Source organism: Sinohyriopsis cumingii, chromosome 13 (assembly GCF_028554795.1).
Source record: "Sinohyriopsis cumingii isolate HCF-2022 chromosome 13, ASM2855479v2, whole genome shotgun sequence".
NCBI lineage: Eukaryota > Metazoa > Mollusca > Bivalvia > Unionida > Unionidae > Sinohyriopsis > Sinohyriopsis cumingii.
In genome coordinates this window covers 49,261,905-49,406,083 of record NC_142973.1, presented here as the reverse complement: position 1 = coordinate 49,406,083, position 144,179 = coordinate 49,261,905, and the positions used below count along the sequence as shown (strand labels likewise).

At 36.9% G+C, this 144,179-nt stretch overlaps 1 protein-coding gene across 1 annotated transcript; it reads right to left on the bottom strand.

Annotated features, from left to right (window-relative positions):
* Window positions 1–69,804: 69,804 nt before the first annotated feature.
* LOC149785518 (uncharacterized) lies at window positions 69,805–143,050 on the bottom strand. The gene is made up of 18 exons (XM_089979321.1): window positions 143,006–143,050; window positions 141,946–142,849; window positions 140,604–140,732; window positions 139,097–139,165; window positions 134,331–134,360; window positions 130,422–130,607; window positions 126,846–126,941; window positions 123,897–124,017; window positions 120,903–121,011; window positions 116,248–116,341; window positions 111,095–111,199; window positions 109,127–109,241; window positions 107,690–107,814; window positions 100,450–100,537; window positions 95,524–95,593; window positions 94,787–94,854; window positions 86,215–86,384; window positions 69,805–81,514 (listed from the first exon to the last, which is right to left on the bottom strand). The coding sequence occupies exons 2-18, from the start codon at window positions 142,165–142,167 to the stop codon at window positions 81,479–81,481; spliced, it is 1,833 nt and encodes a 610-aa protein (XP_089835447.1). The 5' UTR covers window positions 142,168–142,849; window positions 143,006–143,050; the 3' UTR covers window positions 69,805–81,478.
* Between the last annotated feature and the right edge of the window lie 1,129 nt (window positions 143,051–144,179).

Here is a 144,179-nt window from a genome sequence, read left to right as displayed (position 1 = left end):
ACCAGACTTCAAGCTAGAAAGGCCAAGAAAAGAAGAACCGTTCGAGACTTAGACGTTTTCGATTATTGAGAAAAGAGACAAAAAAATGATGCACCGAGAGTCTTGCGCTTGTTCCAAGACGGAACTGGATCTGTTTGCCATGCCCCCCACCATGATGACGATGCAAGAATCCCAATGGGTGGAATTTCACCCCGTCTCCTCATTGACAGCCTCAGCTCCCATCGAGTTTGAAATCAAAGGACAGCCCGAAGATTACATCGATCTGAATAGCAGTTACTTGTACTTGAAAGTCAAAGTTGTCGATGAGGACAATTCAACCCTAGATGGCGATGAGGTAATAGCTCCCGTCAACAATTTCATGCATTCCTTGTTTAGCGGAGTGGACTTGTACTTGAACAACAAACTGGTCAGCAGCAGCATGGATACTTACCCTTATCGAGCGTACCTGGAAAATCTCTTGACGTACGGAATAGACGCCAAGAACACTCATCTCAATGCCTGTTTGGTATGGGAAGCTGACGAAGCAGGCCAGTTTGAAACATTCGAAACTGATGCAACCAAAACACCAAACAATGACGGATTTGTAGAACGAAGAGACAAAATCAAAAACGGACAAAGTTTAGAACTAATGGATCGTTTACATTTGGACATGTGGTTGCAAGAGAAATATTTGCTGAACGGGGTGAATGTCCGCCTGAGACTGAATCGTAGCAGTGCCGCTTTCCATTTGATAGGTAATACTGCTTGCAAAACTGTCATCGAGGAAGCCAGGCTCTACGTACGACGCGTAGAAGTGTTACCTAAAGTGGGTAACGACATCAGTCAGACGTTGAGCAGAACGACCGCCAAGTATCCGATCCGACGCGTGGAAGTGAAAACCTTCACCATTCCCAAGGGACAGCGATCCATGATCGAAGATCATCTGTTCCAAGGACAGCTACCCAAACGTTTGATCGTTGGTATCGTCGAAAATGAAGCCTTCAACGGAGCTTTGGCTAAAAATCCTTTCTACTTTCAACACTTTGGCGTGTCCAAAATCGAAGTCAGTCGCGATGGCAAGACCTTGTGTACCCGACCCTTTGAGCCTGACTTTCAGAAGAAGAATTACTTGAGATCGTACTTGTCCCTGTACGAAGCCACCGGCCAGTTAGGAACCAACACCAGTCACGGTATTACGTACGACGATTATGTAGGAGGCTACGCTTTGTGGGCTTTCGATTTCACTCCTGACCAAGGCAGCGACGAGGGACATTTCCACCCTATAAAATCAGGCCAGATTCGTGTGGAAATTCAGTTCGCAAACCGAGACCCTGATGTAACGGTGAACGTCATCCTGTATGCAGAATTCGATAATGCCATAGAAATCAACAGTTTGAGAGAAGTCATTCTAGATTATTAGAAACCATGGAAGACTGTTCTCCCTCTTTACCTAGTGGAGAAACTTTAAAGATGGAATGTGTGGAAAAAGAAGAAGTGATCATGATGAAGTCGAGATGGCCAGAACAAGAAGCCCATTTAGTCTCCTGTTTTGCCAAACACTTGGTCGACAAAATGACGGAATTGATCAAGAAAAATTGTTATGGATGTCAAAACGATCATCCCAGTCAAATTCAACACGATAAATGCCTGATGTTGAGTCAAGAAGAAAAATTGGACGAGTATCTGGACGAAGCTTGGAGTCTCATCTCGAACAAAGACGTGTTGCACCAGTGGTATAAAGACTTGCGTGAACATTATTGTCCACCATTAACCACTCAAGAGATCCATCGTATCGAAGCTCTCCTAAATCAGAGTGAGGAAACAGAACGAATAACCGTTTATTCGTCAGACATTTTCAAGCAAAAAGTCAGGATCGAATTGACGACTTATTATTACCTGTGAAGAAGAAAACAACACAAATGGATACCTGGGAACTTTATTACCTTTTGAACCACAGTTCGTATACGGCTTCTTGGAATCCTGTCGTCTGTGCTAAAGATGAACTCCCTCATCGCAAACCTCAAGACCATCAAGCTTACGTGATCAACACGGACGACAGTCATCTCCCAGGAACCCACTGGGTAGCCGTCTACTTTCCTCAAGAAGGATGTGTGGAATATTTCGATTCGTACGGATTGCCCCCTTTGGAAGACGATATCATTGACTTTATGAGAAGAAATGCTCAAACCACCCGATTCAATAATGTGAAATTACAAGGCACAGATTCCTTGGTGTGTGGACAATATTGTGTGTATTTTCTGCATCATCGCAGCCTAGGCTATTCCTTAGAACATTTAGTGACTCATTTCGATCTTCGTTCTTCTGCTAGAAATGATGTGAAAGTAGATCGATGGTTTTGTGACCATTATGCTTATCTTTTGTCTCAAGCTAGGAAACGTAGTGTCCATCAATGGCCTAATGATTTCCAACAGTGGAAATCACAATTTCATTCACAACGTTGTCAGCCCTGTTTAAAGTAGATTGTCCATTGAGAAAAAATGTTTGTGATTTGAAAAAAATTGTTTGATGTTATAGTGTTGGATTATTGTTAAAAATGTTGTTGTTTAGTGTTAAGTGATTTTTGAATAAAAAATGTTGTGTTTAGAAAAAAATGCCTTTGTCTTTTGTTTAGCTATAAGAATGTTGGATTGATGCTCTTTCATTTCTTACTATCCCTCTCATGAACGTTGCGGCTCGAAAACCGTGTGGGGGATGTTTTCCTTCACGTCCGCGCTTTAACTTTAAGAACCGGGTTGTTCCCAGTCTAGCCATCCATTGTCGACTCATCCTCCTAAGAAGATGTGCTCCAAACTAGCTAAGCTCAACGAAGCCTACGTGAATCTGCATAGGGTCAGACACAGTCTGATACCGAAACCAGAAGAAATAGAGAACGTGAGAATGTTAAAAATCACTGAAGACCTGATAGAAGAGCTCTTCAGAGAAGAAATGAACAGGGAGAAAGAAGAATGGACAGAGAAGTACAGACTTCAGAGACAGCAGCAACAGCAGCAACAACAGCAGCAGCAGCAACCTGAAGCTGACAGAGGCTTTGTCGATTGTCGTATCGACACCAAAGAATTCTTCTTCTCTTTCCGAAGAAGCAGACCTATCGCCAGAAAGTCTATCCTCAGAGGACATCGCATTCTTAGAAACTAAAAAAAGAATGCCATAGCAAAACAAAAAAAACAGCCCTTTTCAGGGCTACCCAATACTCTAGAAAAGAAATAACGATCGATTTGCCAATGTGTGTAGGTAGAGTAGTGTGAAAATAAACACTAACTCTTTCTTAAAAAAATGTGAGGGTATGTGTTTGTGTGTTTGTGTGATTGTGTTTGTAAGTGATAAAGTAGGTTGGTGTGGATAGTAGATTAAAATGATGCTTGTTTTTTTTGGGCTGTTTGAGGTGTATATTTTGGGTTAGATTGGATTGCTTTGCGTATGTGGATAGTCTATTGAAGTGATGGGTAGCATAAAAAAGTGAGCGAGTGTTTCTTTTAGGTCCGCGCGTTGTTCTGGGTCATGATCTAGGTAAGATGAATTTTATGTTTTTAGGGGGATGTTTTCCTTCACGTCCGCGCTTTCAGTATAAATTGAAACTCGTTCGGCAGTCCAGCTACCCTTGTTGATTGATCAACACCAAAAAATGAACACGAGACTGGAGAAACTGTTGGAACTTCATGTGCATCTGGAATATGCCAGGCGCATATTAAATGAACTGGCCGCTGAAGCCATTGTCGAGGAGGGAAGGATAAGAGAGGAGGAAAAAAGAAAAAAAGAAGAGGAGGAGAGAAGATATAAAGAAGAGGAGGAGGAAAAGGAGAGAAGAAAAAATTTCAGAATCCCAGAGAGTGAAAATTGGGATTCTGAAGCGACATATCCTGCCTCTGCTCTCTCCCCCCAAAAGGTAAAAAGTAACTGGGGGATAAGATGTGTATGTGGCGCCAGGCCTGGAAGGTGCCACCATTAACCAGGTGTCCATGAAGTTCCAAACAAAACAGCCCTTTTCAGGGCTACCCAATACTCTAGAAAAGAAATAACGATCGATTAGCCAATGTGTGTAGGTAGAGTAGTGTGAATATAAACACTAACTCTTTATTAATAGTGGAAGTGTATGTGATTGTGTGTTTGTGTTTGTGTTAGTAAATGTTGAAGTAAGTTTGTGTTTGTAAATGGTGAAGTAAGTTTGTGTGAATAGTAGATTATGGGTTTATTTATTGATTCTTAGCGTATGTAGAGAGTATAGTTGTGGTTATATGAAATGAGAAAGTAGGGGGATGTTTTCCTTCACGTACGCGCGATGTTAGGTCATGATCTAGGTAAGATCAATTTTATGTTATTAGGGGGATGTTTTCCTTCACGTCCGCGCTTTCACTATAAGAACCCACAGTGTTCGTTGTTCAAACCATTCTGCAAAGAATAAAAAGAAGATGGCGTCAAACCAAATGGACAAAATACAAACCTTGCAAGACGTTTTAGACAACTTAGGAATAATGGAACAGATGCTAATAAGACTCGTTGAAGACCATTATTCCTATAGTCCCCATCGTGTAAAGATGGAAATTAATAACTTAAGGAAAGCAAAGGACAAGATTAGTGGTGTCATGAAAGAGATCAAGGAGGAGAAGGAGGATGAAGAGGAAAGAATAAGAATACGCAATTGGAACGAAAAAATTGAAAAAGAAGAAGAAAATGAAAAGAAGAAGAAAGAAGAGGAGGAAGAGAAGAAGAAAGAAGAGGAGGAGAAGAAAAAAAAGAAAGAGAAGAAGAGTGTAGGAGATAAAATAAGAACTTGGTGGAGGAAAAGAAGAAATTAGAAGAAGAAGAAAACCCAAAGGCCCTTTTCAGGGCCAGCCATATTTCTCGAAAAGAGATAGCCTTTCCATTGCCTACCCCTTTTTTAAAAAATTTTTTTTTAAATTTAAAAAAAAATCCCATGTTAAATTCCCCTTGTACGTAGAGTGACCCACGATTTATTCCCATGTTAAATTCCACTTGTACGTAGATTGACCCACGATTTTTCGCCATGTTAAATTTCCATTGTACGTAGATTGACCCAGGGGTCCCTGTAATGCTAATTCCCATTGTACGTAGGGTGCCCCTATTCACTACTCATGGCTTTATATATTTTAAGTTTTAAATTGATTGTTACCAATAGTGTCTCCTTGGGAGACCCGGCCTGATGGTTTTGGGTTTTAGCCACTTTATATTTACGAGTTTTATACACCAGGAGTATTTGGGTTGTGCCAATATTGCCATATATAAGTATTTTATTTTCTATGATATTTTAGTCCCCATTGTGCAGTAGGTCTGATGGTTTGGGATAGTAACCACTTTATATTTCGTTAATTTACCTTATTATTCCTATCTATTTTACTCGTTTTATTTTAGTACGCCAGTGGGCCTGATGGTTTGGGATATTAGCCACCTTATATTTAATACATTTGGGACCATATCTTTATTATTAATACTTATTGTTTATGCAGCACCTCTAATTATTATTAAATTATATATATATATATATATATATATATATATATATATATATATATATATATATATATATATATATATATATATATATATATATATATATATATATATATATATAATGATGCTACTCAACCCACCAACGGTCCACAAATCTCTTGTATTTTGTGAGTTTTCATTTATTTAAGAAATTATTTAAAAAAATAAAAAATCATAATTAGAATACATGTATTGTTCCCTGTCAGTTTATATTTATATCTTCACCATGACACTATCTCTGTTACTTATCGCATTGCTTCTTAGGTGGAAACCCATGCAACCGATAGGCGTAGGAGAGGCAGTTGTTCTTTAGCGATCGATGTTGGGTCTGAGTCTGCGCACAGGCAGAACCGAGTCATATGCAGCCCGATGTCTCGCGTCCTTCATCGACAGCTTGACACCCCCTGTCCCACTGTCAAGGCCCCGGATTGCACAGTGTTCCTCCTATGTTCTGATTTAGGATTAGGAATCAGATGTTGGGTTTAAGTGAATTCCAGGTTATAGTATCCAGTTTTCCTTTATATAATCCTCTATTATTGCATTGCCATCGTAACCTTAATTTCGTTTAAGTATTGAAAGGTAATCGAAAGTATTTCAAGGCTGTGGTTAACTATTAGGTGGCTGGGTCAATAATTATATTTTACCCGTTTTTCCTTTATCTGAGAGGTAATTGATACTATTTTGGTAATTTGAGCTTTCGTTAATGACATTATTCATTAAAAAAAAATCCGGATATGTACCTTGAGAACCAATTTTTTTCTTTGCTTTTCTGGAATATCCATCTCTGTTTTGCATAATGAGTGCATACACTGCAGACATGATGTAAGCCTTCTGCATGGTGGCAGTGGGGGCAACAATTTTCCCTTAAGTTATTGATTGGTAAGTATTTACCAAAGCTTCCTGCTAGGAGGGTTTTACCTGTCTTGATGCTATTATCTTCAGGTCTTTCATGTTTTTTAATTTTGGGATGTAGATGTTTCTACATGTTGTTATTTGAATGTGGTATAGAGTTCTTCCTTTTGTGGTTTTGTTCCACGTGGTTTGCCATTTTTCGTCAATTTTCCTCCTTATTTGGCTGTATATTTTCTGGATGCGATAGCTGATTTCTGTGATTTCTTGTTCTTGTAATTTTAATGTTGCTTCTTTGTCAATTCTTTCGTTTCCTGGTATGTCTATGTGGAATGGGATCCACATGAATTCCGCTACTTGTTGACTTTGATTTAGTTTTTTTAAGTAGTAGATTGGTTTCGTTTAGGACGTTTGATCTACTTTGGGATTTACCTGACTCTAATGTTCTTAACACGCTTAAAGAGTTACTCAGTATGACTGCTTTTAGAGTCAGTTTTCATTTTAGGGCGTCAATAATTGCCAAAAATTCTGCAGTGTATATTGAACAGGGATTTGGTAATCTGTTTCCTACTACTATGTTTGTTCCTTGTATATATCCTACTCTTGCTGTTCTGTTTATTTCAATGGATTTGGACTCATCTGTAAAGATTTTAGTGTGATCTTTATATTTGCTCTCTACTGTATTGAGTATTTCCGATTTCATTTTCAAATCTTCGAGAGCTTTGTTTCCAAAGGTTAAAGCCTCAGGATTGATTGTTGGAACCTTACATACACATGCATGGGGTTGGGTCAATGTACTTAATTTCTTCTGCTTGGAGTTTGGGTAGTTCCAGTTCCTTTGTTAACTCGTGTATTTTCTTCCCTCCTGGGTGTAGTGGTGCATGGCGCCGACTGAATGGTACATTGAATTTCTCTATAATTTTCAATGTTGGATGTGAGTTTCCTTGGGTAGAGATTCTCGTTCGGCATCTTAATATAGTTTTGGCTTCCTCTCTTCGTAATTATAGTGGAAGCTCTCCTTTGTATTTCTTCTAGTGAGGTATTATTAAGAGCTCCAGTTCACAGTTTTAGTGCTTTATATTGCAAGTTTTCAAGTTTCTTTATTAGGCTTGGGCTTGCTGAAGCATACACCTGACATCCGTAATCTAACTTCGATCTAAGTAAAAATCGGTAAAGTGTCAGTAATGTTTCTTGGTCTGCTCCCCATCTTGTTCCTGTTATATTTTTGAGGAGAGTCATGTCACGACTGTATCTTTTGATGAGGTCCTCAGTATGTTGCTTCCATGTAAGGTTTTCATCAAAGTACATACCCAAGAATTTAGCCACTCGCTCAAAACGAATTTGAATCTTGTTAAGGTATAAAACGGGTAGGGTCCTTTTCTCTCTTGACTTTGAGGAGAAGACTACTTCAGTTGTTTTATATGGTGATATTTTGAAACCCATTTATCAACATAATTTCCAATTTTATTCAAATTATTTTGTAGTTCGCTAAAAACGGTGTTTCTGAATGGATTGCCCGCCTTCCAGACACCACTATCATCGGCAAACTGGAATAATTCTATTTTATTTTGATCGATTGATTGATCAAGGTCTTTAATCATTATATTAAATAATGTTTGGCTAATTACACTACCTTGTGAGATTCCATATTTCTAATTGTAATAAATCAGAGTGTTCATTTCCTATTTTTACTTGTATTTTATGACCAGTGAAAGAGTTGGTTATCCATTGATGCATTCGGCCTGATATTCTGTAATGATTCAGTTTTGCATGTATGCTTTTTCCAAATCCAAAAATATAGCTATTAAGTGTCTATCGCACTTGCGTTTCTTGTATTAAGGTCCATTTTAATAAGTGATTCCAGTCTTATTAGTTGGTCTGTTGTGAATATTTTGTTACGGAATCCATTTTGAGTTTGGGATATTTATTTATTGCTTTCCAGGTGGTATTTAAGTCTGTTGTTAATCATAAATTCCATGATTTTACAGAAGTTGTTTGTTAATGATATTGGTCTATAGGAATTGATGTTTGTTGGGTCTTTGCTGGGCTTAGGCATTGGTATTAGTATTGCCTGTTGCTAGTTATTTGGTATTTGACCTGTTTTCCATATTGCATTGATCAATTTTAATATCACCAGTTCCATATTTGGAGGGAGTTTTTGGTGTATCTCATATCCTAGAGTGTCTTCTCCTGGGGAAGGGAATATTTTGGAGTTTATTGCCATGCACCATTCGTATACGCTAAATTCTATATTAAGTTGATTTGTATTCCGTCCTTGGTCGATAGCAAGGTTCGGATAATTTGCCTCAATATAAGTTCTATGTTTTTGAAATTTATCTAAGTGGTTTTTGTTGCTACTCATTCCTGGAAAATGCATTGCCAGTTGGTTAGCTTTAACTTTATTGGTAGCTGCTCCTATTATTTTGGGAATACTAGTAGTGGGTTTTCCTCTGAATGTCTTAATTTTGTCCCATACCTGTTTTTCAGTGCTTTTGTTATTAATGGGCGAGCAAAATTCGTACCATGATTTCTTTTTAGCGTTTAGTATGGTAGATTCTGTTATTTGTTCCTTTTCTTTGTACATTCTAAAATCCGAAGCAAGCTTTGTATGTCTAAATTTATTGAGGGCTTTTTTATTATCCTTAACGGCTTGCTTACATTCCTCATTCCACCAAAGTATTGGTTGTTTAGTATTCTTACCTCCAGTTTTAGGGATGTTTAAGGTTGTTATTCCAATCAGAGTGTCAGTGATTGTTTGGCTAAATATTTCAATGTTCTCATTAATAACATCGTTTTCTTTCAGGGTTTCACAAATTCAACGGAAAGTGGTCCAATCTGCTTTATCAAATCTCTGTTTTAGTACATAATTATTATTATTATTATTATTATTATTATTATTTGGGTTTGATTTATTGATAGTAATTATAACAGGGAAAAGGTTGCTTCCATTGGTACTGATTTGATGTACTTTCCATTCAGTTAATTCTGCTATTTTAGGTGCACAAAATGTTAAATTAATGGCGGATAGTGTTCTATTTTCCGGATTAAGTCTTGGTTATTCCCCCATTTTCTAGTATGATTACATTATTTAAGGTGGCCCATTTCTCAAATTATTTTTCCTCTTTTGTCTCTGACAACTGCTCCCCATAAGTCATTTTGAGCATTCATATATCCACATATAAACATGTTTGCATTTTGTTCATTTATCATGGAGTTGTAAGTTGTTATATTTGTTTGACTAGTACCCCCTCCCTTTTTATCATTATTACGGTATTTGACAAAGGATGTAGACGATCAGGAGATTTTGGGGATGAACTTCATATCAGCGGTGATATGGGTTTCTTGTAAATATATGATATCAGGCACACCTCTTCCTGATCGAGTTAAATTATTAATTCAGGGGCATTTTTAATTAGTCTCCTGCAGTTCCACTGCCATATAATAAAGTTTCCGCGTGTGTCCATAACTGTTCTTGATTCGTTTATCTATTATAGATAACCAAGAGTTTGTTATGATTGGTAGGCAGCTACAATATACCTATCCAGCAGATGACTTAAAAGTTGACATGTCTGCTGAATCGGTATGCTTTCTTCTTTGCCTATTACAATTATTCCATCCAATAGATCTCTGGTGTATCTAATGAAATGTATAACTGACAAATAGGATTCTGGATAGACCTAGTCACTTATGGGGTTCTGAGCGTCATTTTCTTGTTTCCTTTTCCCTTTGTGTTCCTGATCTTTGTTGGTACTTGACCCCATCTTAGCTATATTTCTGTTCCTGTCACTATTAGGTTTGGAGTTCTCCTTCCTTTATTCTTTACCTTTTGCATTGCTTCACTATTGCTCTTGCTATTTAAGTTTTGGTTATTATCGGAAAGCTCGGTCTTGTGTTTGGTAGGTTCCTTGTTACTGCTTATATTATTGCTATTGTTTGATATCGGAATTGCATTCTGGCTATTTCTGCGATTATCTTAGAGTCGCTTCCCTTTTTAGAAATGGTTGGCTTCGGCTGTTTAGTGTGTTCTCATTAACTTGTTTCTTTCCTTGCGCTGCTTCCTGGGCTGTTTTCCAAGTCTTCTGTGCTTCGGGATAGGATAAGTATTTTGTCGTCTTGATTTCTGTTATATCCCATTGGATGGTGTGGGCCTATACAGTTAGCGCATTTTTGCCCATTGTAATTGCATCTTCCTTAGTGCTTTCCTCCGCATGTTCCGCACCTAGGTCTAAAACTGAACTTCTTGGCGTAATGTCCCCATCTTTTGCAATTACCACAGAAACGTGGTTTATTCCTATATTCTTCTAATGGAAAGGAGTAACCATAAGGCCCTAATCGTGTCAATAGGGGTGGAGTTGATTCAAATTCCAGTATTGCTACATTGGGATTTGATCAATTTTTGGTTTATAACCTATAAGCTTTGGATACCTTTGCTCCGTAGTACCTTAGCTCTTCAAGGAGCTGTCGGTTATCCAATTTTTGGGATCGTCCCTTTAATTTTAGTACCTTTTTTGAAGGACATTTGTGGTTTGGTTTGTTCTCTATACTTTGGTGGTTTGGCCTTATTTTGTAAATTGTACTTTGCCAGCTATGGTTAGACTGGCTGACTGATTAGTTAGATTATAGATGTTTTAAATATTAGTGCATGTACGTTTGTTTAAAGCCTGCACTGCAGGCTATTTAATTAATCCTGGGGGAAGGAATTGGTGCCACATTCCCCAGGCATTTATGTGCTCACAGAGCACTAATTAATTTAGCCATCAGGTCGTGGGACTAATTAAGGTCCCTATCGACGTGAATGAAGGGCTTTCATGAGTGAGAATGGACCAAACATACACTCATGGTAAATATTCATTTCAGTCTGCCATCAGCTGAGCCAGGTGTCTACCGAAGCGGAATGTGACGCCTGTAGTGATTGGTCGCCACTATGACGTCACATCGGGACACCTGGGTTTAGACTGGTGGACATGGTTCCATATCTCCGTCATGGTACAGGAGGTCCGGGAGAGGCAAGGGAGGAGAGGTACCAGGCTGCAGGCGCAAATGCACAGAGCCCTGAAACGGAAGCCCGTACTTAACAAATTCAGTCCAGTTATTTTAATGGACAATAAAAGTACCAATAGTATGTAATCCACCTGTGCAATTAATCAAATCAACTGAGTCAAAAAAATTCTACAATGATTCATTAATAAAGTTAGGATTTAGTGTACAAAGTGTACATCCAATAAACTAATTAAAAACCAACCAGTAACGTCAAAATAAAAATTGGAGAATAATAATTTTGATGGTGGTATCGAAATGATCAAATTAGATTCCAGTAAAAAAGATTCTCTCAAAAGCAGTTTCCAGCCAAATGGAAACTGCATGATTGACTACGATAATGTTGGTAGGTTACTCGACCTTTTTAATATCGAGTATGCCCGAGGTCTTCAGAAATGTGGCAACACTCGGTTCACGGTGTGCTTTCGTCCAGTCCCACATTCGTCGGCTGGTTCCACTCTTGAATGGCTTCTCCTGAGGGTCCAAATCGACAACCGGTCTGCTGATTCTCAGCTGGCAAGTATTTACTTGAGTACTGCAGAGTAAGGTTCCTTTTATTAACAGCAGTATAATCCACTATTATTCAATGGTGGAGACCCGTTGCCATGTAGGTATTTGCAGACAACTGTATTTGTTCCTTCCACAATTCTGCGGGTCCCCGTGTCTGCTCATGCAGCATGTTTTTCTTGCTCCCGTCATGCAACATTGTGTCAGAAAGTACCAGCTGGGGCTCTGAAATAACCCCTCAATCGCGCCGTAGTAAATCACTGTTCTTCTTTCCCCAAAGGCGGCTTTCCAGTGAAGTAATTCTGCGGGGTCCTTGCTATATACTGCGTACAAATAATCCCTGTAGTGCTGGTGCTATTCTCTCCAGTTCCATGGTAAGGCGCTGGCCGCACGTGGTAGCTCGTCTCCGATCTTCGATGTTCACCGGTCGACGTCCTTTTGATGAATGACTGATGACGATGATGATAACAAAATTTAGGTCGCCTATGCAGCTGGTGTTTTCGCAACCGGTTAAGTCCTGAAGGTCAGGATTCTTAATTAGTCGGAGCTGTGGGTATGGTGCCACCACAGCTCCGTTTTTATGTGTAAATGTCGCACTCCTTAATTTTGGAATTTTTAATCTGTCTAGGCGACGCAAAGACGAAAGGCACCCCGGTGACGCAGTAAGTCATTGGATGTCGGTACGCCCTGGAACGCTGAAGCTCGTATGATCAAATTTTAGTCCAGTTTTGCTAGTGGACAATTATTTTCCCAATAGTATGTAAGCCACATGTGCAATTTTTCAGTTTCATTGAGTTGTATAATTTCCTTTATTATTTTAACGATAGATTGAACTTTTGTATGCGTAGTGTACCTTTACATTTATAAATGGTGTCAATCGGTGTTACGTTTTTATTTTCTTATTTTGTTATATTTTGTCGTATTTGTTAATTTGCGTAAGGTACCGTATTATACTTTTGTATGTAGTGTCGATGTTTTTGTTATATGCTTTTTTTAACATTTTTGGGTATGTTGTAGGGGATCCGAGTTTCTACTGTTGTTGATTTTTTGGAAGTTAGTTCGTTGCTTATGATATTTGGGGCAAGTGTTGAATACATGGTCCAATGTTTCCATTGTTGGACAATGGGAACAGTTCGTGTTTTGGTTTGTTTCTTTGTTGAGATGTTTTACAAAACTGCTTTTTAGTAGTTTTTCCTGTTTTTATCCTATTAATAACGCGGAGGTCAGTGGTTTTTATGCCTTTAGTTGTTGTCATTGTTCTGTTGACCTCTTTTTATAGCTGGAGTAAAAGTCTGCCCTTGTTGGTATTTTCCCAGAGTTGTTGCCGTTTCTTGTTTATTTTAATTTTTATTTGACTATATACCTCTTGTACACTGTAATCAAGATGTGTTAGTGAGTTGTTCATGAGGTTTAGTTTTTTTTGTTGGTCAGCTTCGTAGTTTCGTGTTAGAATAATATGCGAGGACACCCATAGGAATTCAACACTTTGTTTTCTCCTTCAATCTCTCTGATGGATATCCTTGTTTCTTCTAGCATGTTACCTCTGCCTTTTGTTGTGCCAGTCTCTAAGGATTTGAGTACACTTAGAGAGTCTGTTATAATAACGTACTGGTTGTATGTTTGGGTATTTATCCATTTAAGTGCCTCATTTATTGCCCAGAATTCTGCTGTATAGATGGAGCAATCATCCTGGAGTCTGTCTCCGAGTGTAATCCGGTGTTCGGGTATTATTATTGCGGCTGCTGTTCTTTTTAGTTCTTGGGATTTGGATCCATCTGTATAGATTTTAAGATGTTTAGAGTATGTTTCCTCAATGGTCTTGTGTACTTCTGTTAGTGTTCCTACGTGATTTTATAGTTTGGATCCGAATGTTTGGGCAATAAGGTTGATTTTAGGAGTGTTATTTTTCCATGGTGTGGGATCGCATATTTTGTGATGTTCTGCTTAAATGCATTGGAGTTCCATTCCTTTGCAGAGGGTAAGTACTTTTTGGCCTGCAGGTGGGCGTGGAATTAGTTTTTGGCTGAATGGGGTGTTACATCTTTTGATCGTAAGTTTAGTTGGATTGGAACTTTTATGAATCGAGTTTCTGGTGGAGTATCTTAATATTTGTTCCTCTCGTCTCAGATATAATGGTAAATTCCCTGTTAATATTTGGAGTTCCCCGATTGAGGTATTGGGTAAAGCTCCAGTACAGAGTCTAAGCGCTTTGTATTGTTTGTTGTTTAATTTTTGGAGCAGGGTGTTGTTGGCTGATGCATACACTTGGCAGCCATTATCAAGTTTGGCCCTAATTAATGATTTATCGAGCATGAGCACTGTTGTTTGGTCTGCGCCCCATTTTGTCCCCTTAATATTATTAGGAGGTTGCGGTCCTGTGGGGACCTTTTGGTTAGTGCTGTTATGTGTTTTCCCAGCTGAGGGTCTCATCAATTAACATTCCCAAGAAATAGGTTTCTTTGATAAAATGTATTGGTGTATTTTGTAGATGGAGTTTGGGATATGTTGTACGTTTAGTTTTTGTAGGTGAGAAAAGCATTCGAACAGTTTTGGTATTTGATATTTTAAATCCCCAGTTGTCAGCCCATTTACCGATTTCATCTAAGCTCTGTTGTATTTGGTTGATGTTGGCTTGGGTGTTTGGGCTGCCTGTCTTCCAGATTCCACTGGCATCAGCAAATTGTGATAGTTCGATTAGTTGGTTGGTGATATTGTCTTGGAGATTGTTGACCATTAGGTTAAAGAGCGTGGGGCTTATTACACTTCCTTGGGGAATACCGTTGTCCAGAGTGTATGTGTCAGAAAGAGCATCACCTACTCTGGTTTTGATTTGTCTCCCTGTAAGGAATTTTGCGATCCATTGGTGCATTCGCCCCATTATGCCATATTGGTTTAGTTTGGAGATGAGGCCTTTGGTCCAGACCAGATCGAATGCATTTTCTATGTCTTGGAATATTGCAATTAAATGCCTATCTCTTTTCCGTTTGGCATTGAAAGCAATTTTGATGTTTGCTTCTAATCTAATTAGTTAGTCAATGGTGGAACGTCTGATTCTAAATCTACTTTGATTTTCTGTTAGCAGATGGTTTCTTTCCAGGTGGTGTTTTAGACAATTATTAAGTATTGTCTCCATGATTTTATTGATGGTGTTTGTCAAGGAGATGGGTCTATATGATATTGGGACTTTGGGGTCTTTGCCTGGTTTCGATATGGCTATGACTATTGCTTGTTTCCACAATGTGGGTATATTTCCTGTTTGCCAGATTAGGTTGATCAAATATAGTGTAATGATTTGCATATTTATTGGTAGGTGCTTATAAATGCCATAGCCGAATTTGTCTTCTCCTGGGGATGTTGTCTTTTTATTAGCTAATGCTTTGTTCCATTCTTCAATATTGAAAATGTCGTTGAGTGGTGATTCTTTGTTGTTTTGATCCGTAAATACGTGTGGAAATTCTTTTTTCCAATGTTAGTCTTTGTGTCATAACTTTTTGGGTGTTATTTTTATTACTGCTAGAGCTGGCAAAATGTTGTGCGAGTAGTTCCGCTTTTGCTTAGTTAGTGTCAGCTCCTGCTAGTTTTGGTGTTGCTTTTGATGAATAAATGGATACCGCACTGATTTATATGGGTCAAGAGCGGAACCGATAGAAAACATTCCTACTGTGTTTGAGTAGGTACGCTATAGCTCATCTCATGGTTAAGGATATCGAGAAGTCAAAGAGCATGTATAGTAATAAAAAAAATTTTTTAAACAAACCACCAACACTTTTTTTCAAAAGATACCATTTTTCTTCAACCAACAATTAACCAACAAATAATATAACAATTCATACAACATCAATTAAATTTTTTTCAAGGTTGACAACGTTGTGAAGTCAGGTTAGACTTCCACTGATGCAAGTCATTTGGCAATTGATGTACACAACGTTTCCTAACTAAAAACTAGAGATATCCATAACGGTCACAAAACCATCGATCTAATTTATCGTCGTTTCTAGAAGAGTCACGATCAAAATAAGCCACTAAATGTTCTAAGGGATATGGAAGACTGCGTTGATGAAGAAAATACGCACAATATTGTCCACACACCATAGAATCTGTGCCTTGTAATTTCACATTATTGAATAGTGTCATCTGGGCATTTCTTCTCATCAAGTCGATGATGTCTTCCTAAGGCGGCAATCCATACTAATCAAAATACTCCACATAACCATCTTTGGAAAAGTAGACGGCTACCCAGTGGGTTCCTCGGAGATCACTGTCGTTCGTGTTGAAGACATAAGCTTGATGGTCTTTGGGTTTGCGATGAGGCAGTTCATCTTTAGCACACACGACAGGATTCCAAGAAGCGGAGTACGAAATATTTTTCAAAAGGTAACAAAATTCCGAGGTATCCATTTTTGTTTTGATTTTTTATAGGTAATGATAAGTAATCAATTCAATTCTTATTTTTTGTTTGAAAATCTGTCAAGTAATCATCTCTTTGCTTCGTCTCCGTACTCTGGGCCAAGAGATCTTCGATGTGATGGATCTCTAGAAAAATCAATGGAGGGGAGGAATGATCACGCAAGTCTTCATACCACTGATGCAACATTGCTTCCTCCTAAATGAGACCCCAAGCGTCACCCAGATATTCATCCATTTTTTGTTCTTGACTTATCATTAGACATTTATCGTGTCGAATTTGACTGGGATGATCGTTTTGACATCCATAGCAATCCTTCTTAGTCATCCCTGTAATTGTTTCTGCCCGATGTTTGACAAAGCAGGACATTCAATGTTGTTCTTGTTCTGGCTTCGTACAGGGACAAGTATGATCGCAAGTAATTTTTCTGGGCAAAGATAGGTTCGAAGGTTTTGGACACAAGGTCTTGCCATCGTGACTGATTTCGATCTTTACTCTGTAGTACTTACACTCGAAAGGATTGGCATTGCCGGCTCTTTTGAGGGCTTCGTTGCTGACGATACCAACGATTAAACGTTTGGGTAACTGTCCTTGGAACAGATGATCTTTGATCTTGGTTCGGAGTTCAGCGACAATGATGAAGGTTTTCACTTCCACGCGTCGGATCGGATTCTTGGCGGTCGTTCTGCTCAAGGTGTGTCTGATGTCGTTTTCGACTTTAGGTAACACTTTCAAGCGTCGCATGTTGTGTCTGGCTTCATGGATGATGGTTTTGTACTCGTTGATATGGGTCATCAAATGGAAAATGATGCTGATACTATTCAGCACATACCTTTCTGGCAACCAAATGCAAATGATCCATCGGTTCTAAACTACTTCTTTGCAGGATTTTATTTCAACGGTCATTACAGCTCACATTGTGAGGATCGTCAGCTGCTACTGGGACTATGTCGTTAAACCTTTCCTCGCCTGCTGTGTCAGGTTTCCATGCGACGCAAGCGTCCAGATGAGTGTTATTGGGATCTTTTCCGTATGTCAAGAGATTTTCCAGGTATGCTCGGTAAAGATAAGTCTCCATGCTGCTGATGGCTATTTTGTTATTCAAGTACAAATCTACTTCGCTGAACAAGGAATGCATGAACTTGTTGACGGTAGCTACTCTAGCACCGGCTCTCGGAGTGGTGTCGTCCGTTTTGATCACTTTCACTTTCAGGTACAAGTAACTGCTATTCAGATTGATGTAATCTTCGGGCTATCTTTTGATTTCAAATTCGATAGGGCTGAGGTCGTCAAAGAGGAGATGGGATGAAATTCTGCTCATTGAGATTCTTGCATCGTCATCACACTAGGTGGCATGGTAAACAGATCCAGTTCCGTGTTGAAACTTTCGCCAGACTCTCGGTGCATCATTTTTCTCTCTGCTTTTTAATAATCCAAAACGTCTAATTCTCGGACGGTTCTTCTTTTCTAGGACTTTTTACCTCTGTGTGTGTGAAGTCCTCTCCATGGGTGTCGTCGTCGTCTCTTTCTGTCTTGTCCTTGATGTGTTGTCAGGGAAACAGGAATACCTGCCTAGGCAGCGTCCAGGGCATTTATGCGAGTTTCTCATCGGTTCAGAATGTATTTGCCAGTTTCAAGCAAGCCATTTTTGCCTGTTCTCAAGAAGTCTTCTTTGGGATTTATTTTGTCGATGGTGACAGTTTGAATAACTTCTTTGCCTTACGTCAAAGCGGCATCTTTAAAGGCGTGCAATCCTCGTATCACCATCGGTTTCAAAACGCGAGACACCGAACGAAACGCCGATTTAAGCATATCTCCTAAAACATGTCTTCTCTGTCGAGCAACTCCTTGGTACACCGGATACATGGTTTACTAATCGTTAGAGAATCATTTTCAAAAATGGAGTTTCGCCGTAACTTTCTCTTTGAAAAAATGAATATTTTGTCTCAGATCTCCTTTTATGCCAGTGTTTCCATTATCGAAATACGACTTACTGACGGGCAAATAGTGAGGATATACAAAATCGCGATGAACGTGATAGGTGTTTCTACTTTCCTCGTCATTGGTCGTGGCAGAATTCACTTTGAAAGAATGAATCGCAGTAACGATGCGGTTGTGTGTCCCACCTCTTTGTACTCCACCACATCAGAATGCACAAAGTTCAAATTTAATCCTTGGCTCATTTCTACAGGGTAACGAAAAAAAATTGCAAAACTCAAGTTGTTGGTAATGGGTGGTATGAGTGAACCCTTGATCATCTTGAGGTCTCCACCCAAAATGTCAAACAATACAGGACAACATGTAATGGACAACGTTGTGGCATCCGAAAATTTCATCAGTAGGCGACGAGTCACTTTATGGTAATCGATGGTGACACTTAGTTTGGTTTTGTCATAGGCTTTGCCAAACAGCGCATTGAATTCGGAAGAAATCGTGTCCACCAGATATTGACCCCTAAAGTAATAGCCTTCCGGAATTTTCAACATACCGTGGAGTATCGGGGGACACTGGTCGTTTCATAGAGGCATGTATAGTTTCGTTTTTATTCAAGTATTGTTGCACTTGGTCGTTCAGAACTTCGACCTCAAAAGTGATTTGATTTTCAGTGATGTTTTTGATTTGTGTAGGGTGAATCATTTCGACCAAAGCCTCTTCCCAATGGGCTTCGCGATCCAGCTGGCTGGCCTGAGGTAATTTCGCCGTGAAACAGCATAAAGTATTGTGGAGAAACACATCCATGGAACTGTCAATGGATAAACTTAAGTAAAATTGGTTATTCATAATTCCAGAATTCTGCTGTCCGAGTGGTCACTGGAGGTTAGAGGAGTGTCCAAAATAGAGTAATTGTTGTGTTGGTTGTGACTGTTGACAGGGTGACTGACGTTGTGGGCAAGACTCCCGTTGTTACTGTTAGAGTATTTCAAGGAAGGATTGTGGAGAAGGTTACCGATACAGCTGCCCAGTAAAATGGTCAACAATTGTTTGTCTGTTTGTTGCAAACTCAAATTGGCAAAGGCAGCTACGATGGCACAATACACCACAAAGATTTGGCAGGAAAAGACAATTTGCATTTTAGGCACACGTTCTCCACTACACCCACAAGGATTGCTCTTGTAGATTCTGCAGAGAAGATCTCCGAGAAGGTGAGGTCACTGTGGTGGTTGAGGCTGTGTTGAAGGGCATGATGGTCACTTCTTTATATAGTTGATGACTTGCGAAGCGTCAATCCAAGAGTCAAAACTCGGCGGGTATCCTTTCCAATGTACTTTGCCATTTTTCACACAATGCTTTCACACTTCACAGGTTGCTCGATCGAGAATGCTTTCGATGTCGTACACTTCGTCTTCTTTTTTTGGTCACTCGTAACTCGGGCAAGTAAAAATTTCCTTTTAACACTTCCCCGTTCATCTCTTCCAATTTATAGACAGTAGGATGACGACCACGCACTCGTCCTGTGACACGAAACAGTTCGGTGGTCCAGTTGGGTAAGTAACCTTTGTCGAAAGTGTGCTTGGTTTTGCCAATGCGCACCCAATCTCCCATCGTCAACACTCCACCATTTTTGGGGACAGCCACAGTCGGGGATGTACCAAACAGGTGCTCAAAGACGGACACTTCGTTGTCGCGAGTCACTTCGATGTGTGTGTGTGTGTGGGGGGGGCACATCCGATGCTCATATAGTAAGATTGTTTGTATGCTTGGACCAGGTGAGGTAAGACGTCGTTGTACTTGAGAATGTGTTGATGTGTAGAATATATCCACATGCGTTCTTTCAAGGTGCGTTGAAGAGGTTCCAAGATGTTGACTTTGGTTTCGGATTCTCGGTGGTGAAAAATGAATGTCTCTTTTTTCAGTTTTTCTGGAAAGCTTTGTTTCAACACTGGTTTTAGGGCGCGCACTAACTTAGTGCTTGATTTGGAAGTCAGTGGCACGACCAAGCAAATTTGGAAAAGCTGTCGATGACACAAAATAAATATTTGTAGCCACGATTGTAGGTGGCCCAATGAGAGACATCGGCTAAATCGGCTTGCTATTCATGATTGATGCCCTCCACTCGGGTACGATTTCTGGAAAAAGATTGTCGAATGGATTTGTAGCAAAGGTAATGAATATAGTGAGTAATTTCTGACCACTGCCATTCGGGGTAACGGTCAAGAATGTCAGTAAAATATTCTGATGTAAACGGTCTAAACCAGAATACTAGGATGAACGCGCACTTGATCCAGAGAAATCGGACATGTTTGTTTTCCTTTTTTCACTTTCCTCTTGTGAATTTCTCGACACAAAAGTTCTACAGTCACCAATTGAGATTTTGCTCTGGCAAGTCCCTGCCAAACTTCCTTGTAGATCTTCTCTTGCAGTTCGTTTGGTAATGATTGAATATTGTTTTTAAATGGAGTTTAAATACTGGTATCGGTGGTGTCCAACGTTTGACTCATAGCCAATCTGGTTTCTTAAAAGACATGGTATGTCACTTCAATAACTCTGTCACACTAAAGGTAGGTAGTGACAATTCGGAGACCATCGAGCATGTTCCAGGTATGCTGAATCTTGTTGTTCCCACGGGCGTCGTGACACACCACAACTGAAGCACTTGACTTTATCCCCTTCACCCAAGTAGAAAAATCCGGCTCTGGCTAATTCTTCGTAGGTAGGTCCTCCCAGATATTTAGGCCATTTTCCTTGGAAGGTTTGAAGACGATTTTCAAAGTCACAGTATTCAGGCAAACTCACAGGGAACGAAAATTCATCTTTCACAGGTACGTTTCGATGAGGGGAGGGTGACATCCACAGGAGTTTTCTCAGTTTAGGATGCCATCCATAGGGTGGTAGACGCATGGTCACACGTGAAGGTTAACATTGACGATGAAAACCAGTAAAGAGTCCACGATAACGAGTGCCATCACTTTTGCATCCGTCAGGTTTGACACGCACAGCATCACTTTCTTTGGTAGGTGTATTGGTAGTAGTAGTAGCAGTAGTTATAACAAAGGTCCCATGATGCTTTGCTGCATCGCTCTCATCACAAGGCACAGCATCGCACTCCACTTGAGAAGCACCGAACTTGAAAGGTGCCTGTTTAAAAGGATTCATCTTTCTCTGGTCTTGGTAGTTACAATAAACTATCGATCTTGGACGTTGTCCCTTTTATATGCTGACCAATATTGACGTGACCGTACGGTAAAGTGAAGTGATTGGGAAGCCGCACTCGCTCCTGGTACACGATTTGATACAGCTTTTACAAGGGTCGACTAACGATTTGGTGAGTGGGTAAACGTACAGCTTTTGTGGTTCGTTGGTGGTCACCTTAAAGTTTCCATCCTCTCCAGACTGCAAGGCTTTCTTTAATACGCCAAAGTTCACCACTTGACTGGTGCAATAACTGAGAGTCAATCCTTTCATTTACACTTGGTGTGCACTTCTTCTTGTTTGTCCCGTTATTCGTGGCCGTAATTTTTAGGACCGCCACGAGCAAACCTTAAAATCTTCTCGTCAGGGTGTTCGTCTGTCCAGGCTCGTAAACGATCTCCTTCGATGTTAGGGTGACCTTAACCCGGACGACCGATGTAGATGCAACTGTCTGTGTCAAAGTACAGGATGTGATCACCTAACAGTTCTAAAGCTTTGTACAATTTTAAGCGAGCATGGGCTGTCACGTAAATCATGACATTTCCAAATTCTTCGGCTTGTACATTGACTATGATGAAATCCTCACGAACAACGTCCACGTGTTTCATGTATTTGGTTTTTGTCGTGAATTAACTGGAAGTACCGGGAAAATTCTGTCAGATACTCCGTTTTAGGTAAACACGGGCGTTGTGCCATTTTGCCCCACAAGCAATTTAACATCACTTTGGTAAACGATCGCCTTCCTTCATTTTTCTCGATGTGGTCTTAAGTGATAACTTCCTGCTCCCAGTATTTCTCTTTGAATTTCTTTTGATCTTAGGGAGTGTGGCACCAGAAAAGATAGCCGCTGGCTTCTTGTTTCAGTTTCGAAAAGGCATCCACGTAGTGTGCGAAAATGCCTTTCTGAGTCTCGTCTCCCCTGTGGTACCGCTCTGTCTTGGGAAAGTTGTAAATTTCGTACACTTCCAATAGTTGGTATCCCGTGTCCAGAGCTTTGAACAAATCTACGTTGACCCATGTTCACATCGAGGCGCGTTATTCCTGGGTGTGTTCACAAGGTCGGCCTTGACTGCACGCTTCGGCACAAGTACGGCACAAGGAAAACATCAGTTTTCCTTGACAATGGTGAGCTAACACGGGATGGTACAATTCTATGGGAGGCAAAACTTTGCACTTGATCAAGCCTTCGTATTGTCGAATGTTATCCAGGTCAGTGTGTTCCGTCCGTAATTGCGGGTGCCCTGCAGGAAAGCGACAATATTTGCACACGTAAGGATACAGTGAACACACGTCCAAGTATTTGATTTCTTCTTCTTTCTCACTGACAGCGTGGTACAACAAACAGGTGGCATTCGTCAGTCCTCCGTACAAACAAATTGTCTCTCGGGTTCAGTGGGTCCATGTGCTTGTAACTTTCCACGAGGCATTTAAACTCGGGATTGGTTTTCAAGCCGTGGTCGTACTCGTGATCCCACAATTCTACCACTTGGTATCCTTGCTGTTCTAACTTCAGATGTCGCTGACAAGTGGCCTGGTACAAGTCTTCCATGGTCCGTTGTAAAAAGTGAGATTTAGTGCCATGTTCAGGGTAGCAGACGGGACACCCGTGAAATAATCAACCGTTAAACTCGTACACAATCTTGGGGTTTTCTAAGTCTCAGCCATGCACTGAATACGTTCCTATGGTCTTTTCGCCTCCTCCATTGCGGGCGTGCTGAATCCATTTGTCTTCCTTGTCTCACAAGTAATGTTGCCAGCGTAGGGCTTTGACCGAGTATTGACGTTTGAAAAAGTTGGCCGTTTGAGGGCTATTGACAGTCAGTGTGTTTTCGAGCATGAATCGTTGGCGGTACACTAAGGAACACGCTTTGGCCATGGTGCATGCTTCTTTCAAAGGATCGACCCCTCCGTGTTCCATGAACAGTTCTCAAAATATTCCACAGCAGCGCCGTAAAATGTCCACGTCGGAACGACAATACTTTAACATTTCTTCCTGAAAGTCGAAAGGTTCTGAGGCGTGAGCCTGGTACCAAGCGTAAAAAGCTTCTCGTTCTTCGGTCGTGAGCCTCAGGCAAATGGTGTAGAACGACGTCTTGATTTGCTTGGGTATAGAAGAAGAGGGAAAATAACCTTTGGCCATTTCTGTCATTTTAGGCATTCGAAGGCATAGCCAAGTAACTCATCGAATCTTTAAACTGTACTTGTCCACTTGCATGGAAATGATTATGGCTCCGTTCAAAGTCGCTTTCGGACGTTCGGTGCCTTGTTCCGTATAGTATCTCAAAAGAAACTGTCCATCGTATCCGGAGAAATTGTGAGCCATCACCGTGGCATGGCGATGACTATCTCCGTAACGTTCGATGTCCTCTTGGCTCCACGTCTCGTCGATGGGGTCTAAGATCCATGAGGCAAAATCGGCTAGCGTGTTCGGTCCCCGAAATATTTTCTCACGTTCTCCAGGAATCTTACTGCAGTGAGTGCAGTGAGTAAAGATAGGCTCTTGAAAGCACTTCTCACACGCTCGATGTTAATATTCGAAATCCAAAAAGATGAAATTCCCTTTCTTCTGGCCATCGCCTTCCTCTTGATGTTTGGAATGGTATTTTTGAATGTAACATTGGTGTTCCATGTCCACGATTTGGTGACAAATCTGACAGCGTTTCTTTCCTGAACATACGTGTGCCTTGACATTATTCGTACGTATGCCTTGTCCGCAAGTAGGGCACACTCTCAGGAGTTGACAAGCACTTTTCTGCTGTGAAGCTTGCGTCTTCAGATGTTGTTGATAGCAGGTAGGGGCTGACAAAAGTACGCTGACAAGCAGGGCAATGCACTCGTGGTTTTCCTTCGTCTAGACAGGGTTGAGAGGCCAAACATTCTGAGCATTTCGATCCATAGTGCTTGTGTTGCTCTCGATTGTTATTGCCATAATCACATTTCTCACGGTAATATCTGTATCCCAGGAATCCAATGATACTGGTAATGGCATCGAAATGTTCATTGTGATGATAGACGTGAATGTATGTTTCGTCTTTGAAGTCTTTTCCTCGAAACAATAGAGGTCTGCGCACTTCTTGAGGGTGTACTTTCAAGATGTAACGTGGTGACAAGACATCTTCTAATTTTTGCATTTCAGGAATGCCACAGGGTGTGTCTTTGGATAGCCCTGCTTGCTTAACAGGAGTTCTGCTTCACTTCGTTGTTTGGCACGGTTTGATTTTTAAATGTTCTCCCAGGCTCTTTTCCATTCTACATTGTCGTTCCTGTCGGCATACGTTCGTCCCACCATGATAGCCCTGGCTAAACAAATGTGGTCTTGAGGGTTGTTAATTTGGACGAGACTTGTTTTGGTGTTACGAAGGTCGTCGATCAATAACACTTTTTTTTCGTCCGGTCCCTTGGGGAAGAGACACATGGGTCATGAACAGTGTCGCTTTACCATCGGTAATGTGAAACTTGTCGTTGGATTGTTGCACGTGTTGAATCTTGTCGATGACTTTGGAAGGTGACAGTTCTGCTGGGCTGCTAAACTCGATCCAAACAGGGGACTTCAAACCGTCATGATGAATGGAAAGTCTCAAGCGATCGTCTTCTTTGGCTTGGCATTGTTGTTTCAGTGTGGTTAACAAAGAATTCCACATTTCAGTAATGAAACCCTCTGCTTTCTCTAACGGTACTTCGGACTTGAAATCTTTAAACTTCACCGTGTACGTGTAAGCTGTGGTTCTAAATTTTCTAGAGGAGCACTTTTCTGTCTCTCGAATGTGGTAGTAATTTTCAAGGTTTACTAATGGTGGTGAATTTTGTTTGTGTGTAGAATCTCTGGGTCTGGATTCTGGTTCATTCATGTCATCTTCAAAATCACTGGCATGAATTTGTGCCAAGACTTTCTTCTCCTTTCTCCGCGAATTTATGCGATCGTTTCATCTTGACTGCATAAAGTCAAATGACTACAGAAGAGACAAAAGTCAAGATACCTGTTATCATTGTCAAGAGGAAGAACATTGGTCTTCAGAATGCCCTAAAAACAACAGGAGAAAGAAGAGAGGGGCTCAGACCAGGAAGAAGAAGCGGTACCCTCCCCAAAGGAAGAACCCAGACACTTGCAGAAAGAGAAAAAAGAGAAAAAAAGAAGATGAGGAGAAAGTGAGAAGGAAGCGGGAAAAAGTGTGAAAGTGAAGAAATTCTAAAAAGATAGACAGTGAACAAAGACAAAGAAGAAGTGTATGAACTTTTTAAAGTCTTGTATTGTGAATTGGATTGTAAACTTTTTACCAGAACAGACCAGGCAGAAAACGTAAGCGTCTCTTAGTTTTGATTTTTTTAAGTAAGGACCTACACTCACGCACTCACTCACTCACATACGTACATCATGGGTAAAATAGGTCTTTTGAGTTTTAATGATTTTGGCAATTGAAATAGTATATCTTTTCGAGAGAAGTTGGTGGCCCTGAAGAAAAGGACAGTTAGGTGCTTGTTTGTTTTTTAAAAAACCTCAGGAACGGGACGTAATCATCTTTGACTGCCTTAAGCCTTTGCCATGGCCAAGGCCTACTTCTGGACTGGCTCCTGTCGATGATAATTTAGTAGAAATCACTATGGGTGGAATGGCAGGCGTAACAACAGAGCTGGGTTGTTTGGCTCGAAAAGGTCTTTTTTCTCTTGGGTCGTAATAAAGAAGTCTGATACATTTGTTTCAGACTCCTTAACTCTGCAAAGATGTGAAAGAGTACCGTTACCGTTTGACTTTCACTGTCTTCCTTCTCTCTTAGACCTTGTTTCTTCTCTGCTGCTTCTTTCTGTCGCTTCCTTATTTCCTCTTCTTCTTCTCGCTGTTGCTGTTGAAGGAGAAAAGCTTGTTCTGCTTCCTTCTGCAGCTGTAAAAATTTCTCCAATTCTTCTTTCTGTCTCTGTTTAAAACCGTCGCTGTGTGGTAAAGAAGGAGAAGGTGGCAAAGGTACTGGTAATGGAACAAATTCTTGCGAAGAAAGAAAATCGATTAAATTCCAATTAAAATTGACCTCTTCTGGAAGTAGAGCTGTGTTAACTTTGGTAGCTACTACTGTCCCATCACTTCTCGTCTCCATGGCCGGTGCACCCCAATTCATTGTCTTCTTAGTTTCCGTCATGTTGGAAAACTGTGTCGCATGGATTGACTGCGCACAGACGATAGCGCATCTATATAGACAATATGACGTCACAGACTGCTCTCTTCGGGTTGGAAGACTGACTCCGTGTTGTAAGTGAATTTTGTAACGCATGTTTTGATTGGTGAATAAACTCAATCCATTTCGATCCGCCCTTCCGCTATAAATAACCGCAGTTCACTGCACTCCCTTCACCTATTCTCGTCACAAGATGTGGACAAACGTAGAATCGTCTACTCTTGTATCGTCAATGTTGTTCCATACGGACTTACCGATGTATGTCAGATGATCATGGACAATTATCAGTTTCACGGATACGAGCGTTTGGAAAATAAGAATTTATGTGGAGAGACAAGGCTGTTTGAAGAGGGTCCTTATCTACGGACCAGAAGTCAGAAGAAGTTTGAGGAAGAGAAGAAAAAAAACATATGCGTTGCCTTCTGTGTTAACGGAATGATGTTAATAAAATAGCAAAGGCCCTTTTCAGGGCCACTCATATGCCTCGAAAAGAGTTGCTTTCTTCCCTGCAATGTTTTTAGTAAGCTGTATAAATGTTTGTGACTGTATGTTGTATGTGTTATACAAATCTAAGTCCCACTCTTAATTCCCGATTGAGGTCAGCCCGGTGCACACCTGCACACCCGCTCTTTGCTCCCTATTAACGTCACCTAACATTGTTACCAATCTTCAGTACGGTGACGTCACCTCACCTGTTCCTACATTGTTGCAACATTGTTACCAATCTCCCATACCGTGACGTCAGACGCTATACGGACCCAACTTTCCCTTGTCCGTAAACTGACCCAACATACATATATATATATATATATATATATATATATATATATATATATATATATATATATATATATATATATATATATATATATATATATATATATATTCCATGTTAAATTCCCTTTGTCCCTAGACTTGCCCAGGGGGTTCTGTAATGCATTTTCCCATTATCCCCCAAGTGCCGGTCCTGTATTTCCCTTGTTCAATTTCCCATGTTAAATTCCCCTTGTCCCCAGACATGCCCAGGGAATGTTCTGTAATGCATTTTTCCATTGTCCCCCAAGTGTCGGTCTTGTATTTCCCATGTTAAATTCCCATTGACCCCAGAGTGGATATACCGTTTTTTAACATTAAAGTCCCATTGTACCTAGGGTGGCCCCCTTGACTACTTCCATTCTTCCACTATAAAGAACTGCAGTTAACCTCATTTCATTCACCTGTTCTCGTCACAAGATGCGAACTAACGTTGAAACGTCTACCCTCCTATCGTCGATGCTGTTCAACCCGGACTATCCTATGTATGTCAGATCATTATGAGCAATTACCCAGATTACAGAGACAGCCCTTTGGAAACGATGGACCTATGTGGAGAGACAAGGCTGTCTGAGGAGAGTCTTAATCCACGGTCCAGAGGTTAGACGAAGTTTGGGGAAGAGAAGAAGATCAGTGCGATGCCCTCTGTGTTAACTGAATAGTGTTATAAAAAAAAAAAAACTAAAGGCCCTTTTCATGGCTACTCCCTTGCCTCGAAAAGATATCTATTCTCTCATGCCTAAAAAACAAAATTGTCGATTTTTCGTGTTATAGATTTATGTCCATATATATATATATGTTTGTGTAATATGTCTGTGTATGTCTATGTTTCTAACCACGTCTCTGTCTCTGTCTCTATTTGTCCTTAGACTAGCGCGTATTCAGGTCAGCCCCTTGCCACGGTTTCGCCCGATTGAGGTCAGCCACTTGCAACATTGTTGCCAATTTTCCGTACCGTGACGTTACCCATCTCCAATTCCAATTCCCATGTTAAAATCCCATAGACCCTGTAGTGCCGGAACCCTATTTTAACATAGAAGTCCATAGACCCTAAAATGCCCCTCCCCCCCCCCTTCACTACTTATGAACTTGGGTAGGCTCGTACTCCCTTTAAGGCATGTTAGCCTGTTGGGCGGGTTTCCTTTCCTTTCCCTTGGAATCATTTGTGATTTCTGCCCCCATTGTCTAGTGGTTTTTTTATGCATTTGTTGTCTGTATTTAAAATATGTGTTGTTATCAGGGGAGAAGCATATTGAGATAAATTCGTTTGTGTTTTTCCTATATATTTCCTATCAAAAAGTAAAATGGAAATAAAAGAAATATGATATAATAGGAAAGAATAAGATGCCTCAATGTTTTTATATTTTAAATGTGATCTTATATGACTAAATCTCTCTCTCTCTCTCTCTCTGTATATTTTTGAGTATGCCCAGGGCCGTAGAGCATGATCACGGGCCCTGGGGTAAGAAACACCCGGGTATGTCCTAATTCTTGTTCAAACAAACTTTCACAATTTTTCTTGTATAAAATTAAATAGTGCCCCCCCCCCCCTTGTCGGCCCTGATTATGCCAGAGGGATTGCACTTTGCTGTATTATGAAATTATAGTTGTGACCGAAGGTAAGATTGAAGCACAATTTCGGGCGGACGTGATGGAAAATATGCTAGTTTTAAAAGACATTTTTATTGGAGCAATTTATTTTAGTGTTGCTTTTCATTGGGCGCTATAGTATTATCACTGCATTGAGTCGCCTTGGCGATTTTCCTGACCTTTCAAATCAGAATGCCGCATTTGTTGTACGTTTCGGGATAATTTTTACTATAGGTTGAGATTGCATAGATCGGAGTTCTATACCAGATGCTGTTTATTTTCAAAATTGGGGAGAACGACATAGGATTGAGCAGTCTAGATACCAATGTATCATATAATTGGGGTGGGGAGTTTTGTAGGGTGTATTGAGATGTTTTGTCTCTCGGTGTTACTGTTAATTGCGTTAATAACATACCGCCTCGTGGCTGTCCTTTCAGTATTTTCATCTGCCTTCGAAAATAAACTGTTTGCTGTCTCTTATGTCTTCACGAGATTCTTTGTGTTGTGAATTGTCCATTTTTCAGCTTCCGTGCTGTCTGCTGGAGCCCAAACGGTGTACACCTATCTTCTATAGGTTATCGGTAGATTTACACGCGCATTTGGTCTTTTGTGGAGTTGCGAGTATTGTAACTTTGTGTGGTCTGTACATATAGGGGAGAAGAATAAAAAAGTATCGAAAAGAAATCTTTAAGTTGCCAAGTTCTGGATCTGAGTATATATTTTGAAAAGAGATTGCGTGTCATTTTAGCACGGGCGTGATTAAACATATGTTTTCTTTATAGCTTTTAATTTATATAACAGAGCCTCTAATTCTAAAAAGGATTGAAAAATATTTTCGCGGTCGTAATTGAAAACATGTTTTAGCTAATACGTATGTTTTGCTTGAGCTTTATCTTTTAAATAGGATGCGGACGTGATTGAAAACATGCTTATCTTATTTTACTGGTCTTGAGTGGTAAAGAGGATTGGAATTCATTTTCGCGCGGCCTTGATTAAATCTATGCTTTGATTATGTTTTTTAAATTTGTTCCTTGTTTCAAGCTTTGAGTGAGATTACTGAGTTTCTAGAGTATGAGAAGGGATTTTTTGTTATTGTTATTTTATATTTAATAGTAAATTTATTTATCTAAGTTAGAAAGTGAAAATTTAAGAGGAACTTATGGAATTGTGAATTAATTCACAAATAATCCTAAACGTTCTATCCCAAGTCAAAAAGTAGATGTTCCAATAAATTCCAATAGTGAATGTGTTGATGTATCAATAGTTTTAAATAGCTTGATGTACCCACAGTCTTGATGTATCACATTGATATAATCCAGAATGTATTTGAGTGAATTCTGAATAATCACACAATAGTCATTTATTCCCAAAAACGTCATCGACTACTTTGTAATCCCAATTAATAATTTTTAAATAAATGATTCCTTTCAAATGATATCTGAACACAGCTGAAGATGATTCCAGATACTGATTTACCACAATCTGGTATGAAAACTTAGACAATAAAAATTACTAGGATTTAGGTTACAAGTTCTCTTCCCGAGCATTCACATTTTTAAATATAAGACTAGACCTTGAACTCAAATATCACTTGACATAAAGCATGAGACTAGTCAGGTTAATCAAAGCTATACACCCAGTTACGGACAAAGGTCAAGCACACAATATAAATTAAATATACATAATATATAATAGCCATGTCTTAATTAGGTAGAATTAGATAATTTTGTAATAGTATATTATATTCCTTTGTAATCGCAATAAAGTCACTCAGTTTAGTTAATTAGACAATCTTGAGCCAGAATCCAGTTTGTTTTGTTTTCCACTTGGGCAATTATGCTACCTTGTTCCAAGTATAGGTAAAAAAAAACAATAAGCAACTTTCCAATTGGTCAGTGTAAACAATTGTTATATATTTTTCCATGCAAACTTCACTTCGGGATAAACATCAGAGCCAGTCTAAAAGATTCCTTTCTAAAGTGTTCTGGTTATATGATTTTATTATATTTTGATGTATGGATTGCATTGAGAGTAGAACTTTTATTTCCTGCATTTCTTATTCTGTCAATGCTGGCGTATTTTTCGTACTGTGTACATTTTCTTCATTTTAGATCATTATTTTAGATCTAGATATAAGCTGTTACGGACGAAATGTACGATTACTTTGAATTGCTACTCGTGATATTTTTGTGATAATGCTCACCGCGCAGGATTAGTAACTTGTCAAGAAGTTTACTTAAGGAATAACAATGCAAATAAATATATTTTAAATTTTTATTAAATGGATTTGTTATCTTAAAATCTATATTATATATTTGCGCAGTACACGAGTGGTAGCTGGAAAATGCCCTTATTTTCTCCTATAGTTGAACACCCTTTCACTATGAATGACATCAAGTTGCAAGTTTACTTGTAAATCAAATGTATTTAGATGAATGGTAATACTTAGTTTTAATTTCTTTCCATTCCCGTATGAGAGTTAGAAGATGCTATGTGAAATGTGACATTTACCCCATATGATAAGGAACCTATGATTATATTATACATGTATGACATCTCTCTGAATTATTATAAAGACTGTTCATATATTCCACTAGAATTACTTAATGCTCAGCGTTGAGCACACTCAGTAAGCTATCAACCTGTTCATTCTTATCTGGGCCTACCATTCAATGCCCCCACCCCCACCCCCCCTCTCTCTCTCTCTCTCTCTCTCTCTCTCTCTCTCACACACACACACACACATTATCAGTGTCATTTGCTGACACACCTGTAATTTGTGCCCTTGCGTATTAACTTTTTTTTTCTTCCTTATCTCTCTGTATGGATAATTACTGAATACTAGAGAAGCCATTCTAATTGAATGTACTGGCAAATGGATTGATATGTTCATCAAAAATAATTAGTGCACTGATGACGGTATTGTGATGTATATTTGCATTAAATATATTTTATTTGCATGTTTAGGGTTTTAAAAAAGGTACTTATGATTTATCACATTCTGCAGAACCACGTGAACAATAAACGCATGTTAAACACTGGATTAATTTGCAAATGAATACGAGATTATGTTGGTATTTGTGGTTATGTATTATGTGGGGGTGGGGGGTCTGCTTTGATTACTACGATGAACTATGTTTCTGAATGTTTTGGAGTTCTTGTACAGGTTTAGTTATTTTGCATGTCTCCTCCTAGGATGGACCCGTAACGTCAAGATAAATAGTTTCCAGTGTCCCTTATTTCCACTATTTGTACTTATTTGTTAGTTAATGGTATGTTAGTATAGTACTTTCATGTTTGTCTTGTGTTAATTTGTTAGTTTTTAATTTTTCTCCTGGGATTTTTCTGACATCTTCTGACAAATGTATGAGCATGCTATTTTTATTTACAAGTTTTAGCAGGAACGGAGGGGCTAGGTCCTGTTGATGTACTCACAACATACCATATGCAGGAACGGAGGGGCTAGGTCCTGTTGATGCACTCACAACATAACATATGCAGGAACGGAGGGGTTCTTTTGATGCACTCACAACATAGCATATGCAGGAACGGAGGGGCTAGGTCCTGTTGATGCACTCACAACATAGCATATGCAGGAACGGAGGGGCTAGGTCCTGTTGATGCACTCACAACATAGTATATGCAGGAACGGAGGGGATAGGTCCTGTTGATGAACTCACAACATAGCATATGCAGGAACGGAGGGGCTAGGTCCTGTTGATAAACTCACAACATAGCATATGCAGGAACGGAGGGGCTAGGTCCTGTTGATGCACTCACAACATAGTATATGCAGGAACGGAGGGGCTAGGTCCTGTTGATGCACTCAAAACATAGCGTTGCGAGCATACCTAGACACCTTCCCATCCCACCCAAACAAACACACACTTACCACATACCAAAATTGATACAGTAGATCATGTTCTTTGTTGTTTGCAATTTGATTCGACTTATAAGCGAGTAAATACGGTATGTTCTCACCCGTCTCCACCATGTATCATGTATGTATAATACTATTAAATATTAGAGCCGTGTCTTCTTCTTTATTGCTATTAAATTAGTCCAAATTACTTTCCAGTTTATGTTTCGGTACACTATTTATGATTTTTGTTGTATTTTTTTTATTTATTTTTTTTTTGGGGGGGGGGGACAGTATGTATTGGTATTTTCATCTTTTTCTGTCCCCATGTATGTTTGTCTTGTCTGTTTCTATATATTATTTCTTTAATTTTGGACCGCTCCAGTGGCCTAGTGATTAGAGCGTCCGTCTCTGATGGGGGGAGGTCGTGGGTTCGAACCCCGGCCGTGTCATACCAAAGACTTATGAAAATGGTTAGCGTTAGGACTGGTCGGCCTGGTGTCAGGATAATGTGAATGTGTGGGACATCATGCTACATGTCTGCGGCATGATGCCCAAGTGCTAGACATCAATGTAAACTGCCACACTGCAGACATTTTAGCAGTATTACTGAAAAATGTGTAAAGCTACGTTAAAAATCCATAGCACACAAGCACACATTGTTTTAATTTTAGCAAATCTATGTGTGGTGGTTTCAGCATTTTTGCTGTAACGAATTTCTGGTACATTTTCCACTATTAGGCCAAGCCAGAACATGTGTGAGGTATTCCTTGTATTTTATTTCTTACCTAAAATATTTGTGACGCCCGTTTTTTATATTTAAGATTGGAGAGGTTAGCCCCCCACCCCCACATCTTCCATATTTTTAGACAAGGTTTCTTTGTCTAGATGGTGTATACTGCATAGTTTTGCTATATGGTAGCTACGCCCCTGTTCCTCTTATGTTTGGTTCCAAAGTTTCATTGGTATTAGTTGCTGCGGCAGCTGCATAATTTGATGGGCTATCCTTGGTGTGGTCGTGGTTTGGTCTTCTTGCAATTTTTGGCTATGTGGCCTGTTTCTCCACATGTGATACAAGGTCTGGTCAGGATGCAACTCTGATCTGCACGACGAATCCGTTAATATTGACAACTTTCTTGATTTTTCGAACTTCTCTTGCATCTATCTGCTCAATTCTTTTTCCTGTTTTTTTATTTTTTTATTTTTATATCATGTGGTACGTCTCCATTCTGCTTTGGTAGACACTGGGTACTTTTCTCTGAAGCTCTTTTTAAGGCCTCCTTCTGGTGTCTCCATTGTGACTCATTTAACATGTATGTCGATGTGTGTTTTCTATACATATCTTGTTATGGGTAGGTGGGAGGTCAACCGGACCATTTTACACCGTATGTTTAACATACGTTTAGCGTGCCCTCAGTGAGCAACACGTTGCTCTCTTTGGAGTGTACTAGGTAAATGCGCCTGCCTTCATAGAATGTTTAACCTTCTATTAGATACTGTTTAAACCGGTTTATTCTTGGCAAAACACAATCTCCATCGATCAGAACCCGCATATACAGATTGCCGAACACCCAAATTACCTTCTTCTCCCTCTGCTTTCCTCAACTGCACGGCAATCAAATATTATTATACATGTAGTGTTGTGTGATTGCATTAACATCGTTGTATTCGCTTTTATTTACTCACTGATTTATTCTAAATTATTGTTCACCTTTAAATTTAAACTCTGACTTGTATTTTTCTTGTTGTTTGTAAGACAATCCCTTCGAAGAGATTCGATTTTATTATCAACAAAGTACTTAACCTTCATACTGTTTACGATTTTGTATAGGAAATAATAACCTATATTTAGCATACGAACATGAGCTTTTTTGAAGCCCGAATATAAGAGAGAGAGATGAAACTTGCTTTACATGAAAAGTATTTAATGTTATGAATAATGATTTTTTTTTCTCAAAACGGAGAATATCAGCAATTGTATGTTGTTGTTTTGTAGACTTCTGGCGCCCGGGCAATCGTCTCGTCCACCCCCACCCCACCCCGTTAGTCCAGAGCTGGTCGAAATAATAATCGGTATTTCATATTGTTATATGATGCAGGAATTTATTGCAGCATTAAGAGTTCATAAAATGCGTTCAAATTTCGTAATCAGAAAATTATTAATCAGCTATAATAAAAAAAAAAATATTTTGGGGCAATAATGCAAACGCATTCAAATCTCGCAGTAGTGCAGCAATAATTTGCAACCATAAAACTCTCATTTCCTGTTAAAGAAATACTTTCTGGTAATAATATACAGCAGTATCTTTACATGATGCGAACAGTAACGTACTGACGTGGAATGGGGGCAGACGGGGCGCCAAAACCATGGGCGCCAGAGGTCTTGGGGCGCTGAAATCCCTTTGGGTCGTTATCATCGCCCCGGGCGCCATTTACCCTTAGTACGCCACTAGATGCGAAAATATATCGTATCGATGCAGTCCTCATTATTTTAACGTAAAACTTATGGGCTTCCGTAAATGCCCGTACATTTATCGTTTGTTGAACCCGAGCCTTATGGGCTTTCGTATATACCCGCATTTATACTAATTTTTAGCTGTTGAATATATTTTGAGCTTATTGGAACGTTGAAAATTACAGACACACTAATTTATACGGTTATTTGTGGTGAATATTTTACTGTTTTGTTTTGTTTTGTTTTGTTTTTCCATGTATAATTTCACTGGAACTCATTAATCCTCAAAGTTTAAAGATTTACTTGAAAATGTGACTTGAATTAGCTAAAACAAAAGATACAGGCAAAACAAAAACAGTAACTTCTGGACCTATATAGTTTCAGCCTACACCCCCGCTGCTTTTACCGATTTTATACACGAAAAACATGAAGAATATTCATAAATAAAAAAACATGTACAAAACCTTCTCATTTCATTCATTGATTTTCCAACTCGATGTCAACAAGCGGTCCTCAAAGTTGTCATCTTATTTCCAACCAAACGGAAGTTGTCAATATTAACGGGCATCCTGCTGGCTGTCATTTTCCGAAAGCTTTTGGTAGAAGAGTCTATTTTCAGTGAAGGTATGAGCGAACGGCTCAACCTTACATTGAAGGTAGGCATTTTGTTGTCCGCATTCGATATATGCGATGTCGAATAATGACATTTCCAACTAATTGAAAAAGAAATGGTAAAAAATACGCTCTCAAATCTCAATATTACGGAAATTTACGGAATTATATGGAGTTTACAGAACTCCGAAATACATGACTCCCGTTGTGTAAGCAACACAGACTCGCCTAATGATATATGGACGCCGAATTAGTGTTAAGTTCCGTTAGGTTTGAAACGCGAGGAAGGTGACACTATGCTTCGTGGTAACAGAGTTAGAAATTGTAAATCAGTAAAAGAAATTTGCCATGTTTCGTGCATTTTTTTTTATATCCTTAATGATTTCCGTTTATAAAATGGGTACAAGCTTTCACGGATGTAGGCTGGAGGTATAATAGTAGGTGTGGTAATAAAAAATAATAATAACACTAATAATAATAATACAAAACATCTTTACATATTCCACATCAGTTTTGTGGAATATTATTCCCAATTATATTAATCAATCACCAACATTCTCTTTTAATAACGCGCTTCACAAATTTCTTCTTTCTGATTATGCATAGATCAAACAAATTGAGATACATAATTAACTTGATTAACCGCCACTACTTTCCTATGTTTCAATCATACGTGTATATCTTGCTTATGTATGTATGTATGTATGTATGTATGTATGTATGTATGTATGTATGTATGTATGTATGTATGTGTGTGTGTATGTATGTATGTATGTATGTATGTGTGTGTATGTATGTATGTGTGTGTATGTATGTATGTATGTTTATATGTTTATGTATGTATGTATGTATGTGTATGTATGTGTATGTGTGTATGTGTGTGTGTATGTATGTATGTATTTTATGATTACACGTGAGTGTGTCAGACTCTAGAAAGAATTTCATTGTACATATACGCTACATATCTAGTTTTAATATTCTATTACTTGAGGACAACATGTAAGACTGGCTGATTCACACAAAAAATGTATTATCCTCATAAAATAAAGTTAATAATAATAATAATAATAATAATAATAATAATAATAATAATGATTATGATAATGCTAATAATAATTTCTTAACTCTGCAATCAGAGTTACGGTTAGATTAAGTCTATGGCAGATACAATGTTAACTTTCAGATGAAGTGCTCAAGTATGGGACGCGTCGATCGTTGGTTTCTTTCGATGCGGGTGTTATCCTTTTATTTTCAGCAACTTACTGTGTTCTGTGTGCAACATGTCAACCTTGAATGGCTAGATGAATGCAATAAACAATACAGATCACAGACGCAGTGTGCATGTTGGATAAGCGCTTCATCGCACAGTTAATTCTGTTTCGGTCGCAGTTATACATTGTTACCAAACCCCACCTTAACTTCATTATAACATTTGCCATACTGAAATCGTAGAAAAACTAATGTCGGGTAGACATAGATGTGATCAGTGAGACTAAAATGAATGGCCACATCTACTGCTTTTACAACGAGAGGTAATCTTTCTGAAGCATTATGGGAGGCCAGGGTACCGGCCTATCTGGTTCAGGGCGCGAACATTAATGTTTAAGCTGATACAGTCTAGGACTAGAAAACTGCGTTTTATATGGGAACTTGATTTCGTATTTAAGGACTTGGCCCTTTTTTATACATTAAATTTCTTTTATATGCCTTTTGTGAGATGTAAACGTCCTCGGCACTATATAGTAAGGATTGTGTTGATGTGCCGCTAAACCCTATACATACTAGATGATGATGATGATGATGATGATGATGATTTACCAGAGATGTACTCATAAAACTAGGGGAAAAAACATCTATAAGAGTAGTATACGGACAATGCGACGTTCTATCTGTGGATTCTGGGGACAAAGGGAAATCCTGTTAAAATGTCCATAGTTTTAACAGTATGGGTCTGTTTGGTGGGAAATGTACCACTGTAACAGGCTGGGTTTCTATGGCCTCAAATATGAATTTAATACCGAGGTTATAATATTCTCTTTAAAATATGGCACTCTAGTCTAGAAAATGACACTCTGGCAAGAAGCAGTGTCAAAATGGGCATTTAACATTTTGTTTACTAAGTAGGGTCATTGCATTCTATAGCTTCTATACCCCATGACTTTTCCCCACTGAAAACTTTCGCACACGCGTACATTCGCGATTGCGACTTATATGACCTCAGAAGTGATGTTCCGAATAAGTGCCCTATCCTGTGAGCTTGGAGGCAGATCGATTTACTCGACTTTCACTACTCTAAAATCAGTTATATATTTTGATTCACAAGCACCTAAGTTTCGTAACTGTGAAGACGTTGGTTGTTTTCCTTTACAACGTGTACCATCTCGAACTCATCCATGCTAAGTTGTTTTGTCTACGATGGTCAACGAGTAAAGCTTACTGATTGTAGTGATGCTACTTTGTCCCGTCGAATAGCAAAATTATTTTGCCAGCACCACCTGCGACAACGGTTACTACTAATAAAGCCCCGACAGCAAATCGGTTCACCTAAAACTACATGGATTACGCCTTTGCTGTGTGTATCTAGCGGTTTTCGTTTTTACCCCAAAACTGTTATACGGACTAACGCATCCTTGCTGAATACCAGTCGAATCTTTCTTTTTCATGGCCGAGTCTACGCTGATGGTTCGATATGATTGACAAAGAATTTTGACGTGGTGGGCTTGTCAGTGAATAACACTATTGTTGTTAACAATCTCTAGCTTCTTTCAGGCATAATGGTGTTGTCTGCGACAGAACACTTTCGCATGTTATCGTCAGGCTGTTCTCGAGTTGGTATTGACACAGGGTGGTCCCAAGATTCGATTTCTATTTGGCCCTTGACAATATTATGTTTGGTTTGGTAATACGGTCCTCACGCCGATACGCATCGACAAGAGGAACCAAATTGTCATCAATGATAGCATCAATGTCGTCTTTGAGGTTGCTTAATGTCAGCAAATTTAACTTTTCTTACACAGTTTCATCTAATGATTTTCACACTTCTTGTTATATGCTTCAGAGAGTTTCTGTCGTTCTTGTTCAATAATATCCCTAATTTTATTAATTTGCCTAAAAGTTATGGATACGTATTTGAAAAATCACATGATATCTCTTGGGCCTCTTTGATTAATCGATATAACTCATTTAGGCGAAATAGTGCTAAAACCTTATTTTGACGGTAGAAGCACACCATTTCTCGGTCAATTTAATTCTCGCAATAGCTCCGGTCCATTCAAAATACTGCACATATGAATCGATGAGACTTTCGATAATGTATACTGTTATGTATATTCAATTTAATTGTTTATCTGTTAGTTGTTGTGGTGTTTTTTTCCCGTTACTTGCTATTGTAATGTAACATTGTTTGCTGGACTTGACCTTGTCCAAAATTGAGTTCATTTCTGATTGACCTGATTCACTTTTTTCAATTTTGTTTATTTCATTTATGTAAACAACTAATAATAGCTTCATTATTATCTATGTGTATGAGCTTATTATCAGGATTATTATTCAGGTAAAAATAGAAAAAGTAAATATGTTAACCAGGGTCAGGGTTTTGGAGATTCCAAAGTGAATTTTATAGGCTATTGAGTTGTAAATAAACAAGGCTCTTAAGATCATTCAAGAAGGTTATTTTCCATTAGGCAATGATTGTTTTTAGAAAATGTAAATTTTGACCTGAGGTCAAGCAGTTGTGCTTTAACATCTAGTAATTTAAGTTGTATTATGTTGTGACCAGTTTGGGTTGAATTTTATTTTCCTAAAATTATTGAATTCACGTGATTATTTTCTCTAACAAATACAAAATGCTTGATAAAATTCTTGGATAAAGACATTCATTGTAATTTATCCTGAATTCAAACCTGGAATAATATTTATTTGATTAAACAAGAGACTGTTGATACACCAGTAGTTCGCAGGCTATAACAGACACGTCATCACTTTCAATTTTGGATCTCTTCGGGACTTGAACTGAATTTTATTAAGGACTTTTTATTACTAGGACTTGTGTCTTTAATGTTTGGATTATTTTTGGATTTAATTCGCAATACCGTAATTTCCTTTTTCTCATTTTTCACTTTGTATTCTACGGAAATAAATTATTGTGATTGCTTAATATAATATTCTCACACAAAGGATATATACGTGGAACAAGATGTTCAGCATTATTGTGTTATGTATATTTAATTTGTATTGTGTGTAGGTTTTTCTCGATGACTACATGTAATGTATATCTATATTATATGATTGAACATTATCAGTAATTTAGTGCCTGCTTGACTATTGTCTCGTTATTTTGCAAACAAGATGTTGCATAGCTAATATTTCTCCATGATTTTAGATTATATATCAAGATCATTATTAATAGGAGGTAAACATGTTTGCAGATGTTGAGATTAAAATGTAGGTTTTCTTTAGAAATTAAGAATGTTCTAGAAGCAAGTTGTTTACGAATTTGAGGGGAAAGTAACCTTCATTCCAACTCTGTTATAGTGACTTATTTCTTATATTATGTTGTTTACTTCAAAAGTACTCATTCCTAACTATTTAGTTTTAATTGAGAGGATTTCTTTATTTATTTAAATTATATAACTGAAATTACAAAGTGCTAAATATTTTCGATCTAAATCAGTATTTTGGAATTATTGTAAATTTATTAAAATACATTTTGGATTATATAATTGTGAAACAACAAGACTATTTACAACATAAACACTATTTGTGGCTATTGGCACATCAGCACATTCACAACTGAAATTGAAATTCATTCGGAACACAACTGGAATTAATTCTTAATACTATATACTTTTGGACCTGTGATAAAACTTTTAGGACTATTTGGGAATTAATTCACAATACTGCAAGTTCTTTTTACATTTTCACTTTTGCATTATAGAGCAGTCAATTATTTGTTGAATTTTACAGAACCTGTTGGTTTTCTTCTTCTTCTTTTTCTTTTCTTCTGCTGTTACTTGTTTTATGACCATAGATTCGCAACAATTGGATACAAACGTACAATGAGTGATGATGTAGATGACTTATAATTTTATGATCGAACATTAGAGATAAATAAAAATATATATATCCAGGCCTGGAGAAAATATTGTGTTTGTTCAGACCTCACATATTCAGTTTTACTCTGGAAAATTAGACTTTGTTTTTGGAGGTCCTGATATAACAATGCAATCACCATCTTGAGTGGGAATGGATAGCATACGAGTTATGGTCGTAAAATAACATGCTATCAGTATCCACTGGATTATGAAGTGTTTACTCATGAACCAATGTAGGTAAAGCAGGAAATAATTTTAAAAGATCAATACAGACACAAAGAATGAAGCAAAGAAATTCAATTAAACGCCAAACGCACCTCCACTACCATATATATATATATATATATATATATATATATATATATATATATATATATATATATATATATATATATATATATATATATATATATATATATATATATATGTATGTATGTATGTATGTATGTATATATAATAAACTGACAACGAACAGTGGGAAACTAGTCTCTCGCTAGCCTGAACGCTTTCGACTCTTTAAATGAGTCTTTTTCAAAGGCAAACACAAATCATAGACAAGACAAACAAACAAAAACACAACAGAAAAACGGTTATGTTTGCGAAACTTTACATGGCTGTTTCTACAGGAATAAAACATTTTAAATGTATTATGTTTCAACTAGTTTATTTTGGCTTGTTGCTGATACTGGAACATATTTGTATTAACCATGAAATTGATGAGCCATAACGACATCTGTTATTTTATGTAAATTTATGAAAGCGAAAATTATGTCCAGGATAACTCTTTGTTATAGTAGTCATAGGATAACACTGGACAACAAATTTTTACAAAAGTCATGTTACTGAAATAAAATTAGTCAATTCTTATCAATTTTTATGTGCTGAACACGAATATGACAGTCAAATTGCAAAATTGGCTCTAGTTTTTTTGTAATCTGCAAGAAATTAATGTTTACATAACGAAATGCATTCCAATAGTAAAAGGTCAACTGTAATAGCCTACCTATAAAAAATCAAGTCATTGACTACATCTTAGATTTCTTCGCCTGTCTCTTGTAGAGCTGTTCGGGAGCATCTCTGAGGAGTGTCCAGCAGTAGTCAGCCAGCATTGTAGTGGACCATTTTCCCTGGTATCTTTGTTCCATTGTTGCGATATCTTGATGAAAACGTTCGCCGTGTTCATCACTAACAATACCACAGTTGCTAGGAAAGAAATCCAAATGGGAATGAAGGAAGTGAATCTTTAGAGACATATTGCAGCCAAGTTTCTTATACTTCATCAACATGTCTTCTACTAGTTCCTTATAGTTTTCTGCCCTAACATTTCCGAGGAAGTTTGTAGAAACTAGGCAAAAAGCATTCCATGCTTGTTTCGCGTCACCTTCCAGCAAGTTGTTGAACCGGTCATCTTTGAAAAGCTCTCGAATCTGAGGACCCACAAAAACTCCCTCTTTAATCTTTGCTTCGCTGAGTCGAGGGAATTTTTCATGCAGGTATCGGAATGCTGGCAAAGTCCGGTCAATGGCTTTCACGAAGTTCTTCATCAAACCTAGTTTGATGTGAAGGGGTGGTAGCAAGATTTTCTGAGCCTCAACCAGAGCTGGGTGTTGGATATTCTTCTCTCCAATGGCTACATTCTGCCTGTGAGTCCATTCCTTCCTCATGTAGTGCATTTCCCTTGCTCGGCTATCCCACTCGCATAAGAAACACATGTATTTTGTATATCCTTGCTGCAGTCCCATTAAAAGGGCAACTACCTTCAAATCACCACAGAGGTGCCAGCTGTACTTGTTATACTCAATGGAATTCAGTAGCTGCCTTAAGTTATCGTATGTCTCTTTCATGTGGACAGCATACGCTACTGGAATAGATGGAAGAATGTTTCCATTGTGCAAAAGCACAGCCTTGAGACTCAGTTTCGAAGAGTCCACAAATAGTCTCCATTCTTGTGGGTCATGAGTGATTTTTAAAGCATTCATGAGGCCCTCAATATCGGAACAGAATATCAGATTACTTTCCTTTCTGAAGAAAGGCTCCAATTGCTGGTGGCGCTTTCGATATGCAGTAATTGTGACATCTTCTTCTAGAAGATTCCATTGTTGGAGTCTTGATCCTAGCAATTCTGCCTTGTTCTTTGATAAGTCCAAATCACGAATCAGGTCATTTAGTTCTTCCTGTGTTATTCTGTGTGGGGTTGATGATGCACCACAGTGAAAATCTGGATCACTGCATGCTGATGGACCAGGAGAAGAACAGGTCGACTCACCTTTGTCTTCGTCAGATGAATCAAGAGAATATTCTGCTGGAGGTTCTGGAATAGGAAGTCCCTCACCATGTGGAACTGGTCTCAATGCAGACGGAATGTTTGGGTAGACTATTCTCGACTTCTTTCGCTTCGTTATTCCGCCGGAAAGAGGAGGAACCAAGCAGAAGTAACAGTCATTTAGGTGGTTGCTTGGCTCTCTCCACACCATTGGGACTGCAAACGGCATTGATGACCTTTTGCAATTCAACCACTGTGAAAGCTGTGTTGTACATGTAGCACAGCATATATGCGGAGCCCAAGGCTTGTCTTGGTCACCAACCTTGCATCCGAAGTAAAGATGATATGCCTTCTTCACTTGAGAATTGATACTTTTCTTCTGGTTGGCAAATGTCACTTCCCCACAAATATAGCAAAAATTGTCCGCGGTATTAACACACTTTCGAGGCATTACTGTTCTTTATTGTACGTAAATGGATAAAATAATAAGTTTTATGTAACAGTAGCTTGAACTGTCTCGCACAACGTCTAAAATATTTTAAATGCTGAACCTATCTGATTGGGCTTTATATAGTACACTGCTTACGTCAGCTTCAGCAGCCGCCTGGCATTAGTATAATAGGCCTACACATGTATAGTACACTGCTGACGTCAACTTACTTCAGCAGCCGCATGGCATTAGTATTGCATTGCATCAGAAAATGATGCAATCAACTGTGGATGATGTGAGCATGATGGTATTATGCAATGTTACATCATTATTCCGGATGTTGCTGCAGTCCTACTGGAGAAATTTACACAGTGAAACATAGAAAATGAGGTATATGAATATCTTCAAAACGAGAGCCAATACAAATTTTTCACGGTTATATTCGTGTTCGGCACACCAAAATACTACAGATTAGGGCCTTTTCAAGTCAGTAATGATTTCACTGTTGACCAGTGTAATAAGCAAATTTAGAGAATTATTTAAAAGACAATGTGTCGGGTGCAAAAGATAATTTTACACTTTACAAAAACACATATTAACACGCTTTTTGGAAAGTAGTGTGCTTAGTTTAAAATTCCTTCCAAGAGATGTATTAGACTGACTTCGATAAGTCATGAAAATTACCAAAGTAATGGGGCCAAGTGTTTGGAACTAATTTGTTGCTCATAACACACAAACGTGACCTCAGAAATTGTCGGCGTAGGGATAATATATAAAACTGGATAGTAAATTGTCAGGTAGTAGAGTCGCTAATTTAGAGACTATGGCGCAGAATACGCCTACTGACGCATTGCATTCGATACCTATTTTTGATCAGCCAATGTGCCCAATTTCACTGACAGGTCGGAACTATCCATTATGGCGCGCTACGGCAAAGACTAACCTGCATGACTGTAGAACAAAATTGCGTCAGTGAAGTAAACGAAAAAGACAACGGTTCAAGGAAGTTTATGAGATAATATATATGATCGAATCGATTGTTGTTTCTCATTCTGATACTGAAAATGATACTATAAAAATGGTTTTTGGTAAATAAGCAATGTACACGATGTTTTTCAATTACATACGGGCATGCAGACTGTGATTCAACTTAAGCAATTAGCACGAGACCTTAGAGAAAAGTGATACCGAAATGTACTTGAAAGACAGGTATGCTTACGATGTTAGGGCTTCCTGCACATGAGCAAGGTTGACTATCGGATATGTAAAAAAGAAGGTACATAGCTGCACCGGAACCTAATAAACTTTCCAAGCAGCAAGCAACTTCACCTGAACATGGACCCTTCATACGAACCCCAACCAAGGCCGTCGTACGAAACCGAACTCCAACCTGAACCCAAGCCCTCGCGCCAAGCTTAAAAGATATCTGCCAAAGAAAACGCAAGAAACAACTTGAAGAAACACGGAAGGTGAACTCACAACTTAAACCGAAACTAGCCCCCAAACGCAAATCTTTAATTATAGAACTTTTCAGCGCTAGAAAAGATGTTAGCTGAAAAAGAAAACGCGAACAAACACCTGTACCCACTCAGGATGTGCCTGTACAAACCAAACTCCCATACAACCGTCTATCCTCTGTCGACTTCCCACACGAACCCGAATTCCCACCCGAACGTTCACCTGGGCCTGAACCACCATATTCACGCGAATCTATGTTGAGGGAAGTTGACTGGCTGAAAGAACTTAGCTGTCCCAGGCGGCAACCACCTTTAGAAAAGGCTTTGGTGGACCACTTTTTCGCATGGCTGACTTGCAACAGGTTAACGAAGTTATGGACAGGTCGGAAGCATTCGTGGGGTCCATTCACTCCATCAATAACGCACCAGAAGTCATCAGTGAGGCCACGTCGATTTGTTAGCACTTGCTCACCGACCACATCGTGGACCCAGAAACACTTTTGCATTTCAATATGCGAATTCACTGGAGTCATCGATGATGTAAATAACAGCAATGATGCGATTTTATGCGCCTCCCGTTGACACGCTTCACTTGCACTGCAAATTTACTAATGCGATGCAGCGTGGTCATGCAAATACAAACTCTCGAGACACCGCGATAATTACTTTCTCGTTAAGGAAGTCGTTATTTCACTTGGTTTTCGAGACACCAATGAACGTAGTGTAATCCGGGACACTTGAGAGCAAAATAGCTTCGTTACATGTTTATTACATTTGGTCTAACATCCTATCAACACCTTCTGGGGGCTTCACCGGTAATAACTTTGTTATGTTCCCGTCAGAGGGTCATTTAGAAGATACCTTAAGCAGTTTTTGGGCGCCCATCGTACGCTTATTAGATTGAATTAATGATGAGATTCGAAGGAGGATTTCTTTGGTGGCTGGTAAAGACTGTAAAATTTTCATATAAAAGCACGCACTCAGCAATGACATCTAGATCGAATCTGCACAGTATTTGGTTCACATCGCACAATCTACGCAGAGAACGGTTCTAGATTGGTCTGAAGATACCAATGGGATTCCTCGAACCAACGAATTCTACGCATGTGGTACAATATCACAATAAGACATTGCCAAAAATACGATTCACGTTAATCTAACGTGCGACGTCATCAACGTCATCAGCGGTATTTACCATTCAAGCTTGGCCGCTGAAATGTATAACCATATGTATATTTAGGTTCTCCACAAATGCGCAATTCGGTGAGCAGCTTTCGGTTACACCAACGGTACGATGTATCTTTCATACAGTAATCCCTGACTGACGTGCGTTCATTTTTACATTACGGGTCTGGGCAGGCATCTGTTGGGTTTCGCGGGAAAACACGGTTGATACAACTGTACATTAGTGATCGACATGATATGTAATGAAATAACAACCGTACGCACACGTGTAACACTCATTCGCTTAATATCATCAAGGGTCAAATTGAATGACCAGTGGGACCAACCTAGTGTACCAGTACCTACTAGAGGTCATTTGATATCATCGCATTATCGTGCTAATATCCTACCGCCAGAATATGAAAAGTTAATCGGTTATAAGTCACCGCTCGATTGGCATAGAGTCAGACGCCAGGGATTGCTTCCGACTGTGGGAGAGACCAACATGTCTCACTGGGCAGCTACCGCCCGCCTCAAGCTGGGCAGCCCCCAGCGAATAAGGTACCGTCCCGCCACAGTTCGCCTGCCTTGCTAGGTGCGTAGGGCTTAAGGTACGTGAGTACCTGACAAGCAGACTGCAACTACTGCACCAAGAAATAACAAAAGAAAACCAACACGGAAACCTCTAATTCTCAAGCTTTGTGCCTGGAATGTCCAGACCATGCTGACTGGGCTCTCAGATGACCTACAAACAATCAGCAATGTTTGAAAGAGTTCATTCATCAACGACGAACTTGCAAGACTCTAGGTCGAGATCTCCTCACTACAGGGGACATGGCTACCAGATTAAGGGTTCCTCATAGAAAAGAACTACACGTTCTTTTGGCAAGGAAAGAGCGCCGACGAAGCCAGGGAGTTTGATGTTGGATTCGTCGTCAGAAACTCTCTACTGAAGATTATAGAACTCTGCCAACAAGGAAACAGAAGACTGTTATCCCTCCGCCTCCACACTACAACCAAGCATGTCAATCTGATCAGCGTTTACGCTCCCACACTAAGAGCCACTGCAGATACCAATGATGAGTTCTACGACGAGTTAGACTCGCACATCGACAAAATTCCCATGAAGAAAACTTGGTATTACTGGACGACTTCAACGCTAGGGTGGGTGCCGACCATAACTTTTGGCTTTCCTGTCTTGGCAAGTTTGGCATTGGGAAGATGAATGAGGACGGGCAGCGACTCTTAGAGATGTGCTCTTACCACGAACTCAGCATCATCAATCATTCTTTCAGATAAAGCCACAGCACAAAGTGTCTTGGAGGCATCCCCGGTCCAAACACTGATACCAGCTGAACTTGATCATTACGAGACGGTCATCCATGAAAGGTGTGCTTCTTACCTTCCACAGCGCTGACTGCGACACCGATCACTTGCTGGTGTGTGCAAAATGAAGAAGATACACCGCTCTAGGCAAGAGGGTGAACAAAGCATTGATGTGAGCAAGACGTTATATCCAGACAAGGCTGAGGAATTCACTTATGCCCTCTCCAAGGCGTTTGATTCAGATCCTCCCAACGGCAGTGCCAAAGAGAGATGGAATCACATCAGAGAGACTGTGTACAGCACAGCCACACAGATCATTGGTAAGAAGCAGTCAAAGAACAAAGACTGGTTTGAGACTAACTCCACCACACTCATACCATCCAAAGAAGAGTGTCTCAGTTCTCACTTGAAATACAAGCGATCCCCCTGCCAGAGAACACTACAGGTATATAGGTCTACCAGAAGCAAAGTGCAGAGGTAAGTACGGCAGTGCGCCAATGAATACTGGCTTCTGCTCTATCAGAGCATCCAGACATCAGCAGATATCGGAAACATCAGAGGCATGTACTATGGCATAAAGAAAGCAATGGGTCCCAGGAAGAAATTGACAGCATCACTAAGTCTGCCACAGACGATACCATCCACGACAAGGGCAAGCAGATGGAGCGTAGGGTGGAGTACTATTTCGAATTGTACTCCAGAGAGAACCAGGTGACCAACGACGCCCCCAACGCCAATGAAAACCTCCCTCTCATGGCCGAAGTGGACGACTGAAGGCAAAAGCAAACTGCGAGAAGCAGCCTTCACAGACGATGCTACTCTAGCCACTCACACAGAAGATGGGTTACAGCGCCTGATGGACCACATTGCTAAAGCATGCGATGAGTCTGAGTTGACCATCAGCCTAAAGAAAACCAACCTGTTGGCTCAGGACGCGGGCCCCAAGCATCATCATCAACAACTACTACCTTGAGGTAATCAGTCAGTTCACGTACCTCGGCTCTACCATCACTAACAACCTCTCGCTCGATGCTGAGCTCAACAAGCGGATTGGAAAGGCATTAACAACACTCTCCAGGTTGTCGCAGAGAGTGTGGAACAACAGCATACTGACCCAGGACACTAAGACCTCCGTGTACCTGCTTGCATGCTAAGCACTTTCCTGTAGGCCAGTGAAACCTGGACTCTGCACGCCTCACAAGAGAAATGTCTGAGCGCCTTTCTGCGATACCTCCGAAGCATACTCGGGTTCACCTGGAGCGATCGAGCAACAAACAACGAGGTGCTTGAACGTGCTGAGAGTCCCAGCATAGTCACATTCCTCCGCCAACGTCGCATCAAATGGCTGGGCCATGTACTTCGGGTGAATAACGGACAGATTCCCAAAAACCTTCTTTATTCGAAAATTATCTCTGGCAAAAGATCGATTGGACGGCCACAGCTCCGCTTCAAGGATGTCTGGAAGCGCGAGATGAAAGTCATTGACATCGATGTCAACGCCTGGGAATAGCTTACTCTAGACAGGTACAGCTGGCGACACGCTCTGATCACTGGTCTGAATGCCGGCGAGGACAGGCTACACTTGCTAGCTGATGAAAAGCGATCTCAGAGGAAGAAGAAGCAGCTCCAACCAACCTCAGACTCAAGTTCAGCAGGTTCAACAAGGACTCCCACTCCCGTTTTGGGCTCCATAGCCTAGCCACAGTAGACGCTAAAAGCCACCAACCAGGACATCTCTCATGGGCGCACTTCCATTGTCTCTCGAGACTAACGGATACCAACCAACCACACATGAATATGTTATTATTCAGAAATTATCGTGGCTGCAGAAATCAGTATCAGCAAGACTGCCAATATGTTCTCGGTGGCCATCGAACATAGAACGATTACCAAGGCGGAGTGCGAGATGGTGATGGTAGATTGTGGAAATGCAGCCATCCACACTGAACCTGGGTAATATATCTACACTGGTATAAGAGAGAGAGAAAGAGAGAGAGAGAGAGAGAGAGAGAGAGAGAGAGAGAGAGAGAGAGAGTAAAAACGCAAAAACCTAATCAACAGCAATTTATTCTAAATCAACATATTTTTTTTAAAGAAAATGATCCCGCTAACTTGAACAAATATAAATAGTGAAGAGAGAGGACACTTAGTTAAGTTGGTTGGTATGGGAGTCATAAAATATAGAGATAAGTCATCCGTCAAATAGGAGAGATTAAGTCAGCGAGCCAATAAAAGTTTTTAAAGAGATTTTTTATACAAATTTGAACATCATCAAACAAATGAACAGGGAGGGTATGTAGGTAGTTAGTTAGGTTAGTTAGTAGTTATGGGGTCAATAGATAAATCAACACTCAAATAGATTTTTCATCCAATAATCGTGACAATCGGATGAACGACGTGTGTCTGAGAAAATGGGAGGAGGTGGGCATTCTTTAATCGTTTCTGGAGAAATCACTTCCAAAACATGAGAGTATATGTTCTAATTGAAATCTCCAAGACTGCGTTTGATCAAGAAAATGCACACAATAGTGTCTATTCTAACGGGAATTTCATATGGAGATGGCTGCCCGGGGTCTAACGGAACCGTAATGTTATAACTGCCCGTAGAATTGCTGTTATAGGGTTGGCTATGGTCTAACGCAAACTGTAATGTTAAAACTACACAGACCTCTTTTGTAATATGGGTTTAGTGTTTATCGAGATGCACCCCCTTCATAAGTTTCATGGTTCGAGGTAAGATAGTACATATCAATGTCAACGAGCAGGTAAAAGGTGTGTGTGTGTGTGTGTGTGTGTGTGTGTGTGTGAACAATTCTAACCTACTTGATATTGTTTTTCGACTGCTTTTTGAATTTACAATTTTAGCACAAAAACATTCTATTAAGTAACACAACCGTTTTAAAGCGTTAGGATCTGTACGATGTCTAGCAAAAATGGAACACTGCGTTCATTGTCCATAGGTTTAATACGTCTGTCTGTGTGAGATCTAACCGGAATTTGGCATGACGACATCAGTTTAACGTGCGTGGGCCTGTATGGAGTCTAACGGGAATTTACCATTACGCCATTGTTTTATAGGTTTAACATGTACGAGTCAGTATAGCCTAACAGGAATTAAGAATTACTACAACGAAAAAATTAAACTAAACAAATGAAAATTCAGGTAAACTAAACAATAACAAATAATTACAATTAAAAATAATGGGTAAATTAATATCCTTCGAAAAATGTTTTAACAAAAGAAACAAATCGTCAATAGATGTACATTGAGTCACGTCCATTTTACAGGCGGAAAAATGATAGCCCACCTTAACAGTCTGTATTTTATTGCTTAATTAATACTAATTTAACACTGGTATTAATTATCCCGTGGTTTAAACAAAATATAAGTTTTTAATTTATGATGGATATGCCAGATCTTTATTATGTTGAATTTTTATCTGTAGCAAATCTCATACATTGCGTCTCATCGAGGAAAATCCCCTCTGTGCTAGATTCAATCTTCATAGAACTGCAAGCGTTTATTTCATCAGGATTTGTAAATTGGGATAATATATACAAATTTAACGTTTTGTTTTTAAGTATTTTTCGTTCGTTTGTTTATTTGTTTATTTGAAAACGAAATAAAAAATAAAGATTATGCTTTTGATGATAGTAAGTAATACTAAAGATTGGAATAATAGAATATTTTATGCATTGGCGAAAAAAAAAATACATTGAAGAATGCGAATGTCAAAACTCTGGGTTGAACTACTGTTCAGCTATGTCTTCCTACAGTCTATCTGAAATATTACTATAATAAATAACAGATGAGACGTTGTAGATATTGTTTATTTAGGAAGCAGCGTAATTGAGAAACATCGAGAGCGTATTTTTTGCGTACTCAAGGAATTTGATGATTACACATGTAGCTGTGTATTTGGGAGAACATATAAATACATATGCTTCTATCAACATGTACAAAACAAATACACACCAAATGCGAGCAGCAAAATGTTTAATACGGCAAAAAGGATAGAAAGAAGCTAACAGAAAAATGCAGCCGACTAATTTGCTGAAGATAACCAATCATCTCCAAAAGGAGCCAGCCTATGATGGGATTGAATAAAGAGAATGGTCACTGACGAAATGAAACAGCGAAAATGGCGTTGTCCCAAGTGGACACGCTTTGTTGCGGAGCGACAGCGAGGAATCGAACACAAAAGTTATTTGAAGTTTTGGACACAAGATAAATCGTTGGCACAACGTTGCATTGCGGTAAGTTTAGTAGCTTTCAGCTAGATGATATAAATATTTTAAGAATCAACCACGAATTTAATATCAGTAACTAGAGACAGAAATACTATCTACTGGTCTGCAAATATGTAAGGGATAAAAGTGGTCAAAGCTGGATGCGTATTTTCTTTTTAAATCTTGATGAAGCTATGTGCGTCTAATAGATCTACCACAAAAAGACTTGCGTGTGTGACCACTGAATTACACTAACATGTAAACTATGCTTACCATTTTCATCAATCAATGGATAATCTGTGCAACTTTGGTACCTGGTGTCCATTTAGTCCATTTCGTTTCTAGATTTTTCAGTGTCACAATTACAGAATTTGATCATCTCCGTTTATTAAAGCGCTAAGATTTCAAATAGCACCATTGCTGGATTTGGGTGAACTTTAGGTAAATAGAGTAATGGAATTAGAATTTCTCATTATATTTTTATATTTATTCCGTGTGGGTGAAGACCAAGCTAGAAAGAAGTCCATAGTATTTAAGTTTCAAGAGAGAGAGAGAGAGAGAGAGTTCCGTTCGTGGTGTCTAAATCAATATTCTTCTATTAGGAGAAACATTGTGCGACGTAAACAAGACTGTTTATCTCTCAAATCTAAAAAAAGAAGTCAACTTGTTAATTTAGCAGACACCTGCGTGCTTGCATGTATCAATTAACCTAATGCCAGAGTACAAAGCGTGACAAATGGATCAAGCTAGGTCTTACTATGCTGAACTCAGTAATAAATACAACTAACAGACACCTGTTCTTATATGAAAAGTAGATGTGGGCGAAATTGAATCTATAAATTTCTTATATAAACCTGATGAAAAGATTTTGACATTTTCATTAGTAGAAATAACAATAAGGAGCATGTGAGAGTGACTGGCAATATACCTGCCATGTGGTGATCTTAGAAAAAGGGAGAAGAGAAACTTCCATTTCAGTATTCTTATAAGACGAAATAGGTCGGAGTCTAATGGTATAAACAATCATAGCCTTACGAGTTAATGGTATAAACAATATTGCCGTGTGTGTGTGTGTGTGTGTGTGTGTGTGTGTGTGATTTAGATTTTTAACGTAGCTTTAACACTTTTTCAGTCATATCGCTACGATGTCTGCAGTGTGACAGTTTATAGTGATGTCTAGCACTAAAGCATCATGCCGCAGACATGTAGCATGATGTCCCACCCAGTCACATTATCATGACACCAGGCCGACCAGTCCTAACACTAACCTGCTAATGCTTAGTGCCAAGCAAGGCAGCTGTTAGTACCATTTGTGTAAGTCTTTGGTATGACTCGGCCGGGGGTCGAACCCGCGACCTACCGCATCATTGCCTTATGAGTAGTGCAAATGTTTAAGGGCCTGACCAAGTCAGTGTTGGGTCTATGTGTCTATTTACTCAAAGTACGCGTAATACCCAATAAACGTAAGCAGGAATAAAATTATGGTCAAACTTCAAGTGACAAGTGACTGTACATTTGTGTGTGTGTGTGTTTCTTGTTTTTTTTTTTTAGCCGGGTGTTTGGGTGGGTGTCAGGAAATCACCACCACCACCCCCATCCTCCAATTTGGACATGGGCAATGTACATCTTTTCGCAAAGTGTGTTCTCACAATATTTGACCGGTATCATCAGTTTCCAAGAATTGACAAGACACGATCTTATGTCTGTTATTAATATTGATTATTTTTTCACTTTCTGACTACACTGGATGGGCGGATTCCTTTACGATACCATCGTATTTGGAGGCCACGGTACACGAACTGGAAGAACGACGAACTTGCAATCTAAGAATAGCGGGTTCTATGACAGTCCAGGCCAGCCCGTGTCGGCTGCCTCGAGAAAGACACATAGCTGCCATTTTCATGGCATGGCATAGCCAACAAAATGTTAGAAGCAGGTAAAATGTTAAATCCTTAAAGCCTTGGCTGCTTCATCAACAAATGATATTACCTTTTTTGTATGTCATTGGTGTATAGTAAGAATAGACTTGAACCCAATGCGGAACCTTTGCGTACACCAAACACAGTTATTTTCAGAAGATAATCCACCATCAATTAGTACTGACTGACTACGTCCGATAAGGAAATCTTTACTCAAACTTAATACGTTATTTCTAGTGTCAGGTTTTAAAATTTATTTTAAACAGTATTTAGATGACTTTACTTTATTAAAAGCTTGGCGGAAGTCTAGTAATTTGAGGTCAGTTTGGTGGACTTGTGAGAGACTTATCGCCAGTTTATAACAAATTGTATCACTTGAGTTTCATATGGTATTTTCATTACGTTTTGATGCTAATATGTGTTCTAAGATTTTGCATCACATACACCCATAATGAAATGGGTTCGTAGTTAGGAAAAACTAATTGACAAAATTATCATTAATTGATAAAATCTAATTTAAAAAGACTAATGTTAAACACGTTCAGGGCTATTTGCCGTTTTTTATAAACATCTCATAATATTTCCGCAGCTAAAAAATACCAAAAGGACGTTTTATTTCCCCCTTCCATATAATGCGTAACAAAACTGAAGGCAATGTTTAATAAGCAACGAGGAATACTGTTTCACCATTGCTGAAATATTACGGCAGCAGCCAGCGTAGCTACTGAACAAGCTGAAGATGATATTGACGTGAAATCGTAAATGTAATGAATTGTAACCGATACTTTGACCAGTCCATGCTTCCAGTGTAATTTCAGTACACGTGACGTTAATGTTTACACCTATGTGCTTGTCCGCCTCTTAGGAAAACCGTAACTTCTGTTAATGTATGTCTAATTTGCATTGTTTGTTAGTTCATTTTCTTATTTTTTTAAATCTCATTACATGCTATTGATAACGTAACATGTTAGACTTGACCTTGTCCAAAATCAAAGTTCGTTTTGTACCTGACCTGAATCATTGATTTTGGTTTTGTAAACGATATGTTTATCTCAATCTGAGTCTAGAAATTTGGAAATCCCCATCAACTGCCAGGTTTACCTTTTGTTTACTACATTTTATATTATAATTTTAGAATTAGGCTTCTAATTAATACTATCATTTTGTAAACATGTGGAACCTTCCAGAATTAAATTTTCCATTAGGTAACATTTTGTTTAAAAGAAAATGCTAATTGTGACTAGATCAGGTCAAGGACTATATAATCTTGTTACTGGAAAAATTATTTATTCATCTGTATTATTGTTGTGCCTAGTATTTTATTTGGGTTTGAATTTATTTATTCAAATTATTTATTTACTATAAATACAAAGTGCTCTTCAAAATAATATTCCTGGAAATAGAAACTTGAATTTATAATGAAATTTCAAAATAAGGATTTATTCTTGGATTGTAATTTTGTAATCCATCAAAGCACAGTCGGTATATCACCACTACACGGGCCACCATTGGCACATCATCGCTTCCAGCGTTGGATTTAATCTGGATTTCCACTAAAGTTTATTAAGAACTTTAATCATTATGACATGTGTCTGTAATTCTAAGAATATTTGCAATTTAATTCGCAATACCGTAAGTTCCTTAGTTTTACATTTTCACTTTGTATTATAGGGTAATAAATTATTTGTTGAATTTTACAAAGCTGGTTGCTTCTCACTCTTTTCTATTACTTATCTGAAGACCAAAGAGTCGTAATACCTCTTTTTAATCACGTTCTCACTATGAAAATAATCTACTGAGCTATTCTGTCTGGTTTATCAATTCGTAACTTCATGGGAATCGTCCCGAGGAGAAAAAAAACAGACATAATTAGCTATTTCTCTGACAGATTACAAGCATTGCTGGAATTATAATCCTTGGGAGAAATTGGACGAGAAAAAATAACATAACTGACGTATTGAAATATGAGCTATTTTGAGTTTTTCTGGAATAGATTCATTAAATTCACTTAATTTATGTGAGTATTGGCACTCGGATAACAGGTTTTAATCGACATTCAGTTGCTACTGACCTAACGATGATTAAATAATAAATCCGAATAATATCTTGCCAAAACTATATTTTTAAATAGCCTTAAGTATCACCCACCCACTCGCGGTAAAAATGAGGTAGATGAAATGGATTTGCGCGGAACAAATTACGACCAAATCGAGCACAGGACTCGTAATCTATTCAATGTTTTCACTGAAATCGACCATAACGATTAAATGTTGTTGTTGTTGTTGAAGGGTTTAACGGCATTTTTCAGCACACGATAGGCTATATATGGCGGCCAGTATTAATGGTGGAGGAAGAACCCGGGAAAACCCCGGAAAGAACCACCGGCCCACGAGAAGCTACTGGCAAGCTTTCTCACATACCCACATTAGCCGAATCCGAGACTCGAACCGACGCAGACAGAGGTGAGATGGCAGTGATCCGTAACGAAGATCGCTTTAGACCACTCTGCCACTCGGGGCCCCGATAACACAATGGTACAGGTAGAGTTGAATTTTTTCTTTCTGTAACAGAAATAATTGTTGCTGAAGTGTATTACGAACTATCTTTCTACTTGCAACAATCAGATCATCTGGACTCTGGACATAAATTCCAAAAATTGTTCATAGGAGTTTCTGAAATTATCTGACGCATTATTTCACACTGAACTTTATTTGGTTGTAGTCAGATTAATTTCTTAAGCTCTCTTTATTCTGGCCCAAGCGCTCTATGATCGTCACTTATTTCTTAATAATAATCCACAATTTTTTTTAGCCATCCAACAAAAGGCGGTGGTTGAACATGATTGCCATACATTATCACATCAGTATATTTTGTGAACAACCAACCCAAAAATATTTTTAATGTCTTCAGTGACACTGAGCATATTTCATCCCAGATAATAACCTCTGAAATATATTTTTCACCCATTAGTTCAGGAGTACATATATCTCCCTTCCATCGGAAGAAGCTGTGATAAGTGTGAGATTTAAACCTCTTAAAATATGCAGAACACTCTTCCAATCCAAGGAAACTTCCGGGATAACATGTTACCATATCAACCGAAATAACATCCCTATACTAGTATCTGGTATTCCAGAATCTGCCGTGTCCGTATTCCACACAAATGCGTTGTATTTCTTCAAGAAATTCCAACCGTGTTGGTTTACACGAATTTTCATTCTGAGCAAAATGAGTAGCAGCTGACAGAACGGTAAAACAATTTCTCGGTAATTGTTCAGCATCGTCATTGGTATATTTCAACGCAAGATTTTTCATTTCTTCGTGGAGAGATTGTGTACGATAAATATCTTCATTAGGTCGTACAAATTGATCATAATTTCCATCATCAGAACTTTGAAAACAACCACACGGATCCATGATCGCTTTTACTGATATTTCTGATAAAATCAAACATATCATCGTTACAGAACTTAAACAGTTCGATTTCGTGAAACTACTGTTATAGCCGAAGTCCACGCATGGGCATTATGATCAATAATCTCAACGGAGCTCCTTTCGATTTATATTTCTCACATACTCACATTAACCGAACCCACGCAGACAGAGGTGAGACGGCAGTGATTTGTAACAGAGAGCGCTTTAGACCACTCGGCCACTCGAGGCCCCACCATAACGATTAATAAGTACAGCGCTAATTTAGGGTATAATAGCACTATGGCTACATTCATTGTCAATAATACGGTAAACCAAATTACACTCTGTTAGATACAGTTATTTTGTGTACACTTTGCCTAGGTGTGATGAATCATATAAATCCTTTACGGGTACTTTATATACATGTTGGAAATTGGCGCAGGCTACTGGAGTATGAAATGAGTGTCGAAGGGACCTAATTTTGTCTCAACGGTGCGTCATGAAGCATTTGCATATAATAAATAATATTTACCTAAATTACACAAGTAATGCCTGAGAAAAAGAGCTAGAAGCAAAACTGTATTGGGGACGTCCATTAATTATGTCAACAATTTTTACCCCCTCCCCCCTTGTCAACAACTGTCAAACTTTCAGTGACCCCCCTAATAAAATTTTACCACCACCCCCTACAAACTAACAATATTTTATACGGCTGGCTTTTATGCTAAAAATAGAATTATGGAAATTAAAAGGTCTACAAATAAATTTTAATACATTTTTTGTACTTGTTTAACAGATTTCAAATTGACTATAACACTTTGAATTCATGAAAAAATCGAGAGTTTATATTCTAGCTTCTGTCATCTTCCCATGGGGAAGCCAAATGTTCCTCAGTTGTTATAATGGGCATAGTGGCTGATTCATTAATTTCTTGTGGAACCGATGCACCCGGCGAGTCAACATCATCTTCATCTAACCATTCTGCGCTTAACATCTCTCCATGAGCAATAATTGCCATCAGCTCTCTCTGTCTTTTGGCAGCCACTCGTATTGGCCGAATTCTTTGCGGTTGAGGAGCATGTGGTAATTGCCTAGGCCCAAGATCGCGTTGTCGGTGCTGTTGAACATGCTTCTTCAACATGACTTGTGAAGCAACAGAGAGGTGACAGATTTTACAGATCCGTTCAAGCAACGACAACTGAATGGAAGGACAATATAGATGACATGGAAGAATTCTGAATGCCTTTGCCGATCGAGGTAGCATGTTATCAACTTTCAAAGACTGATTGAAGAAAAGAGATGGAAATCTGTGCAAGTCGCTCTCAGATGCATCTGGTGCTTTAAGGCCTGTCTACAGTCTACAATCTACATTGAATAAAAACAAAATATGATGATGCAAGACTATGACTTCCTTGGCAAGAGCTCAACCGGATTAGGATTAAACTGGTGGGCCGTTGACGGGCGAGCGAGTGTGTGCCATACCAACGCACCGACTAATTTCCTATTTTTTGATTTATTAAATTTATTGTAAAAAAATAACATTGTTGACGTCAATTTATCTTGAACTCCCCCTCCCCCATGTCAACAATTGTCAAACTTCTTCAAACCCCCTCCCCCCTATTTTGTTGACATAATTAATGGACGACCCCATTACAGTCTTAGATACAGATACCAGTGACCTCGTTTTGTCTGAGCTGCCCAGTATTTCCTCGGGGATGAAACGATTCGATCAAAACCGTATTGCTATATACCAAACCCATATTGCAATACAGTAACACTTAATGAAAACAATAAAATAATCACTATAACATTCACTTGAAAAATACATCATCTCTAAGTGATGTTACCTTGTAAGAAGAGTTCAAATGGTAGTCAAACGACCATAAAAGAATTAACACAAAAAATGAATTAAGTCAACAAACACCTGAAAGCAGTCCAATTGCTAGCAAATAAAATTGCCACTGCCATTACTAGTCTGTGTTTTAATTTAAACACCGGAGTGCCATTATTTGTATTTCTACAAGGAAATGTAGATAAGCACAGTATTGACTACAGCATCTGTTATCGTCATTTATCTTAGATTTTCCATCAGGATTCGAATTGAAATTATTAGAACATTTGTAACTAGGACTTTTGCAAAATAATTCGTGGATTATTCTTAGATTATTTTTGGATTTGATTCTTGAAACCGTAAGTTCTTCTTTTTTTCATTTTTACAGAATTTTTCCAGGAAAATAAATTGTTTGTTAAATTTTAAAAAGCTTGCTGTTTTCACTCTTTCTGTGTTAATGTTTATTCGAGCCTAAACACGTAACATTGGGATAATTTCAAAATCTATTTTTTGAAGAAAATAAATTCTGAAAATTAAAATTCAGGTTTACACGCCCGTTATCTAACTTTAAAAATGAATCAACGTTAAGAGCTTTTTGGTGAGAAGAAAATGAGATTAACCTGAAGCAAACACTTTGATCTAACCGACCACATATTTCACAAAAAAAAAAACAAAAAAAAACAAAAAAAAAAAAAAACATCGGATGCGGACCCTGTTTGTTCAAATGTTTTGCTCTCTTTTTATTCTTTGAAGCTAAAATATCACTCATCCCCGAAGGTGTTGCATTCTTTGTTATTTGTACATTTCGGGCATTGGATTTAAAAAAAAATATTTTTGAGGAATTTATATATTTACAAACACGGACTCTTGAGTACTGCTCATTTAGTGTCATTACGAACACTGACTCGAGTCCTGTCCATTTAGTGTCATTACGAACACGGACTCTTTGAGTCCTGTTCATTTAGTGTCGTTACGTACACTGACTCGAGTCCTGTCCATTTATTGTCATTACGAACACGGACTCTTTGAGTCCTGTTCATTTCGTGTCGTTACGAACACGACATAAATATCTCAGGCAAAGTGAAGTTTATAATTGATTATTTTTGACTGGAACAATATACCCTGGTCTTCATCCCCCCCCCCCCCTTTAAACCTTGCCCGAATTGTGGTACTGTGCATCGCGTTTGAATTCTTTTGCGATCTCGTGCTAAGCGTGCATCAATGAAAAACATAAAAAGAAAATAGGGTTGTTGAATTAAATTGGAAAAACATGTGTAGAATGAGAGCAAGACCGTTAAAATACCGCGTTGCGGTATGTATTACCAGAGCAGCAAAGCGCAGTATACCGATATATATATATATATATATATATATATATATATATATATATATATATAGGTGCACTAATAATATTTCTCATCATGCATCCATATACACGATACATTCAGTCAAACGCATCCGAGGAATAGTGCAAATGTACATTATGTCGTGTGTGTTCATTCAGGGAGCTGGATGGATGGACTGATCGAAAGACATTAATCGACTGGCTGGTGCTGCTTTTCTAACCAATCAACGAAACAAAAAGTATTTTAAAGTCGTAGTAATTCTTTTAACTGCTATATGGACGGCAAAATCCGTCAGAATTGCTTGAATCTTGGTATCGTGCTTACTCATAAGACTTACAAGAATCTGATTTGAAGATCATCTAAAGACTAATTCTGATATTCTCGTTCGCAATGTCACGGCTAAGTGACTTGTTCAATTAATTACTCACAATACGGAAGATATTTAGTCATGACTATCATATACAGGCCTTTACTGAGCACAACACAAACTATAGACTTGGGAAATAACTCCTGCATGAAAGCTGTAAAATCGTAGATACATTCTTAGTGTTAAACTTGGCATATACATTGTTCTAATACGGTTCAAGCAGCTGCCATTAATAACTTTTCTTTTTTCTTAACAACAAAAAAGGCTGGGAGAATGAAGATAGAGTATCATTATCTACAATTATGAGTGAATTCTAGTATGAATAGAGCAATATATACCAGCATTTCAGTGAGATGCCGGTGCGCACACAAACACGGATTACAATCATTCCAAGGTCAAACATTTGCGAAGACAAATGTTAATTGAAATCGTGCTTAATTTAATCCATCTCGTGCCGTTCAAGAAAAATGACATTGAAAGTAAAGCCCAACAATACAGAGAAAGCTACCGATGTAAACCCTATTCTCTCGAGCGCAGGAAAAGGCTCAATAGCCTGATAATCCCTTCCTTTCATAACCCTCTAAAATCTTCATTTCCATTCTCTCTCCAAGCCCCAATCTAGCGTTCGATTTCAATACCCCGTCTCCGCCACGGCAGGCGGGAAGATTATGATAAGACATAAAATGAAACCAAATGAAACACAAGGTTTCTGTTTGAAATTTACTTATGGAATTCATTCTTCCTTGCCAGGTTCTAGTAACTTGTACAACTCTTGGCGGCTTAGAAGCGTGGTGTGGTATCTAAGGTCAAGGAAACTGGAAAACCCGGATGACAGCATTTATTATTGATGGGTGATGTACATACTGGAACTGAGGATCGAACCCGGTACTAAAGAGGTGCCAAGCGAGTGTTTTCATTACGCTATCGATAAGCGTTCATGTCATGAACCTTGCTGAAATATGCTGATAGACCATGAGCTTGCAGATGGTGGCTTATATTTTATTTTTCAAATGAATTTTAAACAATTCAGGTCAAATAGATTGTGCTTTTTTGGGGTGGGGTGGGATGGGGTGGTAAAAATAAGTATGATGACGTAATTCTTGTGACAGTGTTGCATAGCTTTATTTGGGAACATAATTACTCTCATCGTAATAAGAAGTCATCCTTCCCCGGGGGTGAACCTCCATAGAAAAATATGGATGGGTAACAACACAAACCCAGTTTGCTGTCCAAGCTACTGCTGTATGCGAAGTAGTCTTCTTGTTTGCTTGTTTGTTGTTTTTTTTTTCAGAACTAGATTACTCTTGAGACATAAGATGGAGGTGGGAGGGTGGGAATCTGGCTATAACGCCAGGCCAGTATTAAATCATGACAATTAGTTGTACCCACCCGGGGAAAAAAATACAATATTTTGCAAGTCGAAATTGCATGACTGAATTTGCCATTGCGGTGGGAGGCTGACAGCCTCACGAGCTATTAAGAAATAGGATATATTCACACTTGCTATAGGAAAGTATTGTACTGTAAGTTGGAATCCGCTTCAACTACATTTTTGTGTGGCGGCCATGGACTCTAAAAAATAAACTCCTTCTCTCTCGTACACCAAGGAAAGAGGGTATAAGAAGGACAAGGTCGCGTTTGAAATGTGGCCTTCATAACATCCTCTAATGATGAATGACTTAGACAGTCCCACAAGGTAGCAGTGGCTTGGACCTCGTGAGCTTTTATCATTATTACTGTTGGTCATAAATGGATAACGAAATGTCAGCAGAGCCCTTTAAGGAGAGAAAAGAAGTTTCCTACCCTTTCTTTTCTTTTATAAGCGGTCAAATAAAATCTTAATGACCTAACTAAGCATAAAAGTTGCTCTTGATCATCCCCAGTACAGATACGACTGAGAATGTGGATCTCTAAACGACGTAGGGCCATTGAACCTTTGACAACCTTCTTTAACAGAAAATGAAGCGCACTCCATTGTCTCGCGGCCGCAAGGAAAAACATGGAAACGGTCTTGAGAGTAAGATTTTCGAAGAAGTTTTTACCCAATGGGGTTTTTAGTTAATGACAATAATCCCCACAAGAGGCTTGATTTTTGCATAAGTGAGCAAGACCCCGGACTCTGCAGCTCCAAATACCGTATTATGTTGGCAATGTGAGAATCCGAACCGATGGTAGGGCTTTAGAAAACTCGAGTGTGTTTCATAGGACTGCTCTGTAGCCCTTGCCAGAAAAAAAAACCGAGCATTATTTTCCTTCAAAAAAGAAAGTAAAGAAAATCAACTACAGCGCTCAACGGGGGATGGAAAGCATTAATAAATTTCCTTCTTCGCCAATCGCAAAAAATTACCAACCTGTATCATTGACACTGAATGTGACGCGCCTCTTGGCCTGAATAATACACTCGGTAACTTTGCTCAAACAAATTGTCTCGAGAGATTGATCGCTTGAGATGAGCCAAACGTGAAGGTGGTGAATCTGTGAACTAATGTGTAAGAGGAAGTCCATGTACTGAACCAGACAGCCGCTCCTCTGAGCCAAAGTCCAGTGCTAGTTTAGCAGCAGTCAAGAAGATCTCTGCACCATGATCACTGTGATCATAATGGAGCTATCGTAATGAACTGCGCAGTAGCTGTAATGATATTTTGGAAATGTAAACGAACAGGCAATTCCACTTCAGGCTGAACATGTCCATTGCCCATGCTCTCTGATCTGAATCTGGGAAGATATAAAAAGGAAACTTATTTAGTATTGTTGCAAACAAGTCCATCAAGGGTCTCCCCAACAGCTCGAGCTTGGAGTCCTCTACGGATTGGTGCAGCGAATACTCCGTGATACAATCTGTCCGCCAAAATATTTTTACTGGTGATGAAACGAACTTGGATAGTAATCCCCCCTGAAGTTGCCCAGCGAAGGAGGTTCCAACAAAGAGAAGGGGAATGTGTGCCAGTTCGTTACATTAGTGTGATGGAAGAAAATCACGCAGCGATTTCGTATCGTGTCAACGCATCCCTGTATGGCTATGTATACCGGTCTCATTTTGGGATTAAGTATGTGGAGAACAAACTCTTCTAGGGACCATGAACTTTTAAGAATTATTGCGTCCTACTTCAAGCGAGCGCCCAACATAAATAGGACGCGACCGTAAATAGATTGGAATGGATTTCGGGCGTACATGGTGACTTCATTCTAAAAGCGGTCCGGATTCTCCCACCAACTAAGTGATAACTTAAGTCCGGATCCAGAGAAATCTGAGCTGTTAGGGGTCCTTGTGCGGTCTCCATATAATTAAGAAGCGAAACTCGAGAAGCGAATAAAGACTACCTAAGATAAGCAGGTCCGACGTGGGGTTCAGGTTCCCCAGAACCGATAGATATAAACAAGTCGGAAACCGGTTCATGGCTCTCGGCCCTTACAACAGGGTCATAATCCTGTCCCGTGGGATATGGACTAATCCTGACTGTGAGAAAATTTATCCCCACGTAAATGAAATCTTGAGATGGGGAAAGCTCTGGTTTCTCTAGGTTAGGTAAAGGGCCCAGCGGGACCATCAGCAGCTGAAGATACAATGACTTAGGGACTATATGTGGCCATTTAGGGTAAACCAGTCAACGAACTACTGGAAAATAGGAACCACAGTGATCTCGGGTGGATGGCGACTACTCCTATAATCACTAGGCCGAACATCAGAGCGCGTAATTGGAACACCCACCAGTCCAAGCAAAACCAGAGGTACTCTGTGAGATAAACTGAGCATATGAATGTCCACATCCTGGAGGCCAAGTTAGACCAGGGATCTCAAACACGCGGCCCGCCAAGCCGTATCCTATGGCCCGCAAAATGATTGGCATGACAAGGTGTCATGAGAGATAGCAAAGGTGGCGCGGCCCTTGGGCCATCGAAAATGGCCTAGTGCGGCCCTCAGGGTGGTTTGAATTTGAGACCCCTAATTTTGACTGTCATGTCGCCGAGTCATATGGCAAGTCTGACCGAGGCTGTGGTCTAAATCTTCAGTGGCGGTAAGATCTATTACTAGCCGAAAACTCGTGCGTCGAAGGCCAGATACTAAACGTTTAGTACCCTCTGTACTGCGCAATTCTGAAAAAGTGTACATTTTCCTTTAAACGTACCCGAAACTTTTAGTGTCCTTGTCAGCAAACATATTTCATTGGCCTCTTTGGCGACCCCGTCTGGCGGCCGATCGGCGACAGATGGGTTTAAAATACAATTGCCTCTTGTACTGGCTGCGTGGTTTTAAAGAACCTAGCTAACGACCCCTCGGCTTTTCGGCCTGTTTCGACTAAGCAGTGGCTGATGGGAGGGACCTGTGTTGTTGATCTTTCAGGTTCTGGAAAGCCATGGAAGGGACGAAACCTCCGAAGAGAGACTGCATCCAGACAAGCAGCCTAAAGATGGCCCATGCAGAGTTCGGACACGACCTTGGAAGTATCCAGATCTATGTCCCTCCGGAGGTGGCGCAACTAAGCCGATAGAACCATGGGCATTGATAGTGATTCATCCTTTAGCAGACTTAACGAAGCTGTCGAAAAAAGGTAACCATGATAAGCTATGATAACCTTACCTTCAGCTCTAAAGCCTACTTTATTAACTGGAAGGCGCGCCCAGTCCCCGTAGAAATGTCAATGGCTAGCCAGTTCTTGAACCTTACCATGGCCTTGTGATAAAGCAATAATAGGCCTGGTCGGGAGACATCCCCGGAGAAAGTCTCTAACTGAAGACAATGTTTGTGTCGTCCGAGACAGACTGTTTGGGAAACAATTTCCGGGGAAGAAAACATCCACGTCTACCGCCTTGTTAGTTTGTCAGATCTCTTCCTCTTCCGCCCGAGTCAACATGTGGAAGCAGGCAGGGTACCGTAATAAAGGAAAAGTTGGCACATCGTCTTGCTTGGTAACGAATTCCCACCAGTACTTAGGTGCGATGGAGACCTGTAGAAAAATGATGCCTCGTCCACAGCTTTCTCCCATAGAGCAAGGGGACTCTCCCGAGTATCAAACTCAAAAGAAAGTCAATGCTGCCTCTCGTCATTCCTGGAGATATTGTGAAAAAAGGATATACTTTCTTCCTTTCTCTTGGACTCCATTCTATAAGTGGGAAATGTCGAACTTCGAGTGGCAATATCAATCCTGCCTTGATCCCAAGGTACCTTAAGCCTTATGGTGTATGAATGGGAAGGACAATTCACTTCCCTAAAAGGGATGATCCCACATCCGTACGGAATCGGAAGAATTATAAAAGGCGAGGACATGCCAGTCCGATCGTCTTACCAATCCCAACAGGCATGCAAGGGAGGATGTGTGTCTCTACTGAATGCCTGGTGCTGTGGTTGAATAATGGATGTCAGATTTACACTTTTTTATTTGGGACCAACAAGACATCACAAGAAGTCTTCTGGTGAAAATCCCATGTTGATATGGCTTTCCGTTTTGGATGAGCAACACTAATCATATATTCAAGATGGCTAACATAGCGGCCACATTGGATATCAGGTTGGCATCTTTTCCATTTAAGGACAACTAGACATCAATAAAATCTTCTGGTGAAAATACATTATGGAGAATTAGTCATAACAAGATTTTCCATACAGCTATTGTGGCAGTCATATTGGAAGTCGAATCGGCATTATTTTCACTTACAACAAGCTAAACAACGTAAGAAGTCTTTCAATGGAAACCACATGCTGATTTGACCCTTCATTCAGGAGTAGTCTTAACGATTTCAATGATGGGTCACTGTGGCTGCCATACTGGATACAAGTACAGCAAAACTTTCATTTAGGATCACTAGACTACATAATAAAATGAATCCTTTAGTAAACACCCCATGCTTAAACAACCATTCGGGAGGAGTAGCGATAACAAGATAATGAATATGCAAATTGCCAAATTTTCATTCTGATCTAACCAGACAACATAAGTTCTGGTGAAACAATATGGAAACATTACTTTTCGTTCAGGAGAAGTTGCCATGATGAGATTTTTAAGATGGCAGCTGTGGCATCGATATTGGACATCTGATCAACACCATTTTCATTCAGACCAACTAGACATAGAAAGTCTTTTAGTGAAAACCCATACAGATATGACCATTCTTTCAGGAGGAGTAGTGTCCAAAGATTTTCAAGATGGTAACTATAGCGGCCGACCTGGACTTCTCTAGTCGGCACAATTTTCTTTAAGGACCAACTAAAAATATCATATAAAGTCTTATATTGAGAACTCAATGTCATATCTTTCAAGAAATGTAGCAAAAACGGGATTTTTATGATGGCGGCCGTGGTAGCCACATTGGATATCGTATAGGCACCACTTTCATTTAGGACTGACTAGACAACATAACGAGTGTTTTAGTGAAAACTCTTTGTTACGATCATACATTCGGGAGGTGTAGCAATAACAATCTTCAAGATGGACACAGCATGTCCGAGCAGCACTAATTTCATTTAGCACCAAATTAGATCTTGCAACGAATGTGTGTAAAATTTCATGGCAATCCTTAAGTACTAGTAGTTTCTTCAGAGTAGCGATAATAAACTTTGTTCTAATGGATAAACGGACATCAAATAAGGGGCAACAAAACATTCTACAAGCTGTTATATGACAAAAGAAAGAAAATATTGGGAGGGTAAAAAATGAAAATCTTGAAGGCAAGTATGTACATAATCAGGTCATCTATGTAATACGGATAAAAACATGCATACCAAAATTATTATATATATTATTATATGAAGGTTAGGTCCAAAAATTAAAACAAAAAGAATTAAATGCATCAAAATGTTAAAAAATGCTACAATTGCCTGAAAATCTCAATTGGTGTCATCTACATATAAATTAAAAAAAGTGGCTATTAAATTTCTATTTCACGTGACATCGACTACACTGTTGGAAATGTGGAAGGAAACAATTGGAAGATTTTTCTGGCAATTTAGCAAATGTTTACTGGTTCTAATGTATTTTTTCCATGCTTCGATTCTACTGCTATGCATGTAACAAAAACTCTCTAAAGGAGTTACGCTCTACTGGCCAAAAATAATCGGCAGGAATTCACGATTAAGTTAATTCACTCCTCTTGATATATTTAACTGGGATGCCTTAAAACCATCTCATATATTTGTGAGAAACTCAACATACCAAAGTTGGTAACAAAGACATTTTCTTTCATGCACATGTTAACATGTTCACAATTACATTACAAAAATTACTGACATGGCTTTTGACCTTCCACATCATATCATAAATCAAAGATCACTCAACTGAGTTTAGATTGTCAGGATACAGCCACATTCCGAATCCAGTTTTAAAAAAAGCCCAAATTTATTGAAATAGCATTCATAGTATTCTTCAGACACCGATATATCCATAAACTGGAATCCATAAAAATTCATTCAGACTTATTTGTGTTATCATGCCCATAAGTCATAACAGATTTAAAACAAAAAGAATTCAAGATCTTCGATTCAGAAATGAACATCACAGCGGCAGCCATCTTGGAGGTCAGAATAAGATCATTAACATTTAAGACCAACTAGATATCAATTCATGATACGTTTTTTAAAGTGCAAACTCAATAACAATATGATCTTAGTTCTGGAATAGCAATAAAATGATTGTTAAAATTCAAACAATGACAAAGATTTTTAAGATAGGACCAACTAGATATCAATTCATGATATATTTTTAAAGTGCAAACTCCATAACAATATTAGTTTAAGAGGAGTAGTGATAAAAAGATTGTAAAAATTCAAAAAAAGATTTTTAAGATGGTGGCCATTTTGGACATCAGATCGGGCCACTTTCATTTTGGTCCATCTTCACCTACACAAGACGTATTTTTGTCAAACTCACGTCAATCCAAATCATCATAAACCTAAGAGTAACAGAAGAATAAGATTTTCAGTACAGACGTTGAAAGAGATGTTTAATATTTATACATGACCAATCAGACCTCAGAGAGCAACTATGTACCAAGTTTCATCACTTTCCTTCATATAGCCTAGGAATAGGATCATTAAAAAAGCTCATTTGGTCTTGGACCAGAACAACTAACATGATGACCATGATCTGCATGTCCAGTGCAAGATTAAAACACAGCTGTGATCTACATGTCCACTGCAAGGTTAAACCACTGCTGTAAAGCCTGTGACATTAACCCCAGGTCAAAAGGTTGATCAATTGTGTTTCATAATACAATGTCTAAGTTTCACCATCATTCATCCAACATATGAAAAAATCCATCAAGGGTTTTAGGAAATAAAAGCAAATGAAAAACTGAAACCAAAACCATACAGCAAATTATCTACAACATTGTCACAGGATGAATTGCCTCAAGTTTCATAATGATGTATGCCAAATATAATAATCTAACATGGGGCTTAGGATATATAATCAAATGGTCAATTTAACCAAATCCTAAATACAAATTTTCTATGAAACCTGAACGCAAGGTCATAGCAACAAGTGAGCCTATCATAGAATGAATTGTCCCATTATCATAATGATGCATACCCAGTATGAGAGTCTATCAAGCAGCTTCGTAAATAAAAGCAAAATGAAAACGAATTTTTTTATATATAACTTTAATACAAAATGTCTTGTCAATGTAACCCTTATCCCCGAGTTAAAGGACAAGCAAGCATATCACTGGAATAATTATCTTAGCTTCATAATGACTCATCCCAAGAACAAAGTAAATCCATAAAATGTTTGGGAAATATAAACAAATGAAAAAACTTCACCAAAACCTTAACTGTTGAAGCAAGCAGTTGAAAAGTTACTGTTATGTCTTGCTTCAAACTAAAATTGGCTCCAGAAGCATTGGTCACTGTTTCCTAAAGTACTACGAAGTTTCCACTAAAATGAATGTTTCACCTGCAAACCCATCAAAGATGATCCTGAACCTGACTTGCCATTAAAATTTTAAAATAAAGCACAACACATTACTGCCAATGCTGCTGGAAGAATGATACCAAGACTCGCCATCTGCTCAAGTATGCTCAACAACACAAAAGACATTAAATTCATTTACAATGCTCATACATGTATTTGCAGAAATTATAGCACAAAATATAATTTAAACGATTGATTACCGGTAGATCGATCCTCAAATCTGAAGAGTGCAGACAAAACGGTATTTTCTCTATTTTCCACAGTAGTCAAGATGTATTGTTATAAACATACACACACCTACTTGCACAACAATAAACATTAAATGTACGAAAGCATCACCTGCATAAAACATTTTTATGCAAGAATATCTTACCTTAATAAACTACAGCAGATATATTACATTGTTAACTGTCCTAGACATTGATATGTCCTCAACTGTACATATATTCAATAATGCTAGAAAAGAAAACAGTATGGTTCAGTCCAGGTACAGTTAAAAAAAACAATTTCTTATTGTTCAGCTTTTCAAGAAACTGGATTTTGTTAAGTGTATGTTCTTTGCTTTTCTCAGTGATGCATCAGTTCTATCCCTTTCCCAGTTTAAACCTTAACTCGAATCTATGATAAGAGTATTGTGCAAATCTAACCCCACCCACCTTTTCCAGTCTCACTTTATACATGTTTTTAAGAGCAGAAAATATATCAAAATTAAAGTGTGATGAATTAATTCCCATAATTTCTGAAGGGTGCCTCATACCATAATCAAACTACAGTGATATTTTCAATTAGCAAAAACTTTTATGTGACAAACATGCTTTATTTCCTGAAGTTATTGTAATGGTTCTAAAAAATATAATAATTTACAGTAAATGGGACTTTTGTAAGAAAGATTTTCAAAAATTTAAGTGTTGGTGAGTTGTAATAACATTAATGCATACAGAGATACTTAAAATCATCAACACTTTTGAGAATATTGTCCTGTTTAACAATTACTGACAAGGAACTGCTGTCTAAAAAATAGCACTATATGAAAAACATATTCAAACTGACTGGAGTATGCAATATAGATTAAGGTGACCTAATTTCAATATACTTCTCAAATTCATACCTGTCATCAAATCACTTTTAAATATTCAATTACTTCTGCATTTCAAACTTTCAGTTAGTTGCAATTACTTGTGTTTATTTATATTAAATTACTTTTTGGAGTGCATTCATCAAAATTTTTGTTACTTTAATACAAGTTCAACATAAAATTGTTGATATGTATACTTCAACATGCATTAAATATTCCTACAATAACACCTATGTCCTCATACAGGGATTTAAATTGCAAAGAAAAAAACTCACTGAAAATAAATGCTATTAAACAAAAATACTTTTGTTTTAATATCATACCTAAATGCTCTATACTCTCATCTGTAAAAAAAATTTCATCAAGGTTCAAGTTTTAAATATTTTGTGTAAAACTGTAAATGTGTAGTAATCTTAATTTAACCATGATTACATGTAATTGTTAACAGTAACTGATTAAATTCCATTTATTTAAAATAATCAAAGAACTGAAAACAATGATGACTTGAAAGGCTGAAGTGATAATAATTTCAATAAATTAGATGAAAGAATATTTTTACATTCAAGGGAAATAGTTATCATTGGGTCTAATCATTTTACGTAAATTTCAGTTGCCTCCCTTGACAGGAAAACTGACCAGAGACCATTGGATCTACAACTTCTTAACTGCATATCTGTATCATTTTGTTACTACATGTATTACTAGTAACACAAATCATATTTTATTAAACAGAATAGATACAAAGAATGATACAATAACATATACTTGTGACTACATCAAAAATAATTCATCACGAACAATTATTATAACTAATCATGATTAAACAAGGTTGCTCAAGTTTTACAATAAAAATTAAAATGCATCTCTTTAAACAAGAGCTACACCAACCACATGGTCTTGTTGTGAACATTTCTGGGTGTTGTTAAGAAACAAACACTATGTCTTGCTGTGAACCAAATATTTGGTCTTGATGTGAACCAAATATCAGGTTTTGCTGTGAACAAGACTAGGATTACATTACATGACGTTCAAAAATTTGAACACAAAATCTAAAAATAATGCTACCCGTGTCTTGCTACCAGCTAATGCAAATGCAACAAAAATGGAAATAAATGTCAAATATCTGTTTCGATGAAAGCAACTCGTTTCTCTCCTGTAAATGCAGTGAAGGTGAGTTAATAATGACATCTTCAACAAAATAACCAATGTACCATTGTACCATTATACTTTCTTACAAGCAGATTCTTGCTGCAAACAACACAACACTGATCTGCCATAAAAATTTTTTAAAAATGCTGGCAGATCAGCCTATATTGCTTGTTCTATTAATTACTCCAAACAAACTGCACAGACCCAAATGTACCATCACATAATGTGATGGCAGATCAGGTTCTATGTTGCTTGTTCTATTAATTACTCCAAACAAACTGCACAGACCCAAACGTACCATCACATTATGTGATGGCAGATCAGGTTCTATGTTGCTTGTTCTATTAATTACTCCAAACAAACTGCACAGACCCAAACATACCATCACATTATGTGATGGCAGATCAGTGCCCATGTTGCTTGTTCTATTAATTACTCAAAACAAACTGCACAGACCCAAACGTACCATCACATTATGTGATGGCAGATTAGATTCTATGCTGCTTGTTCTATTAATTACTCCAAACAAACTGCACAGACCCAAACGTACCATCACATTATGTGATGGCAGATCAGTGCCCATGTTGTTTGTTCTATTAATTACTCCAAACAAACTGCACAGATCCAAACGTACCATCACATTATGTGATGGCAGATCAGGTTCTATGTTGCTTGCAGCTGAATTAGATTGATAAGCATGTATATACAGTAAAAAGTGTTCCCTCTATATAATACTGTTTTGGAGAGCCATACAAATGACACACTTCATTAGTGAGGAAGCCTCATACCGTGATTTGTAAAACAACATTTTGTTATAACTGTGCACAAACAAACAAGAAAAACAGTAGAACTGTAATTAATTAAATGAAATCACAATAAAACTGGTGACCATTAACTAACAAAAATAAACGTGCAGATAATTAAGTAGAGACGACAAAATAAATTTAAAACAATGGAATCCATGATCATAGCCTTGTTATAAGAGGGGAAGCAGTACCCTCTGAGACTTTATAACGAGGGACCACTGTGCAGAGTATATACCACTTTTTTTTCAAACTCCACAAAAAAATGTGACCAGCAACAAAAATGAAAGATAACTTAAAAGTTGACATTTTTTTTCAAAGAATTATTTGAGAATTTGAAGACTGTAAATACATACAAACAACAGATATTGTATAGGACACTTCTAACTAAGGCATGAAAATTTGGATCATCAATAGATTTAGTTTGGCAACTAAGACAAGACTTGTATTAGAAAGATATGGTATACACACCTCTGCTAGTAGAGGGTTTCACTCTGAACCAATCATTCTACCTTGACTGATAAATAAGCTTTTAATGGGCCTTGTGCAAGCCATGTCCACTGGAACTCATGAGTTATCTCCCCGTATATATGATTGAAATCTGCTGAGTTGACTTAAACTGGAATACATAATTCTCACATTCCCATACGAGTCTGATCATGTTTTGCAGTGAAGAACACTGGAGCGAAATAGCACTATCCTGTCTCACATATGAACTTTATTCAGATGTGTGGACTATTTGAACCTTCTACTGCAAGCAGGGTACAATCAAAGTAGCATGTCCATCAAGCAATTATTGCAACATTAAAGCCATTTTTCAGTGCATGATAGGTTATAAATGATGGAGTGTATAACTGGGAGAGGAAGTACTCGTGGAAAACTATGGTAAGAACCAGTGACCCATGAGAAGCTACTGGCAAGCTCTCTTACATACTCATATTGGTCAAGTCCAGGACTCGAACCCATGCAGACACGGATGAGATGGCAGTGACCAATAAAGGTGAGTTCTTTCAACTACTTGGCCACCTGTATCCCACAAACTTACATGCTAAAAGGAGCAGTGGATGAAGTTAATTGTCCCTCACACAAGCTATTTTGCACTGACTGACCTAATCACATAAACAGCTTTTTTTTAGCAAAATTTCAAGTTGAAAAAGCCTGCTGAAATTGTAAAAAAAAAAAAAAAATGTATTTTTGAATGATAAATCAATACCACAATATTGATTCAAGGACCATTTTATCATCTGTCCAATTAATCTGGATGAGAGAGGACTTTATTTTTTGACCTGTTCATATCTGTATCAATGCAAAAGCTACCTGCACCACACAGTTCAGATGCTGTGTATTACCATTACCAAAAACCATTTCAACCACTGTACTATCGTTTTTTAGTACAGCTAGTGGGCTCATTTTCCACTCATGTCTGTGTAACTGCCCATTAAATACACTCCACCACACTGTGTAATAGCCATTTGTTACAGGCAAAGTCAGGACCAATGAACACTTTTGTGCTTGGAGGCCAGGCTTTCATTGGTTTACAATCCATGGAGCAACCATTTGCAACAACCCCTTAGGGGAACATAATCTACTGTACATATCTTCTATTTTACTAGTGCCTGTGGAGTTAGGTGTAATTTACACTTTGCAAGTCTAGTACAGGCTGTTCCAGAATATAACACCAGCATGTCATTGAATTACACTCAACTGCTACACCAAAACATTAACACAACCTGTACTCCTTACAAGCTAACACTATTGAATCAAAGAAGTCAAACAACACCTAGAAGCCCTGCCACTGACCATAGCTATAAAGTAGTCAGTCTGACAAGTAATTAACTTGGTGGAACCAATTTTAGGTTCCAAGAGAATAATGTTAATAACAAGAGCATGTATTACAGCTGCTGTTAAAGTTCAGAGACATTATCTTTGCAAACAACCATTCCAAAATTTGTTCTTGGAAATAACAGCCAAGAACAGTTCATATATTTTTGGGAAATACATGAGCCATAGAATTTTTATTATTATTATTACAACTACTTTTGCCCAAAGCTATTATATATTCCTTGATCTCTTGATCCAAGTAAAGACCATTATAGGAAAGGTTTAAATGCATTTATTATGTTTGGTAACATGTGAAAAATGCTACTAAATATTTCTTTTTTGAAAATAGCATTGTACAGTTTCAATGGAAAAACTGGCCCTTATTTTCAAAACATTTTTGCGCAATACAATCAAGCATAAAAATTCAAACTGAAACCTAATACTTCAGCTGCATGATGTCCTTGAGACTGTGCAGGCCGAAAAAGAACTTAAAGGAATGATTATTAATATCATGAACAAGCAATGGAGATGGTTGAAACCTGTTATGTGTTAAGTGTCACCTCAAAACAGCAAGAGGCTCCAAGCCTCCCATTAGGGATATAGAATAAGCCGGATGACTTACTTGAATGTCTTCTGAGGTTACTATTGGAGGAAACCTTTTTGCCAAATTTTGCCAAATAAACCAGACAATAATTTAAAACTGTTGAAAACGTGTCACAAATTGAGGTAACTCCTTCAAACATAGTGCATCAGTCAAAATGAACTAACAACCATTCAAAATGATTTGATGACAAAATGTCTGGAATTTTTTATACATTTTTCCCACTTGAATGCACCTCAGATAAGCATGATTGGATGGTGGATAAACTGAAGTGTACAGGTTCCTCAGTAACATAAAAGCATACCAATAATTCCTATATCAAAGTACATTGGGTTAGTAACATATAACAGGCTCAACTTTTGAATATAAAAAAAAAAATAACATTCTGCACTTAAATTTATGAGGGCATTCCAAACATTCTTCATGCTTAGCTAGTTGGTCAATAATTGAATCATTTCCCCCTCCCCTTAGGGCTATGTATTTAAAGTATGCCTCCTCTTGGGGCTATTTATTTAAAATATCCCTCCCCTTAGGGCTATGTATTTAAAATATCCCTCCCCTTGGGGCTATGTATTTAAAATATCCCTCCCCTTGGGGCCATGTAAGTAAAGTATGCTTTAATGAAACAACTCATGGAAATGCAACTACTTACAGTATTTCTCCCCGATAATCTAAGAGGTCTACCTAGTATATTAGAAGTGGAAGTGAGTTCGTCATGAGGATTACATTGTTTTTATCCAGCATGCATGAGTGTACAAATAACAGCTAAATTACAACAACAAAAACAACAACAAAAAATAAATAAAAAAAAACAATAGAACCTGCATATGTGCACTTGATTTCTAGATTGGCTGTCAGCTGAAATTGAGTGCTTACTAAGTGACAGTTTGCATTTAAGCAACGAGACACTTTCACCCATTATCTAGTCATTAAAGCCCTCTACAAAATACACCTGGCCAGGTAGAACATCAGCAAAAATTTAGTTTTTGGTATTGACGGGCAATCTCTCCTAACCTGTAGTTCTAATGTACATGTGCCATTGTCATAATCAAAGTAATGACTGACAATACTGATGGCATGGACAGTTGAAATTATTTTTATACAAGGTCACGTACAAGAACCAAACTCTAGAAATACTGCATCAGTAGACCTTTTTACAGCCTACTCTAAATACTATTAAGTACATTTTCTCCCCATTATGTCACCAGACTATTTATATGAACATTTTAATCATTATTTGGTGAAGTGTTGCTTTACCAATGTTTCAAGTATGGTATCCAAGGGAGATAAACACAATTAGGTCTAATCATGTTCCTAAATTTGAGTTGCCTTCCCAACATATAAGACTGACCTTATTTAAGTCAATCCAGTCAATTGTAGCCACACAGTTTGTTACTAGTATTAGTCGTAAAAACTATCTTTCATAAAAGTGAATGAATACTATGCCCGGAGAAATCAGAGAGCTTTGTTTGATGATAAAACGCCGAAGTGTGAAGAGGTAGAGGGTGCACTTGTCATTCAGCACAGTCTCATCATGGGAGAAATAAAGGATTTGGTTACACATGTACAAGGCTCTGATGCACCTAACAAAAACTGAAAGGGAAAAACTTAATGAGTATGAATTGTGGAAAGACAAATAAATGGCAAACTTTAGTGATGAACTGGACTGACTTTCACAAAGCAATTAACAATACATCTGTACAAACTATGTTTACATCAAACAAATGTGATAGTATGAGCAACTTTTTGTCCTAGTCCACACTCGCCACATCTGAGGCGACATTTCAAGGATATATATGGTAACAAAGAAATAGACAGGTATATAACACTTCTAGAGTACTGAATATTCTGAAGAAAAACAAATCAAACTGACAGTAGCTGACTAATATCATAAACAATAATCTGTTGTGTCCTTATATTTCAGCACTGAAGCAAATTCTACATGATGAAATCATGGATATATCTAGCAGTGGTAATTCTTTGGCAGTTTTCAAGCAGCATATTTCACTGTAACTGCCAAAAGAGTATATGAATTTTCATGTTAACATATATGACGTCCAACCAGTCCAAAGCATAAAGGTAACCTTTCCATGGGCGCACTGCACACTGTCTCCTGTTTCCTCTTTAGAATCTACTCCGTAGTTCCAAATCTGGACATTTCCATGAATTTTCCACTTGTCCGGAATAGGGATTTTCATGAAATTACTTAACATTTCAGATGTTTTCATCATATTTAACCCAATGATCTGGGCAAATTAAGAAAAAATTCTTGCTCAGCAAAAATTTTCAGCTTGTTCCAGGCAGCCAGAAATAGGATTTTTCCAAATCTGAACCACTTTACTATTCCTAAGAAACCATGAATCAGGAATCAATGAACACATCTAGTCATATAAAGTTCCCGAACAAATTCCTCACAATCCTTAGTTCATTGCACACTGTCCATCCTATCACTGATACCTCCAATTTCCTTTTTTATTTTATTTTCTGATCACAGATGTCAAATCTTTTCAGTGCCAAGATAAAATTTAATCTTAGCTGCAGAGTTTCGGAATACTGAATCCAGACATTTTACACAGTATACCCCCAAATGCAATCTGTACACTTAGGCCTGCCCTCGCACAATGCTCCATAAGATCTGGGTGTACACTTCCCTCTTGATGATCACTTGTGAGGTGTAGAAGAATTTCACTTTTCGCAAAATATATATTTTTACATCATTACGAGTCCAAGCAATTCAAAACTACTTTAAACTTATACACTGGTGTGCATTTACCAATGCTACTCTACGATGAATATCTCCAAGTAAAGTTCACTAAGTGAAGAGAATGGGGGAAAAGTACCCCGTCACTGTCGATAAAACAATAGTTTCAAAAATTCAAATACATAAAAGTACATGTTGGCTAGTGAATATTTTCTAAATGGCACAATTATTAAGCTTTTTCTAGTTTTCCCCCAAAGAGAAAGACCCTGTTGCCGATGTTGTTGTTATAGGGTTTAATGCCATTTTTCAGCACAAGATAGGCTATACATGGCTGCCAGTATAAATGGTGGAGAAAGAACCCTGGAAAACCAAGGAAAGAACCGCCAACCAACCGAGAAGCTAATGGCAAGCTTTCTCACTACCATCTCACGTACCCACACTGGCTGATCCCAAGACTAACACCCACGCAGACAGAGGTAAGATGGCAGTGTTCCTTAACGGTGAGCACTTTAGACCACTCGAGGCCCCTGTTGCTGATGTAATGAAGGCCATAAATCATCATGGACTTGCAAAGGTCTTTTATACTTTTGTTGATTATATCATACTCTTGTACAGGATTAAATTGTGATTATTACAACTGTGCAATTATATTTCTTCTCCATCATTTATTAAGACACAAACATGTCATTACGAGCAATTTATTTTCCATATGAACGGAGTTTCTCATAGGTACTGTGTAAAAAAATAATTCATTTTGGCCAAGAAAAAGATGTAATGCAAAACACAAATGGAAATTTTGACTGACAATGGTCCTCAAAATCATTGAAAAGATCCAACTGTTGATTATGTGCTAAAAGAGATATCAAGGAACAAATCTTACTTGCCATATTGAAAATTAAGATCAGTACACGAAGACTAATTATAATCTGGAGATGTAAGAGGAAGCCATTTTTGCTTTCTCACCAAGTATTATTATGAAACATATTAGAGGATTCTCCAAATGAATAATCATCAACATGGAAGATTTACAATGACAGAACTTTTTTTTACATCCTTGTTGGATAATTGTATTGGGTTGGATAAGTATAATTTTAATTTACTTTATTACATCAACTGTTTGGTTTTGTTTTAGAAATAGCTGTAACATAACCTACCAAGGAGATCTTTGTCCTGAAGTTTCACAATACCATTGAAACTATAAAACTGCTGTTGTAATTTTGTGATAATGCAGACACCAAAAAACCAATCTTACAATATTGAACATTATGTTCAGTATATGAAAACTGGCATTTCAGTAATTTAAATTGGCATGTCCTTTGTTACATTCATGAAAGGATTTTTCTTTCTCGTTGGATGTTTTTGGGATAGCCCACTGTTTTCTTGCATTTAAATACAATTAAATTAATGATGAGCAATTTTTTTTCCCCTTATGTTATTCTTACAGAAGTTATTAGCATTCACGTTTTTAGAAGAAATGTTATTTCAAACCCACTTTACTCTTGTAGAACTCCATGTACATGAGACAGTGGGGTTGATATTACATCTTGGTTATCCAAAATGCCCTTAATCAGATGTTGTTACTCAAAGATTGCACACGGAAACTTGTTTATTTTCCTGAAAATATTATAGTTATAAATCGTCATCAATCCCCCAAAAAGTGTTCATTAAACTTGAAATCTAATGAGCATGTAACAATGGACACAATGAAAATTTGTCATTCCTAAAGCTATCGGAAATTAGTTGCAACACCTGAACTGTTTCTGCATTAATTTAAAGCAACATATCATGTAAATTGATCTCATTCACCAGTTTATAACTATTTAAACTTATTTTTCCAAACTATTCTTTATATATTCACAACTGTAGCAAGAATGGCAGCATAAATACTTCCTTTTTGTCTGCCAATCAACTACACATTATGTGCATTGCATGATGTCAACAGTTAGATCTACACATGTACTTTCATTGGAAGGTCAAATATGATTGGAAGCATATGATGACCAATGTGTTAGAGCAATGCATTCTCTGTAAACTAATCACCAATGGCTGCATACAGTTGGACATCAATCCCGACCTGCCCACCCCTGTAGTGGACTGTTTAAACCTGGAAATGCTCTGAACATTTTGATTACAAATTTTAGCTTTCAAATTTATTTCACTAACAATTAAATGTATATCAATGTTATATCTCTACTTTTCAATGCAAATGGCATAAGCAAAAACTTTATGCTTTGCTGACTATTTCAGGAAATGGTCACATTTTTTGTATGGACATTACATTTATTTTATGACATCAGATTCTGTTCTATATATATTTATGAGCAAAAGTGGTAAACCCATTTCAATCTTGGAAATGGTCCAAATATAAACATGTTTAATGTAAACACCCTACATAGTAAAGCCAGTTCAACTAGTTTTGAGGGAAGCAATTCTGTTAAGACATCTTGTTTCCAAAATATAATGTGCCTATTAAAGTCAATTCATATGTGCTAAAGGTTCTTTTCTGTATTAATCAATAACTAATTATGTGAAAGATTAACAATTGTACAAAATGTTGTGACAACACTTTGGAAAGTGTGATTTCTCCTGCTTTACTTTGGGGTTAAAGAATCTTTAATTAGTTTGCTGGAGGCAATGTAATCTAGCAAACGAATATAAGATTATTATAATAAAATGATTCCTTTACCTAATATTCAAACCTTCTGATTAAATTATGCAATCTACCACATTGATACACGAGTTGCAAAAGTGAAGCAACACAAAAAAAAATGTAATGGATAAGTATCAACCATTTGGCACTGAAAGTGTAAATAATGTTTTCTACCAAGATCCCCATATTTCATCAACAGGACTCAATGTTGCTCCTAGGGACTATTGAATCAAATAAATCACTGCATCTCATGCATGGTAAAGTCATCTGCTTGTCCACATAATGAAGTGATCGAAGTTCAACTGGCATCACATTTTCCTTGCACATTCAGCTTAGATTATGCATTCCTAATTTAATTTATTCCATGGTTACAGTTTTCCATTCATCATGCCCTTCTTCAGTACACTAAACAGACTCTGTTAGATGGTTTTATAAAGTTCTTTTTAAATCCATTTCAAGAAATAAATCCTTAATAACTTTCTCCTATATACACAATGCTGTTTCTTCACTTTTTATACAAATGACTGTAGAAATGTACGACAGAACTGTTGTGATCTAAACATCAAGATAAAACTGATGTAATCTGACTTGAATGATAATCTATTCCCATAAGGAAATTTATGTAAATTATATATGCATATGTTTTAAAGCTCTCCCAGATAAAATATTAGTGAGATAAATACACATCTTCTATGTCGTCTTTTTGTTGTTGTTACACGTATCAAGAAAAATTTACTATTATGTTTCCACTTATTTCCAGTGCAGTCAAACAATCTTCTTCTATCCACATGAAGATCTGTGCCAATTCTGTTCTCTAATACATGAAAATGTAATCTGGTCAAGCTGAAAGTCTTTAATTTCTATCATGACCAGATTATGCTTTGAACAGTGACACAAAATGTACAATTTGAAATAGCCACTTTGCTCAAGCATGCACAAAAAATGTTCAGGATTATAAAGTACCAACTGCTTCTTAATGAGCAGCCGGATGATCTTGATGTAGCTTTTTCACATTTGACAATATGGCCCATTTAGTTTCAGGTACTGAAAAAAAAAAACCAGTCACATTAGGCAATGATGTGAATTCATTTTTATTTACAGGTTAATCATTCGATTTTGTGGTGCAACAAGCAAAATGCCAGAAACTCACGCCTCCCACTTTTTTATTACAAGTAGTGGATTGCAGTTTTGAAGGATAGACAATAATGGTGATGTATATGCGTTATGGTACATTAGTAAAGCAAGGCACTACCTGATGATGTAAAATATTGAAAATTGAACCTAAATGAGGTCTCATGAATATAAAGCTGTACATAAGTTTTGTTTTCAATAAATACATGATTAGTATAGTTGTTGGGTAGAAAACAAAAGTATATGGGTCCATGATTCAGCAGGAACAAGCAAAAAACAAAACAAATAAAGAAAAGATGACAATGAATGCTGATAATCAGATTCTCCTTATCAAAACTGATAATAATTTTACTGAAATCCACACAATTTAAAGAACTGCTGTGTAGAAACAAATGTGGGTGGGTCCAAAAATCAGGGACTATAACTCTCCTAAATGATGCAATAACAATAACAATCAATACAGGCAAGGTGTCATCAACATAAAGGTGCACATAAAATTTGGTTAAAATCCAATTAGACTTTAGGGAGTTATTGTGTGAAAAGGAAAAAGGTCAAGTTCAACAGTCCAGTACCTCCACTAAAAATTGATAATTTAAGGTTTAGGTGTCCTCTTTATTTTCAAAACATTTACTGCTAGAAAAAAAAACATTGACTAAACAAATGAAACTTGACAGACACTACTGTATGCATTTGTACATTGCCTGATTAGATTTTCAGGTCACTGTAGCAATTTTTTTAATTTTTATGCCATCTTTTAAACCTTTTGGGTATAGTCTATCTGCAGTAGATACATGTATAAAAAAATAAACTTCATAAAGCTCTCATTAATTTACAAAACAAGAGGCTCAAGTGGGCCTGAGATGCCTCACCTGGCTGACATCTACATAATTGGACAAATACAAGAACAGTTGGCCAAAAAGATCTGGTTCAGTGCATGCTTACCATAGAAATTTCTTCCAATGATGTTGATTGCACGTATTATGAAAACAATTGTTTTGAGGTTTCTACAGTTTTTCTTACAACTTTATCTGATGGCACATAATATCATTTATCAAACAATGACAGGCTTTAATGCCAGGATGATTTCTGTCAGAGTTGTTCAAATTTGTAAGCATAAATGTTTTTTCTAATTTTAGTGGATTAGTATATTTCTATAAATGTGAAAGACCTACAAGCTGGGATGCTTTTTGTCAAATGTGATCAAATTTCAAATTCTGTCAAATGGCTTGTTAAAAGAAGCTATTAAAAGGTTTTTATATTTTTAGTACCAGCAGCATGGTAGAATAGCATCATTTGTATGAAATTAAAAGCACTTCATGCTAAGAATCTTTGTTAAATTTTATAAAATTATCTTAAGTGGTTTTTGAGGTAATTCCAATATTTTCTATTTTTAATAATGGTGGCCATATGCAAAGGTGATTTGGCACTATTTGTATAAATTTGAAACCCCTTCATGCCATAATATATTTGAGTCAAATCTGGTTTCCAACAAGTTATATATTTATAGTTTACCATTTTTTCAGTTTTGTTGGCCACATTTGATGGCAAATATGCATCATTCATATAAGATTTGGTTAAATTCTGTCAAATGGTTTTTTGAGAAGAAGTCATTTAAAGATTTTTCTATTAAAAGGAACAGTGCCTATGTTTTACAGCAGACTGGTATTGTTTGTATAAATTTGAAAGCCACCTATGTCAAGATGATTCCTGTCAAATTTGACCAAACTCTATGAAGTGGTTTTTTTTTAGCAAGTTGTTGTTTTTTCTCCCCTTTTTAGTAAAAGCTGGTATATTTGATGACCAACTGGCATCATATGAACAAACCTATTATGCTTTTTTCAAATTTTATCAAATCCTGTTAAATTGTCTATGAAGTCATTTTTAGGTTTTCTTCCTTTTAGCAATGGGAACAAAACACGATGGAACAGCATCACTTATTAAAAAAATGCAATGCTTGTCAGAATGCCTTCTGTCAAATTTAGTCATATTCTTTTGAGTGGATTTTTTAAAAGTCACTTTAAGTTTTTTCTATTTTTAGTAATGACATCCATTTTTGATGGTACATCAGCATGATTTGAACAAATCTGAAGGACCTTCATGCTAGGATCCTGTCATATCTGGTCAAATTCTGTTGTCTTGGATTAGAAGTCATTTAAAGGGTTTTCAATTTCAGTAATAGCAGACATATTTGATGGCAGATTGGCATCATTGGTACAGAACTGAAACCCATTGATGCATGGATAATTTCAGTCAAATTTGTTATATTCTGTTGATTTTGAGAACTCGAATAAAGGTTTGTCTCTTTGTTGCAATGGCATCCATATCTGATACTGGATCTTTATCATTTGAACAAAATTTGAAAGACCTTCATCCCAGGATGCTTTCCATCAAATCTGGCATAATTCTAAAGAGCAATTTGTTTGCACAAGTTGATAAAATGGTTTTCTCTTTATAGCAATGATGGCCATATTTCATGCTGAAAAGAAATAGTTTCAACAAATCTTAAAACTTTTATTTCAGGATGCTTTCTTTTAAATTAGCTAGTTCTGCTGAACAGGTTCTGATAAGTAGTTTAAAAGTTTTATAGTTTTAGTAATGGCAGCCATAAATGATGACAGATCTGCACCATCTGAACTTATCTGAAACAGCTTCGTACAAGAAAACTTTCTATCCAAATTTTGTTGAGCTGGTTTTATAAAAAGTTGTAAACAGCAATTGCGAATAGATGTCTGTATTTTCTGCTTAGCAATGTTACAAATACTGGACTTCTCGTAAGTTTATGTAAACTATTTTTATAAAACATTTTCATATTTTGCCAAAGAAATTACATTTTCATTGCCACATATATTAATGGACTGGAGAAGGAAACCTTCTATCTTAACACATTAACCCCTGGAAGTTTTGGTCATTTTCACCTGAAAATCGAGTAGGAAACACATTTTGAAAGCTATTTCTGAATACATCCTAACACATAAACTGACAGGTGATTTTCCAATAACCTAATGCCAGTTGTGTTAGAAACATTGTTTTTCATTGGCTATTTGGCTCACGCATGGGCAGAGGGTAAAAGTTGGATTGTTTGGGGTTTTTTTTTTGCTTAACAGACCCATTAGTTTTGTATCAGAACCACTCTTTATTCCAAATGCCCATCTTATCATACTTTTTGTAAAGGTTAATCTGTCTGTTTGCAGTTCATACTGGTCTGCCTTAGGTCTGAGACCAAAAGGTCTAAAATCCGGACACAAAATCGGATTTCAACCACAAGCAAATTTTGTGTGGAAAAAAAATTGGGTCCAAAAACTTAGGTCTTTTCCTCTGTATGTGATGTGATGTAATGTGATTTTGGATTTTTTACATAGCTTTAACAATTTTTCAGTCATATTGCTACAATGTCTGCAATGTGGCCGTTTATAGTGATGTCCAGCACTGGGGCATCATGCCTACCTTTCTATAATACCACCCACCTTAACACTACAGAGCTCGGCAGTAAGCTACTACCCCCTGCCACATTAACTCGTCACCAGGGGTTAATGTGTTAACAGAGGGATCTTTGTTCAATGACCCATAAATCTTTGACTTTTAGCAACCACAAAAACTATATGAGAAAATTGATAGCCCTCAAATAAAAGGGAACTCACAATCTTATCACATGTACTCACAAGTCCAACTGCAAACAAGAGAGACCCTGATCTGCCATCACATAATGCACTGGCAAAACAAGGTCTAGGTTGATTGTTCTACTTATTACTTAAAACAAACTACATACACCCAGATCTGCCAGTGCATTAGGCAATGGCAAATCCAATTCTGTTCTGTCTGCCTTAACCCTTTACCTCATAGTGTGTATGGCTTTTTAGCCCTCCAATACACATGTAGCAAAGTTACCCAGTGCAGTGTGCTATAAATAGAACACCTGTTACATATTCGACTCCTTATACATAGGCCTGCCTGTTAACTGTTAAGCAGTGTAATGTATGTTACATTTAACAGCAATTTTAACCATTTTACATTTTTGGTACACATCTATTATGTATGGAAAAAATTTAAGAGTAAAGTCCGATCATTATAGCTGTGTAATTATTTTTCACAGAATAATTTTTTATGTACTTTAAAATCTTGAGAGAACTTGTTCACCATCAAGTCTGTGAAGCTGCATGACCAACTGTAGCTGCCATTTCTCATACTCAAAATTTACAATTTCTTTGTCTGCGTCTACATCACTAAGTCATCTTAATTTGATAATTTATAAAAACTAATTGCTGCCTACATCAATATCAGAGCCTTTACCTAAATTATTGAAGCTTTCATAGTTGTGATTCTAATTGTGAAAAGTACTGAAATGAATGAAGTATCTAATAGGGGGTTTTCTCCAAAGGTGGCGATATGAAAACCTGCTAAAAATGGCTAATGTTTACAGTAGGTGTCAAAAGGCGCTTCCATGTGAATGGGGTAGAAGCATCAAAAGGCGCTTCCATGCGAATGGAGTAGAAGCATCCAAAAGCGCTTACATGAGGTAAAGGATTAAGCGAGTATATATATATATTACAGGTAATGAGTCCTTTCTTGAAGATTAATAAAAGTGAACATTATTGAAACTTTTAACGGTATGTTACCTGTATCACTAATGATGGCCCCCTGGCCACAATTTCAGCTGGAATATGGCTAAGTGGACAGTTTTCAATGCTCATTATTTGCAGATTGTAACAAAGGGCCAGTTCCAGTGGTAGACTGTGCAACTCGGGGTTGTCATTTATATACAATGATGCCAAACTCTCAAGAGCACCTGGAAATAAAACAAAAAAGTTAAAAATAGCCTCACATCTGATAGCCGTGGTTACTACTCCAAAGACCATCACAAAACTGACCTTTGACATCTGATGTCTTCATGACCCTAACAACTTTGTCCTAATGGTATCCACAGTTGTTAAATAGAGCTCGAGTTGTAGATACATTTTGATACTGACAAATAAAAAGACAGATTCATAACAAGAACAAAATAGAGTTTATTAGCATTTCATGTTTCAACATCATAACAATAAACCATATTGAAAATGAAGAACATTCCTTAAACTGTATCCATTGTCTAAATATGAATTCAAAAAGGCACAGACTTTTTTTCCCCCAAAAAGAAATATGACAATGTACTTGTCACTGAGGTACTGCTCAGACCATGGTTTTCTTAAAGTATCATTGAGGTACACAACCAAGGACTGACATCATCCTACCTTATCCTCTTCCTTAGAGTTGACTTCGACATTTGGATAGTTTACCTATCTAGTTTTCTGAAGTACAAATAACACTACAAAATTAAAAACTGAGACTACAAATCTTGACAATGCAACAGCTCAGTTATTTTCAGTTTCAGTTAGAAGTATGATATGTAGCTGACTAACAACATGGAAAATCCTGAACAATTGACCATTTTTGCAAACTGGCCATTTTTGCACACCACTGTGGGTAATTTTCTGCAAGGCATTGTGAGTAAAACTGCCATAATCTTAAATATCACTTGCTGAACCATTTTATCAATGAAAATTTGTTCAATTGATAATCAAATACCAGTAATAATCACAGTACCTTGCAGATAATTAGGCACCATCCATTTAACACTATTTTACACACACTTGACACCCCTCCTGAATTCTATAGAACAGCCTATATTTAATCCATGCAGAAATGATCAAGGATTAATAATAGTAATGTGTTTAATAAAACAGATAGTCCAATGACTAGGAATGTCTGGCAGCATCAAAGAAATAAGCTGCATAACTTTAAAAAGTTTGTCTAGTGTCCGCTAAAATTCAAACACCGACTGAACCCAGTCGCACAGGTTACGTATTAAATTATTATCGAGGTTTCACCCAACACCCATTTCATACGCATACATGCATTATCAGTAGACCCCACATACATAAGTTTATGCATTTGGGTTACCACCCCCCATGCATATGTACTAAATGGACAGCCCCTTACTCTCAATGACTTGCAAATATGGCACTGATTTGAACTGAACTTCCATTACATGCATCATCATCTATTGAAAGTCATACTTTTGACTAATATTGAAATTTATTTACCTGCTCAAAACAATAGAGCTCTCATACTGTCATGGCCTGCAGTTGCCCATTTTAATTTGGTGAAGTGTTTTAGTTGAAAACAGGATATACCTATGAGAGTGAGCAAATGCTGACTTTTGACAATTAGATTCAAAACAGAATATATAAAGCTAATCTACTCTCAACCAGAAACCTTAATTAAGATGATAAGGTGTATACGACTTCTTGTTACTGTTGAAACAAGTAAGGTTTAATTTAAGTAGTGATGTGTTCAGATTGACACAGATGCCCCTGCTAATATGAATTTACTGAATAAATCTTTGTGCGAAATGCAAGTACAACAGGGGTCAAAACATGGTAAAACTTTGATGGAAATAAGAGAAATTAAAACTGATCCAGTCTTCTTGATATTAGGCCCTATACCAGAATCTGTTCTACTTCCATGCAGTCCTTTTTAAAGTTAACGAGCAGAAACATTTCATGCTTCAAGGAAAGTTGTTTTAGATAAATGTGGGCCATAATCATGTAGTAAATTTGGGGGGGGGGGCTCAAATTGATGATGGTTGCAATCCATCAAGACCATCAACTGTTAGTGACATGGGGAAAAACAGAAACAATGGTGTTATATAGAATGCATTTACAGATAGAGATGGGTAACACTAAAATTCTGCAAAATCCAGAAACGTTGGCATCTTGCCATTGATGTGATTATATAAAAGTATCTGACAGATTTTTTTTAAATGTATACTTCCTTCCTACAAGCAATAACCTTAACCTGATGCATAACCTACCACCAGGGAATAACTGACTGTCAAGAGCAAACTTCAACCTAAAATTTTTCCTGAGAGCCAAATAGCCAATGAAAAATGATGTTTCTAACACAACTAGGCAGTATGTTATCAGATGATCACCTGGAAGTTGGTGTTTTCGGATGTATTCAGAAATAGCTATCAAAATGTGCTTCCTACTCAAACTTCAGGTGAAAACGACAAAAACCTCCTGGGATTAATGTGTTAAAACAAAGCATAAGAATAGTATCCACTTGACCAGAGAAGTCAATAGCAGTTCATAGTAGAAGAAGTTTATGCACCCCAACCCCAAATTAATACCTGAAATTTTTATGTCCGAAGGTCATTTTTGACACCATGTGATGCTCACAGTGCAAACAGGTAGATGTAACTGAAAATAGTTGTCATCCAAGCTGTTCTTTAGATAATGTACTTGCCCCAAACCCATGTGTTTACTGCTATGGGAGGCTAGCTCTTATTCCTAGCCGACTATTGGTATTTCACTATCAACATACTGCAGAGTAGCTATGGAAGGTGTACATGCCTGACATCAATTTCAAGAACAACATAAGCCCAAAACACCAAGTTCACAAATATATCCATATCTTTAAATAGTAAACAACAATAGCTGAAAAGGTCACACCATGGCCTTAAGTTAAGAAATTTGCCAGAGGCCAATTTACGAAACTGGACCCTGCCATCTAAATATCATACACATGAAATGGATGAAAATGATCCCAAAACAATATATCATATCCTGGAGGAAAAGCTCGTTCTCGTGTTCGGACATACTTCAGATTTTGCAAAACACAGGAGGGTCTACTGACAAAAGAGAATTTAGTTAAGTCAAAGGTTAAGAATTCTAGTCTCACATTTTTTAAATCATTATGCGACTTTGCTATTAAACTGTCAAGTTAATAAATGTAAACATTTGGTATTTTGTTTCAGTTTAAATGTAAAATGTGAATGATTGGTTCATTGTTAGTGCAATAACCAGTATTCTGAAAAATGACATGATCTGTACTAGTCAAACCTTTGATTTAGTTTAATGTGGATACCTTTTTAGTCAAGTCTTAAGAATTTTAGCTTTATATGTTCTGTCTTTACATAATTACATGATTTTGCTGATAGTTTGTTTTGTTAATAAATGTGAAAGTTTTTTTAATTGGTGGTTTTTTTTTGTTTAAACCTAAACTGCTTTGATTGTAGTATTGGTAAATAATGACAATCAAGAAAAGCACGTCCCTCTATACTTTAAACAATAGACAAATCACATATGAATAAAGTGTTCTGGGGTATTGCTACAGTCTTTCAGTTGCATAAAACTGATAAGCCAAAGAAAGTTGCTTTTGTAGAACAAAAACAACACAACGCAATACAAAATATATATATATATATATATATATATATATATATATATATATATATATATATATATATATATATATATATATATAAAGAGATTGCACCTGTACATTTATTAACATTTTAAACTCTTGAACAATGATATAACTCTGTAACAAAAATTCAAATTTACTTGTAGTAACTGATTATAATCAATCATCACTAAGCTGTGTGCAACCGATGATCGATTATGAACTTCTAACAGATTCCCATTACTAACCTCCACCCCTTACACTCATCCGATCCACCCACTTAAACACTACCTACTAACAAGCAAGTAAAGTGAACTTTTGGCCATTTTTCATCACTTTTCCATGACAACTGTTGTCCCCTGGATATTTATTTATGATTTGTGTGATTTATATTTTTAACACAACTTTAACAATTTTCCAGTCACATCACTACGATGTCTGCAGTGCGGCAGTTTAAAGTGATGTCTAGCACTGGGGCATCATGTCATGATGTCCCTCCCAGTCACATTATCCTGACACCAGGCCAACCAGTCCTAACACTAACCTCTTAATGCTGAGCACCTAGCAAGGCAGCTGTTTGTACCATTTTTAGAAGTCTTTGGTATGACTGCCGGGGTTTGAACCCACGACTTCCCGCATCTGGTGCAGAAGCTCCAACCACTAGACCACCAGAGCGGTCTTATTTATATTTATGATTTTCCATGACTGGGAATCATTTTTAAATAACAGACTTTATCTGACTGTCTGTACTCTTTAATGCCATTGCTGCAGTCACCACAGTATAACTGCTTCTGTACTTCACATTTTTTAAGTTAATTTGGAAGACCTGAGAAATATCATTTCTATGCCACAGCAGTAGGGGACATTCTCTTGGCATCTTAATTTCTTCAAATAAGGAACTGAAAATCATCAAAATTAAAAACACAAAACATTTTCTTGGAAGTCATGACAAGATGACATGATGTGCAATTAGGAATATCATATAAGGCTGCAAAATTTAATGAACTTGTACAATGTAAAACTGAAATGATGCGAATTAATCAAACTGATTTGAAACTTAACCTGTTCTTTGAAATGTACATTGGGCTTACAACTATTTATATATAAGCCACTGACAATATACATGACTTGTAAACCTAAATGGTGCTTCTAACAATAAACTTTTACTTGTCCAAAGCTTTGCTGATGAACATTCATTTTCCAAAGTAAATAAATTAGTTTGAAGAAAGTTTTCTCAACATTTTCTGCAAATCAACTAGATGCATAATGTGCATTATAACCAATTCTTATCAAATTAAAGGTTTATGGAAGGTAAGCTACATCTGACTTAATAATCACCCATGCTTTAGGAAAAGAAGGAACAGAAAAATCCTACAAAACACAATCCAGTTAAGCAAAGATGGAGATAAATCATATATTGGAATAGGTAGTTCCAGCCTAACTGATAGACATGTTTCTAAGGTTAATGGGATATATCATATATTGGAATAGGTAGTTCCAGCCTAACTGATAGACATGTTTCCAAGGTTAATGAGCAGGCAGTAAACGGTTTACATTCGTAAATTTTGCACCTTCAGTAACACATCTGGTTATATGGGAGTTACCGTCCATGGGTGTGTGGGTGTGTATGTGTGTGTGTATGCATGTATATATATATATATATATATATATATATATATATATATATATATATATATATATATATATATATAGTAAGCTAGTTAATTAGCATTCCAGAGGAAGTCAATATATAAAAACTCAAAACATCAAAATTGGTTTTCTAAGAGAACTTTCAACAAAAAAAAAGTAAAAATAGAAAAGTTTAAAACAAAAATTTAATGAATGGTATACAATTTCTGCCTTTTGAAAGAAAGCTTAAAAAAAGATATTTACCCCAGCTATTGGACAAGTTCTGCTGATTACTGCTGGAATGGATGTGAGATTATTTTCAACAACCCTTATATACAGTCAAACCCGGTTATCTCGATTACGTCGGGGGGTGTCAACAAATTGTCAACCTAACCAAGTCCCAAGATATCAGGGTCTAGTTGTCAAACCTACTGATTAATAATGATTATGTATCTTAAGTATCAAAAATGTGGTGTTTTGTTTTTAAAAAAAACCAAATGGTATTTCTAAGGCATAATGAAAATAATAGTTTAATGGTGGTCTTTTAAATGAGGTTAAGTAATAAGTCACGTTTTTACAACACTTAAGTTCAGTGATTTAAAGTTGTTTTTCTTTCCCTGTGAATAGCCTTATACCTTTAGTAGCCTCAATAGTTTTCTCACACTAACCAAAATCTAGGCCAATTCAGGTACATGTACATGTAGGACTGTACTTTTAAAATAAAAAAAATAAAAATTTTCTTTTGTCTGTGTTGACTTTAACTAGTAGCAAAATGTAATTGACCAAAATTGTGTGTAAAAATCGATCACTTCTGTTGATTATCAAAGGTTCCTTTACACCAGTATGCCTGTTTTTGCAGATAACTGGCAGCCTCGCTGATTTGACCTATTCTGTCGATTCTTGCCCTCAATCTGGTTTCAATTATAGCCAAAGCACTAAGCATGTTTAATTACCGTGTAAATAACACTGCATAGCCATGTGGTTGTTGTGACAATGAACATCGTAATTAAAACAAGAATGAATTGTTGATTTAGCGGTGTTTATTGATAATGGAATATAGTAGGCTCGTAATACATGAGGATTATCACAATCGTCAGGTAACTCAAAATACCGTCTTTTTTCTCTTTGCAAAAGCTACAAATAAAAACCGCCCTGAATAAAAGAACGATCTTGTACATGGACAATTTTTTTCATCTCTCACTCTCTCTCGTGCGCACACATACAAACGCGCGCGCTCACAATATATCTGATTTTAGTTTAGTTTAAACCATATTTGTTTTAATTATGATATCCATTGCAACAAGAGCCACATGGCTGTGCATGCTATGATTATTCCTTCCAGTTGAAAAGATTGATCAAAATATACCGAACTCATTAAAATGTGCCCGTACTCTAGCAATGAAAACAATGCCCATGGCTAAATTCATTATTTACATCTAGAGAAGGGAGTGGGCATCATTTCCTGTTGTACTTAATCCCATTGATATTAAAAACGGGTAGAGTAATTGATGTGGATTAATGATAAAGAACAATGGGGTACTGGCAATATGGTAACTAGTATCGGTAGCTAAAGCCAATATCAAGGTCTAAACAATTGCGGCAACTGGCTTTGATTGTTGTTGGAAACCAAAGACCAATTTATCAACAACCGGTATAATCAAAGAGAGACACTGAATCGTCAGCTGGTTACGAATGAATATAGGTGAAGTGTTGACATTACAATTAGCTTTAAACTGAATTGCGAAACTAAAAATCGTGGATCACTGATGATCTATGAGTACTGGTAGTCCATCTATATATCTGATTTTAGTGTAGTTTAAACCTAATTTATTTGAGAAACTTTGTCAAATACAATTAGAAACATATGATTTGGTGGATTCAGTAGAATGCATGATCTACATTATTTTATAAATAATCATAGAACGGTCGAGTTAATATGGATTACATCCCTTTGTAGGATCAACTGGATCAATCAAAAAGCTATGCCGGTAACTGCTCACGTGTGTCCAACATTATACTGGAAAATCAAATATTAATGAACCAGTTATTTCATATCTTTTTTTTTAGGAACAAACAATATGCTTTGAATTAGTACAGTACACTATAGAGTATAGACCATAAGTGTGCTATGCGGCCCGGTGAAGTTTTTACCGGTACGGTAAATTGTTTTCTTTTATTTTATGTTTGAGAAATAAGAAAAAACACGCAGAATGCAAAATAAATAATGACAAAACTTACAAATATAAATGCAGTCATATTAGTTTATGATAATTTATTGACATAGTAATTTAACATGAATTTGTACTTCTATGTGACCTGTTTTCGATTATGCCGATTATAGAGCAATGTCAATAGCATACCGGATACTGTAATCCATATATAAGTCGATGCAATTTCAATGACACAATCCATATATAAGTTGATTCAGAGTATAAGACGAAGACCGAACTTTCAAGTATCAACTTATACGCCGGAAAATACGGTACCAATTAACTTTTTTTTAAACACTACAAAAAAACAAACAACCAAAGTTGTTAATTGTGCATGGATTATGTTAGTGGCTGACTGTGACAATGGGAATGGGATTACACTATAGTTTGTTCCACAAAGCATGATCAATTTCATCCTATTTGTAATTGTGTCACTAAATGTAGCTAAAAGTACCTAATTTGTTTGAAATATATAGTGTAAAACGCATTAGGTATTTTTAACTACATTTATTGATGTTGACCTGCTAATTTATCGAGTTACAGATAATATAAAATATGTGATGCTGTGTGGAACAAACCATATTGTTGTGGTGCTGACATGTGACGCTGTCCATTAAGAACGTAGCTCCTGTAAAGGTCAGAAATTCATTCATTCAATTTCTTTACTCTCAAGTATTGTTTAGAACATAATTTTCTCCATTCTATGCAAGTCATAAACCATGTATTGATGAGATTGGTTGATTAGCATTTGTACTGGTAAAATTTGGTGTTGTACTGACTATTTCAATCCTTGCCGGTGTAGCTGAAACGCCGGATCATTTGTTGTAAAATTTCTCCGATATGGACACTGAAAGCTGCATTTCGTCGAATTAAGCAGATCCACGTCACTTTGAACCAAAACTTATGCCCAACATAACAGGGTTATCGACTTAACAAAGGTTGAGATAAGCAGGGAAAATTAGCATAATAAACAAGGATTTTTTTGGACCAGATGAAAAGACTCGACATACATGGGTTCTTGAGATAACTGTGGACGCGATAAGTGGGTCTGACTGTATTCTAGAATTATCAGACATTTGAAAGAATCTGTACAACACAATTATGCAGTTAGCTGTTTGAAACTTACCTATTTCAACTGGAAGTGAAGTGAGATTATTTTCTCCAGCACCAAGATATTCTAAATTATTTAGACATCTGAAAATTACAAGAGGACAAAATTACTTGATATTGGATTGAAGCCATTTTCCATCATGATCCACCATGTTGAAACAAGTGTTCAATTAGTGTTCAAACATGTGTTCTTAAGATAATAATAATAAAAAGTATTTCCAAAACTTTTACTCGAGAGACATGGTTGTCATATGATATAACAGAACTAGATTTAGCATTTATAAACCATATATGCCCCAACAGTTTTTGTGTAAAAAACATTAGCAAATGTATAAAACATTAACATTTGCTTTAATTGCCTGAAAATCAACTTAAATTATTTACATATGCATACAATCATGCATATCAAATTTCATTGTCTACCTAAGTGGTTCTTACTTACAAATGCTACCAAGGTTTTGTTGTATTTAAAGAAAGCCATATATCATTTAAATTTCAATTTTAGTGCTGTTAAAATTACCTAAATAACTTTAAAAATTTATATCAACATCTTCCATTTCTTTCTGCTTCATAAGTGCAACCCATGAAAATAACTGAATTCACATTGCATAATTGGAATGAAACAGCCAATGATATTTGCCCTGGATAAATGCATGTGCCCAACTAGATAAGGTATAAATTCTATAACTAATTAAGCTTTAGTAATTGAGGGTACAAAGACAAACTTACATAAAACACCAGAAAAAAACTCACCCAATAGCTCTTGGCAAGCATGACAACTGATTTGACTGGACAACAAGTCGCTTCAACTCTCGCAGATTACCTAGGAAAAAATAATTGATTACTGCTGCAGTTATCATTATGTTTATTATGGTAGGGATTTCAGTCTTGACAATGATATATTTTTCAAACATAATAATTTTATAGTTTTGGGGAGTAATTCAAATTTTAATTAACATAAACTTACCTGCTATTATTACTTTTCTATCTCTTTTATGGAGCTAGTCTCCAGTCCAAGGTGAATATTTCCTTCTCCAACTAGTGGTTGGAGGTATAAAACAAAAATAACATGGTCTTTGTCCAAAGCCTTAATCACTTCCATGATTGGGAATCACCCTTCTCTGACTTGAACCAAGACTTAAAAGGACATTAGAGTGGCAGGGAAGAATAAATTGGTAATGACAGCAGACAAAGTACTGCATAATCACAGTCACTTTTACAGCAATCCCCCAAACTATATTTTAAAAGCATTACTAAGGGTTACTTCTCTTATTCAGGAGGCTGGTGACCCCATGACTAAAGTATATATCAACATGCACATGTCAGTGCTTTACTATATCAAATAAAATATTAACTGTTCTAAATTTAACATTGAAGTCTTATTGCGATTGTGGTGTGATCTACACTGTTTATTGTAATCACGCAACTTCCATCCAAAAATATATCAATTGCTATGGATTTTTATAATAACAGCCTGACACTAAACTGGGCCATAAAAAGTGAACATTGGGTCTATCATTACAAGTCTAGTATTTAGTCCAGTGATTGGTATCCATCACCCTGCTCAATGACCTTTGCCTGGTACCTGGTAAATGTTCGGTCAGACAATGAAGATTACTGTGAGAATGTCCTATGCTAGGAACTTAACGTGATTGATGATCTTGACTTCTTTGACATGTGAGCAGAAGACTGCACTTTATGTACCCTGAAAAGACAGATCATTCTCTGGAGAGCAAGTGACTTGTCCTTTGATCACAACTCAAAATGTCATATGCGCAACTTCCTTTGCCTTGATCCCTCCTGAGATCAGCATGTTCGTGACTTCCTTAACCAGCAAGTGCCCTGAACTCCCCCCAGAATTTGTGTTGTCAACTTAATTCAACTGTCATTTTTGTTCTTGACCTCCAATTACTAATTGAAGGAAGGAATATACACCTTGGCAAAGAGATAGCAAAGTAATAGCAGTATGTAATATACAAGTATTACTATCTAAACCGATTGTTTCTGTTGAATGCAGCCACTGATGTAGATAATAATATAACAATGTTTCTGTCAAATACAGCCACCAATGTGGATGACAATATAACAATGTTTCTGTCAAAAACAGCCACCGATGTAGATGATAATATAACAATGTTACTGTCGAATGCAGCCACAGATGTAGATGATAATGTAACAATGTTACTGTCGAATGCAGCCACTAATGTAGATGATAATATAGCAATGTTACTGTTGAATGCAGCCACTGATGTAGATGATAATATAACAATGTTACTGTTGAATGCAGCCGCTGATGTAATGATAATATAGCAATGTTACTGCTGAATGCAGCCACTGATGTAGATGACAATAAAACAATGTTACTGTTGAATGCAGCCACTGATGTAGATGATAATATAGCAATGTTAAAGTTAAATGCAGCCACTGATGTAGATGATAATACAACTTTACTGTCGAATGCAGCCACTGATGTAGATGATAATATAGCAATGTTAATGTTGAATGCAGCCACCGATGTAGATAATATAACAATGTTACTGTTCAATGCAGCCACTGATGTAGATGATAATATAGCAATGTTAAAGTTAAATGCAGCCACTGATGTAGATGATAATATAGCAATGTTAAAGTTAAATGCAGCCACTGATGTAGATGATAATATAGCAATGTTACAGTTGAATGCAGCCACTGATGTAGATGATAGTATAATAATGCTTCTGTTGAATGCAGCCACCGATGTAGATGATAATATAGCAATGTTACAGTTGAATGCAGCCACTGATGTAGATGATAATATAACAATGTTACTGTTGAATGCAGCCACTGATGTAGATGATAATATAGCAATGTTACAGTTGAATACAGCCATTGATGTATATGATAATATAACAATGTTACAGTTGAATACAGCCATTGATGTATATGATAATATAACAATGTTACAGTTGAATACAGCCATTGATGTATATGATAATATAACAATGTTACAGTTGAATGCAGCCACTGATGTAGATGATAATATAGCAATGTTACAGTTGAATGCAGCCACTGATGTAGATGATAGTATAACAATGTTTCTGTTGAATGCAGCCACTGCATACATGCCATCCCCTGGCAAGGAAAAAGTGTAATCTAAGTGGACAAAAAGAGTAATCTGAGCAGAAAAAGAGTATTAAATCCACATATAACATGATAAAAATTCAATGAGCACATGTACAAAATGACTTATTTATTCTCTGGACTTTTAAAATCAATTACTGCTTCAAGGTGTCATATATAACACTTTGAGCTTTAAAAAGCAACAGACTCATATTACATTTCAAAACACTTTGTACCAGCTGAGACTCTGAATGTTTTGCACACCAGAAGATTACTAAGTGCTGGGTAATGGAGCCTGGATCTGAATTCAGTTTTATTTTTGTTAACAATACAGAACAATTTCTGACAGCATTTGAATGGTAAAGAACCAATATTCCTCTCATAACCTGACAAAGAGGAAATTTATATCTTCCAATTATTGGGTCTTTTAGCTGGGAAATAAGATCACGAAGAAAATCAACTCTGTCCGCATGAAGTACATTGTCAGGTAGAGTGCCAACCTGATACTTCAGGAGTTCTTCTAATTTATCAGCAGCCTTTCCTGCAGCATGGTGCATCATATGACAGAGACAACCTGATATGTACAATGGTGGAGACATTTTTCAAAATATAGAGTGCAACTCCTTTATGAATTCCAGTCATCACTGATGCAGTATCAGCTCAAATCTCTATATAGTTCTGCCAACTTATGTTTATTCAAAGCATTATCAAGCAAACAGAAAAATGTTTTCTCCAGTGGAATCTACTGTTAATTCTGGTAATGAAAGAAGAGCACTCTGACTTTTCCCTTTTCATTGTCAAAGTCTCTTACACAGAGACTGTGTACAACTTTTTGTCATCATAATCACCACTCCTGTCTGTTGCAATATTGAACGGCCCAATTTTCATGCCTGCCATTTTAAGTGAAGTATCTTCTGCTAAGCACCTAACAATATCAGATGATTTTGCTCTTGAACATGCATATTTTCTGCAATTTTGGAATCAGGAAATATCGATTTGAACAAAGGACCAATGTAGTCTTTTACCGCTAGGGATTGCCAGTGTTCTATTAAGAACTTGGTATATAACACCTCTTCATTTATAAACTTTGTGCCCACAGTTGAATTCTGCTGTAAAAAAAAGAAGTTACCTTAGTATTGGAGTTAGTAAAATGAGCTAATTCAAGGTTTCTTTGTTTTACCACCATGACCAATATTAAAATCCTTTCCACACAGACTGCAAGGGGCATGAAGCTGCCCTAGAATGGAATGCTGAATTGTGTAATTCATGTATTTATCTCTGAATCAGTTTTTTGCCTTTTCCTAATCCATCTGTGAAATTATTTAAAAACATTTTTGCTCTAACACACGCATCGACTTGAATAAATCTGACTTGACTTTTAGTACCAAGAACCTATAGACTGGTTCTGTACCAGATATGAATTAGAACAAAGAATCTGCGAGGAAAAATTTAAAAGTTAGAAAACCTGTCTGTTCTCTCCTAACTAAGCCATACAGCTGCTATAAACAGAAACCGAGGTCAAAAGTTTGAAAGTAGAAACCAGTATGTTTCTTGGAAATAGGGCAGCTGCTATAAATAGAACATAATACTGTGAGGAAAGTCCATGCAAGTCTATGGACAAGAGTACTCTTATGTCGTGGTTACAAAGAAGCTGTCTGTTCTAGAATATGGTCTGTGGGATTAATGAGATGTTAAGAAAAAATTAGAAAAACAAATTATTAATTTTATTTTTGAGGGGGATATACAGAAAATGCCTAATCCAAATACATTTACGTATATGACGTAATTTAGTGGAAAAAAGCATAATGATTACGCCAAAAGCATAAAGTTGGCATGTATGCCATTGATGTAGATGATAAATATAACACTGTTACTGTTGAATGCAACCACTGATATAGATGATAATATAGCAATGTTACTGTTGAATGCAACCACTGATATAGATGATAATATAGTAATGTTACTGTTAAATGCAACCACTGATGTAGATGATAATATAGCAATGTTACTGTTGAATGCAACCACTGATATAGATGATAATATAGCAATGTTACTGTTGGATATAGATGATAATATAGCAATGTTACTGTTGAATGCAACCACTGATATAGATGATAATACAGCAATGTTTCTGTTGAATGCAGCCATTGATGTAGATGATATCATAACAATGCAGCCACTGATGTAGATGTATGACTTTCAGAAACTTTAATGAAGAATCTAAGCACTGTTGACGATGAATGATGACTCTGACACCGTTGTCACTAGAAAAGTAATACTCATGCCCAGCCATTCACAGTTGAGATGAAAAAGAATCATCTCAGTAAAAGCTGAACAATGAATGCCATTTGCTCTAAAAAAAATACGCTGTATACAGAGAAAATGAAATATCTCTAATTTGTTTCTTTATATTCTTTTCTGTAATAATGAAGTAATCCTGAAGAAGCAGGACTTAAATAATTTATAATTTTATAATTTCTATAACAACATAAAAATAATGTAACTATCACACGCTAAAATATAAAATTTAAATGCATAATACATTAAATATTGACTGATATAAAGTATGTATCAACTTACCTATTTCTTGTGGAAGAGATTCAAGTTTATTTTCTTCTAAATCAAGCACTCGTAATTTTTTCAAATTTCCAATACTTGGAGGTAACCTCTATAAAAATAAAAAAAAGTCTGTGTGTGACGAATTCAACCGTAACCTGTTTAAAAAATCAGGGTAACCTAACTGGTACATCAAGGTTTCCTCGCCAGCAAACCTAACAGTGACAAACCCTATCCCCACTTTCAACAACAAATCAAACCAAACACTGGAGGCAACTATGCTATTAAAACTCAAAAGTCAGTTGTTTCATTCCTCTGCTTCATCAGGCAATAAAAACTGGGACCTGTTAAAAATGAGGTTCAGGAATCCCAAAATGGTCAGAGTTGCCCAACATAGCCAACAAAATGAACACAATTTATACTATCAGTGACTACTAGCTAGGTTACAAAAAAAAACTTTACATATTTTCAAGGCATGTTGTCATTTTTTGGTCAGCAGAGCACCATTCCTTCGGCTTTTCAAAATACGAGGAAAAATGTCAGAAAACTCTACCACAGAATACAACCTAACAACAGCATTTAATGCCACTGTTTGTTATTTAAAATTATTAATTATATTTCCAGGAATTCATGTTTGTCTTTTTTTAAACTGCTGAAACCATCTAATATTTTTTTTTAACAATAACAAGATTTTCTAATTAGCCACTGTGTAGGCCATACTGGATACAAGATCAGCACCATTTTTATTTAGGATAAACCAGACATCATTTTGATAAAAGTAAATTTTTCACTAAATTCTGTTTCTTCAAGATTATTTAACCAATCACATTAACCTTAGGAAATTTTGAAAACTAATCATAAGTAGGTCCATATCACTAACATCCCAGAAAGATGAAAATTTAGTCAGTCCTATCTACATAATATACACTTATCATTGGGAAAAAAACACATGCATTGCCTCCCACTAAATTCATTCCCCAATCATAAAAACATTAGAAGAATAAACAGGTGGAAATGCATGTGTATACCAACTTTACCAGTCACTCTGTGATGATGTTAAAATGGTCTGGTGGTAGTTGGAACTGCTGTCAGTAGACCCATCTATTCAATTCTAGACCACACAGGTACGAAACTTGAGAAAGTTGACTGTGCATGCCAGCCAATGGCTTCTTTTATGTTTAAGATTGATACACTATTTTCGAAACACGATGCTTGCAGAGACAGCTCTATCTTGTAAGCCAGGTGTATTTATCTTCTGTGATCTAAAATTATGTTGTGCATATTAACCACTTAAGCCACGGTGAAAGGGCACCAGGGTTATATACTCTTTTCTGACTTTCCTGGAAAGGATGAGAAGTTGGACCCCATGATCCTTTTCTGTATGCTTCCAAAAGTACTTGAGAGGAAAAACCTATTATTGCATTGCTACCTCTCTCAACATATTGACCAAGAAGAGGTCAATGACAACTATGACTGAATGCTGATGGCAACCTATTCTTACCATCAAGTCCAGTCGCATCATTAGGACAACAGAAACCATCTGATCTGAAATGGAGATGGTTTTAGGTCCTCTGAAAGGGCATGCAACCCGCTCACCCTATATGACATAACTAGTGCTATCAGTAAACAAGTTTTTTATTATAGCATATTTTATTAGAGAAACAAGTGAAAGGAATGTAACATTTTAAGGTCAAAATGCGATAGATGGTCATGCCCAATATCATCTCCACCACGATGCCCATATGTGTCACAGATCATGGGGCAGTAGCCTTTAATGTTAACAGGGATTAACATCTCCCTGAAATGCCAGTTTAAATACTGATGCAGTCAATAGGATGATGCTGTTGACAATGCACATCCCTGAAAACCTGCTACCTTCTAACTCATGAGATTCTCTACATGTTGAAAAGAGCCAAGCTTGAACAAGAAGCCTATATGGGCTGGGATGAAACACTTGTGACTGTTGTGTCTGAGCAGGTGCTCTGGGAATCATTTTTAATTCTTACCAACCATTTCGTTTACTGTCTTCAGTACTATGATTACTATGATGACCGGGGGAGGGGGAACAAAACACTTTGGCCTCTCAGAAAAATAAACATGGGTAACACCTCTTACAGTAACAGTGTACCCAAAGGTTTAGAGCATCAGACATTGCATGGTGTTTGGCCCTGTTAATGATATTGGCAATCCAGGCCATGGTTTCCTGTGCATGGCCACTACCACATTTGTTTGTCAAGTTAAACAATTGCAAGGATGGAAGTTGGGACAATGTTTCATGCTGGAGCAATGGTAGCCTGGAACACATTCCTATTCATCTTGTAAAACAGTGGGATCATCTTGCTGTTCTTTGTCCAAAGTAGGACACTCAGTGAAAATTATCAACAAATGCATTTAATACCAGCATGATCAGAAAGACACTGGTAGCTGACGATCTTCAGAGTCCTGGAGCTGCCTGATTCCCAGAAATTTTATAACGGGCAGTCTGTAATTTCGTGTATAGGCCTGACTGGCAGATAGTGGCAGTGTGCTCTTGGAAATCAGTGAAATAAGATAATTTCTTCCACCACTTCAAATTAAAACTCCACCATTCTCACTGCAGTTGGGATTAGAGTGAACAAAAATTCATTAAAGTTATCCCCTCACTCACTGCAGAGGTTGTCCTCTTCTGGCAATGAATCCAAAGTCCCATAAACCATAAATGGCAACATAGATGAGGCAGTGTCACTATCCCTTTGACAAAATATTTCCCCTATGGATATAAATTGTAAACAAAACTGACTTGCCAGTCAGGTTGGGTGCTGGGCAAATCCCATAGGGTTTTGCCTTACTGTCAGTTATGGCACGTAAATGTGACTGATGGATGGCTGTACAGTCAGCTTGGCAACCAGCTAGATGGTTGACACATCAGCTGGCTAGACTGTCAGTTATGGCACTGCTTGCATGGAATGATTGACCAGCCATATCCTCATATAACTTTACATGCCACAGAAGAGCTGGCTGGTATGTGTCATAGCATGCTGAAGTGACAGATACCTGGACAGGATGGTCAACAGCAGAATCAATGGAGTACAGTGCATACATATAGTCATACTTATCTTCAAAACCTGCCATAAACCCCATGCACCCAACCTATCATACACCCCATGCACCCAGACTTATAGGTCTGAAGACCATGCTCAGGTATCGAGGTGTGGGGTATTTGCACCCACTAAACTGCCTAAAAATGGTTACTCACATTTCCATTATCTCTTTCTCATCACTAGCGCCAGCAACAAAAGGACAAAAATTAAAAATCACCCAAAACCAACATCTGCACTTCCAATGATGTCTGAGAAAATTGACTGGGTCAGCATCATCACCCCCACTTGCTTCTCCATTTCTAGCCACTAAGCTGTTTCTGTTCTTATCTACATCATCTGCTACATCTGGTGGTGGGGACCATCATGGCATCCCCCACTACACTCACAACTGATGAGTTCATAGCACTCTGTTGAGCATTTCCTGCAGTCTCTTTGCTATTCAGATTATTTTCTTACAACAGCAGACCAAACTCCCTGTGACATGACAAACAATGCAGGTGCATTTAGTAAATACCAGACACATCTTATCTTCACCAGTCTTAAACCTCTTGCACTTTGTGCACTACTGTCCAACTCAGTATTACAAGAACCACAAAAACATTCAGAAAATAACCAAACTATTGACCTGTACAAATAATCAACACCTGTTACTTAAACAATAGAAATATTACAAACAGTATGCACAAATAACTGCCAACAATGGGCATTAATAATACAGTATTGGACCAAAAAGTTGCAATAATTACATCCACAACCACCAAAAAAATTCAGACAGTTATTGTCCAAATAAAAAAAATAAAAAAATTGCAATGTGCAGCAAATATCTTTTTAAATAATACCATAACAATTTTGTTAATGAATGTCTGAAAAACTGAAAGATAATCCTGGATCAGATCAAGCTGAAACTTAAACTGGTAAACATCCACCTGATGGGTAGCCACCTAGTGGTGGCAAGAGGAATTAATGAGCATTTATTTTTCCTCCTTCATCTGTGTTATACAGAAAGAAAAGAGGGAATTGTTTTCTTTCTGGGAAGGTTGAATATGGGAGGTAGTGGAATTTATTTTGTAATGTTAATGTGATCAGGAATATCACTGAAAAAGAAAACCTAATGTGAATATGACAGTCCATTCAGTAGTAGTGATAAGATGAATTTCAAGATGGCTGTATCTGATATCACCACTTTTATTTAGGCCCAACTTGTAGTGAAAACACTTTGTCAATATGAAGAAGAACCTAATAACAAGATTTTCAAGAGAGCTGCCAATGGCAGCCATTGTGAATGTCAGAGTGGTACCATTTTCATTTAAGACCAACTAGACATGTCTTCTGGTGAGAATCCTATGTTGATAATGCCATCCATTAAAGAGGATTAGTGATAAAAAGATTTTCAAGACAGCCATTGTAATGGTCAAATTAAAGTTCAGATGGGGACCACTTTCTTTGGGACCAAGCAGACATCAAAAGAAGGATTCTTGTGAAAACTACATGTCAGCATGATTTTCTGTTTCAGAGGAACATCAATAAGATTGCAAGACTGGCTGCCATGGCAGCAACGATGGACATCAGATCAGCACAATTTTTATTTAAGACCAACTAAACATTGTAAGAAACCTTCTTAAAATCATGAATCGTAACATAAAATCTGGGATCCAGAGATGGGCACTTTTTTCTGGTATACAGGTGTAGGTGAAAAATACAAAATACTCTGAAGGATTTAACTTTATACCACATCATTGGAATTCTCTGCTTGTTTTCAATAATAAAACAGTTGCATGCATTGCCAAACAAAGAATAATGGATCAGTTCGTTCAGACTATGAATTATCAATTTAGTGAAAATGCAAAATGTTACTTTAAGAGATATTTTCAGCGGGACTCTCGATCACAATATTTCTTGAGCATGTCTTTTTCAGATGATTTAAACATTTTATTTGTCAATTCGGTACCACCAGTTATTGCATTTTAGTAGAAAAGGATTAGGGTAGGAAAGCAAATAGATTGATGTAACTTGAATGCTACAGATGATAAGTTTCATTTGTACAATGTGCTGAATATGTTGCACTTGGAGAATAGCATATTTTAAACAAATCAAGAAATTGACATCCTGTGTTTATAAATTAACTCCTTTTTTAAGAGACTTATACATTTGAACTTTTGTGCAATTTGAGTCTTTAAATGACCAATTATCAAAAGATTCACTCTAGGGTTCTGAATAATATATATTTATACTATTTGTGTCATAAATTCTTTAACCTAAAATATCTTGAACTTCAAAGAATTGTATGAATTTATAATGTTCATTGTATGTGCTTTTATCATCAACATTCCTTGCATTATGATTTTCCTATTATAGCATTAATATTTAAAGTAGCACTCCAAATTATTTTTTTTTCTTGTATGGTCTCATGCCTATAAGGTTGTGCATTCGGCAGTAAAGAATTTAATTAAACTGCACTTTTTTTTAAACGATGTCTTTTAGCTACAACCCCATGTTCATATGATCATTCATCCAGAAGCAGTAACAAGTTTTTCAAGATGGCTGGTGTGATGGCCATATTGGATGTCCAAGTAGCACAAATTCATTCAAGATGGCTGGTGTGATGGCCATATTGGATGTCCAATCAGCACAAATTCATTCAAGATGGCTGGTGTGATGGCCATATTGGATGTCCAATCAGCACCAATTCATTTAAAATCAAACTCACATAATAAATAGTCGTCTGGTGAAAACCCATGTTAATATGTCCATCCATTCTGGGGGGTCAGAAATTATAACATTTTCAAGATGGCCACTGCGATGGCCATATTTCATGTCTATGTGGCAACATTTTCACTTAAGACCAAGAAGTCATCTTAAATCTTTTACTGAAAACAAGATTTCCAAGATGGCCATTGTGGCAGCCATAATACATGTATATGGAACATCATTTTCATTTACACTAACTAGACTAGAATGTGTTTGCAAAGTTTTGTGGCAATACTTTTAGTAGTCTAGGAGTAGCATTAACAAACTTGTACTAATGGACAGATGGACAACAAATAACAGACAATGGGTCATCCGATAAGCTCTTCCAGTCTGTGACAAGTACAGCTAAAAGTTACTAAAGTATAGTATGACAACACTAAAATTGAAGCAACGGCTCAACAAATATCTGGTTACAATGTCAATTCTCTGTTAAAAAATTATGTTAAGAGCCATTTGAATTTCGGCATCTCTGGTAATGGTATATAACATGAACAACAATTATATCTGTCATTTAAATGTTGAAAATGGATAAAAAATATTGTTTTTCTGGGATTTACAAGAGTTACTATTGTTCCTTTTTTCCTCTGCAACTTCCTCTGAGCACCACTGTCCTAGCACACATAAAAATGCACAAGAATCATAGTTCCCTAGTCATTTACTATATAAAGAGATCTAAGGGTCATGGTTCATACATCCTCAAAGAACTTTTGTCATAGGATATTGCATATATTACTTGTTGTACAAATAAGTACAAAAGTAGCAGAATAAATTGCCCATGTCAAGTGTCATTTGATCCAGCAGATGATGTATTCCCTCCAAAAATTCAAGTTTTGCACAGAATTCAAGTTCAGTCTTTTCAAGGATAAAACAAACTTCTTCAAAATCCAGGGAGTTTTCAAGATGACCCAAGGACTTTTAAAAGTTCTACTAAACCATGAGAGTGAAAGTGTTCATTTGGCAAACTTTATAATAAAAAATTAAAAATGCATTACACTGTCCAATTTCTCATTTTGAAAAGTGAATGAGTATTTTCAAGGAATAACTAACATTATGAATTCAAAGTCATACAATGTTCAAAACTGCATGCAAATTTTGGTTGATCATTTAATTTAATATGAACTAAAATAACAAAAGAAGCAATGAATCTGACATGTTTCTTCTAGGCATTTTCTTTTCAACAGATCAAACCAGTACACAATTCAAGCGATTAGGAAAATCACATTAAATAAGTCTGAAATAAGTTTGAAATGTTAAAGATTGAGACAGGTATGTCATACCATATTTCAGACATGAAAAAATACTGGTTTCTTGCTGATGTATATTTCCCATTAGGTATAACAAAAGGTCTACCTATTCAAATATGTTTATAAATGATCTGTATTAGATACCTGTACAATGGCTTCTGCCGACATTAAAAGCATTAAAAATGTACCTACCCGTAACAAATTATTACTAAGAATTAGCACTTCTAATTTCTCTAAATTCTGGATATCATCTGGAATTTTGGTGAGTTGATTTGTACCCAGGTTTAGCTCCACCATATTGGTCCAGGTACCAACATCTGCAAGAGAGTTAACAATTGGAGAATTCTTATTCCTGTGATGCCTGGATAGCACAGGAGTAAAATCCTTGCTGTGAACATTATACATTTCATTTTCCTACAACATAATGAAATGGGATCTACGATGACACCAACCTAATAAAAGGAATTGTATTATAATGAAAGGCTCTACAGAGTGGAACTGCTGTAAGTATATTTTCTGGGTACAATGCTCATTAAAATTAACCCAATCACATTTTGTGAAGAAGTAGATTCAAACAGCAAAAGTTAAGTGTAATATAACAAGATCACAGCTTGCAGGAAAGATAGCACAAGTATAAAGAAAAAGATGTGAAATTTCCAACCGTTTAAATGATTCTGCATCCCAGTATTTTCAGACTGTTTTATCAGGCTCTGACAAATATAACCCCAGACTCTGCGGCTACCAGGATACCGGGTCTGGGCCACCATATGTTCCAATTCGGTTAGTCTAGTGAGCTGCTATGTATCATGACTGGTTCTACATTATTTTCAAGTTATAACTATATGTCACAAAAGAGAACTAGAGCTATCTATTTGAAAGCAGATCAGCATCATTTGAATTAATTTGAAAAGGCTAGTATGCCATGATGTTTTATGTCAATGGATCAAATTCTTTTGAATGGTTTTTGAGAAGATGATTTAAGTTTTCGCTATTTTCAATAACTGCACCTATATCTGACTGCAGATTGACATCATTTGTACAAAAAATGAAAGCCCTCAATGCCTGGAAAAATCATTAAGCATTTTTCTCTTTTTTGTAATGGTGGACAAATAAATCTGGTGGTGGATCACCATCACTTGTATAAATCTGAAAAGTCTTCTTGCCAGGAAGCTTAATATCATGACATGCTAGAAAGTGGTTTTAGAGAAAAATTTATTTCAATATTTTTTTTCTCTCCATTTTTAGAAATGGCAGCCATATTTGACTGCTGATTGGCATCATTGGCATGAAAATTGGAGCCCTCTATGCCATGATGTTTCTAGTAAACTTTGATTAAATTTTGGTTAGCAGTTTTGGAGATGTCACTTTTAGGTTTTTCTATGGGTGATAACTGTGATTGGTAAAGTAACAAGTATCATCGTAACTGCTATAAATACACAGATAGCATGCAGCCCCATAACTACTACAAATACATCGCTCACAGGTAGCTCTATCACTACTAACAAATGTAACATGTAGCCCCATCACAACTACAATACAGAGGTGACTGGTAACCACCTCGCTACTACAAAACAGGTAACAGTTAGATGCATCAATAACACAATACAGTGGTAACTGCATATACTTTACCTAGTGGTAGGGATGTTAGCTGGTTGTCTTTCATGTTCAATTTTGAGAGGCACTTGGCCTGGGAAAATATGCCATATGGGATCTTATTGATCTGATTATGTTCCATGTTGATGGACTGAAAAACAAACCAGACTGTAATAAGTGATTAAATATCATGCAGAAAACAAAATTCAAATACAATCATCTTGATGATGAGGGTATCTTATCACAATTTACAACATACAGTTGTTAAAATGGTAAGTTTACCTTCATATAAACACATATTCCTACTTCCAACTGCACAAGTCAGAGCGGGTCTGTGTAGGCTAAGATGTACTACAGATATATCTGTACAGTCACAAGTTAAACACAAACAATGAACCCATGTTAGTAAAGCCTAAAATGTGGGTCATGATGACCTGACCTTCTTTGGTTGTAAGGGTGTAGTACTATAAAGTTTCATAATCTGAACATAAACAGAACCCAATAAATGAATTTTAAGCACAAAGTTTCAGCAACAAAAGTTATCGATGAATGATAATTAGGTCACAGAGATATCATTTTGCAATAAATTTAGTACCTGTCAAGATACATCCCCTTAAGAAGGTTCATGATTCTAGGACTGTTAGTAAGTGTTGACTATACCAAAAATTCACGTTGTCATGAGCAAAACAAAATCTTTACCAAAGCCAGTAAAATATGCAATACAGATCACCACCAACTTCTTTTTGTTATAAAAGTGTGGTACTAACAGAGTTGTATATCTTCACCAAATTTCATGATTCAAGCATCAACAGTGCATGTGAAATGAATAACACAAAATGTATTGCAAGTCAGTCAAGCATAAACAATGTACCATAATGACCTACTTCTTCAAAGTGCAAGTAGTACTCATCATGATGGTGACAGTCTTTTATGGCAGATTAGCATCAGTTATAAAATGTAATAGGTTTACATGCCAGGATGCTTTCTATCGGGTTTTGTTGTTGTTGTTGTTGTTGTTGTTGTTGTGGGGTTTAACGCCATTTTTCAGCATATGATAGGCTATGCATTGCAGCCAGTATTAATGGTGGAGGAAGAACCCAGGAAAACCCTGGGAAGAACCACCGACCCATGAGAAGCTACTGGCAAGCTTTCTCACATACCCACTTTGGCCGAATCCTTGACTCTAACCCAAGCAGACAGAGACGAGATGGCAGTGATTTGTAACGGAGAGCGCTTTAGATCATTCGGCCACTCTGGGCCCCCTATTGGGTTTTGTCACAATTTATTTTAATCTTTTGTGAAAATTATATTTAAAAGATATTTTCCTTCTTTAGTAAAAGTGGACATTTTTGATGGCAGATTAGCATCATTTGTACGAATCTGAAGGTGTTCATTCCCGGGTGCATTCTATCAAGTTTGGTCAAGTTTCTTTATTAAAGTTTCTGGAAAAGAAGTCATTGTAAGGTTTTTCAAGTGTTTATAATGGTAGCACAACCTGGTGGTTAATTAACATTATTTGCACAAACTGGAAATGTCTCCCTGCCTGGATGCTTGCCGTTAAATTCAATCAAACACTGTTGGGTGGTTTTTTGAGAGTAAGTCATTTAAAAGGATTTCACTATTTTTAGTAACAGTGGCCATATTTGATTGCAGATCAGCATAATTTGTACAAATTTGAAATGCTCTTCATGCAAGGAAGCTCTGTGCAAAATTTGGCATAAATGGGTCCAATGCATTTTTTAAAGTTTTAAATAGCAATTGTTGATGCAACTAGAAGCACATTTAATTAAGGACCATACCATAAACTTGCCTGACCAGTCAAAAGTCCAGTAAGCTCAACTGTATATGAAACTGGAAGAAACTGTATATGAAACTGGACGATAATTTTTCTGAAGCTCCCTAAATTTGATATTTTTAATATTTTCAAGGTCATTAATAAACAACAGTGCAATGTCAAGTAAATAAAAAAATAAAACAAATACACATTTCACAATGTGATCTTACCTCTACTGAACAGAACTGTGAGGGACCTCCTGTTGGATATGACTGGAATTTATTTCTGGATAAAGTTATACTTTTCAAGTTTGTTAAACTAGATAAAAGTCCTTCCTGAAAAATAAGAATCATCAGGCAATATAGTAGGATAAAACAGGTTTTCATTAGTCTGTTGAGGCACAACAAATATAATTGAAAGTTAGTCGAACAGCTCTTACAAATAAAGCAAGAAATGGTTGAGAGACTAATTAATCTGAAACAATGAAGCAATGAAAGTAAGCCTGTTTTGTAAGTTGTTTAATAGTAAATAAAAAATATAAATAATCTCAACTGAGATAAAAGAAAATATTTCAGCTCAAAAGAAATTAACAACCTACCTGAATGAAAATGAAGGCAGGATGCTTTATGCCATATTTGGACAAGTTCTGTTTTGTGAGTTATGAGAAAGAGTTGTTTTAAGGGTTTTTTCCCCCTACTTTTAGTAATGCTGGCCATATCTTATGCAAGGATACATTGTGTTAAATTTGGTCAAATTCTATTCAGTATCTTTTAAAAAGAATTAATTTAAAGGTCTGTATATTGTTAAAAGATCTGACATATTTCATGATGGATGGGCATTTTTGAAGACTGTATTGAATGTGATTTCTTTCTATCACACTGGAATAAATGCTGTTTGCCCACTGTTGAGAAGACGACAAAAATAGCAACTGTGGACAGATAATGCACAAATATTGTCAGGCAATACCATATCTTAATATGACCATATCATTATGGCTAATGGCTATTCCATTTAAACATACCACTACCCCACGGAGGGCAAAATAAAAAACTTCCCTGCATGGTCATCAATAAACAATAATCACTTCTGTGCCATGTCATATCAAAAGAAAAAATGCTTCTATCGGTGGTGCCTATTTTATTTTAACCCTTTACTTCATGCAAGCACCTTTGGGTACCTCCACTCCATTCGTACGAAAGCGCCTTTTGATGCCTGCTGTAAAAATCAGCCATTTTAAGCAGGTTTTTGTAGTGCCACCTTCGAGGGAAAACCCCTATTAGATACTACATTCATTTCTGCAAATGACCATTACATCAGATCACATGGTCACTGTTTCTGGTCGAAATCTGCTATTTAAAGCAACTGGGGCGTATTCTCCACTCTCCAAAATGGAGGTCGCGGATTTCGTTCAATACTTGCGAAGTTTTCACGATTAGAATCACAACTATGAAAGCTTCAATAACTTAGGTAAAGGCACTGATATTGATGTAAGCAGCAATTAGTTTTTATAAATTATCAAATTCAGATGACTTAGTGATGTAGACGCGGACAAAAAACTTGTAAATTTCGAGTATGAGAAATGACAGCTACGGTTGGTCACACAGCTTCATGGACTTGATGGTGAACAAGTTCTCTCAAGATTTTAAAGCACATACAAAATTCTTCCGCAAAAAATAATTACACAGCTATAACAACCGGACTTTACTCTTTAATTTTTCCACATATAATAGATGTATACCAAAAGATAAAATGGTTAAAATTGCTGTTAAATGTAACATACACTACATTGCTTAACAGTTAACAGGCAGGCCTATGAGTATGAAGTCGAATAGGTAACAGGTGTTCTATTTATAGCACACTGCACTGGGTAACATTGCTACATGTGTATCAAAGGCCTAAAAAGCCATATACTCTATGAGGTAAAGGGTTAATAATATCTTTCTGTCATGCCACTGTTGTTTGTTTTCTCTTCTGTCCCCCCTCTTTTTAACAAAAAATAACGTCATTCCAAATTACTCATCGTAATTCGCGGAATTTCAGGAAAAAGACAAAATAAATCAGCAATTTCCAATGAATTTTAACAGAAATACGAAAACAATTGAACACGGATCCCCGGAGGTTTTCGGATGTAGCCATATATGGTATGGATGCTGGAGCCGAATATTTAGAACAGGACTAAAAATGGCAACAGAAAGACAATACAACATGTGGTCTGTCGAAGATGAGGGGATTTGGCTGACTTTGATTGGCCTGGAGTCAGCTGTGCCTAATTTTAGAGGTGAGAACTTGACCACAGACAGATACAAGGTTGAGACATTCTTCAGCCTCATAATTAGGTTTGAAAATCGTACATTTGAAACGCTGTAAACTTTATAAAAAAAAGTCCCCTTCTCTTAGCTTCCATTTGATTGGTTAGAACTATTTTTTTTAACAAGCACGTGCCTAAAAAAAAAAAACATGACCTTGAAATAAACCAGATTACGCACTTTCTCACGCGACTTCATGTGTCCTTTAAAGCTAAACTGCGCATAGCATAATACATTTTGTACTGATGTTTTAGCTCAGGCATTCGACTTTGTATGCATACTAAAACTTTGAAGTACTATTTATTATACATTTATGGAATGCCAGGCCATTTTCCCATGATACAGCTCGACATGGCCATGATCACGCCCACTTAATATGCAAATGCAACACACAGAATGGAATGCTGTCTTCTCATTGGCTGACCAAAAATGAGATATTGAACCTAGGCATAAACTGATTTTAAGATGACTATAATGGGGACAGTATTCCATTTTTTGAGTTGCACTAGCATATTAAATGAGCACAATCATGGTCATGTTGAGCGATAGTGTGGGAAAATGGTCTGGCATTCCATAAATTTGTAAATACTACGCAAAGTTTTGGTAGGCATATAAAGTCGAATGCTTGAGCAAAACATTGGTACCAAATTTATTACACTATGTGCAGTTTAGCTTAAAATATCAGCACATTCTTCAATAGGTAGTGTGAGAAGGCAGTAAAGTGTCCTCCCTTGTAGTATTTTAAACTGCATGCATGACTGATAATTAAAATGTAAGCAACTATGCACGCCCCTGTGATTCTCTGTTGAATGTAAGCAATTCGGTCATACCAATCGTAACTACTTGAAAATCTTTGTATCAGCTATGGAAAATTGGCAAAGTGATCCGAATGGTTGCATTACATGACTTGTGGAAGTGTGTCCAGAAATTACTGAGTTTTTAAATTGTATCTGTAAATCCACAGGCTTCAGTATTGGTCCTGGACACTCCTCCAACTCCAACCACCTGATATTTTGTATGTACATATATATATATATATACATATTCAAACATATTTGTAAGAAAAAAGAAAATTGAGATACTGATATATGTGCAAGGTTGTTTTCTTGTCAGGCATTATTGGTGTGTCTTAATTTTTCAACTATTAGGCCTGTCAGATTTCAACAATTTTCAGCCATACTGGGCTTGTTTGATCCACAGATGCATTTAGTTTAAGAAACCAAAAACAATTCCATGGAACAGTTTTCATGTGGCAAAAAGAAATATCTTGAAAGCAGTCTTTTTTCGTTGTTTTTCACAAGGTCAACATATTTTATAAAAAAGAAAAAATAACAAGAGTTTCACAGTGACGTCTAAATAATTCCCAAATTTACAATAACTAATAATTTGACATCTAAACTTTAACTGAAAGGAACATTTAATTTTGACACCATTTACTGTCAGAATTTCAAGATATTGTCATTTTTGAGGAACTATTTCAAAACTCTCACTTTTCTATGTAAGATGGAAATGGACTGGTTCCCAGCATGTTGTTCTTATCTTATTACGCAATGGGTTTACCATTGGTTGGCCAAATACAGTTTGGTACTCTCCATAAATAATTCACTGTTACTTGAATCTGCTTTGAGTTGTATGATAAAAGACCAATTCCGGCCAGTTAATGTAAAAGTAAAGTCACAAGTTTTGAAATATTTCCTCTAAAATAATGATGTTTCTGCAATCTCACTGATTTGAAGACAGCAAGTGGTATCTAAATGTTTCACATGAGTTAAAGTTTAGATTTGAAATGATAAATTATTGAAATTTGGACAAATTATTCATAAATCACAGTGAAAATAATGGTTTTTATAAGTCAATCTCATGAAAAACTACCATATTTCAAAATATTACTCTTTGTTATGGGAAAACTGTTTTGTGGAATTGGTTTTGGTTTTTAAACTTGATGAATCTGCGGATCCAATGAGTTCTGTGTGGTTGAAAATTGCAGAAATTTTACAGGTGTAATAGTTGACAAATCCATACAAGATACAACAATAATGCCTGGGAAAGACAACAACCTTATATATATATATATATATATATATATATATATATATATATATATATATATATATATATATATATAAAGTATGGTAATGTTTAATGTTTTTGTTTTTTAATGTTTGTTTGAATAAATACATATGTAAAAGCTTGAAATGGGTTGGCAGAGTATCCATTGATACTGTGTAAAAGGTGTGATACAAGACATGTTTCATCTTTATATAAGACAATTAAAGCTGCATGTTCACAGTCTGTTGGGGAACATTTTCCATGTTTACTGAAAATAAAAGTAATTCAGGCATCTTGTGGTTTTAATATTTCTTTAATCCCTTCATATAAAATACATATTACCTTGTCTAACTTGAAAATAATTTTTGAAACTTGCATATTATTTAGGTGCTTATAAACAGATTGATTGTAAACCATGTAAATATTGGGGTTTTAATCCAAATAAACTGTCAAGACAATGTTTCATCCTTAAATCTGAAAACCACAAATACCCGGTTGATCAAAACTGAACAACCCATTTTATTATTACTATTCACGAAATGTTTTATATTTATCACATTATCTTTAATTATAAATATTAATTAGATCCACTGCATTTAATTAGATCTATTACATTTTATTTCTGACTATTAAGTTTAATAATTCTATTCAAGTTACCAATAATAAAAATGAATATATAATTCACTTCTATAAAAAATAATTTGTATGCACGTTCACGAATTTCCAAAATTTGCTTCTGTGCATGGACATGGGTGTCCAAAATTCACTTCTATGACTAGTGGTGGTATGGAAAAAATCACTTCTATGGGTGGTCACCCCTTTTTGAATGTGCCTCCCCCCATGTTTAAATGGAATAGCCCTAAGAGTTAATGAGACTGTTGATGACGAAGACAATGTTACTGTAATGTTACTGTAAAAACACAAAAATAAAAAATAAACCAATATGTCTCACATTTTCACAAACATGTGCTAAATAAAAAACATCACAAATATTGCATAATGTACTTACTAATTGTATATTTACTTACAGGTAATTGAGATATGTTGTTGCCCTCAACATTGAATTCATCCATCATAACACAATTTGCTAGAGAGGCTGGAACACTTGCTAACCTATTGTACCTGTAAATGAAAATTTAGTACAAATATTTATAAGAAATCTGACAGACATAAGTAAGATATTTATGGGAATGCTGAACTTAGCTGAATGAGATTAATTAGTCAATTCTAAATTGATTTAAATCAGATTTTCTAAAAGAGAGGTAGTGATGTAAAGGGCCAAGCTCTGTAACAGTAATGTATGGACAACTAATGCTTCAAAAATGCTAACTGGCTGGCTTTTAATGGCACATAAACAGATGTATTCCGTCAAATCTGTTCATAGTTTTGACAAGTTGTTCAAAGAAACTTTTTATATTTGGACAAATTTAACTGAGCACCAAATCAGATTAAAGTGCCCTGTCCAGAAAAACACCAAGCATCCAATATGGACTAATCTGGGTAGGATTCAAATCAGCATGCTAACACAGCCAACACAGCTGCTGACTCATGGTTCAATAAGAATAAAGAAAAATAAGAAGGAAAACTACCATACAACTGAAAAGGTTGCTTCCTTGCTCTGGATAATTCAGGATCATTAGTGATTTCCCATACTCAGAGCATAAATATCTTAAGAGTTCAAAATTTACAGCAATATCACACTGCCTTCATCAGCGACTAATGTTGATTACATGACCTATTATGGTCACATGATACAAAGGCAAGAAAAAAATGGCAAGCTACCATTCTTGGCCACGTGTATTGATGTAAATGATGATGGATCAACCAAAGTCACTGTGTATAGAAAACCAACCAGACCTGCCAACACTGAAAAAGTCAAAATCAGGAAGATCACAATTAAAAATCATGAGTCAGGGTAAAAAAATCAGGAGGTACAAGAGTAAGGTGTTTATATTATGATAAAGATGTCTATTTTTGTTATTTCATTCCCTTGTATGATGCAGATTTGCATTTCTGCAAAAGTGCATCATTTATTTGTCATTGGGTGCCAAATTTGCTAACAAGAATAGCTTCCAGGTTTGATGCTGACAGGCTGGCTCTTTGGCTAGTTTTGTTTTTTCTGACCATTGAGAATGCTCTCTCAGCATTGCTGTTGCTATGCAGTATTGAAAGTATTGACAGTATTACTCTCCCAAGGGTTGGAAACAACAATTTGCCAGATCCATCCTTTTTCCTCCTGAGAGCAACCCAATGATGATCTGCTCTTTCTACATTCAGAATGCTCTTTCCACATTCAATTCTGCATCAAAATTGTAGATTTGGTAAAGCTGAAACTCTATGCAGATCATCAGTGCCGATTCCTTCCATTTGGCTAGAGAAAAAGGCCAGGTCGTTAAATGAGACTGTTGTTATTGTTGTTTGTCTGTCATAGGGCTGGAGGGGCTGGTTCTGTTCTGTGCATGCACAGGTGGCTGATGAAGCCAATCCTTGCACGAAATGTTTGTTTGCATAAGGGACAAGGGATGAGTGGAACATCTCCTGGAGGGTTGATGGCATGTGCTTTTCTGGCTTGCTTTTTCAGCTCTTCAGCTGCTGTCCTGCTAGATTCGCACAACTTGGAGCATTTATACATGGAGGAATGCCAAGAGACTCGATCTCTTGCTGTTTCTCCCAGGAATCAGGGTTTATGCTGAATGCTTTCAATGCAGCTTTCAGATTGTCTTTGAAGCATTTCTTCTGACCTCTGTGGGATCGCTGTCCTTGCTGTAGCTCACCACAGAAGAGTTGCTTAGTCAGCTGGTGGTCTGGCATGCGTACATCTCCCGCCCAGCATAGCTGGGACTGCATCACGATGGTATGGATGCTGGGAAGACCTGCTTGGGTGAGTACATCAGTGTCTGGAACCTTGTCCTGCCACCTGATGTTGAGGATTTTCCTGAGACCTGTGGTATAAAAGTGGTTCAGCTTCGTGGCAGTGTTGGTACATCATCCATGTTTCGCATCCTTAAAGTAGTGACGGAAGCACAACTGCCCTGTAGACATTTAGTTTGGTCTGGATGCTGATGCCTCTTCTATTCCAGATGTTGGCATACAGTCTGCCAAAATTTGTGCTGGCTCTGGCAATGCAGAGGTTCACCTCATCATCAATAGTGACACTCTGTGGCAGTGTGCTGCCAAGGTAGATGAAGCGGTTCACGACGTTGAGTTTTTGGCCGTTGACTGTGATGTTGGGCTCAACATAGGGTTTTCAAGGGGCCAGCTGATGCAGTACTTCAGTCTTCTCGGTACTGATGGTGAGAATGAAGCTTGTGCAGGAGCTGGAGAACTTGTCAATGCCACATTGCAGGTCGGCTTCTGAGCCAGCTTTGAGGGCGCAGTCATCAGCAAATATGAATTCCCTGATGGTGTCTGTCATAACCGTGGTTTTCGCTTGAAGCCTCCTGGGATTAAACAGTTTTCCATCTGTATGGTACCTGATGCAAACTCCAACATCTCCATCTCTGAAAGGATTAGCCAGCATGACAGAAAACAATAGACTGAACAGTGTCGGTGCCAGAACACAACCCTGCTTGATGCCATTGGTTACTAGGAATGGCTCAAATGTCTCTCCATTGTCCTGGACTCATGCCTGCATGCTGTTGTGGAAATGCTGCACTATGGATATAAATTTTTCAGGCATCCATATTTGGCCATTACCTTCCACAAGCCTTATCTGCTGACAGCATCAAAGGCCTTTGTCAAGTCGACATAGATGGAAAAAAGGTCAGCGTTTTGTTCTTGACATTTCTCTTGTAGCTGCCTCACAGCAAACACTATGTCGATGGTCCCACATTATTTCCAGAATCCACAATGGCTTTCTGTCAGAAGTCCCTGGTCAAGGTGCATTGTGAGGCGGTTCAGTAGGATTCTGGCGAGTCTCTTTCCTGTGACAGAGCAAGGACATACACTGGTGGTTGTCGCAGACCTGGCAGTTTCCTTTGCACTTATACAGGTGGATTATGGAAGCATCTTTGAATTCCTGGGGGATCGTATCTTGCTGCCACATCAGTAAAAGCAGCTGGTGGAGCCTTTCTACCAGGGCTGTGCCCCCTTCCTTGAAGACTTCAGCTGGGATGGAGTCTGAACCAGGGCTTTGCCGCTGGAGAGCAGACGTATCGCTTTCTGTGTCTCAAGCAAGGTTGGAGGGTCATCCAATTCTTTGTTGATGGGTAATTGGGGGAGACGACTGATGGCTTCATCAGTGATGAAGGGCGATTCAGGATGCTGTCATAATCATCAGCCCATTGTTGAAGAATCTTCTCTTTGTCAGTAATTAGTGTGTTCCTATCTGCGCTGAGAAGGGGGGTATGATCCAGAGGATGTAGTTCCATACACTTCTTTCAGGGCGTTGCATAAGTTCTTCACGTCATGCCTGTCTGCATAGCACTGGATCTCATCAGCTTTGTTGCTCAGCCATGTGTCTCGCATCTGACAGAGTCTGCTTACAGTTCTGTGTATATTATTGTACATATCTTTCCTGGAGGTGGACTTGGGGTTGTTGAGGTAGATTTGATGGGAGGTGATGCTTCTCATCCATCAACTATTTGATCTCATCTCAGTTCTCATCAAACCCCCCGTCTTGGTGCTTTCTGGTTGAGGGTCCTAGGATTTCTGAGGCTGTACTGTAGACCAGCTCTCTGAATGCTGCCCCGTCTCCACATGCTGATTGTCCAGAGGTGTGGATTTCCGACGTTCTTCCAGGGCATTCATGAGAGACTGTTTGGTACTGGTATGATTCAGCTTGGCGATGTTTAATCATTTAGAAGCCTTCTTTCCCTGCAGGCATCTTTTGGGCTGAATGTGGATGTTGAGCTTGGTGATGATGAGGCGGTGGTCTGTGAGACAATCTCTTTGTATTGGCGGATGAAAACCAGAAATCAAGCCGGATATGGTAAAGTACTAAGAAACATACCAGACATAGAAAAACCAGATACAGAACAGGGAAACGGAAAATGTTTTTGAGTTGAAAAATCTGGATTATTTCTTAAAAATCGGGATATCGGGAGATAGGTCCAAAAATCGGGGATTCTCCAGATTTTTTTCAGTAAGGTTGGCTGGTCTGAACCAACCCACACTGACCTATACTTGAACATTTTTTCCAATCACCATCTGGAACACAAGCGGTTGGTAGTAAGATCTTTAACACACCAAGCTAATTCCCTAGTCACTGATGAGACAGATCAACTTAAGAAAGTAAAGCATGTGAAATCAGCACTAAGGGTAAATGGCTATCCAGGGAAGGAGGCTGAGTGTTTGAAGCCAGGATTAAGAAACGCATCAGTAGAGAGTCATCGGTCATACATGAACATTGTACAAATATGGGACACTCCATCGTCCCCAATCAGACCAAGGTGATGACATCAGAGGACAATATATGGAAAATAAAAGCGAAGGAGATGATTGAAATAAGACAGCAGTGGCCAATACTGAACAGGGACAAGGGGCTTGTATTCCCACCAATCTATACCAGTCTCCTTGTACCAAATGACCTATTATGTCACATGATCAAGATTAGTCGCTGATGAAGGCAGTGTGATATTGCCGATAATTTCGAACTCTTAAGATATTTATACTCTGAGAGTGTGAAATCACTAATGATCATGAAAACTATCATGTTCTGTATAATGTTAGTGTTAGCACTCACCTGAGTCCAAGTCGAGTCAGAGACTTCAGGTTTCCAATGGAGTCAGGGATGTCTAGCAATTCATTGTGCTGTAAATCCAAGGAACTTAGCATCACACAGTGTCCAATCTCTGCAAAAACAAATACAGCATGAACATGGAAACAATAGATTTATGGTTAGTACAAAATGAATTCACAGACTGGATGGAGTGTAATATGTACATAACACACAAATAATAGAAAATGGATAAGAGGTAATTATGGGACAAACAAGAAGTTTGTTAAGAACTGTTCTATTGGATCAACTCAAACTATGAAATAATTTTATGTATGTACTAGAACTTAATGCACTTCTTTCAAAAAAATTTCAGTGTTCATTCCAGAAATAGAAAAAGTAGGACCCAATGGCTCCTACCAGGTTGAAATGTGACATCACTTAGAAAAATACTGGCTGTAAATACCCTTATCCGTATCTTGTTTATTCAAGAAATTTTTCAGTAGATTGTTTCTCAAAGAATATTTACCCAATCACATTAACATTAGGAATATAAACCCTACTACCTCCTAAATCTAGTCCTATTCAAAGATGAAAATTCTTCTTTCCGGTCTGTATTATATAGACAATCGGCAATAACCTTTTGCCCATTACCATCCCATACCACCAAATGGTGGCACAATTTTTATACTGAGTGGAACATTATGAATAGGATGCTCACACTGCAAGGAGGATGGGAGTATATTAAAGTAATGTGATTAGCTAAGTATTCTAGGAGAAACAATTGACCTGAAAATCTGCTTTCACATTGGAATACATTCCCCAATGTTAAAGGAATAGGTAATAGGAGGGAACGCTGAGCATCCTACCTATACCCTGGGTATCCTTCATAGGAAGAAGGTTCAATTCCCCATATAAAGGATAACCCACTCTTCTAACTTGCGAGCTGCACAACCTGAGGTAACGTAGGTTACATATGGGAAGAAGAAATAAATCTTATTACCAAATAAAATTTCTGAGCAAATCCAGTGACTGCTGTTGAGGGTGCCCATCTGGAGATTGTGCTGATGTCAGTTTAGTCTGGTAGCTATATGTGTGACTGAGACTGGGCCTACCCAAATTAGAGTGCGTTGCAGTGGAGTTAAATCCCATAGGTAAGAACTAGAAAAGGTCAACTGAGTGTGCCAGCCAACACCCTCAACGATGTCCAGGATAGAAACATTATGGTCCAAGACAAGGCTTGCAGAAACCGCTCCAACCTCATGAGCAGAGATTTTCATGGGCTGACTCTGATTTGGTGAGATTTCAGAGTATACAGTGCGTATTATCAGCTTCAGCCATGATGAGAGGGCTAGAAGGACTATATTCCCTTCTCCAGTTTTAATTGGAAGAAACTGATGCTTTTAAGAGTCACAAATTGACTCAGTTCACTTTAAATAAAGGTTGATAGCATGTACAAGATCCAGTTTAAACACCTCTCAGGATGTGTCAATATGGAAGAGATGTCATATGACAACTTTCTGAATGCCACTGACAGCAACCTATTCTTGGCAATGAAACCAGGTTGCATTGTAAGGGCTACCAAACCATCTGATTGAAACTGAAGATAGGCTGGGTCAACTGAGAGATCATTTAACTTGCCGATTCTGCCTGCTAAAACTACTGATATCAGGAAACAGGTTTTTTATGAAAGGAGCTTTAGAGCAGTCATTTTAAAGGGCTCACATTTCTGTGAATTCAGCCAGAACCCAGGAAAGATTCCACTTAGGAAACACGAGAGTCATTTAGGGTAAAGCAGATCAAAGTTTGCCAACAAGTCTGAGATGTCTGTGTCATGAGAAAGATCATCTCTGCCATAATGGCAAAGAGTATATGATACCACTGAGTGTTAGACCTTAACAGTAACTGGGGCCAACTTTTTCTCCCCTCAAACAGCAAGAGTAAAAGCTACTTGTGGGACTGAGGCACTCAAATGAACATTATTGACTTTGCACCAGTCTCTGAAGACAGCCTACTTCCCTCATTAGCATCTAAATAATTGGAGGGCATCTTGCCCAGCAGTTCTTTCCAGGACCGAAAGGTTTAACTGTTTATGCTTCAAGTCTATCCTGGCATGTGCAAACGAGAAGTTGATCTATGGCTGTTTGAGAAGATTCAGCCTAGCCAGGATTTTCCTGTGTAGATCTTTCACGAGATTGAAGAGACTACTGTTCTTTTATACACAAAAATGGATTAAACTGCCAAAAGAAATGGATCACAATGATGATGATTGGAAATGTTTCAGAAAATATGAATCCCACCAAGGTTTCAATGAAAAACCAGAGCTGTACTCGTAAATGCAGTACATACACATACACACACTGTTCTGCTTAAAATGTCTAAATGTCAGAGTGAATGAAATGTTAATAAAAATCAGGATAAAAAACCAAAGGTGCAATAAAAACTGCTGTAATGGCCTGAAATTATAATCAGGTCATCTACATATGAATACAAATATGCATATTTCACCTGCCATCCTCAAACAGTTTCTGTTATTGTGCTAAAACATTTTTTTAAATTATGTTTCTCCTAATTAATGGGTTACAGTTTCTTCCTGTTGTCTGTATGGTATACAGACAGAAAAGACAAATCTTTCTTCTTTTCAAGACAGTTGGATTTGGGAGGAAGCAAGCTTACATTTCTCATGTTAACGTGATTGGAGAATGTATTCCATGGAGAAAAACCAGCCTTCATGCTGTTAGGAGAAAAGGTACAAGTCAAAAAAGAACCATAAATTCATTCAAATTTGGGCAATAAAGCCCCACCAACCTAGGCCTTCAAAGTTAGTGGGCAGAAACAAAATGCATATTTAACAAAGTCTTTCAAAAGATATTTAGCAAAATCAATATTTTCGCTAAGCAATGAATGGATCTGGATATGTCCCCTCCGAAGAATATAGCTGGGGCATAACAATTACTACAACAAATATACAGAAAACAAAACTTTCATACATCAGGCTCAAGCCAGATGTCTTCTACATACCTTCTGGCAAGTGTTCCAGATGATTGTGAGAAATATCAAATGTTCCCAAATTGACTAAACTGCCAACGCCTTTTGGTAGTTCTTTTATCTTGTTTTCACGTAGACTCAGCATTGTTAGATTCTGACAACAAAAGACAATGTATTAAAGGAAAAACCTAATTGTGACAAACTGACCTTACTAAATGTAAAAATACGTCGAAAATTTGGTATTTATAGAGGCTTTGCTTTTTTAGCACTTGAAAATTTTTGATAGTTTGGATATAATTTGCTTTCATAGAAAAAAGTGCACGTCTTTGCAGCAAGTCAGAGTATCCTAACGTAATTTTGAGTTTATATATTGGAAACAGACCAGATGCAACTTCATAACATCAAAACTATTCTTCATCGTGACTTTTACAGCACACACTATCAATGTTAACACTTGAAATAAACTAGCTATATCTTTATAATTGTTTAGTGGATTTGAATGCACTTGTGACACAATACCATACACTTTGTGCATTCATTATGGCACGTGTGAAAATGGGAGTTTGTTCTCCATTAATTATGATAAATTAACTTAAGTGTGCAGGACCGTAATGTGCATATACTCTTATTTCCAAATTTAAAAAACAAAAAAGAACAGGTTCACACTGAGAAAGATCTTTCTCATAATTGATGAATGAAAAGCAACCACAAAAGAATAAGTGACCCTAAGAGTAGGAAAGTCGAAGACTTACTATTTTCTTTTTTATTTGAACTTCACTGTTACTGCAGTGATCTATAAATTGCAAATTCTTAGGGTAGCCTGGCAGAAAACCAGGAATATGTGGTCTAAAAGGTTTTTACATTTCTCATCTCTTCAGCTTAGATAACGTGTAAAGTAGTCCATTTCATATAGCATTAACTTTTACATCATGCTGACTTTATCTATTTTATTACAGTCTCATAAAAATTATTTTCAAAGATAAGAGCATAATTACTTCTGAAGATCTTTTCATGAATTAACCCATCTAAGCTCCTGATGATATCAGCTTATTGGTGAAGATTTACCAAACTGTGATGTCTAATATTATTATTGTCTTCTTGGATATCACAAGCTCAGCCAATCAGATGCAAGATCACCACAATATCTGCAGATTACATTGCACTTACTACAGAACTTGTCTAGAACAATGATGAAAAATATACAGGACTATCTTTTTGGTAACAAGTTTTAGCAAAATCTGTTCAAAATCTCGTCTCTAGTGTGGTAACATGCTGAGCCAAGAAGATTCAAGATTACCACCTACATATGCACAAATTTTGCTCATAATCCAACACATCAAGCATCTTCTTGTTATAAACCTATTTATCAACCACATATGAACCAAATCTTATCCAAAATACATTTTCTAGAGCAGTAACAATCTCAACCAATTAATCTGACATTATTTAGCCCTCTTTTTTCGCAAGCATTGCAAATATTAACTTTTATTCACCATTGGTGGGCATAAAAATTATCTCTCTCATATAGAGGGTTCCTTGAAAATGGTCTCTTAATGTGCTTATAATGTCCTTAAAGGCAAATAGCACCTGCCTGGACTAATGGTCGAGGGACACATGTGGACCTTGCTCAGTTCATCTTGTCCAAAATTTGAAAAAATAGGCACACAGTCCAATTCTGATAAAAAAACAAATCAGAAATATGGTTTACTGGGTGGCAACAAGTTCAACCAGTCAGATGCAAGATTACTTAATTAATATGTAAAATCTTGCTCATTTTCCAATGTTTCTGAGATCCTGATAATAAAAGCTCATATTCAAAGTTTGGATGAATAAAATCAGATAAAAACATATATGGATCCCAGTGATGTTACAAATGCAGCCAATCAGATGAAAGATTACCTCATTAACATGCATTATCCAGTTCCACTAAGTTCTTGATGCAACAACTCCATATTCTATGTCTGAATAAAATCAGATCCAAAATATGAACTGCAGAGTAGAATAAAGTCAATCAAATGCAAAATCACCTCAATGTGTTTATCTTGCTCATTTCTGAAATCACCGAAGATATGGATGATAAAAGTTCATTCTCTAAGTTTGATCAATATCTGAAAAGAGTGGTAACAAACAACTGCTGCAATTGTTGATTGACAGATAACAAACAATAACAATATAAAATAAAAGCAGAACCAGATCATAAACTCACTCGGCCTTATGGCCAGAAAAATTCTGAGAGCCTGGCTTAAAGTCAGATGACCAGAAAAAGCTTTGTATTCTTTAACTGTTAGTTCTTTGTGAGCAAACAAATTTCATATTTCTGTCAATGTTTTGATTGTAACCATATTTTCAAATGCAAAATCATAAAACAAAGTTTATGGAATATTTCTTTTGTTTGCATCTCAAATGTTTAATGAAAATAATTGTTTGAAGCAAGCATTTTAATCTGTGTATGTTCTGACAATTCTTCACTGACTCCTCCATATTATCCAACCACTCTGCCCTATTCTGACAGAGGTGATGAGTAACATCAGTCAAAACATTTATTTCAGCATGAACCTTACACAGGGTCTGAGGAATACAGTGTCTGGGTTCAAACAAGTTATGACAAAACTCTGCACTGTAACTAACTTGCACAAACTTTAATATAGAAGTTTAAACAAGATCTTACTTTCACTGTCACCACCACCAAGTGAATCTGTACCCATGTCAAACCATTTGCAAAATTATGTGATACAATATTTAGACTTCATCTGAATTTTTACACTTCATACAAATAGGTTATGTGCATATCAAACACTGGAACAAACTATTGTCATAATCAGGAGTCTCAAACATGTGGCCCACAAAATGATTGGCGTCACAAGGTGCCACGAGAGATAACAAAGGTGGTGCAGCCCTAGGGCCATTAAAAATGCCCTCATGCAACCCTCAGGGTGGTTTGAGTTTGAGACCCCTGATGTAAATGCTGTAGTAAAAACTTACACATAAATTCCTAATTGCATCATCCACAGTCCGTATCCTATTAAACCTTAGGAAAAGGGTGGTGAGTGATTTCAGCTGATACACAACTTCTGGAATCTGGAATATATAAATAATTCAAATGGTCTTATGATGAAATTTTCCTCTACATCAAACCATAATAGCAGTATGCACTATGAAAATAGCACAATCTTATTAAAAAAAATCGTAATTTAAATTTTTTTGCCCAAACCCACTTTTCTTCACAAGGCCATTTACTGTTATGGTCCCAATACAATACCATGTCAGCCTACTATGCTTTTTAAACTCGCTGATGTACCATGCACCAGTGCTGATATGCCTTTGTGTTTCCAGCGATCCGTTAAAAGATTATTCTGTCAAGAAAACACTCTTTAATTCCAAACCCTATCACTTGAACATTACACGTTCTATTACAGCCTGTTGGGTACATAACTTAGATACTTCAGAATAATTACCCATCCACTTATCTTTTAAATATGGCTGGCACGATTATATTTTCGTTGTTTCCAATACCAGCTCAATATGGGTATAAAATCCTTAGTATAAACCCAAACATGCTCATTCAATAAAATGAAAACTCTACCCGAAAACAAGCAGTAACATTATCCATTGCCCAGCAAGCCCCATGTAGAGCAAGATTCAGAAAATGGGATTCTCCAGTGAAGAAACAGAAAGTGTCTCAATGAAGCAATGGGAAGGTTCCAATATTGGATACAAGATTTTCTATTTCTGATGGCAATCACTGGATCAGATGGAAAGTCTCCCTTATTTGTAACTTTTGTGTTAGATCTACCAGGCAACGAGTATGGGGTAAGGATGGAGTTGCATACAATTTCCTAGGTCACTATAATAAACTCGGTGCCAAAATAAATCACACAGCCTGATGCCCTAGGTCCACCTAATTATTCATACACTGGATCCCTCCCATAGTCTAAGCGAGTTGTCTGTCAGGCTCATCAAAATAAAAGTGTAGTATAATTTACCTGGCAAAAACTTTCAAGGAGGTACTAAAATGCAGCATTTTCATTTTGAAGTTCTTGAAAAACTAAGCACATGGCATACAAATAGAAAACAATAGTGTTTCTTTTCTCCATACTTCATCGTTTACCTATAATTAGTGATCACTTGTCATTTATAAATTATGATGACTGGTCCCTTGCTCATACTTGCAAGGTAATGCATCACTAGTTAAATATATTAAGCAGTACCTGCACAATTTATTTAACAACTAAGCTACGTTTGGGGATCAGCAACTTATAAAAGTGTAATTATCTGTCCTTTCAACTTAAAGGAACAGAAAATTACATATTTTAATCCAATTGTGTAGTTAGCTGCAGAACCTGTTCATATACATGGTGTTGTTTTCTGCCAATGTGGCTTGCCTACAGCTATGGCAATAACCAAGTCATTAGACTTAATTGTTACTAATTAAAATTTTAAAAAATTGCTTTCATTTAATTTACAATTTCAACTTCACATAAACTGTGAAGATTTATGTAGCCCCACCCCCACCCATTATAGGATGGTAGTCTGTGTATATAACTGCTTACCATGTAATATTGGGACTCGCAATATATACACAACCATGACATGTACAGAATTGTGGATAAAGTGAGAATTGCATAACATACTAAACTGCATATATGTCAGGCACTGACAAATGCTAAATAATGGTGCTTTGAAAAGATACGAAGATATAAAACTAAGCTTCACCTTGATTTTTTCTAACCACCTTATTATACATTGGCATGATTTTGGTCATGGAGTCTATAGCGGTACTGCATTATATCTGCAATTGTGTTAAAATGATGTGCATTACAATCAGAAAGCCAGCTGTATACTGTACTCGCAGGAAAGAGATAGATATTACATTAGTTATTATGTCATTACTTAGTTAATTAAGAATCAGGTATTTTTGTATCCTTTCTTATATACATTAGTAACTTTCTTTTCCAGTTTGTTCAGACTGTTAAAAGCGCCTTTAAACTCTCAACAGGCTCAAGAGTTTGTTTAAAAACAGGCTGTCACAGAGGATGCTCAATTATCTTGTAACCATCAGCAAGACTTTGTCTTAAGTGCTTCAACTTTAATGATACAGTCAAGTGATATGGGGTGATGAATAAAAGAAAGATGTCTATTATTTAAATTCAAGACTGTAACGTTCAGGAATAACAATAAGATTTGCAAGAAGTCTTTTAGTGAAAATGCCATGTTGATACAAGCATCCATTTAGAAAGAATAGTGACAAGATTTTTAAGAAGCTGCTGAGTGCTGGCCATATTGACTGACGGAATAGAACCATTTTCTTTGAGGACCAACAAGACTGGGATGAATGCCAGTGTAAGTTTCGTGGCAATCCACCACCACCCTCAAAATCTGTGGGTAAACATTTTTTGTGAGACTAAGGAAAATAATAGTACATAATGCACCAACAGTGATATAAAAATGGGATAATCTTATTTGCTTTGATAATTTTACCACTTTAACATTGTTGTCTGCAGTGGAATACCATATTTTTCTTGAAAATTTACATTACTGCAATAAAAGTTTAATCATGAGCTCAAAACACTCATGTAAACATGAATACATTTGAAACTCTGGTTAACCTAAAATGACATGCCCCTGGAATTTTTTGCTCTGGTTCATAGTCTCATTTTCTTAACTCATTTTCTACCTGAATTTATTATAATAAATAGCTACAATTTCTGAATTACCTTTCTTTCCCAAATAATAAACAATTAAATGTTTTCATTGCCAGATACAATGATCAATGATAAAATAGATTATCACTGTGGGAGGAGGGGGACACATGGTAAAGATGTGCAGGACACAGGAAAAAAAATTGTGGAAAAAATGCAAGCTCACTCTCGATGTGCAAAACTACTGATGACAACAACAACAAAAAATAAAAAATAATGACACAGGTAATTCCCTAAAACCTGATCTTAACTTGCAACATGCAAGGAGACAGGTTTACCTTAAAATGCCTAAAATTTTTCAGGCACAATAACAGCAGCATATGCCACACTTTCATAAAACAATATCGATTAAGAACAAGAAGTCTGTGCATTTATGCAGTTAATATAATTCTAAATTTGTATGTACCAGATATAAAAAACTGTTCAAGTCAATGACTAACAATACATACCACAATCTTTTATGCTAAACCATGAATTACTGGATTTCAAAAAGAAATAATTTTGATAATTCAGTAGAGTGAAATACCAGGAATATTATCTCACTGCCCTGTCAACAGACATACTTTCTGATGCATGCATGGCCTGGTGGTAAGTATATGTATATATATACATATACACACCCACACACACACAACCAAAATACAACAGAATATGGATGACAAATCAATGACATTATCATGTGGGATAGTGAAAAACATTTTACTTATTGCTTTGCCACTTTCAAATGTATTAAGTTTTTCCACCCACATGAAATATATCCATTATTCACTTGTTTGGAGAAAACATCCTCTCTCTATTCAACTGATTCCTTAAACCCTTTTAATATCTGACAAACATCAATTAAAAATTCTCAACTTACCTCATTAAGTCTGTTATGTCGCAAGTCAAGAACTTTCAATTTCTCCAGATTAACTAGAGTGTCAGGAAGAGTGGTCAGTGAATTCTCACTAAGAGCCAAAGTTTCCAAGTTTGTCAAGTATCCAACTTCTGGTGGGAGACTTCCAATTTTATTTCCATACAGATAAAACTCTCTCAAAAGGGTAAGCTGGAAAAATAAAAGAATCCAGTAAAGGATATTATATATTTCCAACCTGTTTTTAATACTCCTTTATATAGACAATATTAGAGCATGGATGACTGGGGATTACTGAATAAAGAGATTCAATAACCTAGACCTTAGGTCAAATTATGTGGTCTTGAACTAAACTTGCTGTGCAGAAACAAATGTTTTCTTCAACTTACCATGACCATGACATTTGATCCTCTAACCCAGGAATCTTCAAGTTCTTTTTTATTACTCTAAGTGTAAGCCATCCACAAAATTTTGATCAAGAGACATACTCTAGAACAAAAGTTATTCTGCAAAACCCCCTTTTGTTGAGCTATAATGATGACCTTTGACCTTTACACCTCCAAATAAATAGGTATCTTCTGTACTTAAGTTTTAGACTGTAACAAAATTTGGTAAAGGCATGTGGTCTAAAGTAAAGTTATTACAAGAACCATTTTTTTCTTTCTGCCAGTAATCTTCAGTAACCTTTACCTTTTGACCCTTAAATTAACAGGCTTCTTCCTTAATCAATGTACAAGTCATCCACACACTTTAGGGAGGGGATATTGTCTAGAACTGAACGTTTTGTGCAGAAACAGTTGTTTTTGACAGCCATAAAAAGCATGACCTTTCAAAATAAAAAACTAATTCTACTTCACATGTACAATGCTGTCAGGCATTTCTGTGCACCTAAAGTTTCCATCACCAATACTGAAGCAAAATGCATACAGAATTCAACCAACTGACAAAAATAAAATACTGCAATGCTTACCATTTGAAAAGAGGCAATTGTTACAAGAATATTCTGTCCAAAATAATATTAATTTTGGACAAAACTGATACCATCCCTGTTTTTGTGATATTCTGTGCATAGCTTTGAAAAAATGTAATGTTTATTAATCGGGCTATGGAAACAAAATTCTTGAATTTGAACTATTCCTGTCGGCATTTTGGTTGAGTAATTAGGGCAGGTTTATAGCTGGTTTTACAATATTCAGCATAACAATGCCAATAAATAGCAAGAGATATTAAGCAAACTAAACTGATCGTGTACAAAAATTAGTAATGTTCAACATTTTATAATTTAAAAAAGCTGTTATGCTAAAGAGAACCAACAATGAATAAGATGTAATGTGTTTACAAATTCCCATTTATGAGGAAAAAAATTACCAAGTATTTAGAAACCAACTATACACCGGGAAATTTCTTGAGAATCCTGTTCAGGCAGCAAGTTCATATTCTGGATAGCAGATGATTTTGTATGTGTGGGAAAGCTTCTTGCAAAATTGGAAACTTGGATTAAAATGCAGTATTGTTTTAAGGTATACATTTCCATCTATTATATAATGTATTTATTTTATGATCCTAAAAGATACACAGTAAATAGGATTTTCTGGGTTACAAGTTCATGTAGTGGGTCTTCATGTTGACATTTAGAAATCACATTTTCATATATTCAATGAGGGTAGAAATGTGGGATATTTTTGTGAACTTCATGAATATCACTTCCTTAAGAAAAGGATGATTGTTCTTTCTTGATCCAAATTGGATATTCGACCAAAAACAACACGTGATCCAATGTTTACTGGAATGTCGTACTGTTGCACAGAATTACCCAACGCGCAGAATAAGCCGACATGGTGGTACTGCAAATCATACTATTTTTTAAAAAAAATTCAAGAACACTGGTATCTTTTTTAAACATAATAATGTCACCAACTTTGGTTTCTGTGCAAAATTTGCAAAAATGGTATGCTGAAAATATAATAATGCAAGATAATTACAAAGATAATTACTGTATAATACTAATAAAAGATACTACAGAACAAAAAATTTAAGTTAAGCCTCTTTGTGAAGTTCATACTTGTAAATCCAAGTTTTGAAAGGAGAAAGTCAAGTACAGTGTACATAAGTAAAAGCTATATTCTGCACCATGGCTCTCAAGTGATTCAAAAACTCTTATCAAGCTTCCTCTGAACATGACCAATATTTACGACAACTTTTCAAAGATACATGTACAAGTACAGCCATTTCATGACCAATTCGCCTAGGTTCTCAAAAGATATAAAAACTGAAGAGTCATTTGACTTTGACACCTGACCCCCATATCACACGAGTCAACATGAAAAATGTTGAGAGTCATTCGGTTTATTTAGCCACAAGCTCTTAGCTGGGACTGTTCATTTAAGATTTCTCATCCCATGTTGAATAAAGGGAAACACTTGAGAAGTTAGAAAGAGACTCACAGACAGTGAGACTGACATGGTCGGTACTGATTTTTGTACAAGTGTTTCTCTCCCTAATTACATTTGACTGAATATTTGCTATGTAAAACAGAAAAAGGGTTATTTTATACTTATATTTTTAATTTCAACATTTTAAATTTTTTAACTCTTCAAATTATTTTAAAAGTCAAAAATATATCCATATAACTATGAAAGTTATTTATTAATCAAACCCCAAGGATGAACATCCTAACCGGTGAGTCTGTGTACTCTGAAGTCATTTGTCAACAAAACATGTCAGGTAATTACTTCCTTCGATTTTTATTCTTTCCATACTTGGCAACAACTCTTTCTGCATCCTAGTTTTTGAATGATAGACCTTTGAAAATCCTGATCAGTTTTGCTAACTTCACATGGTCAAATCTAGACACTGTTTTCAAATGATTTTGGCTAGAAAAGCAACGCTCACAAGTCACACCCGAGTTTTTAATGTTGTACGGAGTAAGTAAAGTAATCACCAACAAAAAACAATTAAAGCTGTCAACTTATGTTTGACAACTGGCTTCACAAGCTGCCAACATTCTTAAAGTTAATTATAACCTGATGTGCAATAAAACAAACATACATGTGATCAGAAGTTAATCCAATCAAGTCGTAACTGTTTCTGAATTTTTAAACGTTTCAGTGAATTAAGACAATTAAATGTGACTGCCAATAAAACACAATTAAAGTTCATCCACTCTGACAACTGGCTTTGAGAGTCACAATGTTTTCCACAGTTTTGTCTAACTGATTAAATTTGATGGCAATCAAACAAAAGCGGATATTGCAAAATAGTTAATCCATTCAAGTCATAATTGTTTCCATCTTCCTCTATCATAACCATCAAAGACAACTCAAAAGCAATCTAAAATTGATTCAGTAATGCACACATCAGCGACCTGTTAGCTCCAACCAATTCACACTGATTTTACAAAGGTGCGATTACTAGTCAATAAGGTGTAAACAGTAGTCTAACAAATGTTGATAAGTGTTACAGAGAAAATTTGTTATGACAGCACGTGTTCAGTAAGAAACTAAGCCAGAGTTGAATCAAGACTAATTAAGAGTGAATCTCCAGCCTAAATCTACTTGCGTCATAAAAGTGCACAGACTGCAGGTGGAATTTCCACACATCAAAAATGGGTCACATTTAAATTCCATTTAAGACAAATAACCACTACGGCTAAAAACCACGTTTACAAATGTTTCCAGTTTATACTTCTTACTGACCCTGACAAAACTAAATGAGAGTTGTGTCAAGTTCTGAATTTAATATCCACAGATGATAAATCAATGTGATAAATGTCAGTAAAATTCTATAAACTACAGTAAATATGATAAAACTCTAAAGATCATAAAACAAATGTCAAGATAAAGTACAAGTAAATCATTTCCTCCTTTGTCCTCTAATGCATAAATTTTATGAAAATTTACTTAATACAAAACTTACCTCCCTGACAGTATTTGGAATAACTGTGATCTGAAAATAAATCAGAAAGATGGAGTCAAAATACATGAAACAAGGTACTCCAATATTTAAGGCAAAATGTATTTAAATTATCAACAACACAGCTCTCCACTGCAGACTTTCAGTAGTCTCCAGCAACCACTGCAATCACTAATGACAAACTTTTTTCCGATTTTTGTGCCTTTATATTTTTTTAACTTTTAGTCAGCACTATATAGCCAATGCATAACATTGGAGCCAATATCAGAATCATAGTTAATGCATCACTACTGACCTTGATTAGCCTGTACAGCTAGGCCTAACATGAAAAGTATGCAGTCCATTCATATAATTCTTACACTCGCACACATGTACAATATAAAGGTTAGCCCAAATATACAATGTATAATCTTTTATATAGAAAGTACAATGCTAAATAAATGCTCATGCATACATCCAATTGCATTAGACATAGAGAACCTTCTGTGAGGGCTACGATGTATACAGCCACATGGTCATGAGCTAAACATAAATGCTTTGTAAAATGACATGTAGACCACAGTGACTTCTGGTTGTAAAGCTGTAATGTTAACAGAGATACATCCAATAATCAGGTCATTTTATCTGACTATAAACAGCACTCAATAAATGAAACTTAAACACAGAATGAAAAGGAAGTCATTGATGCATTTGCAATCTGTGTGGTACTTTAAAAATGCATCCTCTCACAAAAAAGCATAAAAGACTGCCAACAGCAAACAGCACAGACCCAGATATGCCATCACATAATGCGCTGGAGAATCTGGGTGAGTGCAGTTTGTTAAGGGTAATCAGTAGAACCAACCACACAGACCCTGGTCTGCTGGCACACTATGCTATGATAGATCAGGATCTTTGTTATTTGCAGTTTGACTTGACTTATAATCGAGTATATACAGTATGCATGTGACATGCTCAAAAATAATCTGCTTACGATATTGAACACAAGAAATGACAAAAGTCTGTAAAAGATGGAATATGGGTCACTAAGACCTTCTTTACTTTGCAACAAAAAAATATATAATTTAAGCAGTCTGCAAAGCATAAAATATGGGCCATAATGACCAACATCTGCAATAAGATAATACTGCCATTCAAAATGCATCTCACAAAGTTTTCTGATATGCCAACCCTCGATGGTGAAAATCTAAAAATTGTCAACCCAAACATTTGCAATCTGGACATAATTGTGTAATTTTCAATATTAAAATCAATAATAATCACCCAATTCAAAAATAAAGTTTATATGCATACCTTGTTGTCATTACTAGACAATAAGATAATTAAGAAATAGGAAACTTCACTCTGAAATAATGGTTAATTTATTTTTTGCTGATCTGATATTCAACTTTACTTGAATTTTTGTACTCATTTACATACAGTAGCTCAAAAAATGGATTATTATGCTCCAAAAGAAAGTTAGAAACAAGGCATTTGTCCTGCATAGCAGCAGCATTATACAATAATGTCTTTTTAGCAACCAAGACGCTTATCAGTGGCCTTTTTGTTTTGGTTGGGGTCTGTCATTTCCCAATGCGCTTTGATGACTTTGTATGTGCATGTCACAGGGGTTATGTTACCAGGCAAATTGGGCAACTAAGTCACACAAAAAAAGCACGGAAACTTCGCCTTTTCTGTTAGGAAAGTGAAAATGACTTCACCCTGAGATTTTTTAGATGTACATTGAGTGACTGTATGTTTTAAGATGTTCCCCCTCCTTAGCCAGTTATTTCCAGTATTATGTTGTAGATCAAGTCAAAATGTAGACATCAAGCCAGCAAATAGCTGGAGTTGATTACAACTGCGCTGACAAACAAACTCTTGCACATTCATAGGCATGTGTTTTGACATCTGATTGACCATTAATCCCTTCCCAAGTAAGTTATAGCAGAGATGTGTTATATATGTCTATGGTTATTGCAATAGTCTTACAATGTAAGACAGCCACCCTGATATTTATGTTTTTGGGGTCAAGGTCTTACTGCCCAATTAACAATGCAGTGTATTGTGTTCCTGTGTCGATTAACATCAGAAAGATAAGTCAAATTTTCAGGAATATTTCACACACTTGGCAGCCCATATCTGCGCTTCTGTACAAATTAAAGTCGTAATGTTTTAGTCAGACTTTACTTACTCTGATGTCTTTTTTCTACTAAATTTAAATTTTAACACATGCAAATGGACATCTTTTCAAGTTCTGTTGGCATACATTTCAGTTGGCTTGAATGTGATGGAAGCCGGGAATACCAAAATCAGTTAAAGGGGTGATGAGAATCATGAATGAAACAAAGCAACCTAAACAATTTCTTCAGTATTAATTTTTTTTTATTCATTATGTTAATTAAACATAATTCAACTTAATCTGATTTTGACATTCCTGGCTTCCATCACATTCCAGCCAAATGAAATGTAAGCTAATGGAACTTGAAAACTTGATCAAACAAGACATTATACAATATGGACTGTGCTTTTGGCAGCAACAATAAAATGGCAACTTTAGTCCCATTCTCTATGCAAAATACACAAAATCAATGTTTATCTATAAGTCCAGACATCACTTAACTTTTAATCACATCTCAAGCTTCATAATTTAGACTTGATTTGGTATGCATCCATAAAATGTCAATTTTTTTTTAAAATTATGGACATTTTTAAGGGTTGGCATGTCTGAAGCTTAATGATTTTGGATCTGGACTCAACAGTATATACTACACTGACAATAAACATGCCAGTAAAAATTACCTTTTAGTATGGGTGTTACAGTACCAATAGATATGTATACAACTATTTACTTCACTGATTCAAGTACAAGATTAAAAGAAAATGAAATGCAAGTTCCTGTTGCATAAATTATGGATCATATTTTGTGATGTGGGTGTAGAACTCAAGATACATCCTTCAACAAGTTTCATATTTCCAGGTATAACAAAGCCTATGTGGGCACAAGCTAACTGTAAAAACCTAAGCTAATATAATATGTATGTATGTATGACTAACTGACTGACTGACTGTATGCATTGTGTCTATTGTATGCATGCATGCATGCATTCATGTATGTATGTATGTATGTATGTATGTATGTATGTATGTATGTATGTGCATTTTTAGGAACCTCAGCACAATAGTAGCATATGTTGCTAATTAAAGACTCAGTCTGAAAAATGTAGAATGAACTGCATAAACATTTTGGAATAAATTTAACTCAGTGGCCTTTGGTAGCAAATGAGTTGTACTAATAGAAATGCATACAATCATCTAGTTTGATTATATATGTGCTTGAGAAATAAATTAAACCAGTCCAACCCAAGTCAGTGAATCATGAAATATGGATAACAGTGAGCTAATTTTGTGATGAGGATGTAGTACAGTAATACCTCATGCATTTGCGTTTCTGGATTCGCGAATTCACGGATTCGCGAAATTTTCATTGGTACCCTCTACGTACATGTTTGTTTCTCTTTATTTTATTGAATTGTACCTTCGTTATATGACTTCTGTGACATATGAAGTTTACCTAGTTTACCTTCCTGACAATGACAAAGAAAATGTCAGTCATTAAGTTTACAGTCCCATTCATTACTTGGTTTTACCTTACTGTGAGTGCAAAAGAAAATGGCAGCCAATGATTAGTATAGGGGTAATATTAGTATACATGTACCGTACTGTAAATGCGCTAGTGTGGCAAATACCCATTAGGCGATACTGTACTCTATTTTTATGTGAACCATTTATTTCTCTTTTTAAGGGTAATGTATTAAGCTAACTTTTAAATGAAATTAAAGTGCTTTGGGAGCATGATTTGGGTCATATTTAGGGCTTAAACCCTAGAAATAAGCATTTATTAGCATTTTTAGTGACTTGTACCAAACATTTGCGATTCCTCCTGATCTGTGACTGGTTCTGGAACCTAACCTCGCGAATGTTCAAGGTATTACTGTATTCATCAAAATGCATCCCCTCACCAAGCTTTATGATTCAAGATAAAGCAGTATGAAAACAGAATATAAAAAAGCCTATATAATCATGAGCTAAATACAAAAACTTTGCCTAAGCCAGCACAATATAAATACAAGTCACAGTGACCTTTATTTGTTGCAAGGATGAGATACTAACAGATGCATACAATCACTGTGCTTGACAATACTAGCATGAACAGAGCCTAAGAAATAAACACAACTGAACCAAAGTCAACAAAGTGTTAAATATGGGAGATGCCTTCTTTTGTGGTACGGGAGAAGTATACATCAAGATGCATCACCTCACCAATTTTCCTTATTTCTGATATCTCAGTGTATTAAAAAAAACTAAAAGTAAAATGCACATAATTCGCTAAGAATGTACATGCACAGAATTTGCCCCTCTCACCAGATTGTAGGTGCTATGAAACCCACTCCAACTATTGTCAGGATCTAAGGTGAAAGAATGGTTGCAATGCATCAAGTCTGTAAATATGCCTTTGCCTTTATAATTGTGGATGCCAATGATGACAGTACTAGTACCACCTTTGTAGAGGTGAGCTAATTAGAACAACTTTGCTCCCCACAAGTTTCATCATTATTTAAATGTTTGAATAAATGGTTGGAAGCCAAAACAATTGCATGCCCTCTCTACAGATTACCAAGTTTGCTGTATCCCCATCAAATAATTCAAAGATTCAGTTAATGACCAAAGATGGTCTAACACAATGTATCTGACGCTAAAGCAGGGTGGAGATAAAAATGCATTTTTACCTGAGACTTGCTAAGATCAAGCCTTGTCGAAGCTTCTTCTTTGCATTTCTTGAACTCTTTTGCTACATCCTATGTAGGAAGAAATAAACTGCATGTATACTTAGGTTTACAAGGTAGGAAACATATTGTAAAAAGAACCAAATACACATGCATAAATGCACACATATACACAAGCCATTTTCAAACTGGTATAAAAGTTCATTCATAATTAGCTATATCCTGTCCAGGAGGAGATGAACAGCATTTATGCTTCGATTTACAAACTAGAAAAAAATTATATAAAGCCATTATCAAACTGCTATATAAGTGCTCTTTGCAAATATATTAACAATCCACAAAAAAATTATTAAACGCCATAAAATTACACAATTTTCTTTTGTTTATTTAGAGCATTTAGTACAAAGTGTATTATTCTTGCCAAAGACACAGTTCATGTTAAATGATGATGCATTCAATCAATGTAAACTATGTCATCAGGTCAAATAATGAATTTGACATGTACAATCAATTAATCTGGCTCAGCAAATCCTTTGACACATTCTGAAATTAACTCTTTAATAGAATCAGTCTTTGACCATCTTTTTGGGTGCAGTTTTACAATCTCACCAATTTTAAAAAATGAAATTGGTTCCCAAAAAAAAGAGGAAGTAAATAATTCAATCTATTCAGACTGATTTTTAGTTTTGTACCGTTATATTTGGTGGTGGAAGAGCCCAGAAGGAACCACTGCCCCACAGAGCAAGCTTTTTCATGTCCCCACATTTGTCAAGCTTGGATTTGAACTCATGCAAAGAGAGATGTATGAGTGATCTGTACAAGCAAGACCACTCTCCCATCCAATCTATGCTGTTCATAATTTAATGTAGACCCTGATCTGTCAGCATCTGAGGCCATGGCAGGACTAGATCCATGTTGTTCACAACTGAATACAGACCCTGATCTGACAGCATGTTAATCCATGGCAAGACTAGATCTGTTTTATTCATAATTGAATGTGGGCCCTAATCTGCCATGTTAAGCCATGGCAGGACTAGATCTATGCTGTTTATACACACACACACACACACACAGATATATATATATATATATATATATATATATATATATATATATATATATATATACACACATACACACACATAGTGTGTGTGTATGTGTGATTTGGATTTTTAACGTAGCTTTAACAATTTTTCAGTCATACTGCTACGATGTCTGCAGTGTGGCAGTTTATAGTGATGTATAGAACTGGGGCATCATGCCGCAGACATGTAGCATGATGTCCCACCCAGTCACATTATCCCAACACCAGGCCGACCAGTCCTGACACTAACCTCTTAATGCTGAGCGCCATGCGAGGCAGCTGTTAGTACCATTTTTGTAAGTCTTTGGTATGACTTGACAGGGAATCGAACCCACAACCTACCACATCCAAGGTGGACACTCTAACCACTAGGACACTGGAGCAGTCAATACATAATGTTAATAATCAGATCAAAATTCTACTTACCAGGTCAGCTTTCAAAGGGTTCTTCTTATTCTGTACAGGCTTTGGTGTTTTTTGACCAGGTGTGGCCACAGATACTGTCTTCGGTTTATTAGGATCATAACTGATGTTGCCTGAACTAGATTTCTTGTCCTTTAAAATTGGAAGATTCTTAATCAGCAATCAAAGATAAACAACTGAAGACACTTGATACAAGGGAATAGGTTCATAGTAACTTAAAGAAATCCAAAAACCAATAATCACCAAAAACTTCAATAGGATAGGGCTATTCTAAATGAAAAAGTACTGGCTAAAATACAAATAGAAATTATCCAAAAGGTGATTTATAGATGTCTGTGTGATGGGATTCATATAACTGTGTCAAATGAATCAACTATCTTGATGGAAAACTCTAATACAATTAATGAATAATTGTGCAAAAGTGACTCTCTTTGCAGCATGCTTAAAATTAATTCTAAAGAATAAAAACTGATCACAGTGACTTCTGGTTGTAAAGATGTAATGTTAACAGATACATCCAATAAAAAAAAATAAGAATAAAAACCGTTTTCATAAAAATACAGTGCACACAAAATCACTCCAATGAAAAGGCATACTTTGTAAATTTCTGCATACTGAGATTTCCAAATGACAAGTGAACAATCTCAACTTCATATTTTTTTTTTAATTCTACCTGTTTTTTTTAATATGAACTCAGTTCTCATCCTAAAAGGTTAGCAAGCAATATCAATATTTTCATTTAACTGTTATAATTTCTGCATTTATTACACATCAGGTTACAAACTATCCTGAAAATATATAGCATGACTGCACATTTTGGAAATTTAATGTCCAGTGGAATAACGTCTCACCTGTTTCAATTGTGCTTCACCCCAAAACCCAACAGTCACTGAAACATGCAAGTAAACCAATGAGACTTACTTTTCATGCCAGTGAATAAAATTTCTCCAAATGAATGTACCATGAAGTTTCATGACTATACCTGGAACATGTTCAAGATATGTAGGTACGATACTCCATTCCTATAAGGCTCATTATTATTATTTCCTGTTACATAGTGATGGTGGTCATGGATTCCCATTTCATTAAGTGGTACTAACATTATATGTATCGTACTCCATTATAAGATAATCTCACTATGAGATTATGCTTCAAATAAAATGTTGCAGAGGACAATATCATTACTATCAGAAAATTGACAGCTGCATCTTGTCTCGGTTTGGCAGCTACAAGAGAAAACGATTTTGTGGAATCCTAATTGAAACATAAAAGCATTAGGTCATAATCTGAATGTAAAAAAAAAATATAGCCACATAGGGTACATATAAAACGCTGAAATGCCCACCCTTGATAAGGAAGTGCTGTCAAGTGAGCCTGCCAACTCATCAACATCCAGACTACTTAACATGGCAGATCGTGATCCTGTGTCCTCCGCACCACTATCGTGTTCTTGTGAAGTCGACATACCGGCAAGAGGGACAGCGTTTTCTCCAGCAAAGTCAGCTAATCTTGATGCAACTGCATCATTTCCTCTTGTAGGTTTGTTCCCTTTCTTCAACACTGACATTTCTTTCACCACTTTCTTAAAGGAAAGTCTTTTGTTAATCAGAAGCTAGCTTTATGACAGAAACTACAGCTAATACTGTATCTGACCTAGCTTGGTTGCCTCTGAACAAGTTCCACAACAATAAAAGTTGTTTATAAATAAATTCTGACTGATATGAAATCATACAGAGACTTTTCTCATGGCTCTATCTCCAACTGGAATCACTAATATTACATCAAAAATATACCATAACAGTGTGCTTCATGTTCACTGAACCAAGTAAAACCTATCTAACATGTCCCAGAAAATGGCAACCTAAATTCATCTTCACGGATTAAACATAGCAACAGGTTTATCTGAGATGTAATCAAATGGTATATGTGTGGTCCATGACTATATGAACAGACAAAATTTATCTAAGGGCACATGCTGTCATTCATTGATGTTCATGTGGTCAACGAACGGTGGAATTTATTTTTTAATATTTTAAACCCGGGACTGCAATGTGTTAACAATTATCTCATTGTAATTTAGTAATCCAATTCATTTAGTAAATCTGGAGGCAGAAAGACCATATATTTGTTGACGTCGCTGGGTTTATCTCCTTTTTGACGACTTTTGAGCATTTGACGAAGACTTTCGCTCAAAACGAGGCTGTAACACACTTAAGATGAAGGCATCTGACAGACGTTGCTCAACAGAACTGAAAAAGAAATTGGTTTGAATTAACAATGCATTCTTGAAACGACTAGATTTTTACTACCACAGTAGATATGATATTTCACTATTCCACGAATTTATTACTGCGCAATTTACTTTAATAATACTCGCACAATATATAGGAAAGTATGGACTATACCTCGATGTAAACAGGGCCCAGGGAAAATGCGCAAGAGGTATGCGCAATGGTCGTTACGGAAATGACGTAGAAATTAAGTGTTTGAATGATACAGATCAACAGGTGTCCATCTTAGTCTCAAGAGAGATCAAACATTCGATTCTAGTCTGGTTTAACAAAACACTCTCCTCAGCCTTACTCTTCGTTATTAGGGATGTTAAGGTGGCAGGGTCTAGTTTCGTAGATTGGCCCTGTTAAATTTCTTAACTTAAGGCTATGGTGTGACTTTTTCAGCTATTATTGTTTGCTATTTAAAGATATGGATATATTTGTGAACTAGGTGTTTCGGGCTTGTGTGTTTTTTGTTTTTTTTTTAAATTTATGTCAGGCATGTACACCTTCCATAGTTACTCTGCAGTAATTTGATAGTGAAATACCAATAGTCAGCTAGGAAGAGGAGCTAGCCTCCAATAGTAGTAAACGCATGGGTTTGGGGCAAGTAGAATATCTATTTTGTTTTTTAAAAACGGCTTGGATGACAACTATTTTCAATTGCATGAGCCTGTTTAGTACACAATTGCCGAATTGTCATCTAGGAAAAGGTCTTGTGTTTGCACTATGAGCCATGGTGTCAAAACTGACCTTCGGACATGAAAATTGCAGATGTAAATTTGGGGTTGGGGTGCATAAGCCTCTTCTACTATAACTGTCATTGACTTCTTTGGTCAAGTGGATGATATTCTTATGCTTTGCTTTAATATAGGTATCCAAAATATGGACCTTTTTGACCTCACTTGTGTATTTGATTTTTTTTTTTTTTTTTATAATAGACCGCTGATCGCGGCATTAATATTGTGCATAAAAACTGGACAATAGCCCCTAATTGAGAAGAGTAATGGAGAGCAGAGAGGTCAGGGAACCAGACTACAACGATTCCGGGGCTACAAGTACACCGGAAAGTCGGACTACCCAAATCGGGCCATCGGAAAGCCATCGCCGAAATAAATATGAAATTTAAAAAAATAAGTAACTTTCACATAAGCCAAGAAGAGCTCAAATTAAACAAGACTGCTTGCAAAATAAAAATATTTAAGCCCATATAATAAGATCAACACTCGAATAAAACGTAGCACAATGAAACAAATGTCGCAAGAAACAGAAAATACGAATGAAATAGGCAAACACGAAATAACAC

What these genes read in the sequence shown, in the direction of transcription:
- LOC149785518 (XM_089979321.1), bottom strand. Translation starts at nt 142,167, where the DNA reads ATGTCAGTGTTGAAGAAAGGGAACAAACCTACAAGAGGAAATGATGCA. An exon ending in ACAGCACTTCCTTATCAAGG is followed by an intron (nt 140,733 to 141,945) that starts GTGGGCATTTCA and finishes CCAATTTTAAAG; the next exon opens with GACAAGAAATCTAGTTCAGG. An exon ending in TCTGGAACACTTGCCAGAAG is followed by an intron (nt 121,012 to 123,896) that starts GTATGTAGAAGA and finishes TTGTTTTTGCAG; the next exon opens with AGATTGGACACTGTGTGATG.